The following is a 144,179-nucleotide window of genomic DNA, read 5'->3' as shown; positions in this document are numbered from 1 at the left end:
TTCTGTGACAAGGTTTTTGCTTGAAATGTTCACTACAGAATTTTGGTGACACATTGAGATGTAATATTATTTTAAGGTGAACCTAATTATGATGATAATTGTGATTCTGGACACTGACTTTTCTCTTTCAGACTAATTTCAGAAAAAAAGTAGCTCCAATCTGAAGAAAAAGTATATTTGTACTGCATAATTACCATAATCAACATCTCTTTCAGATGTCCTCCTGTAGTTAAAAAAGATGGAGAGCTAAAAATAAAGCAGTTAAAATATGGGAGGGAGGGAGGAAGGAAAGAAGGAAGGACGGAAGGACAGAAGGACAGAAGGATGGAAGGAAGGAAGGAAGGAAAGAAGGGGACCTAAAAAATGAATGGCAGGTACACTTATTAATACATGATGATCCCTCAGTTTCTATGCAGAAGTGTCTTGTGTATGACTATTATCAATGGAATATCTCTGAAAAATACCTTAATTCTTGACATTTAGTTCAGGGCCATTGAATGAATAATAGAATGATTTTCTTCCAAGAATTAAAAATATATTAAAATTTATATTGAATTTCCTCTTTAGTTTAATTTTTATACATCCTAGGCTTTTGGCTACTTTGATTGTTTGTTTAATTTGGAAACTTTTTTTAAAAAAGAAAAATGTAAAGACATGCATGCGAAAGCCAAAACTGTTGAAATTCTGCACCTGTAGTGACTACTACTCATAAAAGTATTATGCCCCCTTTATTTAGTTTTTTTGTAACCGCAGGTGAATAGCAAAAGCAAATGCAAACTTTTTCCTTAAACATTAATAATTACCTCTGAGTCTCATCCTTCTTCCAGAAACTCAAGATTGATTACCTTAAAATTCTAAAATATGTTACATTTGTGTTTTATACTTTTATAACCGTTTCTATTGGACTAAAGGCTATTAATACAATATTTTAAACAAACAAATATCCCTATAATATAGATCCAACTGGGACAAAGTTTGATTTTTCCAACCACATAATCCTTCAAATTAGTTTCACACATTTAAACTCACATTTATTTAGTTACTATATCATAATTAAGAGGGGAAGGATGCAGTGAAAGATGATCAATGTTGCTATGTGGTATTTGCTGTTACAAAGTGATGTTTGCCCACTGAAATGTAAAAATGTTTTTTAGCTAACATGGTGCACTTTAATTCTGCTATGAATCATGCCTGATGTCTTCTCCTATGAATCATGTACAAAATGAATCATGTACAAAATGAATCATAACATAGGCATACCTCATCTCTCTGAAATTAATTCAGCCGTCTCTAAGATTAAGTGATTTACATACCTCTCCAATAGACTCTTTCAGGCTCTTGAAAAAAATCAGGCAACTTTTTCTCAATATTTATACTAAATCATTTCTGGGAAGTTTTCCTTTCAGCTTAGAACAAGAAATTGTATATTGGAACATGAATAAGAAAATTTGGTTACAAAAGATAAGGTAGACTTCAGTGAAATTCCATACATTGTTCCGTGTTTAGATTTTTGGCTGTTTTGGAGTTAGCATCAAAATCCTTCAGTGATGCCTGCTTTTGCCATTGTGATTTACAATGCCAAATTTAAAAAGTGATTCATTCTAGCTCCCAAATGATTAAACTTTGAAAAGACTAAAGATGATTTTTTTTGGCATATGAGTAATTAACTTTTCAACGCTGCACTGTATATGAAAAGACTCATATTCATTTCTTTTTCACTTTCCACTGAATCTTAAAACACTGGATCCCCCCCCCCCAAGAAAGATTCTAGTTTGAAATATTAATATTATGCTAACAGTCATAGTTCCAACAGTATCGGTAATAAGAGAGGGAGTAAATTATATTCCCGTAAATGGTTTATTTTTAATGGTTTACAAAAGACAAGGTTGAGAGAGGACCTGATAGCTGTCTTCAAATACCTGAAAAACTGTTTGGGTTTATTTTTTAACCTTTTTTGTGCTTAAGACTGGAACTAATTGGATGAAATTTCAAAGAAATGTAGGTATTAAAAACTCCTGGAGAGTAAGAGTTGTCAATCAGTGGAACAAATTACTCACATGCAATGGCCCTTCACTGAGGTTTTCAAACAGAAGCTGGATAGTCATTGGTAGTCATATTGGGGTGGTGTGTAAGGAATCCTGCATTGTGCAGGAGGTTGGACTTGATGACCTCTTGGGTGCCTCTACGATTTCATGAAATATCAGTTAGCAAGTTGATTTTCCAACAGACAGAGGCAAATGTTCTTCCTTTTGGATGAAAAAATATCCAACGTCAAGGAACTGCTACTAGGATTTCTCTGTGCTACGGGTTTCCGCTTTTTCGCTTCACACCAAAATGCTTTTCCGGCGCTATTTGAACTGAGTTCTCTGAAGGGACTCGAAACTGCAAAGTCAGTCGATCAGACACACGCAAGCGGCACGAAGGGAATGTCCACCCCCCGCTGGGTGCGGGACGGTGGAAGGGTGCCACTTGGCTGGCTCAGGTTCATCTCCCGGCGGTTAGCTGTTTCCTAGCCCAGCTGGGGCTCGAGTTCTCTTGTGCTGAGCGTACCCTTACCTGCCAGCTTAGATTCAAGGTCGGACACTCCCCCTCCCCGCGCTCAAGAAAGGGCCTTTTTTGGGGGGGGGAATAGCGGCGGTCTTTGGAAGACAAGGGCATTGAACCATTTGGGAAGCTTGTAAACGCCAAGTCCGAAATTCTCAAATAAAGGGAAGTAGGTTTTTTAAAAAAACCTTCTCTGTTGTCTTTTTCTTTCTTTCCAAGGAGGTCTTTGAAAGCAGGGGTGGGCTGCTTTTAATCTTAGGCAATAGCCGGCGATATACCATAAACTTTAATTAGTTAAAAATAAGGGACGCGGGAATTCTTAATCAGGAAGGAAGAGGCAGCAGCCCTACTGTACAGCAATCCAGTGAAGGTTGCTCCTGTTTCAGGGCTGCTTCCCCCATCCAACCTCTCCCCGCCCCCCGAATTTACTGTGCACCAGAAGATTTCTTCTACCACCTCTTCCAAATGATTTCAGAACAGAGAGGCTATTGACCTCATACAGAATTTGTAACATGGGATACATGGAAGGTATCAGATTTGGGATCTTCATTTCCTACATTCCCTCCAGTGGCAAAGAAAAGAAAGATTCAGCAGTTCCACTTCATCTTCTGGGAAGGTGCAACTTATCTAAGACAGTGCTTCTCAATCTTAGCTACTTTAACATATATGAGCTTCAACTCCCAGGATTCCCCACCTAGCTGGCTGGGAAATTCTGGGAATTAAAGTTGACACATATTAAGAGTCACCAAGGTTGGGAAACACTTTTAAGGGTTTAAAACTATTTTATGAGGGTCCAGATTGTGAAATCTGCTTGCTATATAAACCCATAGTATTGGATTTATTATTTCCTTACAATGGAATATTAGGTTGAGGAAACCACAAAAGGCTTCCAAACACACTAATAGGAGAAATACGTTTCTCAAATCAGAGTGAATTAATTTGTTTTCCTGACACGGAACATGAAGTTATGCTCTTCCCCAACTGTAGTTCACAATACCTTAAACAATAAAGTTACCCAGGCATTTGAAGACAAATGCCACAAATACTGGTTCTCCTCAACAGTACTAACATTATAACAACAAAAATGCATAATGTTAATAGTGACTAATTTTTCATATTGCTTTCTAATCAAATAAGTTCACACAATAAGTCAAAACCAAACAAATCACATTATGGTTTAGTGCAAAGGTAAATATATTGCTCTTATTTTTAAATACATGATGTATTAATGTTAATAATGTAATGTTAATACTGTAATGCAATGTTAATAATAATATATTAATGTTAATATAGTACTTTCATGAAAGGAATTAATTCATTTACAGATAGAACTGAGAAAAAAAGTTTCACCTTTGCTTTTATGACTGAATCAGTACTCAGAAAGTCTTTGTAAGGTCTTATGCTTATAGCCAAGTAGGAACAGTAGATTTACACTGCTCCCATAATATTACATAATAAGGTTTTGTTCCTTAGTCCATTCTTTTGGGTAAATTAAGGCAATAATGCACTCATATACATACATTTAAAATGCCATTTCTGATCAAACTACAAATATAGGAAGGTTGTTTTAATCTCCATTTTAAGGATAGTAAACCTTTTCTGGCTTTAATTTTTTCCTTTAAACCTTTTCTCATTGATATCTGCATAGCAGTTGCATAATACTAACTAATGTAAAAATAGCAATAGCAGTTAGACTTATATACCGCTTCATAGGGCTTTCAGCCCTCTCTAAGCGGTTTACAGAGTCAGCATATCACCCCCACAGTCTGGGTCCTCATTTCACCCACCTCGGAAGGATGGAAGGCTGAGTCAACCTTGAGCCGGTGAGATTAGAACCGCAGAACTGCAGATAACAGGCAGCTGAAGTGGCCTGCAGTACTGCACCCTAACCACTGCACCATCTCGGCTCTCAAATCACAGTGGAAAGAAAATTAGATCATTAAATGCCCAGATTCTTCTCAGCTGAAATCCGACAACTTTTGTAAATCTCATTCAATTTTTCAATCAATGCTAAGATAAACTGGAACTTGATATCTGATTTGCAAATAGCTTATTTTAATATCCCTCTCCTCAGATGCTGCTGGTGAGCAAGATGTCAATTCTGCTGAGAATATGGATGACACTGAAGACAATGAGGAATTCCTAGAAAAGCTCATATCCATTACCTCCAAGAGTTTACCGAAACTGGAGGTAGAGGAGAGATACAACATAACCAGAGAGCTAGGGAGTGGCTCTTATGGACATGTTCTGCAGGTTCAGCATCGTGAGAGAGGTAAGACTATACAAATGTGGTAAACATTTGATTGGGTTTAAATAATATGGACAGCCAGGAAGACCCAACCTGTGTTTGCCAATATATCTGTTGGAGCATCAGGGTCCTCATTTCCATTATTTCTCAGATTCTTTCAATAAAAATAAATAAATCTATGGAAAATTGGTATTCTATTTTTTGACAAAATTTGAAGGGCTGCCACAAAGAAGAGAAGGTCAACCTATTTTCCAAAGCACCCAAGGCAAGGCAAGAAACAACAGATGGAAATCAATCAAAGTAGAATTTGGGAGAAATTTCCTGACGAGAACAACCAATGGAACAGCTTGCCTTCAAATGTTGTGGATGCTCCATTTCTGGATGCTTTTAAAAAGAGATTGGGCAGCCAACTGTCTGAAATGGTTCAGGATGTCCTGCTTGAGCAGAGGATTGAACAACTTTCAACTCTGATAGTCTATGTTCTAAAGAACAAAGGGCCAGCCTGATGTGCTAAGGAGTATTTTGAGGAACTGATAGGAAGTAGGGGAATGTCCTTATCAATTTATCTTCTGGCAGATGCTTATTTTGAGTGTGATTATGCCCCATCAGCAGGTGACATGGAAGCCATAGCTTCTTAGGGTGATATTTCTCTAAGAAACTGTCTATAGGTGCAGTGAGGGCCGACACACCTTTGCCCCTCTTTGAATCAAAATATTAGCTATCTTTATTTAGCCTTCTGTGAACAAAACTCCTTTGGAATACTTTTAAGCTATCATGTAATACAACATGGTCACCGGAGTTTGCTTGTTCACCAAATAACTTCCATTGTGTATCTAGCAAAGGTGTCAATATTGGTTCTGAAGCAGTTTTCCCCACATCAAATGCAAATAATATACATTTCTAAATTAGCCTATGGTTCATTTTAACCATGGAGTATTGACCAAGACAGTCATAATCCATAAATATTGATTTATAAATTCCAGTGGCTGGATTTACACAACACACTAAGCCAAAACCGAACAAATATTTTTGTAGCTTAGCATCATGTATGAAGCCAGCATATATCATGCTACTGTTTATCTGAGTTTGTTCTGTTGTCCAATAGATACAGGTTTATGAAGATCATATTGGAAAGTCTTATTCACAGTTTCCCTATTTAAGAATTCAATTAATTATGAGGAATTTAAGGGTTCCTCAGGTTGGGATTACATTTTTATTTTATGAAGTCTTGACTTGGATTGAGTTTAGCCTGTACTGCTTGTTGCTCTCATCCAGTTCACACTGCCTGCAATTAATTAACTATGTCATCCCAGGCATGTGGACAGCTGCCAACAAGCAGGTGCTGCTTTGGCAAAGCAAAACCTAGCAAATAGAGCAGCAAATTGGCTAGCTTCCCAACTGTAAGGCATACAGAAGGAAACAATCTTTAAGAAAAAATGAAAATGAATGGCAGATTGCCCAGCACCCATGCAAGAAAAGTCTGAGCACAGAATATGGGTGTTTGCTATTTCCCCTGTTATATAGATTTCCCTTATGGTTTAATTAACTAGCTTCACAATGCCATCTAGTGGGATGCAGTAACACCTCCAGGTTGGGAAGTTTGATCTTCTCCCAATATTTTACCTTCCCCCCTGTTTGCCTTCCAGTCCTGGAACTCTATGAAGGTCTCCCATTGATGTACTGACTGAGACTACTTAATTTCAGAACTCATACAGCATCAATCAGATATTGCTAAGACATTGATACACATAAAATAACAAATGTGTCCACATTAACCTCTCTACTCCATATCTTTTGATTCCAAAACTCCTTTCTTTGAATCAATATGACTTTAAGGATGTCAGGAACAGCTAACTAACAAACAAACTGCAGATAAGCCAAAAGCATTTGTTTTCTCATTTCTCTCTCTCCTTTAAAATGGACTCTGGATGAGGGAAGGTGAAGAATGTCTTGTCTGCTATTACTTCGAAGTTTATTCTGCAGAATCAAAACAACATTGAATTAGTCAGCTTTCAGCAGTTCTAAAAGATGACCCTGTTTTGCAAAGAGAAAGGACCTCTGAAATAGCTGCATTTCATTAGTTTGTTTGCATCTATTAGCACATCTTCAGGAAATCCCAGTCATGCCTAGTCTCTTTCTTCCTCTGCAAGGCTTTGTCCAAGTTGTTATGTGTGTCAGCCTCATACTTTTTGAACAAAAGAAACTATTATATGATTAAGAAAATTAACATTACCAGATGTAAAGACAAGGCTTTTGAAATTCATTTGCAGATAAAAATGCATTGCAAAGATCAGTAATGTATCTGTTTGGTCTTGTGGGATGAAAATCCAAAAATAATATTGTAAGCAGATCAAGATTTCAGAAAAGTTTCTCCTGCAGCAAAACACAATATAATCCTGACATTTGCTGCATCTGATTATTATTGTATTAAACACAGTAGTAGTCAGCCAGTTTGGTGTATGATTAAGGTACAATCTAAAGAACAAAACAAAACAGAAGTCTGTATTCCTATTCTGCCTTGGGCACATATATATGGATGATTATATACACACACACACACACACACACACACACACACACACACACCTGAATACAAGACTAGCATACCTACACCCATGAAAATCTATGAAAACGGAAGAAGGCGGGGCTTAGCAGTGAGAAGACAGAGTTTCAGGCTATTCCTGAAATTCCTCTATTCCGAAGGATTTTTTGGACGGGTTCTTTGGACCCTAGCTGTCCCGGAGACGACAGTGAAGGTGAGGAGAGACCCAGGACCTCAGAGACACTCGCAAAGTCTCTGGGGGGGGGGTATTAACTCCTCGTGCCAATTCCTTTCTGGATTAGCTGCGTGCTAACTGAAACTGCAGGTTGCCCCTAAGAATGGCAGAAGTGATGTCATCTGGTAAGCTGATTTTACTACTCAAGAGAGACTGTCCTCACTAAAAGCTTAAGCTAATTGAAACCAAAAAATAGAAGAATCTAGCGGCGAATTGGTCTTTTTTTTAATGGATTTATGGCTGGTGGCTACTTGATTTCTTAAATGCTTCAAGGAATGCTTCGGCAGCCCTCCTCACTGACTCTTTTTAAGTGGATCGTAAAGTCAACTCTCTACTAATTAGCCCTTTACGATCTGACATTTTTACTACTTGGCTGTGTTTACGATCAGATAAGATTGCACAGTTTCCAGCGTGTTTCTATTTGCAATTTCTAACTGCGACACATCATGGCGTCTGAAGTCTCATTCCAGATTCTTTTTTCCGCATGTCAAGAGCTTTTTGACTCTTTTCAGAGATTGGAAAGAAAATTGGATCATCTGATTTTAAAATATGAAGGAAAAACTGAGATCGTTGAATGTTTGAATGTTCCTGAAATACAAATGGAAAATGTGAGAAATAGCATCTGGTCTATCTCAGAGGAAGAAAGGAAGGGGGGGGAGCTATAAAGAAGATTCATTTAAAGAGACAGAGTGCAGGAGAAATGGAAACTCCACCCTGGAGAATTAAAGTCAATTTGAAAAGTTTTACAAGCCCGGGACAACATTATTATTTCATCACTGACATTCAGAGCCAAAAGGTGCGAAGATATTTTTGTCTGGACTTGCTTATAAAAACATTTGGTAAATTTATTCAACAAATGGCAATTGGATTCAGAAAATTTTGCTGTTGGAGGGACACAGGCTGACAGATGCAAGAATATAATTTAAAATTAGCTAAATCTGATTACTTTAATTTGTAATAGATATAGCTGAATAATAATTGATATTGATGGTAATGTATATAATGTGGAATTGGCTGATAGATTGAAGAATACAATTGAAATCTAGCTAACCTAATTGCTCTCTTTGTAACAGATATAGCTGAATAATAATTGATATTGATAGTAATGTATATAATGTGGAGTCGATATGATAAATAACAATTGGATATGAGAAAACATTTTTGGATTATACATAAAGAGTATTAATTACAATAATTATCACTATCATAAAAACTAAATAAAATACATACAATCAAATGTTAATCAATACTGGGAAAATGTTATGATATATGATATAACTAAATATTATGGATGTTCAGCTAAAATAGGATATGAGGATTTGATGTAAATAGAGGACTTTATAAGTAAGTAAATGAAATGTCAGCATGTGTTATGGATTAATTCTTTGGCATAGCTAAGGATGAAGGATGTTTAAATAACTATAGGTAATTAAAACTGGAGGTATAATGATGCTAATATGGTAAACATTTGAGTTAAGATATTTGAATTAATATGAGTTAATGGAAGAGAAGCACCAAAGCATGTTGTAACCAGTTGATATACTTCTTCTTTTTTATAATAGATACCTGTGTTTTGTTCTTTTTTCCTGCCTTGTCCTTTGTCGTTTTTGTCTTTTTTTTTTGTTCTATTTTTTTTTTTTTGCCTTTTCTTTTTGATTTTTTTTTCCCCACTGGTGTGGGCAGGTATTGTTCAAGATTATTACTTGTATTAATACTTTTAATAATAATTACAGTCAAATTAAAATGGATATATAATAATGCTTAAGTTAATATGAGTTATGTTTGTTGACCGTGGAGGATCTGTAATCGATTGATACATTTTCTACAGATGTAAAGAAAGATGCTGTACTTGTTTCAATTAAAATTAAAAAACATTTATTAAAAAAAAAAAGAAAATCTATGAAAACATATATATGTGTGTATGTGTGTGTGTGTATACATACATACACACGCGCGTGCACACACACACACACACACACAGTATATGCAGGTCTTGGCGTATTCAGGTGAGAGTATCTTGGTGACATTTCGACAAGGTCCCACTTACCATATTCAGCCTGGTCCCTTTGGCTTCGTGCTTGTGTGAATAAAGTGTGATCAGAGCTGCCGTCTTTCTATAAATATTGAGGGGGTGCGTGGAGTGCTGGCTTTGCTGCTGTATGGGTTGGTTGGCTGTGTTGTTACATCTTGATTAGTTGATGGAGTTGATCTATGCAGATTAGTCGGCTGTTTTGTAACATCCTGTGTGGCTGAGGTACTAGCTGCGTGCCCATTAGTCTTTTGTGTTGTAGCGACCTGGGTATTGGGCTCAGGATGTTACAACGCAGCCAACCTCCCAGGATGTTGCAGCACAGGACTCAGGATATCACTACACTAGAGCTCGGGATCTCATCACACCGCCAAATACCTAGGTTGTTATATATTATAATATATATTTTATTGGTGCTACATTTGTTAACTACAATATAGCACTTCAGCATCCCTTAATTTATTGCCATATATCCTTGCTTGCAGGAACCTCAATGGCTTTGAAACTGATGGCCAAGGAACACACAGGGAGACGGGAGTTCTTGTGGGAATATTGTATTGCTCTCTGCCTCTCTTCACACCCTACACTTCTTCAAACCATTGGCAGTGCTTTTGAATCATCTACTCATTATGGATTTGCACAGGAGTTCGCACCAGCTGGAGATCTCTGCAGCATCTTGAACTCAGGGGTATAAAATCTTAAAGACTTTAAGGACACCATAACTGGCAAGATCTCATCAAGCATGGGATATCTTAGGGTGATATTTTTTGAGTGGGTACAAGAGGACAATTAAAGGTAGGGTAATTATTAGATAAAATAGTTTGCAGTGAGTTTTTCAACTGTGTTGCAAATCCTGCTTAGAATGGTAGAAGAACAGAGTTTGATAGTGCATTAAATACTATTTCATTTATTTGGGGGCTTTTTTATATTCAACCGGGCTAGGTGCCCTTTTATTCTTTAAAGTCACAATTGTACTTTTCTATACATATATTTGCTTTCTTCTATCAAAAGAAGATACTTTAAACTGTTCCCAAGTTGAGCAGAAGATAGTTTGGGTAACACAATTATATAAATATACATACGGTAACTTTTTTAAAGAAAGTTTTAGCCTATCACAGTGTTAGCCAATCATGCATAGTTTCTGTGGCAATCTTGAAAAAGCATTTCTTCATAACCATTCAAGACAAGGACTCCTTGATTAATTGCAGGGAGGATGTTTACAAATTGGCTCCACTGAAATCCTTGGAATTTTGTGGAACTTTTCACTAATTCTATTTTTCTTTTCTTCAACAGGAAGGACTTCCTGAAGTGCAAGTGAAACGGTGTGCAGCCCAGTTGGCTGATGCCCTGGATTTCATGCATGGCAAAGCCCTAGTACACCGGGACATAAAACTAGACAATGTGCTGCTTTTTGACCAAGAATGCCAGCAGATAAAATTAGGTGACTTTGGCCTGACACGACTGGAAGGCACCTGCATATCTGCTATGTCTGCTGTCTTGCCATATTCCCCACCAGAACTGTGCCTGCTAGAGAGGACAGAGTCTCTAGCTCTGGACTCAAGCCTTGATATTTGGGCCTTTGGAGTGCTGCTCTTTTGCATTTGTACTGGCTGCATCCCTTGGGATATGGCAATGAGCCCTGATCCTAAGTTTGAAGAATTTAGCATCTGGCAAAATCGCACAATACCAGGCGAGGCTCCAGGCCTGTGGAAAGTTTTCACAGCTCCTGCCTTGCGTATGTTCCGACGCATCATGGCTCTTGACCCTAACCGTCGTAGTCCTGCTATTGAAGTGAACAAATACTCGCATTTGCCTTGGCAAGTGGGAACTTCTGAAAAGACTCAGGATGATTTGTTGAAGACAATTAGTTCTGAGGCCTGCCTTAAGGAACCTGGTGAGGACAATACTGAACTGGGCAGAAACCCCAAGGACAATTGCCTCCAGCAAATGCAACCTGAAGTCATTCCCCCAGAGAAAACTCATACCATACAGATGGGTCCCAATCCTGGAAGCAATCCCAGTCCACATGAAGGTTCAAGCCTAAATGGACCTGGGCTTGAGCCCTGAAGAAAGTATCAGCTCTGAAAATAATGGCTCCTTTCATCAGGGAAAAACAAGAAGGACTCCAGCTGCCTTACCTTCTTTCTATTATGGAAGAGTAGAACCAGTCACTCTGTAGGGAGATTTTCAGAATAGGAGTGCTCAGTTGAATAGTATCAATGTAGCATCATGATACCTAGAAACAGTTCTAGAGAATTTTTTCCCTGGAAGAACCTTCCTTTTTTTCCTTGTTTTTTTAATGGTACATCTAGATAATGCAACAAAAAGAAATAATTGCGATTCAGTATTTATAGCTTTATTCTCTAATGGATTTTTTTTAAAAAAATATATCAGATTAGAAAGAAGGTGCAGTAGCTGATCTAGTTCTGACTTCTCAGGATGCTATTCGTTTAATAGCTTCCACTTTGCAATCCTATGAGTTTTTCTTGCATTGATTATGCATTGCTTAATTACTGCATATAACATTATATATATTTTTTGCATTAATTCATTAATTCTTGGATGGGAATTAATGATCAATAGATTGAAAAAAAATGTTAATAGCTTCCTGAATTTCCTAAAATTGGAAACTTTTCATTAAAATCTGAATTCTATTTTCAGCACTTTTTTCCCTTTTCTTTTGAAAAGAAAAGAAGAATTAGGCTCCTTAAAACTTTTTCTAATAATTGAAAGGAGCACATCCACAATTCAAGTTTCTGTCACAGGAACAGACACTATAAATTCAGCAGTTCAGAGAAGATAATAATGGCAAATGGCAAGTGAAACTAACAGTCTACAGTAGGAATTAATCTGTAACCAGTAAATTAGCTTTTAATTGAGTTTTAAATAACTTTTGCTCAGTTAGATTAATAAGTAAATATAAGCAAATCTTTTTCACATGAAAAGAGTATTTGTTGATAATATAGTGACACTTTATTTGCATGGATTTTTTACATTATTTCTGCATGGAACAATTCACAAAGAAGTAATATTTTGCAGTGTCAAAGGGTTCTAATATGGAAGCATCCAAGGTTTCATGTTTTACATCAGTAGCAATAGCCTAATCATTGAACCAAAAAAGATAGATAATCTTTGGGAAGTATGATATCCTGAAGTAATGAGTTACATAAGATATACTGTAGTTTGTTTATTTGATTCTATCATTGAATTTCTATAATAAATTGTTTGTCACAAAAGCTGGCTGCTTGGAAGAGCTTAATGTCATTGGGTTCCAAATTAATTGAGAAATTCTTGCAAAAATCCTTCCCTATCCTAGACCCTAGAGTTTTTGAGTGAGATTGTGACAGTTGTAGAAACAGGTATTAAATTACCTTACTAGGAGCTCTTTCATTTTAATGTATTTTTTTAAAATAAAGATTGGACCTGCAGCCAACTGTTGAGAAAAGAAATGTCTTTTTCCCCTGCCCTGTTGCATAAATTCAAAAGGTTTATATATTAAAGTTGAGTTTTGCTTAGGGCAGAAATTTAGCACTTTCTCTGTCACACAGAAATAACCAATGTCATAATGATTCCTCCTTTCATATGGAAGGGTTCATATAGTTATAGCTGATTAGAGCCTTCTTTGAAACAAATGAGATCTCTAATTCCTAATTCCTTTTTTTTCCCTACAAACTTTCCTGACTGGCAACTTTGGGTCCTATCCCAATCTCACTTATTTTTATATTTATTATTTGTAATTGCTAACAAAAAAATTTCTTTGAATGATTTTGGCTTCCTGCTCTATTGGTGAAATACAGTCAGAAATGTACAATAAAATTTCTAAGATGCAATTAAACAATCAAAAATTAAAAGTAACATTAAAAATGCTCTCAAAATATATGTATTTGTGTGAGTGTGCATCTTTTGGAGCTGCTCAAATGTCATGACTGAAAAAGTTCCAAAATAATGGTACTGCAAAAGGAAAATAACATCTGTGAGTTTCCATAACCCATACCACCCCCAAATGGGAAATTATGAACAAGTTTCCCCCCAGGAACATTGCTATCAGTGAGTTGAGATCAGATACAGACAATCCTGAATGAAAACCTGAATCAAAATGTTAGGTCTTCTAAGTATTCCTTCTAAGAGGAATACAGTACATCTGCTTACTTTCATCCAGAGAACTGTTCCATGCCCCAGGCTACTCCATTCCATTTCTTCTGCTATTTTTATTTTCAATTGACTTATTGGATTATATATCATCATGGTTCCTATTCCATCCATCACAAAGCAATATGAAGCCACCCATAGTAAGTTTTATTTGTACTAAACTCAAAGAAACACAATGAAGAGTAACCACTGTCCTGCAGACCAGCAAGTGTATGGTAAATCAATTACATAATCTAGGGATGTCAACCCTGAGGGCTGCATCAGAGTTGTGTTTGACCTTGAGGGGCCAGGGGAGGCAAGGTCAGGGTGAGTATAGCCAACTTGACATCACTTGTGTCAGGGGGTGCCTGTGGTGGCCCGAGTGCTCTGCTGGCAAAAATGGATTCCCAAACTTCATTTTTGGCTGTGATGGCCTCCTGCAACACTCTGCCAGTAAAAACAGCTCGGGAGGCCATGTGTAAAATGGTAAGCTCCATTTTGGTTGTGACAGCTTCCTGCAAATCTCTGCCAGCAGAAACCAAAGTGGCAAATGCGCCACAGGCTGGTCCTTCACTGTTTCCAGGGGAACCCCGCAGTACAGATCTAAGCATCCCACAGCGGGATCCAGCCCATGCGCCTTGAGTTTGACACTCTGACATAATCCATCCACCCTACTCAATGAGTTACAAGTAGTAATACAAATTCCAAAAGAAAATTAATTTCTGGTTCTAACCTTCCACATTTTTTAGTGTGGGTTGTGTGCATTTTTCTTTTATGCAAAAAATATCTGAGCAGTTGATATGAAGTGATGTCCACTTGCCAAACTGCCATTCCTTTGCTTCATTTAAAAGCTTGTTGCAAGCCCTGAAAATGAAATTATTAATATGTTGCTATTTTTGCAAATTGCTGTTCCCAATAATTATAAGCATAGATGGACGTTTCCTTGGTGGCTGGAATGGAGTAATAGGAATGCCTTCTCAACAATACCTATGAAAATAAGACCCTATTTTATTTTCGAGGAAACATGGGTCTTATTTTCTTTTGAACCTTGAAATAAGCATTTGGCCTTATTTTTCAGGGATGTCTTATTATTTTTGAAGTGCAGGAGGAGGTGAGTGTGGCTACCTCATGGTTGCTGCTCTGTTGGAATATTTTTGGAGAGGACTTATTTTCAGGGGATGGCTTATTTTAGTGCATGCACTCAAAAGTCCGATTGGGCTTATTATCCGGGGAAACAGGATACACACACACACACACACACACACACACACACACACACACACACACACACACACACAGAGGTGATCATTAAGAAAGGATTTTTTTGGAATGACTATCGTATCATAAGTATTTCTATATTATTAACACGTTCTGATGCTAAGGAGTTATATCTTCTACTTTCCCTCCACACCTGAAAAGAACTCTGTTCCAACTGCATGGCCAGCACATCCACATGGGCATGGACATCTGGCCTGCAGGCCTGGAGTTTAGCCATTCTATTCCCCCTCCCCACCTGAAAAATGCTCTGATGCTAAGGAGTCAGACTGAGGGAGAGAAGAGGATAAAATAGGAGAAGCTTCTTTGGGGCAAGCCTGAGGGAGAGAAGGGGAATCGAGAGGAGAAGCTTCTATGGGGTAAGCCTGAGAGAGATAAGGGAATAGAAGAGGATCAATGGGACCAGCCTGAGGGAAAGAAGGGGAATCGAGAGGAGAGGCTTCTTTGGGGCAAGCCTGAGGGAGAGAAGGGGATAGGAGAGGCCGATCATAACTACTCATTAATTTTAAAGCTCTAAGTGTCGGTTTAACAAGTCCGATCACACAGTTTCATAGTGGACCATGGGTATAAATTATACATTGGAACCTATTGCTCTTTTTCTGCTAGAATAGCAACTGAATTTGTTCTTTAAAAAATGCTATACACTTGCAATTCCTTATTTCCTAGCAATATTCCAAACAATGATAAGTGCTGTTTAGAATTGTTTCAGAAGTTTATCCAGAATGCAGTTTGGGCAGCTAGTCTGGTCTGTGTCACCCTCCTTTTTTATCATGTAATACACACACAGTACTGTCCTCCAGCAAAGGAGGCCACAGAAAGAATGCATTGCAGGAGCTGTCACACTTTCAACTTTCTCCTTGCATTGAGACAAGAGCTGCTGTAATATATTGACACATCAAAAATCAGACAGTAAAGGCAATATCGAAAAGAAAATGTGAGTGAATAAGACAAAATTTTAACTGAGTACTAACATAAATGCTATTCTTCGATAAATTAATTGTTGTCACCTGCTGTGACAACAACTAGATGACCTTGGGTTATCCTAAAAAAAGTAAACAGAGGCTGGACGAGAGATTTATAAACTCTAGATGGAAAAGAACAGTATTATATCTCTTCAATGTTTTTGCCAAGATTATTGAATGGATATGGTAGATATGTGCATGAGTGCAGTCATCAGAACTCCAGTGTTATTTCCTGACCAGATTTAATACACACACACTTGCAATAATTTATTTTATACCTGACAGTTCAACTGATTTCCAGGTTTAAAATAAATTTTTAAAATGAACAATCTATAAATCTCTCATACGCTGTCAGATTGGTAAGGATTTTTCCTAGCACCACAATTTTTGCGCATATTTGCTGAACCACAAACTGTTTTCAACTCAATAAGAGTTGTGGTGGCGCAGTGGTTAGAGGGAAGTACCGCAGGCTACTTCTGTTGATCACCAGCTGCCAGCAGTTTGGCAGATCGAATCTCACCAAGCTCAAGGTTGACTAGCCTTCCATCCTTCTGAGGTGGGTAAAATGAGGACCCAGATTGTTGGGGGCAATATGCTGACACTGTAAACCAATAGAGAGGGCTGTAAAGCACTTTGAAGCAGTAATATAAGTCTAAGTGCTATTGCCATTGCCATTGTGATGTATAAGCTACAGTTGCTAGGATATGTAGAACATACTAATCCAGAACCAAATGCATCATATTTGGCCTCAACACTCATAGAGACAATATTTTCTGGCTACTTGGCCATACAGAGGGATAGCAGGGGGGTCAAGATTATAGCACTGGGAATGAAGAAGAAAACATTAAGCTCAGAGTAGTAGTGTTGGCAATATGGGAAGGACTTCAAATTCAAAATGGGAATGTTAAGTCTCACAGAATCTTTAATTTAAAATGCCACACCCACAATCTATGTTATGGTTCACTTATATGAATAGAAGGCCTTTAATGATAGGTATTATCATCTACTAATGCCTGCAGCCAAAAGCAGGGGCTTACATGAGGAAGATACCATTACTATTGAGAAGAGAAAATGCATATGACAAGGAGGAGGAGGAGGAGGAGGAGGAGGGGAGGAGGAGAAAAAGAAGAAGAGAAGAAGTTGGGAAGTTGAATCTGCAAGGCAGGAATCTTGGGACTGATTTGCTGGCTAGTTTAGGGAAGTTAGGCAGGACTTCGTCAGTGTATCTGAGGTTACTTCTATTTTTTTTAAAATCAATTTGGCCTTCAAAGAGGGCAGCTGAGCTGAGAAAGTTCATTGTGAGGTAAATGGAATGTTGAAGTCATCAGTTGGTGGAGGAGGGGTTGGATGTTCCAATGAGCCTGCCCTTGGTTATACTCTGAGCTAGTGAGCAGGCTTCTGCACCTTGGTTTGATGGGATTGCAGGCAGCTTTGTTTGGAGGCAAGAAAGATAAGGTAAATTTGTGTTGATGAGATTATGAAAAGAGATAACTGGGTTTCACCCTGGTCATGTCCAAAAGACAGGGAGAAAAAGGGTGTAACTTCTGTTTTCTTCGTTTGGTGTTCCTCTATTACATCTTTAATTGGTTTTTAGCAATACTAATTTTTTTAAAGTAATTTAATAATAGGTTAAACTCACTCAAGACAAATACCATGCTTGGAGATACATTAGCTCACCAACTGTGAATTTGGGAGAATCCTTTTATCAGCTTTTTCTAGACCAAGTCAACTGAAGTGTCAAAATTAGGACACAAACATCACCACTTATTTGGAGCATCAACTATTTCAAATCTTGGCCTACTTGTAGATTTGTGTAGACTATTCTTTTTTCCCCAAGTTAAAGAATTTTATTTGCTATGTTTTGCTGGTACTGTGCTTTTCAGTAATATTTTTTAAATAATTTGTTTTTCATAATTTTTCCCCTCTAGAAAATCTCCACTGACTTCTAAGCATAGGATTATGGGATGTTTATACAAGAGAGGCCTCAACCTTTCCCATCACCAGATCTAAGGACACTAATTGTTAATAACCTCGCATATGTACTGAAAGTTCTTTCTGTAATTGACACTTAACGATCTCATATTTCACAAACTCAGGTCTAAAATATGTATTACCTGAAACTTCATCTTCTTGTGTCTTAGTGATGAAGCAATAAGTATATTGGATAATGTTTTTAGGGTGAACTGAAGCAACTCTGATACTTGTACATGACTCTATTTTGGTTGGTTTTGTTACAAAATCTGGTTTATCAGCTGGGCATTAAGCAAGAAAGATGCTTATGAGACTAATATATTAGAAAAGGGACTACCATGAACCATCTAGATTCTGAAGTAAAAATGGAACAAAAATTAAATCAGGCTCTTCAGATGCCAGTATAAATAATATCACACCATGGTCTCAGAACATAAAATACTTAAATCTCTTGATCCCTAACACCATGTTGCTGATACTGTCCAAAGGAAAATTTGGGGCCCTGGACCTTTAGGCCAGTTTAGATAAGCCTTCCTCTTTACCTCTTTACCGGCTTGGCTGGATGATGACAGGTTGAGAGCTTGTATCATGTTCCATAAACAGCAAGATCATTGTGTCCTCTTGTTCAGCCAAAAGACAGTACGTGACCAGATTCATCCCAAAAGAGGATAGAAACTGGCCAGGGCATGACAGCTGATCACAAAGAAGGTCTTATAGATATTATAAAGACTTTCCATAATATTATCCACAACAACTTTGTCTACCATAAAACACTTTTGCAATCAAGTTTCAGGAAGGAAGGGTCTGTCTGTTCCATGTCAGGCATCAGTTTCCATAATACCCATTCTTGGCTCAGACTGAAGCAAATAGAGGGACATCACAGTAGAGGGAGCAAAAACACTGGGAAAAGATTCTTGGTATCCCCTCTAATAATAAAGGGAAAAAAATATTGGGAACAATTTTGCGTAGCAATTTCAAAAAACAACAGCAAATATAAAATATATATTGTGTATATTTACAAACACAAACTTGCACCTGCTTTTGAAGTATAGTTATTGGCTTGGTGAATGAAATGCAGTTTGGTTCTTAAGCCAACATCAATTGTCTACCCTTGATCTAAAGCAGGGTTTCTCAACTTCAGCCACTTTAAGCTGTGTGAAGTTCAACGCCTGGAATCCCCCAGCTTGCTGATCTAAAGAGAACAGAAGCTCTAAACTTTATAGAATTCCTTTGAAATATAATATGAGCTAATGAATGACGAATGATGAGCTACTGTCTCATACTGGGACTGTCATCGCAGTAGAACATAAACACAGACATATTTAGATAACCTTATAAATTTTTACCATACCAACAGCTCCTTAAGACCCTCAGAGGAGGAACCTTATAGCCTGCTTAGCCTCTCCATAACAGTAGCAATCCTGCAAATAACTTAGTCTTATAAGCGCATCTTTACAGTCCTGCCATATAAAAGCAAATGTGATAAAATTCAAGTTGAATTAAATGCAATTAATGGAGAAATGTAAATTACAATGTTGTGGGCACCAAAGGATGCATAATATGGATCTGGGAAATATTGTTCTGGTTTTCCATTTATTTGACTTATTTATTTTGTAAATCACCTGATAAATCTTATCTATGCAGTGTGAAATCGAGATCCACAGACACCACTAAACATTTAAAAAATTTGGTAATTTGGAGATTTTTAGTTTTTAAAAAGTGACTCAGAAAAGGAGTCAAAACCCATTAAGAATTCCTTTCCCCTCTTGATGGAATTGCATGCTTGGCCATTTTTCTTTTCAGTACTTTATTTTAGCAAACCAATCTTTATCCTAACTATCTTTCAGTTAGCCAATTTTAGCACTCGTAATAAAAAAAAGGAATCTTCAGGCCTTTTTCTCTTTTTAATATATATTTTGCCTAGAAAGAAGGAAAAAGTGAAAGAATCGATATGAAAGCAAAGGAGATCAAATGGAAGATGACCATATAGGCTATAACTTTTTTCTCCTATTTTTTGTTCAGTAGAGATAAGCTAGATTGTAATATACACAGAGGAAAATTGGCCACAAAAGGAATTTGAGATTTTGAGAAACTATAGCTTTTCTTTGACTACAGATCCTCTTTAGTTTTTCAAATAAATCACAAGGACAGCTGGGTCAGGCCAGTCACTCACTCTCAATCCTAGAAAGGAGGCAGTGGCAAACTACTTTTGAAATCTTTTGCAAGGGCTTTTCAAGGCAGTTGCCATGAATCAAAATCAGGTTTCCATTTTTCCATTTTTAATAACAACATACATTATGCTGAATTCATTGAAGGAGCTTCACGTAGTAGTAATTTTCCATTAATACACCCAAAAGTTCCCATTTTAGATAAAGATACATTTTATTATCGTTCGGTACTCCATTTTTGCTTTATAGGAAAAAAAGATACTATGTGAGAAAGCTGTTAAGGTTTGTCTATATAAACCTGGAAATCAGGATGATTTAATTAATGCATTATTTAAAAAAAAATCACTGATATCCATTAGTGTGGAGTAGGATCACTAAAAGTTTGTAAATTTTCTTTTTTTCTTTCCTTCCTTCCTTCCTTCCTTCCTCCCTCCCTCCTTCCCTCCCTCCCTTTCTTTCTTTGCCAATCTCATCTAACTGATGGTAGGTAGATAATTCTGAAACAACGGAAAGAGCCCATATAAAAAAGTTCTTATTCTATATCTTGAGTAATAGTATTCTGAAGAAAAAGAGTGAATATCACTTTAGATAAAAAGGAATTTCAGTGTAGATCCTGCTACACTGAAGTCTTGAATTACAGGCAATTTTCCATCACCTGTCTCTTTTTAATATGATTCTTATCTTGCATTTAGACACATTACCTTGCTTTAGTGCGCGCGCGCGCGCGCATACACACACACACACATACCAGCATAACTGCCTTTTATTTTCCTTTCCTCTCCTCCCCTCCCCATCTCTTCCCTTCCCTTGTTTTGAAGCTTGGAATATGTGCAGTAAATAAGATAGTATACTGTATGAAAATACTTACTGCCCTCGTCTGGCACAAATTGGCATAACAATTTTTTTATGTATATAAGCTGTATATAAGCTCAACATTTGATTATTGCTTCATTCATACAATTATATGGGAATAGGCATATTTTAAATTTAATGTTGGCTTGCTCAAAAGCATGTTATGCTTTCTAGGAAAATTTAATTTTAGCTTACTGTCCTCCTTTATTTTCCATCCAGTTCTTTCATCTATTTTCTTACCATTACCTTTTATTAAGGAAAAAAAGTGAAGTGGATAAACAATGTTTCTTGAGGCTTAGAGTTTCCAGCATGTAAATACTCATTTAGCACACTTTCTTCTATTGGTAAGTCATTAAGATGTCCAAGAATTAAAACTCAGCAATATCCACATATATGACTTAAAAAGTATCATATACTTGGTCCTTGCATCAACAGACTCAAGTAAAGGGTGAACATGGTAGAGTAGTTAAGATGTACAACTCAGACAGAAAAATCAAGTTTCTAGTCTAGCTGCCATGAATGCTCACCAGGTGACTTAGGCCAGTTGCTCTATCTCAGCCCAACACACTAACTCCTCTCTATCTTGAAAATATTAGCTGCAGAGCAGTGACGTGCGGTGAGGTTTATGGCTGGTGAGGCAAAAAGAAAGAAAGTGGCTTTTGGCCACCCTGCCGCTATGTCCGACATGTTACACTTCCTCCTGATACATTTACACAAATCAAGCATCTTCCTGATTCAGAGCAAGAGAAGTGGTATGAGGCAATGCAGAATGAAATGAACAGCCTAAAGAAACTTAAGGTATTTACACCTGCAAAACCTCCAGCAAACAAAGAAGTCATTGGCACTCGATGGGTCTACAGAATCAAAAAGAAGCCAAATGGTGAGTCATTGTACAAGGCCAGACTTGTAGCTCAGGGTTTTGCTCAACGTTATCCTGAGGACTACACAAACACTTACTCTCCCACAGTCAAAACTGAGAGTGTAAAAATTGTTTTAGCCACTGCAACTATCCTTAGAAGTTTTCCAGTTTGATGTTGACACGGCTTACCTACACACTGACCTAGATGAAGAAATCTATGTGAGAGGTCCTCCAGGATTCCAACAGCAAGAAACCTGGTTTCTAAACAAAAGTCTTTATGGTCTGAAACAGTCTGGTTTAATGTGGTACTTATGTCTTACTGACAAACTAAATTCAATGGGCTTTATTAAGTCCGAAACTGATGAGTGCGTGTTTACAAAAAGATCTAACAATATGTATGAGATAATTCCTGTTTATGTTGATGATATTGTTTATATTGGTCCAAATAAGAAAATGAGTGAGATTTTTGCTAAAGCTTTGCAAAGATATTTCACATTGAAATCTTTAGGTCATATTAACACTTACTTAGGTGTTCAGATTGGCAAAACACAGAAGGGGTTTAATCTTTCACAAGAGGATAAAATTGAACACAAGCATTTGTGTCTTATTTGATGTTATACCTGATGTCCGCTCAACTGGCAAAAAGAAGGGGTGTCACTATGTTTTTTTTGTTTTGCCAGCTGTGCTTATATTCTAAGACATACGGTAGGCTGATTCTTCTCTGTAAGCCTACTACGCATGTCCCTTTTTCCTTCTTTTTTTTTCCTGTTTGCCTGCCACCAGGAGGTAGGCTAGGAATTTTATCAGAATGTAGTTATTAGCCAGTAAGTTTGTTTGTTATTTATTTTACAATAAAAATATGTTTCTTAGAATATACCTCGGATTTATTTTACTTAATCATAGAGTATATTCCAAGGAAAAACCACGATTCACCCCTCATCAAACACAGGGCTTGAATTTCCAACCCTCACAAGAGGTATCATCACGTTTATTCATGTGGTGGTGGTGGTTTCTCTATTTCGATAGCTTCCATAATTATTCTCTTGTTGAAGGTGCTTAGTTTTGGAGATTAATTTGGTTCCTTCAAAATTAATTTATGTCCTATAGCTTTAAGGTGCTGGAAAAGGGAGGAAGTTTTTTTCTTTTTTTTCTTACTGCGTTCTTGATGCGTGCATTTATTCTCCTGTTTGTTTGTCCTATGCATGTTGCAAGGCAGATTTCGCATAGTATTTCGTAGACTCCTTGGTTTTCTAGCTGGATTTTGTCTTTGGGGTTTCTTAAGAAGTTGGCAACATACATCGCACAAACTAACAGGTGATTAAATGCAGGCATTGCAGAACACAAGAATGCAATAAGAAAAAAAGAAAAAAACTTCCTCCCTTTTCCAGCACCTTAAAGCTACAGGACATGAAATTAATTTTGAAGGAACAAAAACACTTACTGAAACAAAGCAAGAATTCCACACCCACCCACCAAGATTTATAGAAAGGCGGCAGCTCCGACCACACTTTATTCACACAAACATGAAGCCGAAAACATCAGCCTGAAGATGGTGAGTGAGACCTCGCCAAAATGTTGCCAAAATAATCTCAGTCTTACTGGGAAAAGACCTGAATACAACAAGACCAGCATACCTACACCCATGAAAAATCTACGAAAACATACATACATACATACATACATACATATGTACACACACACACACACACACACACACACACACTATGGTGCAAAAGTTGTAGGTAGGTGTGAATAAATGCTGTAAAAAAGAATGCTTTTAGAAATATAAATAATGATTGTTTATTTTTGTCAATTTTCAAAATGCAAAGTGAGCGAACAAAAGAAAAATCTAAATCAAATCAATATTTGGTGTGACCACTCTTTGCCTTCAAAACAGCAGCAATTCTTCTAGGTACACTTGCACACAGTTTTTGAAGGAACTCGGGTGGTAGGTTGCTCCAAACATCTTGGAGAACTAACCACAGATCTTCTGTGGATGTAGGTTTCCTCACATCCTTCTGTCTCTTCATGTAATGCCAGACACACTCAATGATGTTGAGATCAGGGCTCTGTGGGGGCCATGCCATCACTTCCAGTACTACTTGTTCTTTATGCTGAAGATAGTTCTTAATGACTTTGGCTGTATGCTTGGGGTCGTTGTCCTGCCGCAGAATAAATTTGGGGCCAATCATACACCTCCCTGATGGTATTGCATGATGGATAAGTATCTGCCTGTATTTCTCAGCATTGAGAACACCATTAATCCTAACCAAATCTCCAACTCCATTTGAAGAAATGCGGCCCCAAATGTTCAAGGAACCTCCACCATGCTTCACTGTTGCCTGCAGACACTCATTATTGTACCGCTCTCCAGCCCTTCAATGAACGAACTGCCTTCTGCTACAGCCAAATATTTCAAATATTTCAAATTTTGATTCATCAGCACCTACTGCCATTTTTATGCACCCCAGTGCTTGTGTTTTTGTGCATACTTTAGTCACTTGGCCTTGTTCCCACATCGGAGGTATGGCTTTTTGGCTGCAACTCTTCCATGAAGACCACGTCCGGCCAGACTTCTCTGGACAGTAGATGAGTGTACCTGGGTCCCACTGGTTTCGCCAGTTCTGAGCAAATGGCACTGCTGGACATCTTCCAATTTTGAAGGGTAATAAGCTTGATGTGTCTTTCATCTGCTGCACTAAGTTTCCTTGGCCGACCACTGCGTCTATGATCTTCAATGTTGCTTGTTTCTTTGTGCTTTTTCAAAAGAGCTTGAACAACACATCTTGAAACCCCAGTCTGCTTTGAAATCTTTGTCTGGGGGAGACCTTGTTGATGCCTAGTGTCTTGTTGCTGTGCTCAATCTTGCCAAGACATGAAACTGTCACAACCTCACCTTGGTAGCAGAGTTTGGCTGTTCCTCACCCAGTTTTAAGTCTTCTACACACTGTTTCTGTTTCAGTTCATGACTGGGTTTCAACCTACATGTGACATTGATGATCATTAGCACCTGTTTGGTATAATTGGTTGATCATACACCTGACTATAATCCTGCAAAATCCCTGACTTTGTGCAAGTGTACCTATGAGAATTGATGCTGGTTGGAAGACAAAGGGTAGTCACACAAAATATTGATTTGATTTAGATTTTTCTTTTGTTCGCTCACTTTGCATTTTGAAAATTGACAAAAATAAACAATCATTATTTATATGTCTGAAAGCATTCTTTGTTTACAGCATTTTTTTCATGCCTGCCTACAACTTTTGCACAGAAACATATATGGGTGGTGGGTGGGGCTCATTTGTTGACTAGGGGTGGTTTCCAGATGTCTGGTAGGCAAGAGGTATCCACGTTTATTTATGTTGTGTGTCTCTATTTCGATAGCTTCCATAATTATTGTCTTGTTGAAGTGTTCAGTTTTGGAGATTAATTTGGTTCCTTCAAAATTAATTTCATGTCCTGTAGCTTTAAGGTGCTGGAAAAGGGAGGAAGTTTTTTTCTTTTTTTCTTACTGCGTTCTTGTGTTCTGCGATGCATGCATTTATTCTCCTGTTTGTTTGTCCTATGTATGTTGCAAGGCAGATTTTGCATGGTATTTTGTAGACTCCTTGGTTTTCTAGCTGGATTTTGTTTTTGGGGTTTCTTAAGATGCTGGCTATTTTTTGGCCAGTGCTGAAGGCTGTCTTGATGTTTGTGGAGAATTTTGCTGATTTTATCTGTGGTGCCTTTGATGTAAGGGAGGAGGGTGATGCCGTTGTCCTGTTCTATGTCTCGGTTCTTGGGGGGGTGTCTCCCTTTGGATTGGGTAATTGTGATTTTTTGGAATCCGTTGGAAATTAATACGTGAGGGTGTGTAATTCAGTTTTCAGGTGGTCTTTGTCGGCTACGCATTTGGTTCTGGAAATGAGGGTCTTGACTACAGAATTGATCTGTGCAGGGTGGTGATGGGATTGTGCATTTAAGTAGTGGTTGGTGCGTGTTTTTTTTTGGTTGATGGTGTACTCCAAAGAAACAACCAAGGGAACCTACAATCCTTTGCCTACACCTCCCACAAGCTCACAGACATAGAAAGACGATGGGCTGCATGGGAAAAGGAGGCTTTCGCAGTGAGATGGGTACTGCTAACCTGGAGACACCTGTTGGAAGGGGCCAGAAACCATTAGAAGTCTGGACTGACCATAAGAATCTGGAGGCTCTTAGGACCCCACTGAAACTATCACCCAAACAAGTCCGATGGGCTCAATATTTCAAGTGCTTCAACTTTGTACTAAAGCACATTCCAGGGCAGAGGAACTTTCTAGCTGACATCCTTTCCCACATGCCCCAGTACTAATGCAAATGGGAGCAGGTGGTGGACGCCATCATTCCCTTTACACATATGGCTGCCCAAGTGACCACCAGACAACAACGCCGTGACTGGTATGACCAACCAGCAGGTGACCTAACCATGAGACTCAAAACTGAACTGCTAGCAGACCCTTGGTTCCAAAACAACCAACACATCTTGACAAAAAGAAATGACCTTGCATGGAAGAGGACGAAACTCTATGTCCCGGAATCCCTACACACCCTAATTCTCCAGAGGAGCCACGATGCCAAACTGGCAGGCCACTTTGGATTCCTAAAGACCTTACACTTAGCCCGGAGGCAGTTCTGGTGGCCCAAAATAAAGAAAGATGTGGAAAGTTACATGAAAAGTTGCACCATCTGTGCCACAATGAAGATGTGACCAGGAACACCCCCCCCCCCCCGGATTGCTGCAATCAGTAGCAGAGCCAATTAGGCCGTAGGAGGAGATCGCAATGGACTTTGTAATAGAGTTGTCAAAAAGTGGGGAAAACACGATGATTTGAACTGTGATAGACCTGTTCTCCAAACAGGCACACTTCATACCCTGTAGCGGACTACCCTCAGCTCACAAGCTGGCCAAACTGTTCCTGAAGCACATCTACCACCTGCATGGAGTTCGTTGAAGAATTATCTCAGACAAAGGGGTCCAGTTCACGGTTAAGTTCTGGAAGGAGTTCCTGCGATCCATTGGGTCATCCCAGGGCCTTGGCTCGGTTTTTCACCCAAGCACCAATGGAGGGGGGCATAGAGATTGAATGCTATGGAGGAGCAGTACCTGAGGTGCTACATGAACTATCAGCAGTCCAATTGAGCAGACCTTCTGACCTTCACTGAGGTTGCATACAATAATGCTGTTCACAGCAGCATAGGACTAACACTGTTCAAAGTTGTGAGCGGCATGGGCTTTGTCCCAATGCCTGAGTATCCAAGGGATCCCCCTTCCTCAGTCAGTTTGACTGACTGATGTCAATGCTAAAAGCAGCTTGGGAAAATGTCAAAAAAGCACGAGCTAAAGCAGCACAAACCTATAAGAAACAGGCAGATAAACACCGAGCTCTGCAATGACCATTCCTGGTGGAAGAGAAGGTTTACCTCTCCACAAAATGTTTGAGGTTAAGACTCCTTAGCAAGAAACTGGGACCAAAGTTTGTGGGACCATTCCCCATAGTAAAGATCATCAACCCAGTCTCAGTGCAACTGAAACTGCCCCGACTGCTAGGGAAGGTACACCCAGTATTCCATAGTAGCCTCTTAAAACCTATGGTCAGATCCACTCTGAGACCACTGCCCTGGGAGCCCCCAGGCCCTGTGGTCATAGGGGACCAAACCCATTATGAGGTGCAACCCATCCTTGATTCAAGGTGGAACAGGAGGCAACTCCAGTACTTAATTAAGTGGAAGGGCTATCCCTTGTCAGAGGCATCTTGGGTAAAGAGTGGAAATATCCAGGCTAAGCGCCTTATAGAGAGATTCCATGAAAAAATCCAGACAAGCCTGGGGGGAGGACGCAGCCTTGAATCCCACACTGGTACTCAAATTGTTTTTGCTTGCACAGATTGCCTTTGAAAAGTGAGGGGAGCTGGATGTCAACACAGAGAGTTGACATGCCGAGCATCGGCAGAGCCAGATCTCAGATTACAGTAGCTGGCTTGAGATGAATGAAGCTATTGGATAATGTGATTTATGACAGACTGAAGGGAGGACAAAAATACGGGCAAAGTTCAAAAGCAGATAAAGAAAGCAAAAAAGATGGCTGTGAATAAGAAATGCCTAATGAAGAATGCCCAATGAAGCTGTTAATAAATCCCTGCTTTTTGTATTACAATATCGGGTTGCTTATTATGAAGCAGGCATCGTTAGGGTACTTTACATGTTTGTAGTCTGCTACTGTTCACCTTGATGACCCACAACTTCAGTGCAAAATCTGCTACCAATCATATTGTGAAGTATGCCGATTACACAGCAGCAGCGGGTCTTACCTGGGGCGACAGTGAAAATGCTTATAGAGAAGAGATGAAGGCTTTGGTGGATTGGTGCAATAAAAGTAACCTAAATGTTAATAAAACAAACAAGATCATTGTAGATTTTAGAATGAGCTGGCAAGGTCATACTCTACTCAGTATCAAGGATGCAACTGTAGAGAGTGGGTCAACAGTATTAAGTATCGACAATTCAGATTGTTGATGCAGATAACCAACAATCTGAATTGTTCTCTCCACATGTCATCCTTAGTGAAGCATGCAAACCAGCATCTGCATTTCCTGGGTCAGATGAGGAAAACACATCTTTCTCCTTCTGCCCTGGCCACTGAGCATTATTGAGAGCATTTTAACAAACTGCATCACTGTTTGGTTGGTGACTGCCATGCCTTAGAGAGAAAGTCCATTGAGAAAGTGATAAGGACTGCTGAGAAGATTATAGGAAGCTCTCTTCCTGTTATTCAGGATACTGCTTATAAGCGCCATGTGCTTAGAACTCAAAACATTGTTAGGGACCCTTACATCCTTTATGGTCTCTTTCTATTGCTCCCTGCTGGGAGGAGATTTTGAAGTATTTCTATCAGGACTACCAGATTCTATAAGAGCTTTGTTTCCTATGCCATCCATCTGGCTAATATTATATATATTCCACATATAAATTAAGTAAATGGGGAGGAGGGTGGGAGCGGACAGTATGCAATCTTTTCTCCTTCATTCACCAATCTGGAGATAGTCACTTTTGCCATTTTGGCAATGTTGCATTGTGGCTTCCTGTGTACAAATTTTAGATACAAACAAATCTATCCTTTATTTTAAAAATAGGACAGATTATAGAAAGAGTAATATGATGCAACTTTAGAGACATAATTTATTTTTTACTTATAAGTACTATGAAGAATATAAGCTACTTCTCTATAGCTTTTTTCTTTCTTTTCTGTTTTTTCCTTTCTTTTTTCTTTGATTACTTTCTTTTTTTCTTCCTTTCTTAATTTATATTAGTTTGTATTAATATTTATCCTTTTGTTTAAAAAATGTAATAAAAATTAAATATAAATATGTATGCATGTGTGCATGTTTGTGTATTTATGTGTGTGTGTGTATGACATTTTGCAGGTTAATATTTGTTTCCTATTAATTATAGATGTGTGTACTCTTTGGTAAAGTGACCAGATTTTAAAATTGGTAAAGTGGGACACCATTGGTGGGCGGGGCGGGACGGGGGGTGTTCTTGATTAAATTTTTTGCTGCCTGGCGCTGAGATGAAGCCGCCCAAGCTCCCGCCCATGGCAGCAGCGGTGCTTCCTCCCCCTCTGCTCGGAGCACCTGAGCTGGGCACCGCGTTACCCCTGCCCTGCCCCCTCCTCCGCCGCCGTGCTTTTGAGGAGATTGGGCCTTTTTTCCTGCTCCCGCCCCTCCGCCGCCTTCCTACTGGCTCTTGTGGCCTCAAGGCTCCTCAAAAGCACGGCAGGAGCTTTGGCGGCTTCACCTCAGCCACAGCGCCAGGCAGCAAATCCGGCAGTGCTGTTAGAGGAGGAGGAGGCAGCAGCAGTTAGTCCGGTGGTGGCGGGGGCTTACCGTCAGTCCAGTCGCCCTGTGCTCATCACAACAAATCACTGCAACTGCACGGGAGTTGAAAAGTGCTGCGTGGTGTTTTATTGCCTTGGGAACAGTGGTCCCGCGGGGGAGTCTCCGGCCGCTGCGCTTGCCTCGCCCGCCGGCCCCCGAAGTGCACAAGGGATGCTTTGGGGAAAGGCTCTGCTTCCAGACCCTACTGAGGGCCACACACACAGGTGGCTCTTTTCGGAGAGGCGGAGGCTTTCCCATGGCTTGTCCAGGTGGAAGTGGGGCTGGAAAGGCGAGCCGCTCTCCCTCCCATCCGTCCGCTCACTCACTACACCCCGCCCATGCGAGCGGCAGTGGATGGGCGGGGGAACGAATGAGCGGCTCACTCGCTCCCCGCCCATCCTCTCGCTCACTCGCTACACTACCCCACCCATGTGAGCAGCAGCGGATGGGCGGGGGAACGAGCGAGAAGGTGCCAAAATTAAAGCGGGATCTTTTGAGAACGCCCCGGGACGCGGGAAAAATTATGAAAAGGCGTGGCTGTCCCGCCAAATGCGGGACGTCTGGTCACCCTACTCTTTGGTGTAATAAAGATAGAAATAAATATTTGCTGTGCTTTGATTTATTGTTGAAAATAGTTGGGTTGATAAAACAAATGTCTGTTACCTCAATGTTGGTTTGTTCATTAACTAGTAGGATTGATCTTGGTTCAGAATTATTTCTTCAAAAAAAGAAGGCAAAATTTTCTCGCTCTGTGTGTGTGAGTGTGTGTGCATGTGCATTTGTGTTGCCCATAGATTTATCTGTTCATAATGAACATAATGCAGGATTACATGTCTTGTAGAAATTAAACCTTAGTTCATAAAATGCCAACACTACCAAAAGTTGCTGCCAAAATGTTATCTTTGTGGAGAGAAATAAGCAAATTGTTAAATAGTTGGGATGTAACAATAACTAGATTAAATCAAGTAAAAGCAAACTAAATTTAGTATACCAGATACATTTATTTGGGCTGGTAAAACTGATAATATTTTGCCTGTCCACTATGGCAAATCTTTTCACAGCTTTGTCCAAACCACTCTTCACTTTTGTTGTTGGAAATATACATGTTGTTAAGTAATAATCATATGAAGCACAATCATATGAAGTACAAAATGAAGGAATTGTTCCAGTTGCTATTTTGACATGTCTCTTTTTTGTTGACACTTATTTTTTTGTCCCTAGTTATACCTAAATGAAAATTTCCACATTCCTTTCTAAAAATCCTTTAAAAAAAAAAAAGAAATTTATTTGATGAGAATGACAATTGAAGTCCCATCTACACAAAGAACATATAGGGTTAAAGGCTACCCAGCCAGAAAGCTTAAGAAGCGCTCATATATGGAGCCCAGAAGCCCATATCCTGCTGCACTGAAGCCCAAATCTCCAAGGCTTGTGTTGGTAGGATTACAGAAGCCAAGAGCTTGGGAGGAAAGCCAGGAAATTCCACAACAATGACTCGAAAGAGATGACCTCAGAGGGCAAGAGGCACTTTCAGTTGGAAATAGCAGCAGCTGGCCATACTCAAGAGCTGGCAATTACAGAAAGGATCCTAAAGGGAGTCATTAGGTCACCCCCGCAGTTCTTCTCATCCCCTTAGCACCTGCTCGGAGGGAAAAGGATGAGATGGGAAGGGGGCAGGTGGAAGAGAGCACTTTATTGTGTGTGCTGGTGATTTATTGTCAGCAGGAGGTAAGAGAAGGCTTTGGAATGCTTTAAAAGGAAGATGCTATGCTCACCCTATCTGGAGTGAACTTGAGAATCTGGTCCAAACTACAAGAGGCCACTTTAAAAAGCTATCCTTTATGGCTTCATACCATTAGATGATATTAATACTACATTTAAAACATGACATTAATATCTGGCTATTAATATCTCTCTATGAATAGATAGCTAAATTATATTATCTATCTTGCTTAATTAACTTCTTTATTTTCATTTCATCGGAATATATTTAACAATTTAGATTAAATTGAATTATTTAGATTTAGAGAAAGATAGACAATAAAGCATTCATAATTATATCCAATATTCCAAGGAAATAATTTATTAATGCAATACAATGATACAAACTCACACATCAGTATTATTATATATCTTAAAAGAAACACAATTAAATATCTTCAAAATTAGAGTTCACCTTGAGAGATAGTTACTTGAAATATTGAATCATCCCAAAGCTGTAGAAATAATTTCCTAAAAAATTGTCCCACTGCCACATGTGTAGGCATTACATTTTTCAGCAAAGGTTTTTTTTTTTAATGGTGCTTACTTTTCACTTGTGAATTTATAAGGTGCTTCAGTCAATTCCATCAGTTATTGAAATAAATGACTAGGAATTTATATTTTTCTGAGAACTTGAACAAAAATTAACTGAAATGTATATGGGAGGGAGGGAGGGAAGGAAGGAAGGAAGGAAAAACTGAACAAGCAAGAACTATTTATTTTGATTTAGGTATGTTATTGTGTACTATCTACTACCTAAATAATTTAGGATTTTGTATAACTCCACTTCACTATTTGTGCTGCAAATAGTATGTGCATGAAATTGCAACACCACTGGTTTTCCATTGGCAAAGATATATCACTGGAGCAGCCAACACAGGCATATAGAAAAAATGAATGTAGATGGCACAGGAGATATGTGCATTTTTGAAAAATTAACAGAAACTTTGTTATATATATCAAAAGGTCAGATCTAAATTCCATTAAGCAGGAGCACCCTCTTTCTCTTCTTCCTTAAGAATGATATTTAAAGACAACAAACTTCTAATAGTTGAAGTAATAAATGGCTATTGATACTACAAAGTATAGTTCATCGGGTTATAGACATGATCATATCTTCTTGATAAAACAATTTATAACAGATGCAGATCTTCAGCAGGAACTGTGTTGTTAATTTAAACTGGGGAAAGAGAGGATTGAAAAAGTTAATCTCTACATTGATAATATTGCCACCTATATTGCAATGGGCAAACATAGGACGTGTGTAATTCAGCACTTGGTCACACCTTATGCCCACTAGTATGCAAATTCCATACTGTGAGAACACAACTCAGATTTCACGCTGAAATACCTCTATGGTCACGCGTTATCTACATATAGAATTCACAGTGGGAAATCTGGGGATGGGAAACCTCCATTAGATACTTGGCATACAAAGGGACTGCTTTGCATAACATGGCCTGACACTGCAGAGATTTAAACAAGTAACTAGAATTTCCCTGCCTAGAACCTTACTGGAGTTATGTTAACATTTTATAATGCTCCCTTTGAGCAAGTGAGTAGGAAATTAAGGCCAGCAAGAGAAAATGACATGCTATATTTCACAAAATAATCACTGCCAGAGATAACAATTGCCCAATATCTCAATTGTTGTAATGCCATTTCCTCTCCTGCAACAGGGGAAATATGTACAGGTACAACAATATGTGAGTTCACCCTCATATGCAGATAAATTCTCTGTTGACCAAATATATATAATCCTCCATGCCCTTTCTGGCAATTTTAAATTTGCAGGTCCAATTCATCTGAGGAAAAAATAGACTGAGGAAAAAGTTTTATAGATCACTCTCAGTTTTTGGAAATTCAGTTGTTCCTACATTTTCAAACACACCCTTAAAAGCACTAGATGCTCACTGTCATCCACACCTTTTCCCACAGCAAAACTTCAGCCTAGTTCTACTTTAAAAGAAGTCTAACTCCTCTTTAGATCAAACAAACTGAACAGCTCCAAACTTTGCAGAGAAGATGGGTGACATAAACAAATTAATGAATAAAATAAATGTAATAAATAAACTTTTCCAGTTGTAAAGCAAAGTAACCAGAATAATAGGCTTGAAAGCAACATTACAGTTAGTTTTTCATCATTACTAGCCACCTCCATACAAACCGGTAATAGAGCCTATTACCTATTTTCTGAATGAAACCTGCTATTAATCAAACTAAGGCACTAAAAAGAAATTATTGGCTCTAGGTTTGTATTATCTGCACTGATTTCTTTTTTATCTGTCACGAGTGTTAGATTCTCATATCCAAAATGTTTTTGCTGCCATGAAATTAAGCAAAAAACAAATCTGGTAATCGATGTAATATTAATTCATCAGAGTCCGTACTTAAATCAACCATTGATCAATAACCAAACCTGAGCATCTTTGGTAGGAAAATAAAAGCCCTGGTAACAAGGAGCTGAAAAAATGAACATAAGTGTTGGTGCATGCACTGGCAATGAAAAAAAAAGGAGGGGGGGGGAAGGAGCAGGAGTCCATTCCTATTGCAACAGAGGGATCTGTTGGAACTTTTTAAAGGTTTGGTGCTTTATAATATATGCTCTTTAATTTTTTGCTGTACCTTGTAGTAATACACTCCAAAGTCATAGTGACCAAAAACATTTAACATAAATAGAAGTCCATTCTGAAAAATTGCATGCAGGGAATTTTCCCAGGGCTCTCCGTCTGTTATTAAGATGTGCACTTTTGACCATTTCTGGGCTTGCCCACATGCATGTTTTAAATGTTGACAGGGAAATATCACATTAGATGTGATTACAACACTGGGGAACAGAACTTCAGTCACCCTCCTGAGCCAGTTCACCCCCTCTGCAACAACACCCAACCCGGGTCATGACAGCTGTCAGGGTAACATGCTATCCAGATCATTCAATGGCTAATTGAAAAACTTTGCAGTGACCTCAGCTACTGATGGATCAACAAACAGCCCACTGGACTGTCACACATTCCATGTCATGATCGAGTTAATCTGCCTGAACTAAATGGAAGATTTAGCTTGGGGCATTTTATGTGGTTGCGGAAGGTCTATGATGGAACTACAGTATTTTCCCTCAGTGATTAAAGAATGGGACAAGAAAAAGGGTTGTTCCCCTTGTGACCCTAATGACAAACACACACTGCAAAAATGTGAAAAGGCATTCCCAGATATTAGTAAACTTCATTGTTGATTAATATTTATTTAATTCAATGTATATAGTAACCCTACTAAACAGATCCAGGTGGATAGCAACAGTTGAAAGCAAAACAAAGAGCACAAAATAAAGTACACAACTTTCTATTGGCACAATGTTAGTTTAATCTCAACCACTAAATGCCAAACCAAGAGCAATGTTTTAAAAGTATTCTGGAAACGTGAACTGGCTCAGAAAACCTCCAGAACCAAGTCACCCCCTCTGCATCAACTGGGAATATGCATACAAGATGGAAGAATCTTTTACATTTTTGAACAGCAGCTAATAATGCAGCATTCAAATTGTTAATGTATGGGTATTACACAGAATTAAATTGTATTCTTCAAGGTTCAGGTTGAGGGTATGACGGTGACGGTGGGGCAGAGCTTTTCAGAACTACCTTATTAGCATCCATTCAGAACTTGTGAAACAAATTTAATTCTTTGCTCTGTTATTGAGCTTAAATGGCTGATTTGGGGCATTATATTTTCTGTCTAATGCACCATTGTCTTATGCTTATTTAATTCCAATAAAATGTATAGCTATAGAGAACTCGGAAATTGTCTTTGCTTTCAGGAATTAAATATGATGAGGCACATAAAGGGGAAGCCTGCAGATTCATGGCTAGCTATAGAAAAAGATCTGGATAGTATTGAGAAAATAAAATAAACTTTCAAAACAAATATGGTAAATTAATGGGTAATGAATACAGAAGCTGACAATGGCCATGAAAGACAAGCCAAGCAAAAATTTGAAAAAGAATGAAAGTTGATCAACCAGAAAGTACTTTGTTTCAAGGCAAGTGTGAGGGCATATAAAAGTATCAAAAGCAAAGATATGGTGCTCTGAAACAAAAAAATATTATGAAGGCAACAATGTAGAAACATGGGGTGCCTCAGCATATGGATATGATAACAGTAAAGAAATAGGAATCCAGATGGGCATTTCTCGTAGATAACTACTTATGTTTTTCCACAGCATCTTCCTTTTTCTTCCTCCGTGTGCATGCGTGCGCACACACAATCTATTTTCCTATAGAAATCTCAAAACATTAAAAAAACACTTGTAAAATTTGGAAAAACGGAATCATTGCCTAATATCTCTTGATTGACAGTATTCAGATGTTGGGAAAAGTTCCTGTTCCATAGGCATTTTGATTCAGGATTTATTGAAATAGACATCTAATTGCAGAACCTTCACCCCACCCCCGAATTTTAGAAAGAGCACTCTTTAGGTACATTATAGATGTTGTTTGGCATTATGGTAAGAAGGGGGATACTTATAATCTAAAAGAAATACAGATTATGGCCTACAAAATCTTACGCTCTGTTAAAAACCTAACATTCTTCTTGATTCATAATTTAATTAACAGTCATCTACAAAAATGACATAAATGATTCTATCTTCTAACTTTTGGCCTGTACTGTAGTTTTTGTTTCCCATTTTATGAGATTAATTATAAATCTTTACGCAACATATGTGTTACTTTACTAAAATTCTTTCAGTTCTGAAGGCAGCAGGAGGATGAATGTGTGAAGGCATGGTGTTATATTTCTCAGCTAATTAATAGAAACTCTCTTTTGTGTTAATACTATATGGCATGTCCTCTATGAGAGAATGGAAGAAATTCACTTGTACAGATACTTGGGCTGTAGCCAGGATGAGAATAAAACTCACCCTAACATCTGTGTTGAATCAGATTTAAAGTGTCTCTTCTCAGAATGTCATTGTCTTTTCTCCATTTAGTTTTGTTGGATGAGTCTATTTTCTTAGGTTATGCATAATTTTATATTCTTTCTATGTCTTCTGAGCACTATATTTAAGAGTCCCTAAATATAGAGTTACAAGCAAGTCAGGTTTTTATGTTTTTAATATAATTTGTCATGAAGGAATCATGACACAAACATTTGGTGGCACAAAGAGAAAAGTGTAAATTCATCTGTTCTTCAATTTACTTGTATTCAGAGGCTGACTATGGATAATGGGACTTGTGATATAGTATATTACAAGGGACAGTAATATGGAGTCTATAAAGAAACTAGAGTTAGATCCATGCCTGTATTCTTGCTCTGTCCATATCTAGAGTGGGCTAGAATAATGAAGTCATAAATACTGTGTTATTCACATGTTGAAACTCTTTCTGCAGACAAGTGCAACTAAGATAGTTCTCAACTTACAACCATCAGCTTAATGACCATTTGAAGTTACAATTGACTCAAAAAAGTTATTACCATCCTTGAAGTTACAATCGCTATACCATCCCTCATGGCCACCTGGTCACATTTGAGGTACTTGGCAACTGGCTTGAATTTACAATGATTGCCACATTCTATAGTCACCCGATCATGTTTTGTGATAATTTTTTTTTGCTATTTTCAGCAAAAAACATTCACTTGATAAGATGGATTCAGACTTAGGACTACAAGATTTACTAAATGACCATGTGATTTGTTTAACAATTGTAGTGACTCATTCTTAAATCACCATGGTGACCAATGAGTCGATTGTGGTCATAAAATGAGGATTACCTATATACAATTTGAAAATAATAATCCAGGTTAACAAATTATACAGAATCTGCCTATCTGCAGATTTGTACATTTTTAGATTAGTTGGGCTCTATACTGATACCCAATTCATTATATGAAGGCAGAAATTCCTTTTTAAATTCTCTCTTATGCATTGAAGGGACACACACACACACACACACACACACACACAAACACACATTTCTAATCACTAGCTAATATCCATTTCTCTCACAAATAAAACTGGATAAAATTGCTGATTTGGGGAGCTCTGTGTGTGGGTAGGTATATACGTATGGGTATAATGGATTATTATATAGGACAAAGAAAGACTCAAGTGTGTGAATCACAGGTGCCTGGACAAAAAAATGAGGAAGGCCACAACTCACACAAGGATATAGCTGCTTACTTTGAGATTTAGCCTCTGCTCTCTTGCATGCTTTCCTAGAATACATTTCGTCTTTGGACTGAAATAGAACCTTTAATTGTGTCATAATATGAGAAAAGACAACAAGCTACATTGGAACTATTGTGTTAGAGTCTCTTACACTTGTTAGTCTGTTTCCAAATAAGAGCGGGGATGAAAATATGTTTCCAAAGTTGGAACTATTGCATTTTGGCATAAAGTGGAATGCATTGCTAAGACACAGTAATATTTAAAACTGAAGGAGTAACCAAAGACTGTGCCAAGTCACTGACATTTAAGTTTAAAGTTTTACTTCTATTTCTTTTAGCCAAATCACGTTTTCCTCAAAGATGACCACTACTTTTTTGGGCCTCTTGCATGGACAGAAGCATCTGCCCACACTCTGCACCTTGGGAATATGTCCATCCACCTGCTGTTGTGTTAACCAGATGAATGATAGGATTAACACTTCTTGAGAGAGACTGTGACCTGCTTTAATGCAAAGCAAAAAAAGGGGGGAGGGGATCTGAGCTAAGGATAGAAGTGAGATGGACCAACAAGACTGCCAGCCTAAATGAATATGTGGATGACCTTGGGGGATGAGGGAAAAGATACTGCCTACGAAACAATCAGAGAAGAGAAAGGAGGGCCCAAGGCTTAACAGTCAGAAGAAGAAACCTAAGGAAAACCCTGCCCTAATTGATCAGACAGTTAGAAGAGACAGCAGGAAGCTTGTACCTTCAGACTTGCAAGATTCTGTAGTCTTCCCAAAAAAGTAGAATGAACTCATCTCATTATGTTTCCTGTTTGGTTTATCCAAGAGTACTGAGAACCAGCAATATAGGTTCTAAGGATTAGAAGTGAGAAATGGTCGCTGCTCTTCTAAAAATCAGGATAAAACTGAAACACAGCCGATTTCTGTTTAGGAAGAAAACAATCCACCTATCAAATGCTAATGCCATCTCAAGCCCTGATGGAAATTTTGGAAAACACTTCTTTCTTACTATATGCAATTGTGACATTTTAAGGGGAATTTTAGATGTACATTCCGGTAGATAGAAGTTTCCTAGGATGTCTCCAGCACAAGCCCAGAAGACTAAACCTCTAGTCCTAGATTGGAATTTTAGATACTTTCAGAAAAATGGCTGATGGTATTGTCAATCAGAAAATACAACATGATTATTTTTTTGGTCCTTTCCTCCTTTCTGGATTTCTTTCCTGATAAGGAAAAAAAGATAGAAGGAAAGAAAGGAGTGAAGTTAAATGTGAAATGCCTCACCTAGAAGCTGCTCGTCTTTCATCTGACTCACAGTCCATATTTCATATTGTGTACTTCAACATTTCTCATCCCCCTCAGGACATATGGCAGCAAAATCAAGGGCTGGCAATGCTTGATGTACAATCACAGAGTGCATCTTCCAACAGAAGAAGAGAAAACGGTAGCTGAAGTTAGCCAAATGAGTGGTAGAAAAGTAGAAAGTAAAATGAAGGCAGAAGTCCACTTGCATTCTAAAGAAGCAGAGCCTACCACTAAAATATATGACAAATAAATTCATGGATTTCCTCTAAAAAGCTTTATTATCTGTGAAGTCCTTGGGGGTGTCTGAACTTGTTTGTTTCCTTGCAGATATTTGATTATCTGGATAGGTAACAATGCATAGCCAAGTAATAAAGCGTCTGCAAGAAAATAAACATGTTCAGAGACCATCAAGCACTCCACAGTTCAACACTGAGCTACAGATATACACTTCTGTTGGTAGAAAGGGGTGTGCATCTTTGGGTATGTGCAGAATTTCTCACTTAATCTTCATTGGGTATGTGTAGAATTTCTCAGCATCTTCATACATGCTGCATTAATCCAATTAGAGAAATGCATTCTTTTTCTGGCTTTTGATTTTCAGGTTTCTCTGTCACCTTTGGTGACAATTTGTTGATCCTAAATCTCATGCCAGTTCTTTTGATTGACAAATCCCATTTTAATATTCTTCATTCAGCACAATTCCTTATATTCATAAGTGCAGTCATCTTTTCCAATTGCTTCCATTTTAGCTTATTTACTTAATTTATATTTAAATCATAAATATTTAAATTGTTATATTTATTTATAAAATATGATTTGTTCTGAATGGTAAAAACTCGAAGCTACTTTGTTCACACTATTTCCTCTTGAAACTTTCGAATTAGCTTCGTAGACTTCTAGAAATGTTCTTACATGAGAAATATCTTATATTTGTAGACATACCATAACAACCTGATTTCCATGGGATTCACATTGATGAACTGGCAGGTTGTTGGCAGGCATCAGACCAGAACAAGCTGCGGCACAAAGGGCATGAACAATGTGAAAAAACAATCACAGTCAAAGGGGGTTCAGAGAGGGGTACCCTCATGTTCTTTTCACCAATTCTCCCCCATGCAATGAAAAGAGATGGACACAGGATGTCACTCTATCACAAGTACAAGATGAAGGATTATGGGGCATGGCCAAGGAGCATGGGAGAAAAATGAAAGGCTACTGAAGTCCCAGAAAGAGGAGTCCAATATCTTCCTGAGGATTATTTATATTGGCAGATGTCATTGTTAAGGCTGAATGCAACAGAGTAGCGTGGGCTGCCTGGCATGCTCACTCTTTCATCTGTCCGGGAAAGATAGATGAGGTTTTCCCTTGCATTTTCAACCAATCCCCCTCTTCAAACTTCAGCTCTGTAGGGTGTGTGGCACAGGAGAAGAGGCGGAGCGTCACACTTAGACCAGTAATGTCTAACAGACACCCCAGCTGCACTTCACACAGCCTCATTAGACAGCAATAGAAGCAAGAGAGAGAGAGAGACTGGACAACCCAGAGGTTCTTCAGCACAAAAGGAAGTGGGTAAGTTCTTGATGCCATTGTGGTGCCAGTTACCACAGTGAGGACTCCGTTACCTGGGCTGAAAAGATGGGTTCCCAACACGACAATCTTCAAGCGGGATTGAGTTCATGTATCTGCTTTTGTCTGTAAATTTATGCACGCATTATGACATTTGGCAAAAGTGTATGATGTATGGAAGAGTGAGCTAACGTCTCCATGCAGGAATCAAGGTTAGTACATAGGGTTTGTCTCTTGATGTCTAATCATATATCTATTATTGATACTGCATATTCGTCACGAAAGTGTTAATTAAAAAATGATTTGGGCTCTCGTCCAGGCACACGGAATGCAAAAATTTAAAAAAAACCAGCAAAAATGGACAGAAATGGGCAGGTATGAATGAATGGCTTAATGCTGAATTCCAATAAACCAATCATTTATCAGTTGTTATATTTTTGTGCTGTTATATTGTTATATTTTTTGTGGTGCCACATGGGAAGCATTCTTTGTTGCAACCTGCAGCACACCTGGACAATTAGTCACAGAATTAACAATAAAGAACAATCGTATATGATCACATATGCTGCATAACATGGGGGAAGAATGGAAAAATAAACGCAGAGCAGCAACAGTTTCTTGCAATATCTACTTTGGCTTACAAAAATTTTAGGACTTTAGAAAAAATGCATAAATATGTGAAGGATTCTCCCTATATTCAATGCTCACAATGAATGTTGTCTTATGTCTGTCTAACACAGTGTCCACACAGTAGAACATTAATAAAAAGAGGAATAGATGCTTTATGTCCATCTTTGTTTTTAAGTTGCTTAATCATTTTTCCAATGCTAACAAAATATAAAATGTCATTGTCAGAGGCTGCTTCACACTTGAGGTGCTCTTATATTTTTGGAGATTTTGTAATGCTTAAATTGAGGATTAGCAAAAAGTTTCAAGACTTTTGTACAAAGTTGTTTAATTTTTTGTATCAATCAAACAATTGGTTCCATATATATTATAATAAATATATAAATAATAATCAGAATATACAAATATATAACCAAAAATTTAGTAGACGAATGGGCATTTGATTTAAAAGCAACCCAACATTTGAATTAAAATGGGGTAACAGATATAATAAAGGATTCTTCTGGAATGTATATGCCCATTTTTTTCATTCAAATTAGTTAGTTTATGAATCAGTTCAGAACAATATTCTTGCTGACTAAATGTGAGACATATGGTTTTGGGAAATAATGACTTGGTACTGACAAAAAGCACCTGGCTAAATCATCATCACAGATTCAGGAAAAGCTGGCCTTGCTCAGATCTATTGTGTGAATTGGGCCTTAAGGACTAATGTGGTGATAAAATAAATAAATCCCTGGGATTTGGTTAATGGATAATTTAATCAGAATTGTTTATGAGGAAGGAGAATTGCAAATAATTAGTAGTGTTTCTGTATAACCTAGGGATGTTGTTCTTTCTTACAACATTCTTGTTAAAGAACCACTGTCCTTAATAGATGACAATCACAATGGCTTTTCCTGCCTCATTTTTATTCACAGCTTCTTAAAGATCTTGGCGTCAAGAAATACTTGAAGAGGTCAAGCATTTGACCTTTTCAAATACTAATTTTCTGAAATGATTTTAGAAATCCAATTTTATTCAGTACTTCGGGACTAAGAATGAGTACTTTTGCCTGAATTTTACCTTTAGTTTAAAAAACAAGTGGGAGGGAGGGGGAATTCTCTCATACTAACCACAGAATTAAAAAAAAAAAGAAAAATTGTAGGGACCACAACCAGAGGTGAGGAAATTTTGCTTTAGGTGAGGACCAACTTACATGTCATATAACATGTCATATCACCTATAATTAATTGTTTGTGTTTATTTTCATGGATCGGAAATAAGCTGTCTTGGTTCATTAAAAAATATATAGAAAAAAGTAGGTGAAAAATGTGAACAGGTCGCACAAGCCATCACAAATAGTATTGATTGGAATCTCACTTCAAGGACTGTCAAATGCTGAAGGATAAAACAACATGTAACCTGGATTTTATTTATTCCTTATTCAGTGTTAATTTGGCAATCTTTAGCCCAAGGATGCATGTTTTTTAAGCTTTCTAGGCAAAACAAAATGAAATAATAAAAAAATCTACTGGAAAAACAGGAGAATAGAATTTTTTCTTTCTTTTGCAATTTCAAAGATATTATTTTCATTCTCTTTGGCTTGAGATAGAACGGGTGCAAAGTTCCTGAGGTCCTAAAGTAACAGTGCATAATTTAGGTGGACTCAGAAGCAAAAAAGAGAGAAAAAGATGAATTCAAAATGCAATTTAATTTGCACTAAAAATAAATGAATTTATTAAATAGCTAAGTTAATTACCAACAATTTTAATCATTTTAAATCCAACCACATTTAATAATTCAGTAATATTGAATAATGTCCTCCTGTTCACATTAAAAATGGCAATGTACTGCAAGTGAAGCCATAATAACCCCACACAAGTCTAAAAACTTCAGGTTGTTCATTTCTGTCCTAAACCAACCCTTTTGAAATACTATTTTAAAAAAGAATATATATTTGGCCCCTTCTTACTGATTTTTTCCTTTTGTTTAAATAAAGACAACATTAAGAATTTTGTTTTCCAATTTTATGCAGCTTTACATGTATTGCCAGATACTGTATATGTCTTTTCAGTGAGGGAACCGATACAAATTGAAGCAACGTTGGGAAATCAAATTGCCAAGTAAGATGCATCATAAATTCAGATGTTGCCACCCATTCAAAATGGAAGAGTGGATTTGTAGGCTGAATTTGTCTTCTTTGAATATTGCACAAAGAAACATTTTTTATATCAAGTTCATGCATGCAAAATGCACACTTATTTTTCATATATGTGTGATCACAGATTGTTCACCATAGACCTCAGTGTCTTAAATTCAGAATTAGAAATTTACGGAAAAGATGGTTGGGCTAGAAAATAGATGTACAAAATAAATACTTTATTGTGAGCAGGGAACAGCAAAGTTCACATCTAGCTTTCTTTTAGAAATTTTGCATATGAGGATTACTCTCAAATATTCTACTGAAGAAGCATTTCAGCAAAAAGTCCATTAAGGGTTTCTGGAGATATCAACATATTTATTTTAGTCATGTTCAAATAAACTAACTTTCTTTTAATTTGTTGTCCATTTTCACAAAATTATTCAAAGCTCTAACAAGCCTCTTTTGTAAATCCAATATAAACAAATTATCCTGGTCACTCTCTTGATTTGTTAACTGTATATCCATTTTAAACATTACAACATCAATTGGTTTCAGTGTCCAGTGTGACATCTTTTTCCAAGTCATTATTGTAACCTGTCATTTTTAAATTCACTTTCAGATTAGTCTCAATTTAATCAGGTAAAATTGTTCTTCTTTCATAACATTGTTTAAATGCGGTCCATCTGTAGAGCAGTCACTAAAAGTTAAGAGTTAACAAAAGTTACATTCTGGCTTCATCATTCAAAAATATCTTTTAATATGTCCAGTGTTAAATTTTGCTTCATTCTGTATCTGTAAAGTACATGTTTTCTTCTCTTTTAATTTTAATCTTTAGTTCCTTCTAAGTTTGATTATCTTATGTACATATATTTTTTTAAAGGTTAAGAAAAAAGCATTTTCATATGGAAAGCATTCTTATTTTTAATAGCTGAAAAGCAGTTAAGAGGGTTAAGCAAGAAAGTTATTCCCTCATCTCCCAGAGCTCTAAATCTTACAATTTTACAACAATCTTACATCTTGGGAGGAACAACTATATGGAGATTTTGTGGATAATTTGAAGTCTGCTTTGTCTGGAGAAGAATTACAAAGAGCTACTGTACTCACCAATTCTTCATTAGACTGGGGTTGTTGGCTCAATTTTTTGTAGAGCTATCTTCTGTTCGCCATTGTCTCCAGAAATTGGAGGTACTACCATTTCTAAGTATTTAATGGAACAAGAGACTTCATTTATCTAAGACTGAAAGTTAAGATGCAACATTCATAACTAGCTGTAAAAATGCTGTAAGTTTTGATATTTATATTGTGAAATTTATTTGTAATATTTATCAGGCGGAACTCACAAATAAGAAGTGTGTCATAAGAATGGCAAGAACAATAATAATATATATCATGATGGATAGTTATTTCTGCAACACTGTCCCTATGAAAAAAAAATTAAAAAGTATTCACGGATAGGTAAAGAAGTTTAATTATGATTCTCTAAGTTGTTTTAGGAGTGTATCACTTGAATTGAGCCCCAAATTCCCGTAACCCTTGTAACATGTAGGATAGGACACGGCATGAAATCAGAAGCCAGGTCTACTGGAATCAGTCAAGTAAGGAGGTTGAAAGTGACTGTGCCCATTTTCAGTGGGTCACTAGAAATATAATAAAGAAACATGACATAGATCCAGTTTGCAATGATTTTGCTACCCTAAAATTGGAGAGGAGCGAGAGTGCGCCTAAAAAAGCCCAATTCTGAAATATTTTCCACTCTTTATTCCAGGATTTCCTAGTTCTGCAACTAGGACAAAATTCTGCAAATGGCATTAGTTAGGAAAAGTGATATACTTAGTGAACCTGTTAAATTCTGTCTTGCTAAATTTGGAATGAGGTTTGCCTGTGTGAAATGGGGACGAGGAGAGGGAGAGACCCACCCATGGGACATGGTGCTCTAAGACCACACAAATGAACAATTGTAGCTTTGGTTCATACGGACGTGCATGAAAAGATCTACCTGCATATCAAGCTGCCCATGATTGGCACATAGAGATTGTAGGATAAAAACTTTCAAGGAAATCAAAGTAACTTCTAAACACGCCGCCAATGCATTTCCATTATTATTGCTGTTGGATTGGTTTGGACTAGGAAAACAACTGAAAGACTTTAAGGCTCATTAATTGAGTACAGTAGACTGTCTAAGGTAATCCAATTCATGCACTGATTCATATATATATGTATGTATGTATGTATGTATGTATGTATGTATGTATGTATGTATATAATTTCTTAGTGAAAAATAATGCAGTCACCTCTTAGATAGGAAGGTCGCATTCACAAGGAGTTTACCAAGTTTTACATTTCCAACATAAGAGGAAGAGATCAAGTTAAAGAGAACTGCATATGTTTATCAATCACAAGGGTTTTTTCTCTTTGAAACTATTATTGGTCAATCTGTAGAAAATAACCTGAACATATATAAGGAGAATGCAGAAAAGATGCTCTCCTCTTTTGGTTTCTCAGGAAATTGGGGAAAAGACAAGAAAGGTCATAAACCAGGTTCCCCAGGGGCATCTGTAGCTGTGACCCTTTTTATTGCCTCTTCTGAAGTAAGATGACATAGAAAGTACCGTATATACTCGAGTATAGGCCGACCCGAATATAAGCCGAGGCACCTAATTTTACCACAAAAAACTGGAAAAGTTATTGACTCGAGTATAAGCCTAGGGTGGGAAATGCAGCAGCTACCGGTAAATTTCAAAAATAAAAATAGATACCAATAATGTTTTTGAATATTTATTTCAAAGAAAAACAGTAAACTAGCGGTGTATTCAATGAAATACTTCACTCACCTCATGATGCTGATGTCCCACTGTGATGATGATGTCCCGCCTCCTATGACACACGGCACAGTGATTCCTATCATTGGATCACTGTACCAGAGGAGGTGGGACATCGCTATGTGGCTGCTTGCCATAACAAGGAGGAGGTGGGACATCGTTGCAGAGCGGCAGGAGGGGGAGGAAGGGGAATCGTAAGGCAGCCCTGCATTACATTAGAACGTGAGGAGGGGGGATGGTGCGGTGCGCGCTGCGCGGCAAACTGACACAGAGGGAGGGGAAACTCACAGGGGCGCCGGGCCATTCACGAGCGTCACCCAGCGGCATGGCCCCGCCCCTTTTTCTCCTTCATTTCGGGCAAATTTTTCACTGACTCGAGTATAAGCCGAGGCGGCTTTTTTCAGCCCAAAAAGTGGGCTGAAAAACTAGGCTTATACTCGAGTATATACAGTAGATGTTTCACTGCAATATGCTGGAAAGTTGGAAGAGCACACCAACTTTCTTTCCCTCTTGCATTGCTAAAGGAATCTAAGCTTAGTAAAAAATGAGCAATATCCATGTTATAGGATAGAAAGTAGCAACAAGGAGCAAAACCAAACAATAATAATAACCAAAATGTGTGTGTGTGTGTGTATACACAGGCGTCAGGAAAAGTATGTGTGTGTGTATGTGTGTTGCATTTGTGCTGATAAATAAATAAAGGGAGATTAGTATAGATCTATTTCAAGCTATTTAGCTCTCATCAGCTAGCCATACCCTTACTGAGATTTGAACCTGGGCTGTTTTTATATGTTAGGCAGTTGTATTAGCCTCTAAGCCACAAGCTCTTCTCCCTTATCAGCTGAGCCAAGGAAATAAGTGTTATGTCAAAGCACCTGGTATGCCCAAATATGGGAGGGAGTGTACTGCTTCCCTTTGCCTTTCAGCTCCACCCTGGAAGTCTTCTAGGCAGGAAACCATTTGTGTACACACACACACACACACACACACACACACACACACACACACAAACACACACACAGTCTTCAAGAAAAGAAACTTATGAGTGATAATTGACCATACTTCACTCAAGTTCCATTTGGTGCCATTAATGTTCTTAATATACAGAACACAGTAAGGGAAATTGTGCATTTTGTAATTCTGTAGGATTGAATGCAAGTAAGGTAAAGGTAAAGGTTTCCCTCACAAATATGTGCTAGTTCTTCCCAACTCTAGGGGGTGATGATCATCTCCATTTCAAAGCCGAAGAGCCACTGCTGTCCAAAGATGTTTCTGTGGTCCTGTAGTCGGCATGACTCAACGCCGAAGGCACACTGAACATTGTTACTTTCCCAACAAAGGTGGTTCCTATTTTTTCTACTTGCATTTTTACATGCTTTTGAACTGGTAGGTTGGCAGAAGATGGGACAAGTAGTGGGAGCTCATTTGTTATGCAGCGCTAGGGATTCGAACTGCTGAACAGCTGACCTTTCTGATCAACAAGTTCAGTGTCTTAGCCATTAAGCCACCATATCCCTTTGAATGCAAGTAGAAAGGCATAAATAAAATTATAATTAAAAGAAAATTAAAAGATTTATTTATTTCATATTACGATGCACATTGGAGCACGCAGAGTTCCTGAATAAATACTACAAACTAAAACTATTTAAAAGAGATGGCAGGAGATTTCAGTCTTGCAAAATGCTGTTAATGTAGATTGACAATGAGGCACAATTAAGTCATCTAGTCATATTTCTTTTCTGATTTACCTGAGAAGGTTGATACCATTTTTTTTACTTTTTCTTGAAGTACAAATCTCTGACTGCTACTTTACCTGTCTGCTGAATTAGGATGGGTCTAATTCCTCTCTGACCATTAAGGCACTGGATCCTCCTCCCACTCTTGACTGATCATTCCCTAGGCAGCATCTTGATTCCTCATCCCTTGATGTCATTTTCACATACCATTGCAATAAGAAATATTCACCAACTTCTTTGCATTTCTTGTAGGGTTTCACCATGAACCGTAATTTGGGGATGGAGGCACAGGCTCGTCTCACAGACATGTTGGAGATTACTGCCCAGAGCCTGGTGCACATGGAAGTAGCAGACCACTACCAAATCATCAAGGAGTTGGGCAAGGGAAAATATGGTGAGGTGGTCCTGGTGATGCACAGGCAAAGAGGTAAAGATCACTTTGTATGGTCAAACAGTCCCACTCCCTTTCTCATTAAACCATTTTAAATTTATTAGTTTGTTTGTTTCGCATCTTTGTTATTTTTATAAATAACTCAAGGCACCAAAGATATCTACTACATATATTCCTCCTCCTATTTTCCCCACTAGAACTCTGTGAAATGAGTTGGGCTGAGAGAAAGTGACTGGGCTATTTTCACCCTCCCGGAGGCTCAAATAAAACCTCCGGAGCCTGAGGAGGGAAAAAAATGCCCCCCCCCCCCATTGGTGCAGGATGCTGAGTAGGCCACGCCTACATGGCCACATTCACCCAGCAACTGGCAGAGAACCGGTTGCTAAAATTTTTGAATCCTAACTCTGACTAGATAGATAGATAGATAGATAGATAGATAGATAGATAGATAGATAGATAGAGATATAGATAGATAAATAGATAGAGATAGATATAGATAGATATAGATATATAGATATAGATAGATAGATCTTTCTTACACGAAAAGGAAACATCATTTTTGATAAGTAAAAATTGATCCGTTCTATATTTCCAATCTTTGATATTTGGATTAATGATACTTTTTCTAATATCTTGTGCAATTTGGTTAATAGAGTGGCTTATAGTGATATAATTTATTCTCAAAAGAAACAGTATCATTACAAATATAAAATCAACAAATATTTCCTGACAAATATCCACTAATTTTATGAGCTGTCACTTATTTGAGCCAAGTTTTAATTTAAACTAAATAATGTTGCTGTCAACGTCCGAGTCAGGGCGCTATTCAAAGTGTCCACAATGCACAATGTGTTTTGGAGTTGCCACACAGGCATAGGGGCAGGGGGATGCATGGGGCCACAGAGGGGTGTCGGGTGATGGGACTCACACTGGGAGAGGAGCCAGGAAGGCAAGGCAGCTGTGGTTGGTTCATCCAGGCCTGAAGAGTAGTTGCTGGAGACAGGCAGAGAGAAATCGGGCTTGAAGAGTGCTTGCTGGAGCTGGAGCAAACAAGTACTTGCTGGAGCCAGCCGGGAGCAACCAGGAACAGGAAGGAGGTGTGTGCTGAGTCCATATATCCAGCTGGCTAGCAGAAGCCAGTAATGCTGACTAAAAACCCATTTATGCTATTGTTCACTACATACCAAGCTGAGACTCCGGTAAAGAGACCCATTCTGCTCACAGTGTAGCCTCTTCTATGGTTGGCTTGGTTTGGAACCGTGACAGTTGCAATTGTCTACCGTGGTCAGAGTAAATGTACCTCTCCCCCCACCATACAAATGTAAAGTGTATTCACTATCAAACTCAAATCTCCCCCCTCTACCGCCAATACACATGAAGTACTTAAAAATGTCCTTATAAGAAAATATTCATAGCAAGCTGAATTGATCCCAAGTAGTGATAGGGAGAAGACTTAGTCAGGAACTTGTGGCTCAGTAAACCTAATTGTTTCTATTAACTGAGATAGTGCAGCTGTCATGCTGACCTAGTAGAAAAAGACAGAGTCTTAGTGGCTAAGGCACCAGGCTAAAAAATGTGACTTTTAGTCCTGCCTTTACCATGAAAGGCAGCTGAGTAATTTTGGGCCAGTCATTCTCTCTCACCCACCTCATAGGGTTCTTGTGGTGGGGAAAATAGGAGGGGGTAGGGCAGGGGTGTCAAACTGATGGCCAAATGCGTCACGTGCTGGCCACGTCCACCTCAGCTCCAAAAAATGGGGAAAACATTACAAAACATGTGATGGCAATGTGATGCCTCAAGTTTGATACCCATGAGGTTGGGTGATGAATATGTTTGCTGCCTAGAGCTATTTGTAAAAATAATAAATATGAGATACAAATAAACAAAATAGGTCACCCACATGCACAGACACACACATACACATACACACACAGACACACACACTATTTTTTCTGTTACTTATGGGCCATTCAGTAAAATATCAAAGTTTTACTGATTGTCTGGTATATAGTATATGATTGCTTATATGCATTCCAATAAAACTATGTTCTATCTTCAAGTGATTTGGTTGCTTTAGATGAGCCAGGTTTTGGTTAGAACAGCACATCTGCACCAGAGGTGGGTCCTACCGCTTCGGCTGAACTGGTAGTGGTATGGCGGCCTGGGTTGCTGGAATCGGCAGCGACGTGGGCCTGCCACGCACCCGAACTGGTTTCCCTGATTTGGGAAAATATTTAATATAAAATCATACTTGTAAGGATTTGTACAGAATTCTGTATTTTAGGCTCTTCAAAGACTGGGCCTGTTTCTTCTTCGTCACAGGGAGCTGATCAACATACACATTTCAAGCATAATTTCTCTTAAAAAAAAAAAGATAGCCAGGAAGAGTTTAACATTTTTACTTACACAGACACACACACTACACACAACAGTAAAAATGGGCAATTTTACTGCATATTTAAATATATAAAACAGTAAAAATTATGTTTAGCATAGTTATGAAAAAAGGAAGAAACAACAAACTTACAGAAAGAGGAAGGAAATGTTTCAGAAACATATTCTCTCTAAATGAGTATGAAAACAATTTTTTTTTGAGTTATTGTTAGCACTTAGTGTTATTCTTAACATTTAGCTGCAATTATTTAACCTATACTAACTTTTTCCACCCACCCCCATGCAAATTATAATTATATACAATAGTGTCTTTTTAAAAATATTTATTGATTTAGAGCTGAAATATTTGGTTATATTAGCTGATCCATTAACTTAACCATTGTTTACCTGGACTTAACAAGAATAAATTCAGTCTCTTACAAACATTTTAAAACAATGTAATTTTAGAATTACCTCACCATATTTTGAATTCAAATGAAAAATCTAGACTGTACTTGTCAAATGTATTTATTGATATAGGACCATGATGGCAAACCTATGGCACATGTGTCCGAAGTAGCACGTGGAGCCATGTCACCTGGCATGTGCAGCGTCACCAGTTCCTCTTTCAGGTTTCTAGCGCACATGATGATCAGCTCACCTTTGTGCCTGCGGCAGTGCCAGAAAGTGGAAGAGCTGGTCTTCCGTTTTCCAGCATCAGCGTGCATGGTGGCCAGCTGATTGGTTTGTGTGCATGCATGGCAGTAAGTGGAAGACTTGCTGGCTGGCGTACATGTTCTCACCGGAAACCAGATGCGTACAAGCCCCTTGGGCAGCTCTGCTTCCTGGTCACAGCCCCAACGAGTGTGCGTGCAAAGCGCTCCCTTTTTGGCACTTGGTACTGCGCACATGCTGCCTTTTCGGCACTCAATGCCAAAAAGGTTCACTATCACTGATATAGGATATACAGGTACTCCTTGATTTACAACTTAACAACTATTCAACGTTACAACAGACATTCCCTACATACTTCCTACCCATTTTCAGAGTTATGACACCCACACAAACCCCAAAGGCTGAGTGATCACATTTTAGATGCCTGGCAACAGTCTTACGATCGTTTGCAGTGTCTCATAATCACCTGACTCTGATTTGTAATTTGTTTTTGCCAGTTTCTGGCATTTATTTCTGATTTCTGGCAAAAACACCCATTAGAGAAAATGAATTCACTTAACGACCATGTTTCCACTTAACTTTCGTAACTTCAAACTGGTCATGTGATGGCTCGACTTATGACTGTAACAACTTGTGACTATAATTTCAGGTTCAATTATGGTTGTAAGTTGAGGGCTACCTGTCACAATGACCCTAAATTTTGGTGATTTTGCATATAGAAAGCATTGCTGGAATAGTTGCCTGAAATTGCACAATGATCAAAAGATAGAAAAGCCTCCCGATTATTGGAAATTGATGATCTTGGTTTTATTTATATCCCCTCCCAACTTCTCTCAGGGACCCCAATGGCTCTCAAGCTACTACCTAAATCTAGCACCAAGCTCCAGAATTTCTTATATGAATACTGTGTGGCACTCTCACTTTCTGCCCATCCTGCCATTGTTGGTATGTTTGGCATTGCTATAGAGTCCAGCCAGCATTACGGTTTTCTCTATGAAGCAGCCCTGCATCGAGACCTTATCTCCATTATCAAGCCCAAGGTAAGGCATATTTTTTACATTTCAAGATTTAAAAGATTAGTATTATTAATAGATTTTAGATTTACTGTATATTTTAACATCTGCAATTTCTTACTTTTAGATTTTAATAATAATAATGGCTTGGGCATCATTTAACAAAATGAAATTTAATGATGAGAGAAGTATGGTTCTACATTTTAGGCAAGAAAAACCAAATGCGCAGGTATAGTACAAGTGGCTCTACAGTAGTAATTGTGAGCGGGATCTTGGAGTCCTAGTGGACAATCATTTAAATATGAGCCAGCAGAGTGTTGCAGCTGCCAAAAAAGCCAACACAGTTCTAGGCTGCATAAACAGAGGGATAGAATCAATACCACTTTATAATGCCTTGATAATATTGCATCCAGTTTTGGTGGTCACAATGTAAAATGGATGTTGAGATTTTAGAAAGAGTGTACAGAAGAGCAACCAAAAGATTAGGGGATTGGACACTAAAACATAAAGAAGGGGTCAACTTAGTCTCCAAAGCATCTAAAAGCAGGACAAGAAACAATGGATGGAAACTAATCAAAGAGAGAAACAACTTATTTATTTATTTATTTATTTATTTAATTTATTTATTAATTTTATTAAATATATTTATATGCCGCCCAATCCTGAAGAACTCCGGGTGGCCTACAAACAATAAGAGAAAAAAAACACACACAATGAGAAAAGAAACAGTTTAAAAACAGCAACACCCTCATACATTCATTCTAATCGGGGCTGGACCTCAACAGTGAGGTCAACAGCCCCAGGCCTGCCAGAACAGCCAAGTTTTTACAGCTTTCCTGAAGGCCATGAGAGTGGGTATGGTCCGTATCTCCAGGGATAGCTGGTTCCAGAGAGTCGAAGCAGCCACAGAGAAGGCTCTCCTCCGAGGGCCTGCCAGCCAACATTGTCTGGCTGACGGCATCTGAAGGAGGCCCAATCTGTGGGATCTTACTGGCCGCTGGGAAGTATGTGGCAGCAGGCGGTCTCGAAGGTACTCTGGCCCTAAGCCATGTAGGGCTTTAAAGGTGATAACACCTTGAATTGAGTCCGGAGACCAATTGGTAGCCAGTGCAGCTCACGGAGGACAGGTGTAACGTGGATGTAACTCGGCACACCCAATATCGCTCACGTGGCTGCATTCTGAACTAACTGCAATCTCCGAACATTTTTCAAGGGTAGCCCCATGTAGAGCGCATTGCAATAATCCAGCCTCAAGGTGACAAGGGCATGAGTGACTGTTTGAAGTGCCTCCCGATCCAAATAGGGCCGCAATTGGTGCACCAGACAAACTTGGGCAAAGGCCTCCCTGGTCAGAGCCGACAGATGATGTTCCAGTTTCAGCTGTGAATCCAGGAGGACTCCCAAATTGCGAGCCCTCTTTGAGGGGCGTAAATTTTCACCCCCCAGGGTTAAAGATGGACTGTCCAAGCAGTCCTTCGGGGGCAACATCCAAAGCTCTCAGTCTTATCTGGATTGAGCACAAGTTTGTTCACCCCCATCCAGATCCTAACAGCCTCCAGGCATCGGCACATCACATCCACCGCTACACTGAGCTGGCACGGGGCAGAAAGATACAATTGAGTATCGTCCGCATATTGGTGGTACTTTATCCCATGCTGCCGCATGATCTCACCCAGTGGCTTCATGTAGATGTTAAATAGGAGGGGGGACAAGACTGAACCCTGTGGCACACCACATTTGAGGGGCCTAGGGGTCGACTTTTGCCCCACGACCAACACCGACTGCGACCTGTCAGAGAGGTAAGAGGAGAACCACCATAAAACGATGCCTTTCAGTCCCACCTCCCCTAGGCACCGCAGAAGGATACCGTGGTTGATGGTATCGAAGGCTGCTGAGAGGTCAAGAAGCACCAGGATAGAGGAATATCCTCTATCCCTGGCCCGCCAGAGATCATCGGTCAGGGCGACCAAAGCGGTTTCCGTGCTGTACCCAGGCCTGAAACCAGACTGAAAGGAGTCTAGATAATCCGTTTCATTCAAGGTCCGTCGGAGTTGAAGCGCCACCACCTTCTCAACAACCTTCCCTAAAAAAGGAAGGTTGGAGACAGGACGATAGTTTTTCAAAATAGCTGGGTCCAAAGAAAGGCTTCTTGAGGAGGGGTCTTACCACTGCTTCCTTTAATGGTTGTGGGAAAAACCCCTCCTGCAAAGATGCGTTGGTAATCGTCTGGAGCCAGCCTCGTGTCACCTCTCTGCTGGTCGAAACCAGCCAGGAGGGGCATGGGTCCAGTAAACAGGTGGAGGCACTCATCACTCACATGGCCTTGTCCACTTCCTCAGGGGTGACAAATTCAAATTCATCCCCAAAAATCTGATTAAGGCTAGCCCTCGGCATCTCGGCTGGTACTGCCCAAGCAGAGTCCAGGTCTGTCCGAATCTGAGTGATTTTATCTGACAGAAACTGAGCGAACTCCTCAGCTCTTCCCTGCAAGGGTTCCCCCGCCTCCTCACCTTTCAGGAGGGAGCGGGTCACCCTAAACAGGGAGGCTAGGCAAGATTCCGCGGACGCAATAAGAGCGGAAAAATGCGTACATTTTGCCGCCTGTATCACCACTAGATAAGTCCTAATAAAGGCTCTTAATAGTGATCGATCAGACTCAGAGTTACTAGCCCTCCAACGTCGCTCTAGGCATCTCTTTTGGTGCTTCATCTCCCGGAGTTCCTCGGTAAACCAAGATGCCCTCCTGGATCCACTGCTGTGGAGAGGCCTCAAAGGCGCAATCCGATCCAATGCTCCAGCCGCCGCAATGTTCCAGGCAGTGACCAAAGACTCTGCCGGATTGCGGACAAGGGAGTCAGGTATCTCTCCAAGCTCCCTCTGAAATTCCTCCGGGTCCATCAGGCACCTGGGGCGGAATCACTTAATCAGAACGCTACTCCCCCATTGCAGGGAGGTGGAGCCGATTAAGTGGTTCCGCCCCATAGCGTTCTGAAGTCAAGCCTCAGCAAGTAGTGATCTGACCATGACAAGGGCAAGGTCTCTATTCCCCTTAACTCAAGATCACGTCTCCACTGCCCCAAGAGAAATACAAGGTCAAGCGTGTGTCCCGCTCTATGAGTTGGACCCTGAACTACCTGGGTCAAGTCCATGGTTGTCATGGAAGCCATGAACTCCTATGCCCCATCTGAGTGTTCACCAAGAGATGGCAGATTAAAGTCCCCCAGTACTATTAGTCCGGGGAACTTCACCCCCAACCTGGCTACTGCCTCTAGCAGCACAGGCAGGGCTGTTGTGACGCAGCTGGGAGGCAGGTACGTCAACAGCAAGCCCAATTGAACTCTTAGGTACAACTTCAAGAGGAGAGACTCACACCCCACAATCTCTGGGGCAGGGATCCTGCGAGGAACTAATGACCTTCGGATGATAACTGCTACTCCCCCACCCCTTCTCTGGTGTCGTAGAACTAAGAAGAAATTTCTTGACAGTTAGAACAATTAATCAGGGGAACAACTTTCCTCCACAAGTTGTGCAGTTTTTAAAAAGAGATTGGACAACCATTTGTCTGAAATGGTATAGGGCTTCCTACTTGAGCAAAAGGCTGCACTAGAAGACCTCCAGGGACATGTTCAACTCTATTATTATGTTCTGTTTCATTTTAAGGTATGTATTATTTATATGATCATAGAATACTTAAAATAATCATGAGATTTATTCAATAAATTATTTAGTAACTTATTACATTTTAAAAATAGTATATAAAGTTTAATTTTCCAAAATCAATTAGAAACAAGTCAACAAATCAATCCAGGTGTTATAAACTATGACATGAGATATTTTGAACTTAAAAACTTGAAATTTTGAACTTTGACCATAGAAGATGATGATCATAATTCCAATTTCAAAAAAGTTTTTAAAGCTTTTTTCAACAGAATCACGTGACACTGAAAAAAATTAAGAATATGTCCAATTTTAATTGTGATTGGGATGGATTCTGTGTTGAAGAAAAGAAAAAGGCTTGAGTTTTAAATGTTATAGACCACTGTTTCACAACCTTTGCAACTCCCAAAATTCTGACTATGTGGGGAATTCTGAGAATTTGAGATCCACACACCTTAAATTTGCCAAGGTTGAGAAACACTGTCATAGAACTAATGGAGTAAAAACATGTTTTTCTCTAATCCATCTAGGCAGGCATTCCTGAGAAGGCAGCCAAGCTCTGTGCCAAGCAACTAGTGAGTGCATTGGACTTTATACACAGCCGGGGCCTGGTGTATCGAGATGTTAAACCAGAGAATATCCTGCTTTTCGACCGTCACTGCCACTGCATCAAATTGACAGATTTTGGATTGACCCGACCCCAGGGCACTCTGCTGCAGCTTGTGACTGGGGTCATCCCTTACACTGCACCTGAGCTAAGCCGTGGCACTGCTGGCACCCCAGGCCTACCCATCAATGCCAGCCTTGATGCCTGGGCTCTTGGGGTGCTGATCTTCTGCCTGCTCACTGGCTACTTTCCTTGGGAAAAGACTGTACCCGAGGATTCCTTTTTTGATGACTTTGTGATATGGCAAGAATCAGGTTCAGATGAAGATCTGCCATTTCACTGGCGTCCTCTGTCTCAAGATTGCATTGCTATGTTACAAAATCTTTTAGCCCTAGAGCCTACCAAGCGGGGCCCCATCCGCCAAGTACTCAGCTACCTGGATCGGCCATGGCGAGCAGACTTGGCTGCTAAAACTGCCATCTGAGCCAAATTTACTTGACTGGAGTGGGGATGGAGGGAGATGAAAGACCTCCCCCCCCCCATTATTATATATTTGAAAAAAAAGTAAAGAAATGCTGTGTATTGGATAATTTACAACAGTCCTCAATGCAGTGGTGGAATTCAGCTGGTTTGTACTGGTTCATGTGAACCGGTTGTTAAATTACCCAACTTCCTGCTACCAAAGTGGATTGTGGGCGCTGCACTGCAATGAAGAAATGGGCAATAGAGCAGGCAGAGTGACGAAAGAAGAAGGCCGCTTTCTCTCCTCCTTCCCTTGTGCTGGCTGCTTCCCTTGTGCCGGCTGCTCCTTCTCTTGTGCTGGCTGCATTTCTCCATTGTAGCCTAGTGCAGCACCCACAATCCACTTTGATTGGGTGGTGGTGGTGGTAATTTAACAACTGGTACTCCCAGGGTCAGGTTGGCCATTGTGGGAAGCTCATCCCACATTTGTGGCGCAGCTGGAGGATGGGCCACATTTTCCCATGATAGCCAACCTGACCTTGGGTTAAACTATTGTTAAATTATTTGAATCCCACCACTGACTCAATGTATACCTTTTGAATGGTTTCATTTTATTGGAAGAGTCTAAATCAGTGCACATGATCGTGTTTAAGATGATTATAAAACATAAAGGTAAATATTTTTGTGTAAGTTGGAATTTTAATTATGAAAATATATCATTTTCATTTAGTAAAATGTTACTTTAGACCTTGTTCCTTATGATATAGTGATTCTAATCGTATATACTAGCAAGCCAGAATGCAGTTTATCTGGTTTCAGCTTAGACTGTCATTGTGGTTTGTGAACCATTGTTTATAGTTTAGTCAAGAAGCCATGCTTAAAAACCCATGGCTTAGCACAATATGTGAACCTAGTCAACTACTGGTTTCACACATTGCAGTCATACTTGTTTGATCTTGGCTTAATTTGATTTTGGCTTAATTTACTATGCATCCAATCACAGAGGCTTTTTTAATAGCAAGGATGAACAATTTGCAAATCCAGGGTTACATATAGATTTACTTTTATATAAGAAGACCCCCTCTAGCACAATTATCAAAATATGTATAGCAAAGTTTCAGGCCAGGAGTGACAAAAAGTGAAAATTGATAATATAAACGCTAACATAGTTTTAATAAAGGCAAAAATCAATTAAGATTATCAGGCAGCCTCCTACAAATAAATATCAGGAATACCCACCTCTGATTATTGCAGTTCTAATTCAATGGCACTGTGACTTTTAAAACAAACAAACATGCTTCAAAAGCCAGGGTGCCATTGAATTAGAACTACCTATATTATGTTATTCTATTTATTATTTTTAGAAATAACTCAGGGCAACGAACATGTCTAATACTTTTTTCTTCTCCTATTTTCCCCAAAACAACACCCTATGAAGTAAGTTGGAATGAGAGAGTGATTATCCAAAGACATGCAGCCAGCTTTCATGCTTAAGGTGGAACTAGAATTCACAGTCTCCTGATTTTAACTTTGTGCTGTAACCACTAGATAAATCTTGGCAAATTTAAGAGGGATGGGCTTGCATTCCCAGAGTTTAGTTCAACTATCTTACAGTTGCCACGGTTGTGAAACACACTAGATCAAACTAAGTCTGTTTTTAAATATTTTTTCTATCTTTTAAACATTTTCTCCCAAATAGTATTTAAAGAGGCAATTATATGCATTGACTAGCTAACTAATACAATAATTGTGGTCTCACTCATTTTACTTAATTGCCTAGTTTACTGGATCCTTGGCATGTAAATGAAAATCATGGCTCAGATAAATCTTGACAGAATGATTTAGAACAATGTATTGAATATACTTGACTTCAAAGTTTAATCTTGAATAGGCTTGTCTACCTAAACTCAGTCAGTTTGGGTTTACCAGCCATACGGACACAACAAGACAGAACCAATATGTGAAATTATTTGTGTGTGTGTCTGTTTTTCTCAAACAAACCATGCTTTTTTTCCCCTAAAGAAAATAGCTTTTCCTAGATTGACACTTCCGGATTAGATAATCTTGGGCCAAAATGGTGAAGAATTACAATGCTGTGGCCCAATATTTCTAGAGATTGAGAATAGTTGCATTACAGGTAATCTGGAGATGTTGATAAATGTTTTTAGTAATTTGATTAAAAATGTCATTTTTTGCAGTTTAGTTATACATATATCATGACAGTGAGGGACATAAATTATTTTTTCTATTTTAATTGTGTCTCTGAACTCTAAGGCATTTTCAGAACTCATCTGTTCTCACAGTTACAGAGAAACTTCTTTCTACAGGCTCCTCCACTGTGCCACCCACCCACCCACCCACCCACCCACCCACCCACCCACCCATCCATCCATCCATCCATCCATCCATCCATCCATCCATCCATCCATGTTCATTAAACAAATATGTTTATATGGCTCTCACAGGTGATTCCAGGCAGCTTACAACATAAGACCATGATATGAAAACCATCACCCATTGACTCACCCATCCCCAATGACAGCAACAACACAATCATATGAAACCACTTGCCTGGCTCCATCTCAATTCAGGGCCACCAGGCCTGGTGACAAAATCATGTATTTAGGGCCTTTTGGAAAAACAACAAGCGGGAACTAATCATACCTCTGGAGTATTGATGATCCATGGAGGAGTCACTAGTAAGAAGGCTCTTTATTGTGGGCCCACTAAGTGTCCATATCTAATAGATGGGATCTGCAATATATTTTGCCTTACCACCCTAGTGATGGATATAATGGAGGAGACCCTGTCCTTCAAATAACCTTTTTTCAATACACCTTTTCTACTTACCTTTATTGTTACCCTATTTGCTTTGCAACAAATTCCCTGAAAAGATTAATTAAATAATTGTACTACAATAAAACACTAATTAGGCATGTTTTTCAGGATTCAAGGCTTGGCTTGAGGATTCAGCACCCGTAGCCGGCAAGAACCAAATTCTTGACATCAATGAGCTAAAATGTATTTTCTGCTGGGATTGAAGTATTTTCTACTTTTTACCCTTGTCACCTAATATGAGTGAATTATTGCCTCTGATGAGAGTTATCTTTGCCCTATTGCTTGTTCTTCCAAGCATTCTCAATCATTTCTACATCAATCTCTAGTATTACCTCAAATGTTGGGGTGGCTGGGTGGGTAGCTCACATTCAAACAGGAAGAACCTAAAACTGTTTTGAGTAAACCACTCTTCAAAACAGCTTCAGGTAATATTACAGATACTTCCATGTAGTTTTCTTGACAATGATTCATAATAGCAATATAGCAGTAGACTTATATACCGCTTCATAGGCCTTTCAGGCCTCTCTAAGCGGTTTACAGAGAGTCAGCATATTGCCCCCAACAATCTGGGTCCTCATTTTACCCACCTCAGAAGGATGGAAGGCTGAGTCAACCCTGAGCCGGTGAGATTTGAACCGCTGACCTGCTGATCTAGCAGTAGCCTGCAGTGCTGCATTTAACCACTGCGCCACCTTGGCTCTTTTGGCTCTTTAAGTAATTTACCAGACAAGGGGTTGTCTTCCAGGGTATTGATTTCAATCTTCCTATCATGTACACAACCTTGAGATCTCCTAATGTCTGTTCAAGTCAAAACGTCTTTTGAAGTCAGTCAATGAGGGGCTGCCACAAAAGCTGTGCATACAGTGTATCATTCCTTAATGGGAAATGAGGATAAAGTAGTTTAGAAACAAAATTGATTGCTGTGTCTGCTGTGCCTCCTCCAGTAACCAAGAAAGAAACCTCTCAACTCCATTGTTTAGGAATTAAAAGTACTTTTACCAGTTATGAATAGATAGCAGCAAAGTAAAGCAAGGTCTGAGTCAGAAAAGCGCGAAATCATACATATCAAACATGTGCCCATCTCCCTCCCTCCAACAACCCCCACCCCGTTGCCCAATCTGCAACTCCCTTAGGTGTCATGTGGGTTGCATCTCCAAGAAGCATCATCAGGTTGGTATGCAGGATGGTTGGCCTGGACCAAGTCCAAACATTGGCCATCAACATGCGCAGAAGATGGTGAGAACAAACTCCCTTTTTGACTATCACTCATGTACCCTTTATTCCCATTCCAAATACCATGCCCCAGTTGCCATGGCAGCCGAAAGCAAGTAAGTGAAGCAGAGGCTGACATGCTGTTTCCCCCAGGAACACTAAAAAAAAGGTTACTCCTAGGGTTTTTTTTAAAGTCAGAGGCTATCCCCTGCAGTATTTTTAGTAATTTAAGCAATCTATATCCTGGAGTTCTGTCTGGATTGGTATCTCATTTTATCAACACACAGTTAGCATCTCATAAAAGGATTAAGTCTATCAAGATGTCCCACAATGCTAAGAATCAAAATAACAGCATTTGTTGCATCAACATTTTCTTCCCATTATCCTGTCGCCAGTAATAAACAACTGGATACAGGGTAATACTCTACTGTATTGTCCTAAAGGTGCTTTTTCAAGAGGCAACTGGACTCCCTGATTTTTCCTTGAGACATTTTGCTTATCATCCAAGAAGGTTTTTATGGTCCGTCCACACCTCGAACGGCACTTTAGTTGCCACCAGAAGGTGAGGCCATGTCATGAGGGCCCACTGGACCACAAAAGCCTCTTTTTCCCAGATGGCTCACTGCCGTTCGTCATCATGCTGCTGCAATCTCTGGCTCTCCTACACCCCCCATCACCAGTGCTCCTCCCTCCCCCATATGGCAAACCCCGGGGCTTCAGAATTTGGCAGATAGATTGTTACTATTCTTTGTGGTGACTATGAGTTGAAAAGGACTTGATAATACATAATCAATCCATCAACAAACCCCTCAGATTGTATCCCCAGGAAAAAAAAATGTATTTAGGAATGGCTTTTAAAACTGGAACAGCTAAATCATGGTTAGAACAAATGGTGGGAGACCAAATCTTGTTTAAACCGGAATTTTTTCTCCTAAGTATAATACCAGAGGGGTATAAGAAAGATACACTTTATTTAATTATTCATGTGCTAAGTTTGGCGCGCATAACTTATGCACAATATTGGAAAAAAGAAAATACACCACCAGAGCTAGATATAATCAGAAAAGTGTGGCCTGCCGGGAAGCAGATAGGCTCACTCTTGAACTTAAAAATAAAGAGGAATCAGAATATTTTGAAGTCTGGAATAGATTTCATGACTGGTATAAGACAAGGTGACAAGACTGGAAGAAACTGTATATACTGTGATTGGACAGAAGGATTGATAATGTATTAAGTTAGCCTAATTGTCAATAGTTGTGACTAGCTGTATATAATGTGAATATATAGTCACTCCGACTTCGCGATACTGCATTGCTTTAAATGTAAAAATAATAAAAATATATTGGAAAAAAATAAAACTGGAACGGCTAGATAACACTACGCTACCTTTGCTTTGGACTGAAGATCAGATAAAGCCACTATTACAAGGAAAGGTCATAAAAAAGATTTGCCAGGGCATGTCTGTGCGGGTTAGGAAGCAAAAAACAAAGTCATGACCCTTGGCTCTGCAAAGAAGACATTGCCTTGATCAGGAAAGGATCCATTTGTCGCACTTCCTGATATTTGTATTTCCCCTGGGGAGAATGATACGGAACAGCCTGTTGATATCCATTCACCAAAGAAGGAGAGAGGGAACGGAAAATGCTCTGAGAAAGATGTCAAGCGTCTGGAACGGGATCTTGTCACCCTTGTCACCCTGGCATTGTAGCAGCTGCTGGAGCTGCAAAGCAGAGAAAAGGTGTTTGTAAATATGCTGGCCTGTTCGCAGCCATGCTGCTTGCACAGTGGGAAGGCTACTGGCCTTATGCCTGGATCCGTGAAAGGGCAACACTTCGGCTAATGCAGCAGGGTGGATCTTGTAACATCCCCAGAGAGGCATCAAGTGGCTGCTAAGGGGGAGGGAAGGGCCAGGAATGTGTTCCTCTTGAGGATGGAATAAAGAAATAATAACGTTGAAGTATCAAGAAAGTAGTACATAGAAATAGCCTTCTTTCTAAAATTTATTTTACCCTTATTATACATGGCATTCAGCATTACAGTTCTCAAAGTCTGCTGCAAAATTAAAATAAAAAGTATTAGAATCCTAATATTCAGGATTCTGTGCATTCTACAATCAGCTTTAGCAATTTTAAGATATGGAATAATAATTTTAATAAGATGATTTAATAAGATGATTCTTTAAGCATCACTGGCTAGGGAATTGTGGGAGTTGAAATCCACATTCTCAATTGTCAAGGCTGAGAAAACACTGGTTTGTGCATATCTCAGCAAGACGGGTAGATAGGTAGGTAGGTAGATAGATAGTTAGACAGGCAGGCAGACAGATGGATACAACAGGAAGATGAAATACCAACAGGAATCCGCACATCCAACTGAGAGAGAAATGTGTTTGGTTTGGTTTGGTTTATTGGATTTATATGCCGCCCTTCTCCCAAGGACTCAGGGCGGCGTACAACATTAAAAAAAAAACCATATTACAAAAGTTTTTTAAAAATTAGATAGAGTATCCAAAAAACAAACCCAATTAAGATTAACAATAACATTTGTTCCAGCTTCCTTCCTTAAGTTCCTACTTCCTTGATCCAAAAATGTAAAGTTATTTCTTCAATACTATTATGACAATTAGATTCTGGTTTGAGTAGCATCTGTGTGTAAAATCTAAAGGAAACTGAGCCTTTCCTATGGACAAGTAGTGATATTTTGCACAGTATTTGTATTGCCATTTTCCCATTAAGTCAGCATTTTTAGTTCAAATACAGTTGCAAAATACATGCTCTAGAATGACCCATAACTGATTGAGAAAAATGCAGTTATTTCAGTCTTTTTTCCATACTTTTCACCTTACAAGAGGAACAAAAGCATTTAAATTACAAAGCAGAGACGTAAAATCTTTTTTGAACAGAGATTCACACTTGTCAATTTTATGGGCACATTCAGGCAATTTTCTTAGCAATGATATTGGAAGTTATTTGCCACTGGCCAGATTTTTTTTTTTAATTTCTAAATCCTTTCAACAGTTTTGAATTTCCCTCCTGATGTCCCATACAATGTCTATCCTTATCACACTCATTCCGTTCACACTTCAAACAGCAATTTATCTTTATCTATGGATACAATATGTCTATTGATTATGACTATCCCCTGACCTCCGATTCACATTAATAATGAATTAGTAATAAAATGTTCATAGCTGTTTCAGTTTAAGGGGTCTTCTGAAAAACAAAACAAAACAAAACTCAGCACTTTTTTTCCATTACTGAGATAAATCTTGTTGGCCCCTAATGACACCTGCAAAAGTTGTTATTAAAGTCACATGTTTCTAGTGGCAAAACTAATGACTTCCTAATGTCACATAGTTTAAGGAAACGATGAAATTTATCAGCTGACATTCAGGTTTTTGGGCTTCAAAAGCAAAGTCCACTGATGTCACAGGCAGTATTTGATACAACCACCTTATACCCTGCGTAATGTTAAGTGCACAGTTGGAAACCTGTCTGGATTTCTCTTAGATGTTACCTAAGGTGCTGCTTATTTTGATCCAAGATGATGACACAGTAAAAATTGATACGTATCTCATAAACAGTCATAGGATTTTTTTTTCAAAGTTTCCCCACTGCATGAAATAATCATAAAACTGAAAAAGAAATGTTTGCTTTGGTTAACATGCAAAATTAGTGGGATCTTTTTACTTTTCTGAGCCGTTGTACTGATAATTGTGACACCATTTACTTTTGAAGATTACAGCTGACTGTATTCCAAGATATCGTATTAAATGAATTGTATTTTATTCTAGTTAAAAATGGGATGGCCAAAATAGACAAGAATCAATAATAAAGTGCCCAAATAAGTGGTTATTAGGCAAATCATATGACCACAGTGATGGTATGATGGTTGTAGTTTCAAATATAGGTCATAAGTCACTTAATGGTCCTAAGGTGAGGACCATCTGTATATCCATGGTTTTTTTGGGGGGGCGGGACGACGACAAGTGATTGTTCTTCAGGTATGCTTTTTAACCAGATCTAGAATTCCCTTGTCTTTCCCCACCCTAATACTAACTAGGTTCAACCCTGCTTAACTTTTTCAATACCATTCACAGCTGAGCAGGTGGTCAACTAAAATTAGGGAAGGTTGCCATATTAAACTGTACACCTAGAGAAGCTCTTTCTTCTGCAGAAAAGCTAAGAAGCAAGTACAACAGACCAAAATTGTTCCAGGTTTTTTTTTTAGATACAAACATACATAACAAGGTGTGGGGTATCGTATGTTGACAGCTGCAGTCCTGACTTTTCTTGATCCCTCTTCTGCACAACTTAATAGGATGAAGAAATACATTATTTTGCATTTGGTCATCCTAGCTGAATTCCTGATTGGTCTCAATGTAAGCCTCTAGAAATATTAATTTAAAGAAGTACTGAAGACTTCTCAAAATTAAGGACCATGTTCACCAGGTCCTTAGAAATTTTTTTGGAGTTTGATAAGAAGCAATAGATAGTCCAACCTTGGTTGATGCATTGTGCAAAACAATAAGGAATGGCTTAATTTAAATCAGATTTGTCAAAAATAATGATAAGTCTTTAACTGTGGTTTACTAACTATACTGGTTGGGTTTATAGAGCTGTAAATTATAATTTGATGTATTTGGTTTTGACAATGTCAGTCTAAGCTTTAATGGTTTACAAGTCATAATTTATGGCTTAATGTTACATAAGACACTCAGCTACTACAGAGATAATATTGGTCTGCTGTTTAAGGTTATTTTAGCAGTGTTATGTGAATATAAGCCTATATTGAGCACAAAACAGTTGGCTTTGGGTAAGATGTTTAACTAAATAAAATGGTATTTGCTTTTCATGGTTCAAAGTAAGTGCTCAATCTTTCTTTTAAAGTATTGTGAGAGCCTGGCTATCATTTTAACTTATATAATATTAATTATATATTTGGCATGGAATATTTTGCAATCAAAAGAATTGTGCTTTCCTAGCCAGCATGAGCTCAAGCTCATAAGTAGAAAATCTTGTTTTCTGGTTGAACATACTCTATCATTAGGTAACAATTCTAGCTCAAAGACCAAAATCTCCATGGAGACTCCCAAACTCATTCTCCAAGATTTGAAGATTGGTGATTTGCAGAAATCTTTGTGCTCTTAACTTGCAAATCTTACTGCCATACAAATCTTGTTGAATACAAACTTTAACCCCAGGATGTTATTTGGCATTGCTAGGCTTGCCAGGAAATGCATTAGCAACCAGAGCTTGCTTGCATGCTCTATCTGCACATAGTTAACATTATTTCCATGAATGCAATAGATATGATTGGGGAAGCGGACCACTCCTCATTCATTTATCCACGCTTCTCACTAACAAGGACAATCAGGACCCTATTTCATCTCCCAAATGTCACGGAAACTCCTCGATGTCTGAATGTTACTGGCTTGCTGCAACTAGTATTTGAATTATGCACTGAAATAGATAAGGAAACTGAGAAAAATTCCTTAATACAAAAATCTGGAATCCTCTAGATGATATTCTGTTGTGATTCCCTACAGTTCATTCTGTTGATTAGATTGGCTGCAGCTGCTGGATGTGTAACAATATGCCTATGGAACACAAGCTTTATACCTTTGTCTTATTATTTCTTCTCCATTTAATATCTCTCCTTCAAAAGTTTCAAAAACCTAAATACCATGCTCCAGCTTGATTTTTAGAGAGAGAGAGAATCAGATTTAATTTATTATCTATACTAGCTGTGCCCAGCCATGTGTTGCTGTGGCCCAGCCTGGTTAAATGGAAAAAAAAAAAGGGAAAGCGCAGGTTTCTAATATGTTTAATTTCACAATGCTTGTGGATATATAATATTTTGTGTTGTTCCATTGTCTGTGCAGATATAGAGATTGTCTGGTTTGCCAACTTTAGAACACACAACATATAATTGTCCATGTGAGAAACAATTTTCAATTGCTGGAAAAAGGTTGGACCGGGCACATTTACCAATGTAGCTCTCTGTGTCTTTGGCGATGCTGTTGTTGGAGCTGAGGCTGGCCGAGATCTGCGCCAGGGTCATGATAGTGATCTGGAAGCTGCTCTTCTTCTTCAACTGGGTGCCCATCGGACCCCCAATGCCTACTCTTCACTGCGAGAGCAGCGCCAGGCTCTGTAGTGGAGCCGCCATAGAAGGGCAGGAGGAGACCAAGACGGAGGCGGCGTCGGAGGCTGGGCGAGGTGGCGTCGGCTGGGCCAGGAGGCCAGACAGGAAGTCCTCCAAGCAGGTGCCGCCGCTGCTGCTGCCCCAAAGAGGCAGCATCACGGGCTGCACCATCTTCTTCCTCTCCTGCACCTCCGCTGCTGAGTCAGGCTGCTGCTGCGGCTGCTGTGGCTGCCGCTGCATTGGGGTGGGCGGAGGAAGGCCCAACGCCGCCACTGATGATGATGACACCTACCTCAGGCCCTGGCCTGGCCGGGCTGAGGAGGAGAGGAGGAGGAGGCACCCGCCTCGGCTTCCTTCAGTGGCGGCAGCGAGAGGAGGCAGCCGGTGTCACCTGAGGATCAGGAGGAGAAGGAAGGAGCCGCTCCTCGCGACGCGGACACGAGGCAACCCCTGCTGGCCATGGCTCCATCCAGAGATGACGATGCCGCTGCAGTTGCTGCCTCACGGGGCACCCAGCAGCTGCTCCAGCCCTGCTGCGCCTCAGGCTGACATCGCTGCCACTGCACTGTTGCAACCGCCTTGGCGAGGCCATAGCTGGCTTGCTGGGGGGGGGGGGAGAGCGCACACAGCCCCCTGGGCTGAGGAGATGCTCCACCTCTGCCTCCTCTGGAACTCTGCTGGGCTGGGTGGGGGGAGGCCAGCTTAAGGGGGAGGCAGTCAAGGGAATGACACAGGTGCCATCCTGCCACAGACAGCAAAGGCCCGGTGGGAGGGGAGGGGAAAGAGGGGAGAGGGAGGCCAAAGGGCTTTGGCTCCCCTTGGAGGAAATGGCCGAAGCTCGTCGGAGGAGGGGCAGAAAAGGGAAAGGCCGCAGCCCAGCCACACATATAAAGGGACCATCAGGATGAAGTTGGAGAGAGGCTTCCCAATATACTATACTCACAAAGTGAACGCTATGGTAAACAACACAGCTCAATTCCAACACAATGTCACATTTCTATTTATATAGACTAGCTGTGCCCGGCCATGTTTGCTGTGGCCCAGTCTGGGCATAGTGGGGCGGCGGGTGGGTGCTGCCATTGGTCAGGACTCGGGGCTGCTGGGACGGGCGAGGCTGGTTGGGGGAGACAGCGCCTGGGCTGTTGGTCTCGTGGAAGTTGTTGAGCATCTCCTCGGAGGAGCTGCGCTCGGGCTCCCCTAAGTCAGTGGCACGAGAGAGTGAGACATCCAGGATCTCGGAGGAGAAGTCCTCAGTGTGCAGCCTCACAGGCCACCCAAGGGCCCTGCTGAACAGGGCCCTGCTGAACCTCAGACTGAAACCACCGCTGCTGCCCCATCAGAGCTATCTTGGCGAGGCCATACCTGGCTTGCTGTGACGGGGATGGAGAGTGCGCACAGCCAACCAGGCTGAGGAGACGCTCCACCTCCGCCTCCTCTGGAGCTCTGCTGGGCTGGCCGAGGTAGGCCGGCTTAAGGGCAGGGGGAGGTGGCCGAGGGATGGCGCAGGTGGCACCCCGCCGTAGACAGCAAAGCCCCAGTGGGAGGGAAGGGGAAAGAGGGAAGGGGGAGGCCGAAGGGCTTTGGCTCCCCTTGGTGGAAATGGCCAAAGATCGTCAGAGATGGGGCAGAAAGGGGAAAGGGTGTGGCCACATCCCAGCCACACATATAAAGGGACCGTTGGGACGAAGCTGGAAAGAGGCCGAACTGTTCCGAATATACTATACTCACTAAATGAACGCTATGGTAAATGACACAGATCAATTCCAATGCAATGTCACATGAAATAATTAAATCAAAATGAAAATAAACCAAAATCTATGAAAGTTCAATATAACAATGCAATCGGAAACATTGAAATGGAATCATGAAATATTTAATATAGTGTGTGTTGCTTTTACATCCACCAGATGGTGCTGGAAATATTGAAATGGAATCATGAAATATTTAGTATAGCGTGTGTTGCTTTTACGTCCACCAGATGGCGCTGGTTTTCAAAAAAGCATGTTTTTACAAATAATCATGCTTTTACCTGTTGCAGGTGTGACATCTATGTAATATACATATATAAAACATTCGTGCATTCAAATGCAACGTTGTGACAAAATTTCAAAGCAATTGGTGAAGAACTTTAAGAGATTAGCGATTTTGAACAAACAACCATTACATTTTTATTTATATAGATTATGTTGATTTTTGAATTCTGAGCAAAAAAATGCAATTGTTATTTTACATTGTTATTTTAGAACTCGTAGAACAAGGATAATTTGGGATAAGGGGGACTGAAAAACATGTGCAGTTAGTTCTTGACTAATGACTATTCATTTAACAACCACTCAAACTTATGAGAGCACTATCATAAGCACTGAAAAAAGCCTTTGCACTTAGAATCCTTGTAGTATACCTTCAGTAATGCGATCAAAATTTGGGCACAACAACCAGCATATTTATGACAACGGTAGCATTCCAGTGTAATGAGATCACCAAAGAGGTCATGATGGAGGGAGAAACACTTGTGAGATTCAGATGTGAAATTGTTATCAGGGTTCAGTTTAAGATACTTGCAGTTTGGACAAAGTTCATATCCTTCACACTAAGTCAGGACCTTTTTACCATATATAATATGTTGAACCAGTTTGATTTTACATATAACCACAACGTATAATCAGCACATCACACCAGAGAAATCTATTGGGCATTCAAAAATGTCAAAACTTTGGTTGGAAATAAATTAAGCCTACCCTTTTTGTGTTGACATAATGAATATACTCAAAGGAGCAGAGCTTCGGTTACAATTTTGAAATGGCAAATTTTGACTTTCTTAACCTCCCCTTCACATACAATTGTATTATACTTCAAATTAAGCCAAAACCTAACATACCTTTCCAATATGTGGAACAATGTTTTGACTTAATAAGCCATAATGACATATTATCTGGAAAGAAGCAACCAGTTTATAATCTTGGTTTTGTTTATATGCACAAATTGATAGAGCTTGGTTACGTCTGTGCAGAGAAGCCTTTGCCAAACATCCTATTTCAACCTATCAGACCCACAATGACATTGGACTCAAGGTCCATAAAGCACAATGATTAGCATCTTCAATTTAATAAAACAAGAAAGCTGTGCAACTAAGCTGTTGATTGTTTTACTCCCCACAATATATCTAAGTTTGCATTTTAACATATGCATTTGCTTGTTCTGTGTACCTTTTTCACATGCTCAACCCACTTTTCTTTTTCCATAAAAATCTTTGGACGTGGGGTACTAGAACCCCTGATTTGGCACATGTTCATTTTTTCAGGACTGAACTGTGAATGAAGTTGGTAGCCATTTTATGAAAGCAGCCATTTTATGATTATGGTAGGTTTTTGTTACTTGACCTCAGAACTGGCACAGAGGCAGGATTCTGTGATGGGACTCGGAAGCAATAGGTTGCTAAGATGAGAATAAACCATTATGCTGCAAAACTTGGCAAATTAGAGCAAAGGGGAAAAATGATTGCCAAGATACAATCCAGCCAAGGTATTTTGGCAAATGAGCCACTTGTCCTGTCCATCTCTCTCTCTCCCCCTCCCCCCTCTCTCTCTCTCACACACACACACTCACACACACACACACACAGGCATTAAATAACTAATCATTTGATATCAAGACTCAAAGGGTTGGTCCAGAATGTTGCTTACATTTAAAGAAGACATCCAACATGTGAAAACTTGAGAAAATAAAAAAAAAAAGGATTTTCTCAGTTGTAAAAAAATTGAAATTTGGAGAAATTATAACAAAATTAATTTAATCTAATGTGAACTATTTAAAACCTTAAGAGGCATGTACAAATGCACAGATTATAGAAGGGTTGTAGTGTTAAGCAAAATATAATAATGTAATGTAATATATTAATATATAGTATGCAATAGTAATGTACTATTATATAATATATTTTAATGCTATAATTATGATATCCCCAAATTCAAGGTTCGTCAAATAGAATTGACTGATAACACTCAGTTACGTATGACACCTTGAGAATGACCTGTCATATCTCAGAGACTTATATAACAGTTCAGGTGATAAATTCTTTACATTTAAATATGGATTAAGTTATAGCTTTTTTTGGGGGGGCTGGAAAGTAGAAAGTCACGTTTGGTAATGAAGGATTTTGCCTTACTCAACATTCAAATGCTTCAAAGTTAAGGCAGGCAACATAAGAAATTAAAATAATTTTTCTTCCCTTTGGATCAGTACCCTTAACCATCTTTTAACCCGAGATTGAGTATGTGCTAATTTTTAGCATCACCTGTCTTATAGCAACTCATTACATGGTCTTTAACCCTAGAATTCTCAAGGCTACATGGTCACTGGCTGAGAATTCTGGGAGTTGAAGTTCTGGAGGGCATGAAAGCAGGGAAGGATCACCTAAAGTTTATTTATTTATTTATTTGTAAAACGTATTGGCTTCTCATCTTACAAGGTACCTCCGGGTGGCTTACAACTGTAAAGTTAGAAAAACCTTGCAGACTTTCAATCACCAGAAAGTCTTATTGTAAAATTGTGGTACAATATTTCAATCATAAGAACCATAAAATCATAGAAGTTAACCATTTAGGTCAGTGGAGAACCTTTTCGGCACCAAGTGCCAAAAAGTGAGTGTGCACCCATGTGTGCTCATCTGGGACACAACCCGGAAGAGGAGCTGCCGAGGAGCATGCACATGTCAGAAAATAAACTTCCAGTTTCCGACACGCGCATGCTCAGTGGCCAGCTAGTCTTTCGGTTACTGGTGCACATGTGCAAGCGATGATCAGCTGGCCGGAGTGCATGCTTACGCTGGAAAACAGAAGACCAGTTCTTCTAGTTTCCGGTACTGCCGCATGCCCGAAGGCCAGCTGAGAGTCATGAGCATATGTGAACCAGAAACCCGGAAGAGGAACGGTTGACTCCGTGAGTGCCAGGCACACATGCCATAGATTCGCCATCATGGATTTAAACCATCAATTCTCTCCCATTTCAAATATCCAGATGAAAGCTTCACAGCAGAAGCCAGCTTAGAGTCCATTTGAATTGCATCCAATAAATAGGATTTAGGCTTTCCTGAGTACTGTAATTATTCTTCTCTTATGTAAAACGTTTTTTGTGGGCATAGAAACTGCCTTCCACTACTTTAAATCTATCGTTCTGAATCCTGTCTTTTCATGTGAGAGTAGTCTTGGCTTCCTTTTTTTTAAACACAAGAGTATCAAATCATCCTCTTAGTCAACTTTTCTTAAAGCTATTATCTACTTCCTTCAATCTGACTTAATCCTATCCCCCTGATTATTGCCCTCTCGTGATCAAGATGGAAGTCTCTCCAATTCCATGGCTTTTCCTTATGTTGTATCTTTTGTGCGCTGTTTTGACAGCTTCTTGTTTTGAGTCGTGTATTTATGAGCACCAAAGCAACCAGACCCACGTGCTAGAGTCCAAACTTGGCAAACTGGCAAATCCCAAGGTGGTGACAGAAATTGCTGTAATAATTACCATGAGATGTCCCCAGTTCCAAAATAGTCCTGCAGCCGTGTTACACGCTTGGGCAGCGCTAAGATTCCAAGGGACGCTGCAGCAAGTTCATATTCTGAAAGGCTTGTTACTTGAGAAGTGGAGCAGGACCATCTCTTCTTTCTTACCTCATCTCAACCATGGATTATCTGTGCTGGCTTGGCCCACCTCTTCCTTGGCTTTTGGAATCTTTCCCCGATGAAATATTACCAGGTACTGCTTTTTCTTTCCTTAGATGGATCAATCATAAGGTTTCCACTTGAGTAGAAAGAAAATAGAGCGGTCTGCTTCTGCACCTTTGTAAGGTGACTGAGCGGCAAACATCATCCACCCCAGCTTTGCGTATCATATTCAATTTTTATAATTTCTGATGCAAAATTGGAGCTAAAACAGGCACCAACCTATTTCAAGAGAGTGGGATAAAAGAATCGGATGCTTTTATTGAGAGAACTTCTATCCACCTTGAAGACAGGTTTCAGAGTTTATCTTTACTAATGGTCCAATTATTATTATTTCTTAAAAATAGCTGGAGAGCAGGAAGTGGCCTGAATCCAGCAGACAAAATAATAATAAGAGTTCAAATGGCTGTAGCACTGCAAAGTTTTAGAGTCCTGGCCTTCTTTAGATCCAAAGCTTTACTGCTAAATCATGTCTCTATACTTGTTCTTGGAAAATTTCATTTCTGTCCTAGCATCTTGATTACTCCTTCAGATAGTGGCACAGAGATTGGCCTTTTAATGTAGAAGGCAGTTGTGAACCTGATGGGAGAGAAAATGTACCTCTAGCCTGCAAGAAACTTTTATTCGATCTGGATTGATCCAGAGCTCTGTTATCAGCTGCAGATGCCTTCTGGCAGGCATTTAAAGGCAAAATGGAGGCCAGGGTGATGCGTATGAGTGATGACTAGCGGCTGCAGAAGAAATGGCCAAAGGCGAGGCAGGTGTCAGGGTGCGAGGCCTGGTAAGTAGGGCAGCTCCTCCCCATCCCCACCATAGTTTATTTTTTACTTGCCCCACCCCCTGCAAGCCGGGGGTGAGGGGTTCTTAACTAAGGCTAATTTTGGCTTAGTTAAGCCAAAGCTAATTTTGGCTTAGTTAACTAAGGCTAATTTTGTGGGTGGGGCTTAATGCATTCAAAAATGTGATAGGGCTTCTTTTCAAGGTGGGTCATCTTTTTGGAGAAACATGATAGGAGCCGGCAGCTCAGTGCTCCATAGTAGTTAGTACAATATGTGACAAAGACAGACAAACTAAGGAGAACTGGAGTTTTTAAAAAATTCTGATATGCCTGTTTTAGGTCTCACATTACAATTATAATCTGTTTCTTATCCCCAGAGAGTGGAAAATTTTGCTTTCACTTTTCAGTACTCCTTGTCAGAGGAACTTGAAAGGTTTGCAATATCTCATTATAATAAGAGTGTTCTATTTCTTTTTTTAATTAGAACAATATTTGTAGATATGAATTTGAGTGTAATAGGATGTATACAGTTCACACATTCAGAACTATGAAAACTGGAAAAAGTCCCAAAAACTGATACTGAGAGGCAGTTGCTAGGAGACAGTTGCTAGGAGAACTGAAAGTAAAAAAAAGAAGAGATAGAAAAGACAAAGACAGTTGAAGGAAGGAAAATGGAATGAGAAAGTAATACAGAAAGAGAAAATGCCGTCATTTCTGGAATATGAGAAAAATAACTCTCTCAGTTAGAAAAGACCATCACATATTTGCCAGCCTATTATGGAATAGAAAAGTGATGAAAGATAGACAAAATTGGGAGGCCTGCTGTGTTGAAAATTATTATATTGATATCATCCAAGATGTTGTGTTTGCACAGAACAGCAAAAATCAAGGTTAATGAAGATGGAACAACCGAAAAAGGTGAGATATCTATTAATTAAAGAGGCAGAGTGAAATTGGTTGGATTTTTAATAATCATTAGACTACCTGTGAGCTGTTGGATCATAATTTCAAAGATATTGCCTTACCAATGGTAGAGTTTCTAAGGTACTGCCTTCACTGGAAAAGTTCTTAAAAATAATATTTATAGATGTATCTACTTGAAAATAGCCCATGTTGAACTGCATAACACAAACATTAAGTATTTATGATACTTGTCATAAAATGTGATAATTTTTATATCATGAAATGTTTTATAAAATTCCACAGGTTCTAGATTTTGGGCACATTCTGTAATATGGTTCAAAAATTGTTGCTCTAAGATGCACTATTTTGCCCGGTTAAAGGTTATACCACAGACAAACATGAGTTTTGGTAGTATATAAATATGTAAACCTATCAATGCATTTTAATCAATTAATCCATTTTTAGAAGCCACAAAAATTTGTAATAGTGTGTTGTTTATTTTATTTGCCAATGTATGAAAAGGGAAGATTTGAATGCAGCCAACTTAGTAACAATTGACCTTGATGAATCATAAGACCTAAATGTAATTTCCATGTGCAAAGACAAGATGTCTAAATATTCAATATTAGACAAAAATAACTAGTAAGGACTGTTCTTTTTTGGGATAGAATCTCTGGACCTCCAAAATATTGCTGAACTACATGTTCCAGCAGTTCCAACCAATCTCTCTAATAGTGAGGAAGGGAGGTATACCATAACAGAGCAATCTGGAGGGTGAGCATTTCCCCATTAATCTAACCCTATTTAGGGACTTCCTGAAGATACTTAGCTCCTCGCAGGTAGGACAGAATACTAAATTGGATAGATTCTTAATGATACTTAATAGACATCTGATGTCTCCCAAGAAAAGAGGAAGATAATCAAGATTGACACCAAAATATCATGTCCTTTTCCTACTTAACTAACTGGCTGTTACTATAAATTTCCCTATTACAAGGACCCTAGAATTGTGTTTCTTTTTAAATATTTATTGCACTTTGAGTTGTAATTATATGTATTGCTTGAAACACCTTAACAAGATTGTCATCTAATGCATGATATACTGTAACTTATTAGAGTGCACCAGAGACATCAATATTTGTTTTTCTATTTATTTGTGCTTTGATTTTATGTTTATTGTTTGATTGTCACTGCCCTGGATGTTTTCTTCTAAACAGAAGGCAGCATATGAACTTAATAAATAGATTTAAGATTTTGCATCATTGCTTGACAATTTTAAAGTTTCACAGACAAAGATATCAGTTTACTATCTGTGTGACGTGAACCCCTATAAATTGTAAAATAATGTAACCGGGAACTTGAAATTACAAGCAATTTCAATAAACCTTTGTGCCAAGTGCTGGGTCTACAGGTGGAAGATGCTTCAAGGCAGTCAATGCCACTAAAGAACTGGCAACATATCATTATCTTGTGTCACACAGTTTATATTCTTGCAAGAGATCCTGTTCATTCCATCTTTCATCTCCTGGGATTCCCTCATAACAGCATGCTAGCATAATTAGGCAGAGCTTGAAAGCAGAAATGCCAGAGTTCCATCATGATAAGTTTTAAACACAGTAGCAAATCATTTTGAATAAGAAGCAGGAAATGCTATCAAATTATTTTATTTTATTTTATTTTATGAAGAGAAGAAAGGGACATGGGTTTTGGCATAGATGTGAAGGTTACGGGAAGGAGTCAAGTGGTTGAGTGGCAAATGACCAATCATTGGCTGGCAATTCTCCAGGTTCAACTACTTGACAGAAAGGATAGGTTTGATTTGTGGTCATGCAATCTATATACTTGTAAATATACATTTACATATACATTTACAAACATTTATAGTATCCTGTTGTCAAGTAAATTTGAAAATAATCAGAATAACTCAGGACAATTACTGTCTCTTTAAACTGGATTCACAGTGGTAGAGACAGAACAGAGATAGAGTAACTGACCATTAGATTTCTATAATTATTCATTGGGATATTATAATCCTATTTCAACCGTCTATTTTAATTCATGTTCTTATAGGACTGGGGTGGTTTATATTTATCCCATCTCTCTAAGTGGGAAAATCTCAAGAGCAGGATCAAAAGCTATGTAACTTCAGGCTTTCCAAATCTTATTTTATTGTTAATATTAATATTTAATATTAATATATTTCAAAGTTTGCAATAAACCTGTCTAATCAGAAGATATAATATGATAAAATATTTGCATTCTGGAAGTGACTCAAACCATGGTTTTCCAAACTCATTGTCAGCTACAGCAATCCTGAAATCTATTTTACAAATGGTAAAATGTTATTTAAATGTTTATATCAATGATGGCTAACTTTTTTTGCCTCGGGTGGCAAAAGCACACACGTGCATGCAATCATGTGTGCTCGAGTGCCCACCCCCATAATTTAATGCCCCCTCCCTTATCATGCCCTCTGAGCATGCACACGTGACCCTGCCCACCACTGTCCCACACATGCATACATGGCTTTCTTGGAGCCTGGAGAGGGCAAAAATGGCCTCCCCACCCCCTGAAGGCCTTATGGAGTCCGGAAACAGCCCATTTTCCGACTTCTGGTGGGCCAGGTAGGTCCGTTTTTCACCCTCCCCAGGCTCCAGAGGCTTTCTAAAATCATGAGGAAGGCGAAAAACAGCCCAACACGCAAACTGGAAGTTTGTGGACGGAATTCCGGGTTAACCTTTGGGCCGTTGTTCTCCCACCAGAGGCTTCAGAAGGCTTCACTGGGTAGCCCTGTCAGCCAAACACGCAACTGGAAGTCCGTTCCCAAACTTTCGGTTTCCCAAACTTTCGGTTTGGGCATTGGGTGATTCAGGGAAGCCTCCAGAGAGCGGAAAATAGCCAAAAATTAAGGCTGAAAATCAGCTGGAGCTGACCGGGCAACACCTCACGTGCCCTCAGAAATGGTTCCATGTGCCACCTATGACATGTATGCCATAGGTTCACCATCACGGGTTTATGCACTGCAGAAGCAGTTCAAAATAAGTAGCAGAGTATTCTGTTATGTTAAAGGTCAGTTTTCATCATGTTACTGTGAGTTCCTCTTTCAGAAATTAGTATACAGGTTATTATTCAAAGTCTTTATTGTCAGTGTACATCATGTATATAATGAAATTGATTAAGGTAGTCCTCAACCTATAAACACAATTTCCATTGTTAACCAAGGTGGTTGTTAAATAAGGTGTGCCCGATTTTACCACTTTTTTTGCCACAGTTAAGTGAATCATGCTATTGGTAAGTGAATCCAACTTCCCTCACTGACTTTGCTTATAGGAAGCTAGCTGGGGAAGGTTGCAAATGATAATCACATGATCCAGGACATGCAACTTTGGTAAATAATTGCCAAGCAGCCACATTTTGATCATGTGACGATGAAGTATTGTATTTTTTTCAGTGCCATTGAAACTTAGAACATTTGCTAAAGTGGAGGACTATTTCTATGGTTACAAAATCTAGGTACCGTATATACTCGAGTATAGGCCGACCCGAATATAAGCCGAGGCACCTAATTTTACCACAAAAAACTGGAAAAGTTATTGACTCGAGTATAAGCCTAGGGTGGGAAATGCAGCAGCTACCGATAAATTTCAAAAATAAAAATAGATACCAATAATGCCATTGCCCATTGAATAACATATACAGCCTGCCTGTGCCCATTAACTATACAGTAGCCATTGTAAAAATTTGCTCTGCATAACAAATTATTATCACACAATACCGGTGTATTCAATGAAATACTTCACTCACCTCATGATGCTGATGTCTCGCTGTGATGATGCTGATGTCCCGCCTCCTATGACACACGGCACAGTGATTCCTATCATTGGATCACTGTACCAGAGGAGGTGGGACATCGCTATGTGGCTGCTTGCCATAACAAGGAGGAGGTGGGACATCGTTGCAGAGCGGCAGGAGGGGGAGGAAGGGTAATCGTAAGATAGCCCTGCATTACATTAGAACGTGAGGAGGGGGGATGGTGCGGTGCACGCTGCGCGGCAAACTGACACAGAGGGAGGGGAAACTCAGGGGCGCTGGGACATTCATGAGCGTCACCCAGCGGCATGGCCCCGCCCCTTTTTCTCCTCCATTTCGGGCAAATTTTTCACTGACTCGAGTATAAGCCGAGGTGGCTTTTTTCAGCTCAAAAAGTGGGCTGAAAAACTAGGCTTATACTTGAGTATATACAGTACTCCTTTTCTCATTACAATACATCCCTGATTATCCCAGTTAGTGCCTTTTTCTATGTATATCCACCCTCCATGACAAATCTTTAAATATTAAAGATTGTTGAGAGCCACGGTGGCAAAGTGGTTAGAGGGCAGTACTGCAAGCTACTTCTGCTGATCACCAGCTGCCAGCAGTTTGGCAGATCGAATCTCACCAGACTCAAGGTTGACTCAGCCTTCCATCCGAGGTGTGTAAAATGAGGACCAAGATTGCTGGGGGCAATATGCTGACTCTGTAAACCGCTTAGAGGGCTGTAAAGCACTGTGAAGCGGTATATAGGTCTAAGTGCTATTGCAATTGCAATTAATTTAAACCTTTTCTTCCTGTACAGAGGAAAAAAGCAAGGGGCCCTTGCTAGGATAAACTTCATGTAATTAGGAGACAGTTCATTCCCTTTTGCATTCAGGAAATGTCATCAGCTTATTTTTGCCTACAAGGTTGCTGTTTAAGGCATAGCTGCAAAGACCAGATAAGAAAATGATAATTTCAGCCAATATCAATCTTCTACTCCCACAATTTCCTTCCCCTCCCTGCCCACCTTTTAGTAAGATGTCAATTTAATTCTCTTTTCAAGCTCTACCTCTTCAGTTGTGACGTTTCTTTGCAATAGCTAGAATGTTGCCCCTATGTAATATTGTGAGCTTCCCACACCTGTTGGCAAAACAATTTACAACGTTTTTTCTCACAAAACTGTATTTACTTGGTTAACATTTTGTGATTAATTCTATATTCATGGTCAAACATTTCACTGATAAGTTTTCCCAGTTCTGCCTCAATTTTGATTGCTTTTTAAGATGTGGGTTCTTCAGCCGCCAGAATTCTCCAGCCAGGCTGGCTAGAGAATTCTGAGAATCAAAGGCTACACATCTTAAAATTGCTGATATTGGGAAATGCTGTGTCAGAGCCTAAGGATCTTATCTTACAGACAAAAGATAATAGTCTGTACTGCGTCTGCTGGTATTCATATAAGCATATAAGCACTACTGTGTACCATATCTATAACTAGGATTCCTCAAGGTCATCAAAGGCTCCACTTAACTATTTGCAGATGAAGTTTTAAGTTTTAATTGTAGGTTGCAAAAGGAAGGTCATTTGCTGTAGTGATTAAAGCATTAGTCTAAAAACCAGGACAATTTGAGTTCCAGCCCTGCCTTTTGCCACACAGCAGCCATCTAGATGACTTTGGGCTAGTTATTCTCTCTCAGCCCTAGGAATTGATAAACCACCTCTGAAAATATTGCCAAGAGTACTGTAAGGACTCAGCTAGGTAGTCACCAAGAATCAAGCCTGTCTCAAGTCCCTGCTCTGCCCCTCCACAAATCGTAAAATAAAAGACCTACCCAAGGACCCTTGTTACAAAAGTCAAAATAGCATCTTTGACTCTGTGGTTGAAACCAGGGGTGGGGTTCAGACATTTACCACTGGTTCGCAAATGTGAGCGCACACATGCTTACACTGCGTGCCTTCTGTGCCTGTTCATGGCTTCTGCGGCTTGCACCGGCACCTTCTGCACATGCACAAGGCGTAGCAAATGAGGCTACATAGGACGTCACAGAGCCAGGGAGGGTGGGCAGGCCCACCTGCAGGTCACCACTACCGGTTTGTCCGAATCGGCTGAATACCACCTCTGGTTGAAACGTACGCCTCTTTTATTTTGCATGCACATGTTAAAAACAAGAGGGGCTTTAATCATATAGCCACAGCTACCATCTTGCCTCTCCCACCCGACCAGCCCATCTCCAACAATTCCCTTATTTTTTCACATATCAAGCTGCTGTAAAAGAAAAGAAGACTAATTAATAGTGGACATCCATATTAAATCCCTGTTGGTGTGAAAAATTAGTACGTGTTTTTGAGCCTTCTGGATTGAGGAACAAGGGTTTCTTGTCCCACACTCCAGGGATTAATTAACTAGAATAGTTGTTCCTTCCCTTTGCATACACCGCAACTTTAATATCCAGTAATATTATTTTAGATTTTTACCATCACTTATATGTTTTCTCTCTTCTTCTCTACCATCACTTAGGTCGATGCAGCACAAGCAACTAGAATAGTTTGTTTGGATGTGGCTTAGCATTATCTACCATATTTTTCAAAGTATAAGACATATCTCCCCCCACCCCCAAAGAGCATGGAAACGTTGGTGCATCTTACACCTAATACAGCCATTTTGGCCTCCCGAAGCCCCGCTCCCGCATCCCATTTTTGTGAAAAATGGCCAAAAAACAATCTGTTTTTCACCAAAATGGGGGTGTTTTTGCATTCCCCCACCTCTCAGAACCACACTGCAGGGTTCAGCAGAGCTGAGGGAAGGGAAAATGCCCCTGTTTTGGTGAAAAATGGGGGCGTTTTTGCCTTCCCCCAACCTTGCTGAAGCATGCAGAGTGCTCCTGGGGGACCGGGAAGGACAAAAACTTTGTTTTCCTTACTTACCTCTTAGAAATCTTGGTGCGTCTTACACACCAGTGCGTCTTATAGTCTGAAAAATACGGTATATCAATGTTTCTCATCCCTGACAATTTTAAGATGTGTGGATTTCAATTGCCAGCATTCCCCCGACAGGATACTGAACTCCACATGTGTTAAAGTTGACAAGGTTGAGAAACTCTTATCTACACAGGTAGTACTGGACTTACGACCACAATTGAATCCAAAATTTATGTTTCTAAGTGAGACGGTTTTGCCCCATTTTACGACCTTTCTTGCTCCTGTTAATTTGGTAACATGGTTGTTAAGTGAATCCAACTTCCCCATTGATTTTGCTCATCAGAAAGTTACAAAAGGGGAATCACATGAGCCCAGGACACTGCAATTGTCATAAATATGAGTCAGTTGCCAAGTATCTGATCATATGACCATGGGAATCTGCAATGGTTGTGTAAAAAACGGGCACAAGTCATTTTTTTTCTGTGCTACTGTTAGCTTCGAACAGTCACTATGAACTTCTGTTGATGACTATCTGTATGGTGATAAACTATAAATTATACTTTAGGATTAGGTATGAATGCAACCATTTTAATTTCAATAAACACTTGTTTAATGCAGAGCATGGCCTGACAGAATTTACAAACACAGCTCGGAATAATCCTTTATTATTAGTGAGAATTATAATTGTATCACTTACATGTTTGAGGTCTTTTTCTAAGCTTAAGCACACCTTCAGTGGAAACACTATGAGAGACTATGTGATGGTCATCTTAATCTATTCTATCAGCTTATAGGAGAAACTGAATGTGCTCTAAATGCTACCTTTGAGCTGTTAACAGAAAATGGGCGTTGGTTACTTACCCCTTTTCCGAATGGTGGAGACCTCATCCAGACATGGGTTATTCCAGCCAGTGTACAATAGGACTGGGTCTACCAAATTGATAAGTCACGCCCTCCGTGCTAGCTTCTCCCAGCTCAGATGAAGGAAGAGTAAAGGTAGACTGCTGTGTCATGTCTCAGATATAATATGTGATCTCTCCTTGTCAAGATAAAACACAAAGATTAGTCCGAACAACATTCACAGGGTGGGGCTGGATGATGTCTCCACTATTCTGAGAAGGGACATATCAGGTACGTAACCAACGCCCATTCTCCCAATAGGTGGAGACATCATCCAGATGTCCAGATGTTAAGGCATCCAAGACCTTGGTAATGTCCCAAGAAGGATATATATAGAGCCGATTGACAGATGATGGAAGCAGTTAGCTTCCCCCCATAATTGGGGCTTACCAGGGGTTGTGACTCTCTCTCTCTCTCTCTCTCTCCCTCCCTCCCTCCCCCCCTCTCTCTCTCCCTCTCTCCCTCCCTCCCTCTCTCTCTCTCTCTCTATCTATCTATCTATATATATAGTATGTATAGTAGTATGTAATATAGCCCAGGTTCAAATCCCAGTAAGGGTATGGCTAGCTGATGAGAGCTAAATAGCTTGAAATAGATCTATACTAGTCTCCCTTTATTTATTTATCAGCACAAATAAAATTAAAAAAAAAAAAAACAACACAAATATAACAAAGGCAACAGTAAAAATGTTGGTTTCTGTCGTGATGGACTCTTGTGACGAGCCAATTTACAGATGATGGAAGCAGTTAGCTTCCTCCCATAATTGGGGCTTACCAGGGGTTGTAAAAAATCTAATATATATATATATATATATATATATATATATATATATATATATATATATATATATATATATATATATTGGTGGCTCCCCAAAGAAAATGGCGAATAAGGGACTGGTGTGAGAGCAGCTTAGATGCATTGATGGACAGAACTGAGGACAAAGCCGTCACCTGATGACAGAGCATATTTGGGGACAATCCCTTGTCAATTCCCAACTGAAGGAACTGAAGAACATTAGGTAGGGAGGCCTGCAAAGATATAATATTGTGTATCTGACACCAGAAAGAAAATTGTGTCCAAGTGGTGTCATAAATGCGATTAGTGGACGATTAGTGACTTGCCTGAATATACTGTGATGGAGGCTCCAATCCGCCGGGTCTATATGCATGCGGCTGAGACTATCCGCCTGCAGATTGTGAATGCCTGAGATATGTTCCGAACGGAGAGAGAGGAGATATGCCCATGCTACTAGCTGGAATGATAAAAGTCATTAGATTCTTTGACCATGTTCTCCCCTGCCTATTTATATGCGCCTTGGTGATGGTATTGTCCATGAGGACGAGGATGTGCACATTGGTTACTATGTCTCTGAAATGGAGTAGCATGAGATACAATGCCCGCAGTTCTAACAAGTTTATACTGTTCTTTAGATCGGATCAGGACCAAAGCTCCTGAGCCACATGGTCTTGTATGTGAGCATCCCAGCCCAGGAGGCTTGCATCGGTGGTGAGGACAACGCGATGAGGATCTCTGAATAGAAAACTCTGATACTGTGCCGGAGATAGCCACCACTGTAGAGACCTCCTTGCTTCCAGAGTGAGAGATACTTGGACTGTCAAGTAGCTGCTGTTGGATTACTGATAGGGAAGCAGGAACCACTGCAAATGACGACTATGCAAGTGAACCCATGGCATAATGTGGAAGCTCGACACCATCTTCCCTAGTAGCTGTGATAATTGGAGAAGTGGGACCCTGTGCTGACGCCTTGTGGTTGAGACTAATTTGCATATATTCTGTCTTTGGTCCAGAGAGAGGAAAACCCTCCCTGTTTGTGTCTATCACTGCCCCTAGATGAATGAGGCAAGTGGCAGGAGTTAAATGACTCTTTTTGACATTAACTAGAAACCCATGGTCCTGGAGGACTTGAAGAGTGGTTTGAATGTCCCTGTGAGCATGGTCTGATGACCTGGACAGCAACAATATGTCATCTAGGTAACAGATAATGTGAATTGGCAGAGAGCGTAGATGTGCTGCAATCACAGGCAGCACTTTTGTGGAGACCCTCGGGGCTGATGATAGGCTGAATGGAAGAGCCTGATATTGGAAATGCATCCCTGCATAGGAGAACTGGAGAAACTGCTTGTGCTCCTCCAAAATGGGGATGTGGAGGTATGCTTCCATGAGATCCACCGAGGAGAGGAGGTCATTTGGGCGAACACTCTCCATGATGGATTGCAGGGAACGCATCTTAAACCTCCGGTAAACTACAAATTTGTTTAGAAATTTGCGGTTGAGAATTGCTCTCCAAACCCCCCCCCCCTCCCCGAAGACTTCGGCATTATGAAGAGACGGGAGTAAAACCCCTGTCCCTGTTGGTTGGGAGGCACCTCCTCGATGGCCTGAATCTGGAGAAGATGCCAGATAACTTTTTCCACCAACCTTCTTTTGATGGTGTCCTCGGAGACCAGAAACGCGACAAAGTACTCTGGGGTGGGAGGTGGAGAGGAACTCGAGCCAATCCCAATCTGATTGTGTGCCAAATCCACGCATCATTGGTGATAACATCCCAACAATCGGCAAAGGCCGACAAGTGACCTCCAATGGGAAGGGAACTCAATGAGTCACTTCTGCTTTCGGAAGGGTCAGTTGGAACTTCCTTGTAATAGCAATAGCAATAGCAGTTAGACTTATATACCGCTTCATAGGGCTTTCAGCCCTCTCTAAGCGGTTTACAGAGTCAGCATATTGCCCCCAACAACAATCCGGGTCCTCATTTTACCCACCTCGGAAGGATGGAAGGCTGAGTCAACCCTGAACCAGTGAGATTTGAACAGCCGAACTGCAGAACTGCAGTCAGCTGAAGTAGCCTGCAGTGCTGCATTTAACCACTGCGCCACCTCGGCTCATGTAGGGCTTCCGATGGGAGAAACATTGGTTATTCTTGCCAGATCTATCATAGGAAGAGGGTCCCTGACGTTGCGGACGGGAGAAATTGAAATCCCCGTCCGGATTCTGAAAAGGCTGCCTGCAGAAAAAAGATTTGTTATCAGATTTCTGGGTAGCAGAAGGCAGAACATCTTTTATCTTTGGACTCAAAGAGAAGAGGCTCAAGTGGCGGCCCAAAGAGACGATCAGCAGAAAAAGGTGAAGAGGTGAGTCTCCATTTTGCTCTGGCTTCCGCCTGTCATTATATCAGCCATAAAAGCCATTGAGTGGACACAGAGCAAGTGATGGCCTTGGAAGCGAAAGGTGCTGCATCCAAAGAGGCATATGCAGAGTATTTTATCACAGCCTTGAGTTTGTTAAGATCCTGGTGGGATCTAGTATCAGCAGGAGGAATCCTCTCTTGAAGTTGCTTCAGCCAACGCAGGGCCGCCCTGTTAAAGAAAGAAGCAGACGAGACAGTCCGCACTGCCCATGTAGAGGCATGATGGCCTTTGACCAAAGTCTGATCAAACCTTTTGTCCTCCAGCCAGAGGGCATCTTCAGAAGCCACAGTGGCAGCGTTAGGAGCAGAGAGGGCCACCACTGGAGGGTTGATGGAGGGGACCTCCAGCAACTTTGAAAACTTGGGACTCATGTTATAAAGTTACTTATCCAAGGCCGAAGAAAGAGGCCCTGACCCTGGAGAAGCCCATTGATTCTGGACTACCTCAAAGAAGAGCTTAGATGATGGAACCACATGCTTTTCCACGGCAGGCTTGGAAAAATGCTTTGGAGGTGGAAGCCACAGCAGAGCAATGTTGCAGACCAGCAGCAATGCCCCTTTCTATGGCTGCTGCGATAATGTCAGCCATATCAGAAGGATAGCAGGGAAATCCCCTTGAATCCCCAAGTCCGGAGTTAGGCCCCTATCCTCTTGTGATCCATCCTCCTCAGGAACAACCACCCCATCCTCAGGCTGCAATAGGGAGGCAGGCGGGGGAATTTTGCCCATCCATGTCAGTGGACAGTTCCTCAGCAGGGCTTTGAGGCCTGGGTGGAGAAATCAAAGAAGTCTGTTAGGCACCTCACAATGGTGGGCCTTAGCCTTACATGGATCTGAGGCCGGAGCACCGTCTTATCCTTGTGAGCTAAGCTTCTCCTGGGGCACCTTGGTCGGTTTGGGGGCATCTTCCCTCATACTACTCACTCTTTTTGTGGATCCTGACTCCTGCAGGTGACATAGGGAAAGGTGAAGAATCCCGAGGAGAACCAGGAACAACCATATCTGAGGCAATAGCCACCATACTACTCCTGACCTCTTGCAACGCTGTCAAAATGGTGGACAGATCCTTTTGAGGTCTCAAAATGGCTGCTGGAACTTTTCCTGCTGAAAACCTTGTCCAAGATGGTCGCCTGGAACCTTCAAACCCTGAAGAACAATAAATGCGAACCAGCAATGCCAGCTGGTTTGTGGTGACCTCCTGGTTGTTTTGAGACCGCAAAATCACTAGCGCGATAAACCAAGCAGCCTGAGCCCAAATAGATGAGAAATGAAGCGGCAGCTCCAATCAGCAATCGGGTGGCAGCACGATGATAACGGTGACTGCAGGCTGTAGATGGCAGCTGCAGCAAAAAGAGGTTTTGCTCGGAGCCAAACAGCCGCAAACGAGCCAGGGAGCCCAGCAACCCCAAAGGAATGACATGAGGTGTGCAAGCGGCAAGGAAAGACCAGAGGGAAGAACCCATGGGCCCAATCGCCTCAAAGAAGCTGCTAGGGCCAGGGAACAAGTCCCACCCTACAACGTCTAGCATCAAATAGCGAATTTAGTAAATTTAGAATAGCTAATATATCAAATCAAAACGAATTTACCTAATTTATCCAACTTTGAAGTAAAACCTATCAGAGAGATCACCAGACACAGCCAGTCCAAGGAAACGGACTGAGTCGAAGCTGGCACGGAGGACGTGACTTATCAATTTGGTAGACTCAGTCCTATTGGACACTGGCTGGGATAACCCATGTCTGAATGATATCTCCACCTACTGGGAGAATAATGAGTGTAAAATCTAAGACACTTCAAAAGAAGCAACGAAATACAGCAATTAAAGCTCAGTACAAATACTGTAAAGGTTCAATAATTAGCAACGCAAGTGCATAGTCTAACTGTGGAAGAAGGTCTCACTTTTCCAAAGAAAGAGAGTGTGGGCCTATGTTCAATACTCATGGAAAAATGGGGTTGTAGTTTATACATGTGTTCACATTACATTCCAAGCTACCATTTAGCATCTATGGTTGTCATAAGATGTTCTGTTCTGAGAAGAATACAAACAAACATTTGACATAGCAATCAACAGAACAGCTTTATGTTCGCTAACACAAGTCGAAAATAATCTAGCTAAGCATAAAAATCATTCCAAATATAACATAGAACAAGGCAAAAGACAGAATGTACAACTGGCCAAGAGTAAGAAAGAGGAAATTGCAAGCAAAACAGGATTTCTTAGGAAATCAGATGGTCAATACTGATCTATGAACATGAATATGTATTTCATACTTTTCCCTGGTATCTATGAAAAGTTTGATGAGAAGTGAAAATATAATTGTGCTAAAATGGCAAAGGATTGTACGAAATTGTGATGTACAGCGTTTGTTTGTTTTTTATCTACAAAACCACTCAATATCTGAGGGATGGGTATACAGGCTTTGAGAGAACATCCCCCCCCCCACATCTCCTCTCTGCACAGAATAAAGCTATGTGAACGACCCCAGGACACCACAAACTTTGTAAATATTATGGCAGTTGCCAAGCATCCAAATTCTGATTATGTGACCATGGGGATGGTGCAATAGTCGTAAGAGTGAAAAACAGTCATAAATTACTTTTTTCAGTGTCACTGTAACTTTGAATGGTCATTAAACAAATGGTTGTAAGTTGAAGGCGATCTGTAAATAGGCAAGTTAATCATAAACATGTGAAAAAATACATATAAGCCTCAACTTACAACCATTTGTTTAATAACCATTTGAATGTGTCCTGGCACTGAAAAAAAGTGACTTATGACAATGAGTCCCAGGAGTTCTGTGGACACATGATTAGTGGTGAATTTTTTTTTTTTTTTTTACTACTGATTTGCTCGTGAGCTCACGATGCTTCTGGGCATGTGCAGAAGCGTCCGGGCGGGTGGGCTGAGCCTCCCACCACCACCACTACCAGCTTGCCCAATCTGGGACGAACCAGGAGCAACCCACCTCTGTCTTGGTTATGGCATGCGGTTATGAAGATTGGAGCACCTGAGATTGCCATTTGCAAATTTCCAGGCAGCTTCTGACAAGCAAAGTCGATTGGGGAAACAAGTCGTTTGCTTGATGACCTGAAAAATAGATTGTAAAATTGGGCCTGGTGACATGACTCACAGCAGCCATAACACTTAGGGACAGAAATTGCAATTACTTGTCAAGGATAGGCAGGCCAAAATGGTGACTGAGAATAGGAATATGTGAGATCTTCTAATAAGCTTTATCTAACTTAATATTTGAAGACTTTTGCTATAGAACATTTCCAGATTCTAATTTACTCACACTAAAGCCTAGCTGCTACAGAAAAAATACAAATAATTTCAAAGGAGAGTTTAAAAGTAGTCTAATTTAGACTAAAATACAAAACCTATTGCTGTAATTCCTCCTGCTGCCACCTAGTGGCCAACTGTTGAAACAGTAAATGTTTCAAATCCCATTTCTACAGCTGTAATAGATACTAGATAGTCCTCAACTTACGACAATTCAAATCAGAATTTTTGTTGTTAAGCAAGGTAGTTGTTAAATGAGCCATACCTAATTTATGATCTTTTTGCCACAGTTAATGAGTCATTGCATCTGCTCTTTAAAATTAATCCAGTGTTCCCTATTGACTTTGCTTGCCAGAAACGGGCTGAGACAGTTGTAAATGGCAATCATATGACCCTAGGATATTAAAAATACATGCCAGATGCCAAGCAATCAAATTCCGATTACATGACTGTGGGATATTGCGGCCATTGTACGTGTGAGGTCTGGCCGTTGTAAGTCACACTTTTGCAGTGCTATTGTAACTTTAAATCAATGGCTGTAAGGTGAGGACTACCTGTATTGCCTCTCTCTATTAGAGCCTACTCTTGTGTTTGCAAATTCTTTCATTAACCTAGTTCTCTGGATTTGCACAATCCGTGAAACTATAAACTAGCTTTGCTTACCTGGGTTTCTCATCATGTTTTTGTCCCATAGAGTACCAATTGCAGCGTAGGGCAGTGGTGATGGTTAACCTTTGCCGAAACTGGAGTGCATGTGCGCCGGAGAACCAAAACCCAGAAGAGAGCAGCTGGCTGGTGCACATGTGAATGTCAGCCAGCTGCCCTTTCGGGTTCCATTAAGCGTATACGCACCAGCCAGCTGCTCTCTTCTGGGTGCCGGCACGCATGCATCCGCCAGAACCTGGAAGAGAGTAGCTGGCTGGTGCACATGTGCGTGGAACAGCTGTCTGGCCCACATACATGTGACAGAACTTAGAGCAGCTGGCGGTGATGTGCGTGCCCACAGAGGGCTCTGCGTGCCACCTCTGGCAGGCATGCCATAGGTTCGCCATCACAGGTTGAGGATGTTGTAGAAACTCAGCCAATAGCACTGTTGGTAAAGATATTACCTAGTTTGAATAATAAAACATCTGAGAGGAAACAACCAAGCTAATTACTAACGACCCCTCAAATTCAGCCAAAATCAGCCAATGCCTGTCGTAAAGGCTGTGCTTTTACTAACAGTGATGACTGGGAAGAACAAATTGAGATTCCCATAATTGCCATTATCATATTTGGGCTACAGTTTTTTGAATATCACTAGACAAGACCATTGCAGAATTCTGTAATAGTTTTTTTAATAGTTCTTTGTTGCCACTGCATTGGTATTTAGCCCAAGATTGATTATTTTTGTAAGGCTTGGTTACCTGAACTACCTCACACAAAGGATGGCAAGACTTGTATGCTAAGAGGCAAATACAGGGATCTGACTTAGCATGTAATTCTGGCCTATTATACTGCTTTGGAATATTCAGAGAGCTCCACAACTTTTAAATGATCAGTGCAAATTTCTTGCGCACTCCTGATTTGGAGGGAGCGTTCAGAGAATGGTCACTAAAGCAAAACAGCCATTTTCTATTGTTATGTATATTTGTTATCAGTATTTATAGAGAACACCAATTTGTTCTTACAGCCAATACTAATTGCTCAAGTTTTTTTAACACGTTGGGATCACAGGTGATCCCCTGTGCTGATTATTAATACGCAGTTTGAAATAGTTCGTCATCTATTTCAAACGTTTACCCGGGAGATGGGCAACCGCATTCACAAACTGAGTAGAAACATGCCTTAATTGCGCAAACCCAAATGGTGCCCAAAGGAATTCAGCTTTGAACCACAGTTTATAATCCACAAAAGCTTGCTTCACAAATAAAGCAAAACAGAAAAATTCGTGGGTGACTCAGTTTAAGTCAAAATGTGAACCTGGCCAGCAAATTCCCCAATTCCTCTTCCAAAAGGGCAATGGAAAATTTCGGGGTACAAAACTTCGGACAACTCTCGGATAGCAAGGAAAAGCGAGTTTACTTATATTTTTGCTGTGAGCCGTTCGGCTTTTTGTAACATATAATCAATGCCTCACGTAGTGCTGATTCGAACTCTCCGCGCGTTCCAGGCATTTATTTCCCCAGCTCAACGTTCTGATTGTAGTTTTAACATTTCCAGGTGACTAAGAACCGCCCATCCCCGCCAAACTCTCTTTAGGGAGGAGGCGAAACCTGGTCACGTGCTCCTGCCTTTGTGGTCACATGACGAAACGGGAGCAAAGAGCTGGAGCGCGTTTTCTTTCTTTTTGCTACCGCTACTAAACTCTTATTTTTTTTTCAGATTCTTCTGACCCTCTTCAGAAGAAAGGGCTTAACTTAGGTAAGGATTGGAAAGCGTTTCTTTATCTCAGTGTACTCCTATTGACTCTTTGGAATAAATTCGCGTCTCTCTCTCTCTCTCTCCCCCATCGTCCCCATTTCTCTGCCACTTCTAAGTCTAGTTGGTGGGAAACCGGTTTTGTAACCAGTAATTGCAAAAATTCAGGGGGAATCGCAGTAGGGAAAAGCGTATGTCTTCGAGTGAAGTTTGTTTGTTGGAAAAGGTGCCTACTAGGCTACTGAGGAATTTTTTTAAAACTTGAAAATACGTATTTTGTGGAGGTCCGCATCTAAAGCCTGATATTATAAAAGCCAGTTTGATGCAGTAGTTAAGGCACCAGTCTAGAAAGTGGGAGGCAGACCAGGAGTCTTGTGCCAGTCACTCACTCTCAGTCCCAGGACGCATGCAATGGCAAGCCATTTTTTAAAAATCCTGATTGTCACTAGGAGTCAAAACTGATTTGTATTGGCATCACAGCTGGATTTAAAAGTCCCCTTCCATAGAAAGATCTTGCGTGAAGGCTATTATCAAGGCTTCTGTTGATTTTTATCAGCTAATAACTCAAATTAGAGTTGTGTTTCTTCATGGACAAACTTCTGAGTTGATTGCTTTTTTTGCCGGTTAAGTAGTCCAGGCATCTCAGGAGGCTTGTATTATGAACGCAGGAGAAACATGTATATGCTTGGATTCTTGTTTAGAAGTTTAAAAAACGACTATGGTTTGTTGGCTTTCCCCAGAAAGTTTTGAGGGTGCCCTGGTTCTCGGTTTCAGCTTTATCTGACTCCATTTGCAATTCTGAAAACGTTTCTGACCTTCCTCTAGCAGTATAAACTGATAAGAGGAAGGCCATCTGCGGTCCCTTCCCTTTTTACTCCGTACACATTGAAGGAAGGGTTCTTGCAACTCTTACAATTTGTAAGGCATTATATAAATTAATTGTTTTAATAATGATACTGCCTTTGGCTTGTAGTGAATGTTTCATGCTGCATTCATATGCTAAACCAACATGTGCTTTATTTAAGGCATGCCTTGCGTAAACCCACTCAGTATGGTAAGCTGTTTGTTTCAGTACATTGCTTAAGAGTGTTTTTGATAAATCATAATTAAGCTATGACTTAATATAGACTCTAGGTTCTGTTTTGAAATAAGCCTCAGGTTAATAACTCCAATGCTATATTACAAGGATAAACAGTTATTTATCAATATTTGATATGTTATATTGCTAATGACAATTTTCCTTCCAACATGATACATGGTCATAGAACAGTATATTAGGAACTGTATCTTACCCATAATTGCTATATAAACTTGACCAGAAGTAAATTCTAAAGACTTCTAAAATCCAATGTTTGAATAGAGAAGAACAGGCTGTAGTTAAACCTTGCCAAAACAGAGTAGTTATGGGTTTTGGATCTTCCAGATCTGGTATTGGAGGGTTTCTGTCTTTGGTTCTGACATTATCTTATTTAGACTTATTGTGCATTCTGGGGGGTTCTCCTGGCCTCATAACAGCTGCTCAGTTTCATGGGTAAGTTGCACCTATTCCTCAACTATAAAGCCCTGCTCATGGCTATTTGCTCTTTACTACCACTTAATGGAACTATAGGTAGTGCTTAGTTAAAACTTTGTTTAGCAACCATTCAAAATTGCATTGAAAAAAAAATGACTTATACCTTACACTTTTGGTCCCTATTATTACAACCATCAGAGCATCCTCACAATAACATGATCAAAGTTTGGGTGCGCTATATACACTGGTTCAGCATCTCTGGTGTTACAAGATCACCATTTGCAACTGTCTCCTCTGGTTTCCAACAAGTAGAGAGTCAATGGGGCAAATTGGATTTGCCTAGTGACCACATGATTCTCTTAACAGCTGTAATGATTTGCTGAACAACATGAGAAAAGTTGTAAAATTGAGCACAATTCACTTAATTGTCCTGTTTAGCAACAGAAATTCTGATCAGTGTTTATGGAGATTTTCAGTCATCCAGATCATAATTATCCCAAAGGTGCTTTTTCAAAAGGCAACTGGACTTTCTTTGTTTTCCTTGAAGACATTTCTCTTCTCATCCAAAAAGCTGCCTCAGTTCTGATGGAATGATGAAAAATAGATTTATATTCCTTTCAGTCACCTAGTTCTTAGCACTCTTTGAGAGTCATCAAGAACATTTGAACATGTATCTGTACCCTCAGTGTCTCCTGAATAGTGCAAATGGGCATGGAACCTTTTTGGAAGTTCCTTTTTTACTTTGTACAATTTAAGGGAAGTTCCACATCTTTTGCATGGCTGCTCTTGAAAAGTATATGAAAAATTCAATTAGTCCAGAATGCAATGTTTTGGGTGCACACACACACTGTGTAACACTGCTACTGTATAAGCTACAGTACACTGGCTTTTCTGATAGGCTTCCAGTTGCAATTCAAGGTGCTGGTTATCACCTTGAAAGCCTTAAATGGCATAGAACTTGGTTACTTGAGGGACAGCTTTCTCCTAAGAACATCTTGTGCTCTATCTTCCATTGGGAGGCCTTGCTACATATTCCTTTTTAAAAAAAAATCTTGTCATTTTATGGGACCTAGAAAGTGCAATTTCTGTGGTTGCTCTTGCTTTGTGGAATGCTCAACAGTCACCAAATAAATAATGTGGTTATTAAGCAAACTCTTTTTTTTTTTTGGACAACAACTGACATTTACTTTTGATTTTCAGCAAAAATGTTGTAAATTGCATTTCCATAACTCTGAAATGCTAGAAACAGCCATAAATGTGACTGGAAGGTGCTGGTAGCGTGGCTGTTGTAATTTCAGAACTCAGTCACAAATTTTGGGCAAGCTCATTGTAGCTTTGAATAGTTACTAAGCGACTAGCTGAGAAGTACCTGCATATACCCCCCCCCCCCCCTTTGATAAATAAGGCAGCAAACATAGTTACTACTTTCTTCCTCCTGTTTTTCCCACAACTCTGAAGTAAGTTGGGCTGATAACATGCTTGGCTCAAAGGCTTTCAAGCCTAAGGTAGCACTAGAATTGATACTTTCCTAGTTTCTAGCTTGGTGCCTTAACTACTAGACCAAGCTGGCCGTAAATTATTTTCTGAGTATTTTCCACACCCTAGCATGTTTCCATTTCTGAAAAATAGGTTGTGGTTATATATTGTGTTTTGCCCAAATTTGTTGGAATAAAACAGTTCAGGTCAAATGTTCCACTAAGCCATACTTAAGTTACATCTTGTTAGGGTCAGTAAACAATGAGAAAGCTGGCTGATGGCTTCTAGTCTACTACTACTTGCTGTACTGATTTTCAGCTTTTTTCTAGTCCTTCAGAGAGGTGGCTGAGTTTTATTGGTTTGTTTCTTTATTCCTGTGTTGGTTGGTAATTTGTGTTGGTTGGTAATTAATTCCTGTGTTCCATTCATTTGTTTTTAGGACCAAGTTTGATAAATTCCCAGATGATATAAAACACTGTTGATGTTGACATGTTCATTTGACCTTAGGTATTGATGGACATGGAGCAGAAGGATGCTGACAGCTTAAAATGCAATACATTGCGAGTGCTAATCAACTACCCAAATGGTATCAAATTTGGAGACTTCATTGGTGCTTATTATCAGATTCATCATTTTCATCCCCAATTATCTCATTACGGGTACCGTTCTCTCAGACATTTATTAGATGACATGAGAGAAACTGTTGTTGTAAAAGGCAGTCAAACAAGTGAACCCGTAATGAAGCTAATAGATGGTTTAAATATTGGTGGTTGGCTGGATGAAATTGAAAACGACGGACTGGACAGTTTTGAAGAGGAAGATTCAAAATTGAAGGTGGAAGAAGATTCAAGATTGAAGGTGGAAGAAGATTCAAGATTGAAGGTGGAAGAAGATTCAAGATTGAAGGTGGAAAAAAGAGCAAGAAGGAAAGATGCAGCAGCAGGTAAATGCATTACCTAATGGGGAAAATGGCAGCCCAGTACAGCTGTAGCAGTTGCCTCATTATATTGGGCATTATATTTGGCTATCTGAAACTTCATTTATTTATTTGCTTTATTTGTGTGCTGCCCATTCTTAAACTCTATCCTTCCACTGTAGATATAGATGTCTCTCCCCCCCCTCCCGCAAAAGTGACTGATTCAAATTACAACAGACTCTAATTTATGACTCAGTTTCAAAATTATGACGGCCTCAGTAGCCCTGTGTTTGTTCACCCTTACAAGTAACTGCAGGGATGTTACAGTGGCCCTCTACCTATCTGCCCCACTCATGCCAATACATGCCCCCACAGCTGAAGCCTGCTTTCCACCCAGCTGCCTAAGGCAGTGATGGCGAACATTTTGGGCACCGAGTGCCCAAACTGGAATGTGCGCTGGAAATCCAAAGACCAGCTAGCTGGTGCACATGCACGCACTGGCCAGTTGGCCTTTGGGTTTCCGGCACATGCATGCACACCAGGCAGCGCTGCAAAGACCAGCTGGCCGGCATTCATGCATGTACCGGAAATCAGAAGAGGAGCTGGTGATGGCGTACACACCCAGAGGGGGCTCTGCGTGCCACCTCTGGCATGCATGCCATAGGTTTGCCATCAGAGGCCTAAGGGATCCTAAAGCCAGTAGAAGACTGCTGGCACACAGAGGACTGTTACAGGTTGTCCCACACAGGAACTTACAGGTCTCTTTGGTTAGCTCCAGGGCCCAGCAGCATCCAACTTGCCTTTCTGTTTTTTGCAGAGAAGTGTCCTGGCCAATGCGATCATAGTTTTTCTAAAGAGGCCACCTCATTCTAGGCTCTATCTGTTTGTAGAAACTCCTTAAAAAGCAGAGCCCCCTAGAGGATCACGAGTATAATATAGCCTGCAGAATAGCAAGGGGTTGCCATGAGGCAGCCTCTGTAGGAAAGCTTAAATCTCACATTGACACATTGGTGAGTGGGGGGCGGGGGGGGGGGGAGAGGAAAAGTACGTTTTATTTTATTTGGAAAATGTATTGCTGCCTACTCTCTCAGAGCAACTCTGCGGCTTTCAGGAAATAAAAACAATATAAAAGAAATAAAAATAATAAAATACCCTCCCACCATAATGAAATAAGAACCTCTCACCCCAGTGACAATACGACACACATTCATGCCAGCCATTTAATGGGTTCCCCAGGCCTGCTGGCAGAACTGCATATTCAGGGCCTTTCAAATGAGTGTTAGATGGGACCCAATCTAATTTCCAGCGGGAGGAACCTACCAAGAACAAGGCCCTTCTTCTGGGTCCCACCAGCACTGTTTCCTTAAGGTGCGCAGATGCACGGTTGCGCACGTGGTAAGAAAACACTGTGCTGCAGTTTCTAACTGCCACACAGTGATTTCTGTCACAGGCTCCGGAAGCTGAGAGGCCTCAGAAAATCTAGGGTTGGCACGGGGACGGCGGCAGGAGCTTACGCGGCACAGCCGGTCTCCTAGGACCTGCTAGGCGCAGCTGCAGCGCTCATTATCATCAGTCGCCCAATGTTCAGCAAAGCAAATGCGGGGAAGTCCTTTGCAGGTGGCTAGAACTGGCTGCCCGCAAAGGACTTCCCCAGACTTATTTTGATGAGCACAGAGTGACTGATGGTAGTTTGCGCCAGCCTCTCAAACTAGTGTCAGTCGCCCCGTGTTCAGCAAAGCAAGCCTGGGGAGGTCCTTTGTGGGCAGCCAATCCTAGCCACTTGCACTCGACGCTGCGGCTGAAGTGAACCCCCAAAGCTCCCGCCGCCACCGGAATATCTGCTGCTGCCTCCTCCTCCTCCTCCTCCAGAACTACTGGATTTGCCGCCCGATGCGGCTGAGGTGAAGCCGCCAAAGTTCCAGCCCGCACCCCCGCCCATGGCAGTGGTGCTTCCCCCTCCACGCGGAGCACCTTAGCTGGGCCCCGTGTTATCCCTCCACCCTCCTCTTCCACCATGCTTTTGAGGAGCAATGAGGCCACGGGAGCCAGTAGGAAGGCGGCGGAGGGGGCGAAGCAGGGAAAAAAAGGCCTCATGGCTTTTCAAAAGCACGGCAGAGGAGGAGGAGGTGGCAGGAGTAACGCAGTGCCCAGCTCAGTTACTTCGAGCAGAGGGGGAGGCACCGCTGCAGCTGCCACGGGGGTGGGTGCCAACGGGAGCTTTGGCGGCTTCACCTCAGCCGCAGCAAATGTGGTGCTGTTGGAGGAGGAGGAGGAGGCAGCAGCAGTTATTCTGGTGGTGGTGGGTGCTCGTCGGCATTTTCAGTGGTAGCCCTGCTCCTAGTGAAAAAACCGAAGATGGAGCAGATCCACGCAGATGACGTCGCCGCAACATGACTGGAGGAGGAATTCTGGGAGTTGAAGTTCACAAGTCTTAAAGCTGTGGGGTTTGAAGACCCCTGGTTTTTCTTTTCCTAAAGGGTTATGGGTGCAAGGATCTTGTAACAACAGCTTTAAGACTTCCGTGCTTCAAATGCCAGACTTTCTGAGCCAACATATTGGTTGCTAAGCAGGAGCGTTGTTAAGTAATACACTTTTAATTAAGCGGGTACCTTGAATAAACATAACTTTGAGTTTCAAATAATACTGATTTCGTTGTTGTCTTAGGTGACATCTGTGAAAAAAAATTAGGTGCTCAGGCATAAAAATGTGCCTCACAAACACTATACTTTTCTGCTCACACTGAAAAAAATTAGAGGGAATATTGCCTGCCAGATGTATCTCTTTAAAGGAAGGGATCCACAACATTCCTTGCCTCCCCACTCTAGTGGGTCAGGTAGATGTAACCAGCAAGAGATGATCCCTGAGATAACTGGTCCCATGCCATGAAAGGTTTTAAAGGCAACAACCAGCACCTTCAAGTAGTGCTGCTGGGCCCTGTAGCTGGCTAATGAGCAGGCTGAATCCTGCCAGTCTCTGGGTCACTTTACATTGTCTTATATGACTAAGTGCTGGGTAGGAGATTTTGCCTGTAAGCTGTAACAACCCTGTGCATGCCGATAGCTTCTGTTGCTCCTTATCCTTGAGGCATCCAGTGCTCTGCTTAATAACTCAAGTGGTCATTTAACATCCTCATCAGGAAGAAGAGGGGTGATGTTTGTTAAGCGAGGTCATTGTGGTCTTGCTTAACGACCATAATTTGCAACCATAATGGGTAGACTCTATTATAGTTGTAACTCAGCCTAGCTGTATTGCAAGATGTCTGAGAGTTAAATTTTGCTTGGTCTTATGATTAACAGCTATGCAATTTAATTGAAGCTATCACAAGTTGCTCAGTGCTCCATTCATTTACCATATTTTTTGGACTATAAGATGTTCCGAAGTATATGACACACCTAGCTTTTGGGAAAGAAAACAAGGGGGGGAGGAAATCTGTCTCTGCTCCCAGCAGTTTACCTCCTTGCAGCAAACAGTAAATAGCTTGGTCAGCTTCAGCACAGATTTAGCGCAATTAGCTGATTGGCGATTGGATCTGCCTCCCGGAATACTGCTTATCAGCTGTTCCATGCTGCAGGGATTGCCCATCGCCATGCTGCATATCGCTGCCTCCATGCACCCCTTTTTTTGGCCCATTCCAGGCAGTGGGGATTTGCTGCTGCCACCATCCAGTCCCCTGCCTGGAACAGGCCAAAAATAGGATGTGCAGAAGCAGAAAATGTGGTGCACAGTGGCCAAAACTGGAGCGTATGGTGACAGGCAGTTGCAATCCCTGCAGCCTAGAACAGTTGATTGGCGGTATTCTGGGAGGCCGACCCAACTGCCAATCAGTGCTTAATCAGACTGTGCTGAAGCTGACCAGGCTGTTTGCTGCAAGGAGATAAATTGCTGGGGGCCGAGGCTGAAGGGTGGGCGGGGCTTCGGCAACATTCGTTGTATAAAATCCACAGACATTGCCACCCATCTTTTTTGGGGGGCGGAGGCGGGCGGTGAAGGTGCATCTTATACACCGAAAAATATGGTATTCACTGTGCATATTGCCTGGTCTCTGCAAGTCAGATAGCACATTGAAATGAATGACTTCATAAAAGTGTATTTTCACCTTTTATCCAGTCTTCTGCAATTCCCTCGCATCTAATCATCTAAATGAAATATTACAAAATTACATTTATTTGAACCCATGTAACTGATGCAAATTACGGAATGCAGAATGCTAGCATACTTCTCAGCACTTTTAGATGATAAGAGTTAGTTTTTCGAATTACAATAGATCACCAAGAAATATTTCTTGGTTTTCATCTCTGTTTGTTATTCCAGTTTACATTCTAATTAATATATATTTGATAATTGATTATTGAGATTTCAAATTTCTTTAGATAGAATGTTTATATAAGAATGACCAAGTAAGTGGCAGACTGACATAGAACCACAGGGAGGGAAAAGACAGTTTCAGACTAAGATAATTTATAATATCATTATAAAATACTATATTGAGATGTGGATTGTTTTTTGATCACTGATTTGCATTATTTGGTAGATCTGGCTGAAGTCTTAGCTACAGTTACTAATCTCCTAATAGAATATAAGTCAGGTTTGAAGTTTGATAAAATGAAGACACTCTTGCTTTCCACAATTGGAGTTGATCTACAGACATTCAGCATTGCCAAAGGCTATAAGGATGCTATAACCTTTTTGGTTGACCATGTACCTAATCTAATCATCAGACATCAAGACGACAAATATGTTGTCCAACTTTCTAAAGGTAGAACCATACAATCTCAATTTTATTTTACTAAATAATATAAATAAAAATATAAATAAAAGTTGATTCCATAATTAATGTAATAATAATCAGAAATGGCTCTGCATACATTGTATAGAAAGATTAAACTCTGCTGGTAGATAAAAACTCTTATCAAATTCACCATTTTCCACACATCATCCAAACAGATGTTTCCAAAAAACATGCATAGTTTTCTTTTAATGCCTATGTCTACTTGCTTAAAATTAGAAACAAATTCCCATACTTTTTTCTTAAAAGGATTTAGCCCAGTTGTCATCTTATGGAATTGGCTAATTCAAATTAGAGCATTTATTTATCTTGGGCCATCACAACAAAAGCAACTTTTTTTTTTTAAAAAAAAGCATGAAATCCATTATATCTGAGTTTCTACTATATATTCCAAGTAGATTCGGACTCAGCAAAATGGAAATCAGAACATTTTGGTTTTCCAGGTTATAGGAGAAGAGAAAGTCTAGAGGGTTTTCATGGGGTGAATAGGGCAAGGCTAGGATGTGTTCTTCTTCCTTTCCATGACTTGTGCACTGTCCTATCTGCTAATCTTTCCAGTGTATTTCTTTCCCTACAACACTTTTTCAACAATTGCCGGTATTCTTAGTTCAGGCATCGTACATACCAACCAGTCAGCTTACTTCCCTAATCATGCCAATGCTTTTTTTTTGTCTGCATCTTCATAAGCCATCAATGATACCCTCAATTACAGGACAGACTATCTTGCTATTGCTTTCTTTTTCCCCCCTTTCCTTTTAATTTCTGCCTGTCCGTGCTGTCAAGCTCCTTGGTATTTATTTTGCCACTTCCTTGACCCTACCCTTGGGCAACAACAATCTCTTTCCAGAACTCAAATGTTTTGACTGATACAGACTATGTGAAAGTATCTGTTCTGTGCTCAGAACTGTTTGTGCATGGAGCATATTGTACATCCTTAGGGAACTTAATGTGGCCATTCTGGTAGTGGTAGTGGGGAATTTGGAATGAATATATTTGGAAACTCCCATATTGGAAAACACCAGTCTTATTATTTCTTTAGTTATCTACTGTGACTGATGCAATTGCCATAGCAGGGAATACTTATCAGAAGCCATGAAAGTTCTACTAAAGGAAAGCATTGATGATACTTAATTCAGTTGTTTTCTTGCAGACCTTCCATTTCCCAAGGTCAAAAAGCACCAAGGACCCTCATGACAGTTCTTTCTACCTCCCTGACATGATTTGTCATGGTTAAAATATTTTGGAGCAAGAAGACAACCTGTTTCTCAAAAAAAAAAAACAATATTCCTAGTAGAATGTTATATTTTATTCTGAAAGAATAGAAATCCTGTTTAGTAATGCATACCTAAATTTATTGATAAGTGAGCATTTCTCTTTTGTTGCAATAATTACAATCTCAGTAGAAGTAATAGAGCAGAACATTCACCCTTATCCTCTTTTTTAAAAACCTGCTATCTTAATGCTCAGTTTTTCTCTTTTAGAAACTAGCCTTATTCTGGAAAAAGGGGGTTTGCTATTATTATATAGAAATAATTTCTGAATGGTCAACGGGGTCTATCTTACAGGGAACATAACCGCATGGCCTTGGCATAGTTGATTTTCTCTAATCTTATAAACATATCACAAGGAGATGGGAACAGAATGTTTTCATAATTTTAGGTTGATTGTGAATTTCTTCTTTCTTTCTCTTATACAAATTTCTGCAGGAGACACAAGGCTAAAAATCATCCTTGCCCTTAAACAATTAGAGGTTTTGAGGAATGTATGAATATACTGTATCTCTATGTTGATGAAATTAGTTCCTACCCAGCAGTTGATTCTCTGAGTATTCCTTCAAAACCTTTTCTAATCCACATCCTTGAATTTAAGGTGGTTGGAAAAGTGACACCTCTTTTGACTCCAGAAGCTGCCTTTGGCCTTTTGGTTATTGAGCAAAGTGCCATCTCCTTAAAAATATACTGAAAAAAGATAGGAGCAAAATTTCATTTGACTTCATGAATTTTCATCAATTTTAAGTATAGTTAAGGTGGCGGTTTTCAAGTTCCAAGCTGAATTATTTCATCCTGTGAAGTTGAAATTACAATTTGCAATTTTTGGAGACTTCTAGGAGCGTCTAGGTTTACTCCTGCAGCATTGATTCATTTATAGCAAGACTATTAATTACATAACATGGAGATTGAAGTCATTATCTTCACTTGCAGATTTAACAGTTGCATCAGTGCCAATTTGTAGCATCTTGAAATTATATCCCGATGGCTTGAAGTTGTCGAAGTTAAAAGAGGCAGTGAAGAAGAAATGTGGATATGACCTGTATGTATTTTGCTTTCTGGTTGGCTATAACGACATAGTTTCCTGCCTCCAGGAGATTCCTGAGCTGGTAGTAAAAAGGAATTCGAACAGGAATTGTACGGTGCGACTTAAGTCAGGTGAGAAATGTAATGGATGGGCAAACAGATGTTTGGATAAATAAATATGGAGTGGCTTTGTGGCATTTAAAAGAGCATGCTTATGCTGAGCAATATAGTTTGGGCAAGAAATAGCAATAAAAGAGGGATGTGAACCACCAATAAAGTGAAACTTCTGCAATTATTGCAATCATCTCAGAAACATGCCCAAATTTCCAATTGTTGCAGAATCTGCGACCATTTGATCATAATTTGTGACTTTCTTGTAAGTTTCCCACAAGCCACGTCAATGGGGAAGCCTACAGGAAGTGGGATGTCTTGGTCTCATGAAGTCCTTGCTTAACAAATCTGCATGGACCTTGCTTAGTGATGGTAACCGGGGACTGGTGGAACTGCTATGTCATAAAATGAGGCAAAACTCACTTATCAACTGACTTGTTTATCAATGGAAATTTTGGACCACCTTTTTTCTAATTATAATTTTAGCCTATGTGCATTCCAAAAGGAGAAAAAAATGGTTTGTCGTAATGTCAAAAAAATCATAGTAGCTGCTGTATTCCTTTATACTTGTGAAACAATATAATCAGTGTACATATTTCAGTTACTGGGAGACTGGAATACTATACTCAAATACCTAAATTTTTTAATATCCATTTCATTCTCTTTGGTTCCTTATTAATTTTTTTGGATTTCTTGGCAAAAACAACCACTCAGTTTTCTGCTAATTAATTACCAATGACGGCTCCCAGTAGAATCAGTGAATGCTTTGAGTACTCACCTGCCCTACATGTGCTTGTGGAAGTAGAGCCACATTATTCAGAATGTAGAATAAGGTATAAATTCTTCATGTAGAAAACACAGAACATAAGCCCCAGTATATAGCTGGGCGTAATGAGCAAATTGAAGGGGTTTTTTTTCTCCTTTTCAAGTTTGAATAAAGTCAACAAATTAGAAACAATAAGAGTCATAGCTTTATACATAGTCTTTACTGAAGTCAATTGTGAAGTACAATTTCAGTGAGCTAATCCAAGCACTTTAAGTTCACCAGGACTCACAATGATGTCGCAATGGAAAAGACAGTAGTGGCAAGAGATATATTAAGCCACTGGTAGTCAACCTAGTCCCTACTGCCCACTAGTAGGTGTTCCAGCTTTCATGGTGGGTGGTAGGGATTTGCTGTAACTCTACTTTATAAATTTTATAAAGTAAAATTACTTCCCTACTTTATAAATCACCATTACTATGGAACTGGTGGGCAGTTAGAAAATTTTACACTAACAGAGATACAAAAATGGGTGGTAGGTATAAAAAGGTTGACTACCCGTGTATTAAGCAAATCTAGCCAGCGGTTAAGAAAGAAGGCATCAGTAAAGCTTATAACTTCATTAGTATCAGTTTCTGAAGTATAGAAACAAGGGAGCCAACATGTTCTGAAGATATAGTCCCTCTAGAAGTGGCTTACAAGGATCCTAGAAATTACAACCATCATACAACTTTCAGTTATGTCATCAGAATTTGGGTATTTATTTACTGTTTCGTGTTTGCGATGGTTGCAGCATCCTGGAGTCACATAATCATGATTCCTGGCTGGCTTCTGGGGAAAATGTGTACAAAATGTGATCATATGACACCACACCGTGGATTTTCTGGGTTTAGGATTCACTGAAAAATTAGTCTGAATGTGTTATCAAATTCCCATAATGATTGCAAAGTGGGGCACGATGGTGCTGAACTTGTCAGCTGGAAAGCTTGGCTGCTCGGGTTTGAGACCTGAGCATCACGTGACAGAATGAGCTCCCTTTATTTGCTGCAGCTCCTGCCAACCTAGCAGTTTGAAACCATGTAAATGCGAGAGGATAAATAGGTACCAATTCAATGGGAAGGCAACAGTGTTTTGTGCACCTTGGTGTATAGTCATGCTGGCTACATGACTACGAAAGTGTCTTCAAACAACAACTAGCTCCGTCTGCTAAGAATGAGCACTGCCCCCTAGAGTCAGACATGACTGGACAGGGAAAATGTTTACCTTTTTTAATGATTGGAAGTTTTTCCCATTGGTGGTTTACATTTATCTAGAGGGAGGAATAGTTGAGAAGGATGGAGAAAATGGTCTTCCATATTGTGGAAGGCCAAACTGTGAAGATGGAGTAAGATTTCAGTTGTTGAACTAAGTAAATACTCCAACACTTTATTCATCTCATCCTGTCTACCAACTACTGTGGCTGAGAACCTGCATCTGGAAGGTGTTTTTTTTTTTTGTCAGATTTGTTACTCTGACTTCTGAATGTTTTCAAATCCCCCCCTCCCAAATTTCTATTATTCCAGCTTCCTTTAGCTGCTCTTCATACGGATCCAGCCCTTGTTCCTCTTCTGGCTCAGATCAGCCTATTTGCATCTCAAACAGTTCAAACCAAGATGAATCTGAAAAGAAGGCTCGTAAGTTTGTTTTATTCTGAAATTTTGGGAACAATGGGAACCAGGTTTAGAGGGTCAGGAAATGTTAGACCAAGTGGTATATTTATATGAAATCAGATCATTAACACCATTAGGGATCAAGCCCGCTTGACAATCAAGTCGATCCTTCTTCATCTTTTTCTGCACCTGCTATAATTGTTACTGAATATGGTACTCTCAGTTCAATCATGTGCATATTCCTTCTTATAACATGTATGATTTACTTAAAAGTTTGTGTAGAACTCCAGGTTTATAGGCCAGAATAGCCTCATGTAACCCTATATCTGTTTTTCTCCAGGTGGAGTAGAACAACTTTTTGTACTCTGATATGCTAAAGTGTTTTGGATTAGATTTTCAGAATTCTCTTCTAGCATATTTCAGAGAGATTTCTGGGAGTTGTACTCCCAAAACATATTTAGAAGCCACTAATTTGAATTTTGCTAGATCATATCAACAGCCATGACCATCTTCAGCAATATCACCATACCAACAGCTATCATTATCAACCATAGTTCACTATTTTCTTCATTGCAATAGAACAATAGGCCTGATTATTCCATACAATAGACTTTTCTTTCTGTTATTTCACCTCGATTACTAGTTCTGTCCAATTCTAGAGCCTAAAGATTGTCATTTTGATGTGCAACTTTACTCTTAATTTTTTCAAATGCCTAACCTTTTAAAATGATCCTTCGTTCAGAACAATTTATTGTGAAATTGAAAATCTCCTGTCCAGCCCAACTTTTTCTTCTTCTATACCTTCCTCAGTGTGTCTCACTTTTGCTGAATATTAATGTAAAAATAACCACATCCAAACTAATAACTCATTTTTTATTAGTTTGGATGTGGTTATTTTTACATTAATATTCTAAGATAGTTCAGTTTATGAGAAAAGTATGAAGGTGGAAAACCTGTGCAGCTGTGCTTGAAAATGGTAAGGACAACATTGATTCAAACAGCCTTCCACAATCATCTACACATCTTATTATTAATCTAAAAACTCTAATATTACTATTGATAATGCATGATAGGATGCATGATAGGGATCAAACAGTTTTGGAGGATACCAGAATGGAAATACATAAGTAGATTAAAAGTGATCTTAATAAAACCTAGAAATTAAAGAATAATTGCTTGGTAAACCTGTAAAATTAAAGGATTGATATATTTTAAAAATAGCTGTTGAATGTTTCGGAAATAAGAAAGATTAGAAAATTTATACATCATGAATTCTTTGTAAAAGAATTTGTCTTTCTCCTTACTGCTTATTTTCCCAAAGTGTAGAGCACTCTGTCCAGGTACAAACAATGCTAAAACTGGGATGTAGACATCGCAAACCACAGGATAAATAAGCAGTTCTGAACAAATAACCGATGTTGCTTTTCTTTAATCCTCCCTTTGTAGAAGTAGAGAGAGAAAAAGGGGATTTATTCCCTTTCAATCAATGAGCCATTGGCTATGGTTAATGTGTGTTGGGCTGTTTTAACCATGGTCTTCAAACATGTCTGATAAACTAGCTCATACATTATATTAGGCCTTATTATGCTGAGGCTAAAACCAATCAAATCACACTATGGCTTAATATATAGTATGTACATTTAATCAGAGGTCTGGTAAGTTGGTTTTAACTTAGGGTTGTTTTGATTTGAATCTAATTTGCTTTGCTATTCTTGGCCATGATATCTTGCTTTGCACTTTTCAGAAAAGTAATTCATGACTTGTTTAGTTGAATCAATGTTAAAGTTCAACGCAAGCAAACACATGCATATAATTTATTGATTAAGATAGGATTCATAATTATGTTTGTTATGTGTAAATATAGCCATGGTGGTAGTCTTGAATTGTTGGATTTATTAACTTGTTTTCATGGTTTTTCTGAGCTTCATGCTTGTATACATTTTCTTTTCTTTTCAACAGTACTAAACAAAGTCATGGCATCACTCACTGACCTCTTAAGCAGGTATATTTCTGGCCTGAGAGTTAAGAAAATGAAAGAGTTGCTGCTGACAGAAGAAGGGATTGATCTTGAGAAGGTCACCTTTGCCTTGGGATACAAGAACATGGTGAAATTTTTGGAGCAAAATATGCCTCCACTGATTTTGAACTACAAAAGGAAAAGACTTTATAGTGTTTCCATTCAACCTCTCTCAGGTAATGTCTAGCCTAAATAGATCCATTCCTCCTAGGTGATGGTTATTGGTATCAGTAATGTGTGGGGGTGGGGGTGGGGGTGGGAGGTGAGTCTTGCATGTACAACACATGTAGAGTATTTGGATTTGGAATGGGCTACGAAAAGAAAAAAATGGTCTAGTAAAGATGCTTGGCTACAATCTAACCTGTAATTTTCCTTTAACTATGGAATCTCTGACTCCAAGCTATATCTAAATGTTATGGTGCAAATAAGTAACGTCAACATAAGTTGTAGAAAACAAAACAAGGTATAAAACTGTAAGTGGTCCTTAATTTACAACCATTCTTTTAATTACAATTTATAGTTCAACTCGTGCTGAAAAAAGTGACTTACAACTCATCCTTGAAGTTACAATCATCATACTACCACCTCAGTTCTGTGATCATAATTTAGACACAACTGCCTTGCATTTGTGATGGTTTCAGCATCCTGCAGTCACATAATCATGATTTGCAGCCTTCCTGACTAGCTTCCGACAAGCTATGCCAATGAAGGAAGCTGTGGATGTGCTTAACCATCATCTGATTCAGTATCACTATAATTTGTTTAATACCTGATTCGCTTAAGAATTGTGGAAAAAAACATTACAAAATTGAGTCTGGTCACATAATGTCTCATTTAACGAGCTTATTCTTTCGTGACTGAATTCTGATTGTGGTTGTAAATTGAAATTGTAAAATCCAAGAAATAATCTCTTCCCTGCTTCCCACTCCCCCCACACCTCCATCCAGTGGTAAAAGAAAGCTATTACACTTTTCTATCATTCAAAATGTTATAGCTACATGACTGACAAGTCATCCCTGAAGGGAATTGCTTGCCATTTATCAATCTTGTTAGCAAGTGTGTATTGGGGAAAGTTGCACCAATTTGGAAAAGGCCCATAATTTGGGGCTAACTTTTGTTAGGGGGAATTTTGTATGGGAGAAGTAGGGTATAGTGTCTCCTTAGAAAATGGAAGACTTTCATGAACATTGTATAGAAAAATAAAGTGTTGGGAAATATGCAATGGGACACCAGAGCATAGTTTTTCTGGGCATTGGGATTCACTGAATTATTTAGAATGCATTATTACATTCCCATAACGATTGGAAAATGGGGTGTGATGGCTCAGCCATTAATGATGCTGAGATTTTAACTGGAAAGCTGACAGCTCAGGTTTAAGACCTAAGTGCCATGTAACTGCATGAGCTCCAGTTATTTGCTCCTGCCAACCTAGCAGCTTGAAACCATGCAAATGCAAGTGAGATAGATACCACATAGGTGGGAAGGTAACAGTGTATTGTGCTTCTCGGTGTATTGCCATGTTGGCCACATGAGTACCACAGTAGCTTTGTATAAATATGGGCTCCCTCGGCTAAGAAACAGAGATGAACATTGTCCCCAAAGTTGGACATGACTGGACTGGGGAAGCCCCTTCTAATGATTGAAAATTCTGCCATTGGTGGTACACATTATCTGCAGGAAATAATCATTGAGATGGTACACATTATCTGCAGGAAATAATCATTGAGATGGATGGAGAAAGTAGTCTTCCATCTTACTCAAATTGTGAAGATAGAGTGAGGTTCCAGTTGTTAAAATGTATAAGTGGCCCAAAATATTATCCATCGCATCCTATCTGCCAATCTTCTCTTGCATTTCCATCCCTTTATTTTGTTACATCTCTGTACTGGATGTAAATAGGTTTTGGAAAAGATTGCCAATAGTGTGTGCTTATACTTTTTTAACAGCTATCTATAACCTTTCTATGTGAAAATGAATTCTTGGATTTTATTCTGCTAATGAGAGTTAGCCTGTAATTGTTAGCATGTTTATTTTCCATATTGCTCTTTAAAAAAAGACTAGCTTTTAGATCTATACAACAATAAAGGTCAGTATCTGATTGCTTAAATTTCTCCTCTTAATACATTCCGATGTTAACTTTACTCATTTGTTAAATACTGCAGTTCCTCTTCTGAAATCCAAAGGAACAGCTGACCCACCAAATTCTGCTCCAGGTAAGCCTTTAAAATACTTCCTCTGTATTATAAGTAAGGTAGAGATGGTTTTCAGCAAGACCTGTGCTAGCCTGTAATTGTTAGCATTTTTATTTTCTATATTGTTTTTTTTTAATTAACCTTTGAGATCTTTACAATAATAAAGATCACTATCTGATTGGTTCACTTTTTCTTCTCCCAATGCATTATGATGTTATCTTTGTCCCTTCTTTTGCTAGATGTGCCAATTCCTTTTCCGAAATCTGTAGAAACAGCTGACCCACTAAATTCTGAAAAAGGTAAACCTTTAATTTGATTCTCCATACAATATAAGGAAGGTGGTTGTTGTTAATTGTGAAGTCATGTCTGACTCATCGCGACCCCATGGATAATGTTCCTCCAGGCCTTTCTGTCCTCTACCATCCCCCAGACTCCATTTAAGCTCACGCCTACTGCTTCGGTGACTCCATCCAGTCACCTTATTCTCTGTCATCCCATTCTTCTTTTGCCCTCAATCATTCCCAGCATTAGGCTCTTCTCCAGGGAGTTCTTCCTTATCATTAAGTGGCTAAAATATTCAAGTTTCATCTTCAGGATCTGGCCTTATAAAGAGCAGTCAGGGTTGATCTCTAGAACTGACCAGTTTGACCGCCTTGCAGTCCAAGGTACTCGCAGGTGTCTTCTCCAGCACCATAGTTCAAAGGCCTCAATTCTTTGATGCTCAGCTTTCTTATGATCCAACTTTCACAGTCATACATTGCAACTGGAAAAACCACAGTCTTGATTATATGCATTTTTGTTGGCAGGGTGATGTCTCTGCTTTTTAGTATGCTGTCTAGATTTCTTGCTGAAAACCATCTCGTATCTTCCTTATGCAAATCTAGACAGCATAAGAAGGTAGAAATGATTTTCAGCAAGAACTATGTTAAGCCAGGTGGAAGGAACCTTTTTGAACCAGCTTGGAATTTGAAGTACCTGCCAGGAAAGTGGCAACATTCTGCCCTAGCAGTTATGTCCATTAAAAAGTGATCCATGAAGAAGGGCAAATTGGTGAGATGGTTCCCTATTCTCTTGCCATTTAGTATGGTCTTGATCATTCCCAGTCTAATTTATTGGTTTTGTTGCTTCTGCAGCTAACAAAGTATTGAGTGCAGCTGTGCCCAATTTTTTATTTCTTGAGAAAGTTGTGTGTGATTTTTTTAATAATGAAATGTTTTGAAACAATTATTTTCATGAAGAAAGACAAGGTTGCATTTGGTGCTTTGCAGCATATAAGGTTCCCTAGTATTTTTCCTCCTAATACAGCCAAATAAAGAGAGATAGGACCCTGCATACTTATCCCTAATCAATCTCTTTGGAAATAGTATTGATAGCCAAATTCACCCAATTTTTCAAGGCAGTTTACAGAATCATATTACCTGTAGCTTGAGAATCTGCCTGAGGTCTGCAGGGTTTTCTGGGTGATGTTACCTTTTCTGAGTCTTTGGGAGGTAGATTATAATAGAATATTAATTCTAGCAAAAGGGAGCCATTTAGTGTAGAAGTTAAAGGCACAAGAGTAGGACTGTGGTTCTTCACCATCATTAGGCATGAAAGCCAGCTATGTGAGTTTGGGTCAGTAACATTTTCTCAGTCCTAGAAACTGAGTTTTGGCAAGCCCCTTTTGAAATGTTGCCAAGCAACAGCATGGGCTTTTGCATGTAGTCAACCAGGAATCAAGAATGCTCAAAGAATCATAACAACAGATCTAGAGGGCATTTGGTATCCTGCCTCAGAATGGTAAACCACTTGTGGCGTTTTGAGATATTGTTGGAGTATAGTCTCCATCACTTGCTGGAACTTTAAATACAATAATGTATTTACTGCATAACTCATTGATCTATGTTATATGAACTGTAAAATGTAATAGTTTGATATTGTGAGTGGACATATACTAGCATTACTTCAGGTTTATAACAAGAATGGTTTTTTTTTAACCTAACTTATTAATAAAGTCTCTGGTCAAAATGGAACAGTGATTGTACACTCATTAACAATAAGAATGTACACTGTAATTGTGTAATCTTTGTATTTGTTCAGCAAGAAAAGCCTTTTCTTGTGGACATTGGGAGAGGGATCGATCTGACTTTTGCACAATTTTAGCTGACCTTGTAAGGGAAAAAATTACAAAGAAGCAAATATATATTTTCATGAGGTCTCAACTGCAAATACCTTAGTAGGTAGTAATTATTTATTAAGAAAAATAATATATCCCACAAGGATATACATATATATCCCAAAAGGATAAAATCCTAATTCAAAAACCAATAACCCACATCATTCTTGCAACAACAATCAGACTATCAATAACCTCTATATCATTCTGAGGTCCAAGATTGTTTGATAAAACCATATATATATATATAATTGGGTATCATGAGCATACTGAAGGTTTTTTCTTCTTTTTGTGTTTGAGTAAAATCGACAAATTACAATAAATCATAACTTTATACATATACTGAAGTCAGCTATGAAGTACAATTTCAGTAAGCTAATCTAAGCACTTTAAGTTCAACTGGACTCACTATGATGTCACAATGGAAAAGTCAGTGGCAAGAGATATATTAAGCAAATCCAGCCAGTGGTTAGGAGAGGAGGCATCAGTAAAGCTTATAACTTCATTACTATCAGTTTCTGAAATATAGAAGCAAAGGAACCAAGATGTTCTTCTGAAGATATGATCCCTCTACTGAAGAAGCTCTTGATCCATTAATGTTTGAGAGGCATAGCATTCAAATGATCAAGATAAAGCCAAATCTATCTGAACCTCTTGTAATTTATTATAGGGAAGCTATAATATTAAAATGATGTGTGGAGAAAAATGAGTGAATTCATTGTCGTGGATAAAGATGCTAGGCTAGGAATGGGTAAACCCAAATTCTGGCCCTCATGTAGAAAGGTGGGTGACTGATCAGTCATTCGCTCTCAGCTCTAGGGAGAAGGCAAAGGCAAACCTCTTTTTAAATCTTCCTTCATATCATGGTGAGGAAGCATGAAGCTAAATCTCCCTGAAAAAAATAAACTATAATCTGCATTATGTGACTGTGCCCTTATTATGATGCATGATCGATCGGTTTTCCAGTGTAGTTGAGAATTGGTGGTTGAAGGGTGTTTTTTTTTTTTTTTTGCCATATTTGTTTCTCTGACTTCTGAGTGTTCTCACATTTCCCCTTTACCTTTCTAATATTCCAGTTCCCTTCAGATGGTCTTCATGCGTATCCAGCTCTTCTTCTGACTCAGATCAGACATCAAACAAGTCAAACCAAGATGAACCTGATAAGAGGCCTGGTAAGTTTCTATCTGATTCTGAAATGTTAGGGCCAGTGGGAACCAGGCTTCAGAAGATCAGGATTTCTATGAAAACAGACCCTTAATACCATTACGAGAAGCCTTCTTGACAATCAATTATGTCCTTCATCTTTTTCGGCAGCTGCTATAATTTTTACTGCATATGGTAACTCAGTTCAGTCACGTGCATATTCCTTCTTATAATCGTGGCATGACAAAACCGCGGTCCACTAAAGCGCGACAACAACGACCGCAGAGAAAAAAGGGCACTTTAAAAAGCGCTTTTAAAGCAAGCCGATTCACGTAAAGGTAAGGGTTAGGTTTAGGGTTAGGTTAAGGGTTAGGGTTAGGTTTAGGGTTACGTTAAGCGTTAGGGTTAGGTTTAGCATTAGGTTAAGTGTTAGGTTTAGGGTTAGGTTTAGGGTTAGGTTAAGGGTTAGGTTTGGGGGGGTTAGGTTTAGGTTTACGCATTAATTTTAGCTTTACCGCTCACAGCGTGCTTTTTTCGTCGCGCTGTGATAACGTCAGGTACGCGGTTTCGTCAAGCGCGCTTTAGTCGACCGCGGTTTTGTGGTGGAACCTTTATAATATGATTTTCCTTAAAAGAAAGTTTGTATTGAACTTCATGTTAATACAGTAGAGTAGGCTCATATAAATCTTCATCTGTTTTTTCTCCAAGTAGAGTAGAACAGCTTATTTTATTCTGGTATCTTAAGATGTGTTGGAAGTAAAAATTTCAGAATTCTCTCCTAGCATATTTCAGAGAGAACTCTGGGAGTTGTAGTCCCAAAACATAATCTAGAAGCCACCAATTTGAATTTTGCTGAATCATACAAACAGCCACCACCATTTTCAGTTGTACAGTGGGACCTCGGGTCTCTAACGGCTCAGACCATGAATAATTTGGGTGGTGGCCAAAAAATCCGCTAAACGTTTCACTCAGGTGATGAACACATATTTGGGTGCCAATCAAACACAGCCACGTGGATTTTCCCTGCTGCGCCGATGTCCCCTGCCACGTCAATTATGTTTGTGTATGTGCGCATGCACAGTCAGTCTTACTCTGGTCATGACCAAATTGGGTGCCGACCGAAGTCCTGGAACAGATTACGGTTGGCACCTGAGGTCCACTGTATCACCATTTTAAGCCAAATCAACAGCCATTACTACCATCCGCCAGAGTTCATCATTTTCTTTATTGCATCAGTGGGCCTAAATATTGCATATATAGAATACAAGGTCTAATAGATTTCTCTGGGCTGCTGTTCCACAGCATTACTAATTCTGTCCCATTGTAGACGGGACAGATTGTCATTTTGCCATATTGCTATTTTGGTGTGCACCTCTTTATAGGTAGCTCTTCACAAATCTGCTTAATCTTCTTTTAAAATTGATCTTAACTACTTGATTCAGAACAATTGAAAGTAATGTAAAGCTGCTGCTTAGCCCAGTGATTTGTTGGTTTGTTTGTTTTTTTGCTGTACTTACATCCATATAATGCAGTTTTGCTGAGCACATTTTTTTCCGTATAGTTTAGAAGTGGTTATTGGTATATGAATATTCTAATATAATTCAATTTATGAGAAAATCATGAAGCTGGATACTGTGCAGCCCTGCTTGAACACGGGAATATCAACATTGATTCAAACAGCCTTCCACAATCTTCTAACCATCAGTTACTATTGATAATGCATGATAGGATCCATGATAGGGACCAAACCCTATTGGAGTTTTCCAGAATAGAAATACCGTATTTTTTGGAGTATAAGATGCACCAAGGTTTTGAAGAGGCGATTTTTTTAAAAAAAGTAAGTAGGTAGATAGAGGGATAGAGAGGGAGAGAGAGAAATACTGTAGGTAGGTAGGGAGAGAGAGTAGGTAGGTAGGTAGGTAGGTAGGTAGGTAGGTAGGTAGGTAGGTAGATAGATAGATAGATAGATAGATAGGTAGAGAAATAGGGAAATACAATAGGTAGGTAGGGAAAGAGAGGGTGTAGGTAGGTAGGTAGAGGGATAGAGAGAAATAAAAAGAGATAGAGAGAAAAATACAGTTTATAGGTAAGGAGAGAGAGTAGGTAGGTAGGTAAATGGAGAGAGAGAAATACAGTAGGTAGGGAGAGAAAGAGAGAGAGAGAGAGAGAGAGAGAGAGAGTAGGTAGGTAGGTAGATGTTTCCAGGTGTGTTTATCCATGTGCTGGACAAGGAAATTGCTGACACTCTGCAGCACCTAAGACTTGTTTCTGCTGGCACAGCACTTGATCAATGTAATTCTCATCAAACACTGCAACTAAACAGCTTTCTGAAAGGGGAAAAAAGTTTTTGCACTCAGCAAACCTCCCATAAATGGCCCATTTTTCATGAAAAAGCCCCCACCTTTTAAAAAAGGCATGGATAGCCGGGGGGACTTGCAGAGTGCTTGGGGGGGAATGAGCAAAAAACAGCCTATTTTTCATGAAAACGGACCCGTTTTTTGTCAAAAAATTGCATGCATAGCCTTATGGAGGATTTAGAGTGCTGCTGGGCGGGTGGGGGGGGCGCCAAAATGGTTTTTTGCTCATTTCTGCCCTCCCCAGCCCCCCCAAGTTCTCTGAAAGCTTCCATAAGGGTATGCATGGCCATTTTTGTGAAGGGGTGGGGCTTCGGGAGGCAAAAAAAATACTTAATTCAATGTATAAAGACGCAACCAGATTTTCCTCTTTTGAGGAAAAAAAGTGCATCTTATACTCGGAAAAATACAGTAAGTAAATTAAAAGTGATCTTAATAAAAATTAGAAATTAGATTAAAATTCCTTGATACCCTTTTCTGGAAGCTGGCAAACTTGCAAAATTAAAGAATTGATATTTTTAAAAAATAATTTTTGAATCTGTATAGAAGAAGACAAATTAGAAAATGTACCGTATATACTCGAGTATAGGCCGACCCGAATATAAGCCGAGGCACCTAATTTTACCACAAAAAACTGGAAAAGTTATTGACTCGAGTATAAGCCTAGGGTGGGAAATGCAGCAGCTACCGGTAAATTTCAAAAATAAAAATAGATACCAATAATGTTTTTGAATATTTATTTCAAAGAAAAACAGTAAACTAGCGGTGTATTCAATGAAATACTTCACTCACCTCATGATGCTGATGTCCCGCTGTGATGATGATGTCCCGTGCAGCTGCGGGAGCGATGTCCCGCCTCCTATGACACACGGCACAGTGATTCCTATCATTGGATCACTGTACCAGAGGAGGTGGGACATCGCTATGTGGCTGCTTGCCATAACAAGGAGGAGGTGGGACATCGTTGCAGAGCGGCAGGAGGGGGAGGAAGGGGAATCGTAAGACAGCCCTGCATTACATTAGAACGTGAGGAGGGGGGATGGTGCGGTGCGCGCTGCGCGGCAAACTGACACAGAAGGAGGGGAAACTCACAGGGGCACTGGGCCATTCACGAGTGTCACCCAGCGGCATGGCCCCGCCCCTTTTTCTCCTCCATTTCGGGCAAATTTTTCACTGACTCGAGTATAAGCCGAGGCGGCTTTTTTCAGCCCAAAAAGTGGGCTGAAAAACTAGGCTTATACTCGAGTATATACAGTATACATCATGAATTCTTTGTAAAAGAAATTGCCTTTTTCCTTACTGCTTATTCCCCCGAAATGTAGAAGAATCTGCCCAGGTACAAACATGCTAAAATAAATAAATAGCTAAGGATAAATAAGCTGTTATGAACAAATAACTGATGCTATTCTTTTTTAGTTGTTTAGTTTTTTAGAGACGGATATAGAAATGGGATTCATTCATTTTCAAGTGATGAGCCTTTGGTTATGGTTTATGTGTGTTTATATAGGATGTTATGACCATGGTCTTCAAATATGCTTGATGAACTAGTTCACATGTCATATTGTGTCTTATTATACTGATGCTAAAACCAAGCAAATCGCACTATCGCTTAATATAGTATGCACATCTAATATCAGGCCTACTAAGCTGGTTTTAACAGGGTTGTTGCTTTGAATCTAATTTGCTTTGGTATTCTTGGCCATAATACCTTGTTTTGCACTTTTCAGAAAAATATTTCATGACCTGTTTAGTTGAATTAATATTACCAAATTCAACACAAGCAAACACATGCATATAATTATTGATTAAGATGGGATTTATAAGTATTTTTTATGTGTGAATATATCACAATGTATTCATGGATTGGTTTGATGTATTCGTTTGTTCTCCATGGCTTTTCTGAACTTTATGCCTGCCTATATACTTTCCCTCCTTTTCAACAGTACTGAGTGATGTCATGGATTTGGTTATTGCCCTCTTAAGCAATTATAAGAACGGCCTGAGAATTAAGAAATTGCAGGATTTTTTGCTGACAGATGAAGGGATTGATCTTGAGAAGTTCAGCATTGCCCAGGGCTACAAAGACACAGTGGAATTTTTGGAGCAAAAGATGCCTCAACTGAGATTGACCTATCAAGTTAATAGGGATAATACTCTTGTCACTCAATCTCACTCAGGTAATGCCTCCTTTGATAGATCCATCACTTTGAGGATGGTTATTGTCATCCATAATGTGGGGGTTGAGTCTTGCAAGTACATATAGAGTATTTGAACTAAAATAAGAATTTTTTTTTTGTCTAATAAAGGTGTTGAGCTAAACTGTAATCTTCCTTCAAGCATGGAAATTGGCCAGTCACTTTCTCTTGAGTCCAAGCTAGCTCACAGTATTGTTATGCAATAAGTAGGTAACCTTTTGTGTGCCAAAGTGAGTTTTAAGAACATAAAAACAAATAATAAATTAAGGAGTAGTCCTTAATTTTTGACCATTATTTTAATCACAATTTAAAGTTCAACTGGTGCTGGAAAAAAAATGACTTACAATTCATCCCTGAAGTTTCAATCATCATACTACCTTCTCAGTTATGTGATCAAAATTTGGGCAGATGTCAATAATTAGTCTTTTAACAACTGATTTAAGGAGCACATTGCTTAACAGCCGATTGTAAATTGAAGACCATCTGTAAAATCCAATAATCTCTTCCTTGCTTCTCACTTTCCCCCCATCTCCATCCAGTGGTAACAGAAAGCTATTACAGTTTTTTTATCACATCAAAATGTTATAGCTAAAGTGAACGCCAAGTCATCCCTGAAGGGAATCGCCTGCCATTCTCCAGTAGATGGAGACATCATCCAGGCATGGGTATGACTCCGTCAGGAACCAATACGACTGGGTCTACAAGTATTAAAGCCACACCCACAAAGCTCCTCTCCAGAAATAGACTCAGTTGATTTGCTGTGTCTCCCTATCTCTCTTTGCTAATTTCCTTTACGTTTCTCTAAAAATCCTCAAAATTTCTTCAAACCTTCTAAATTGGCTTCCTCCTAAATTGCTATCTATCAGGCCTCCACTCTTCAAGTTTTTCAGCCTTTGCGAGGCTTTTGCCTCCCTCTGATTTGGCTGCCTCAGCAGCTAACAGCCATGTGGCCAGCCTACGAGGTTCGCCTCAGGCTCTCTTAGTGCCGCTCGTCGCTGTCGCACTGTCCAAAGGAGCTCCAGCCTCTCGCTGCTGCCGCGCTCCGGAAAAAGCCCAAGCCCAAACCTTACTGCAGCCAGATGCCTCAGGGACGATCACTGCGGCCGCGCACGCCGGAGGAGCTTTTTCTAATTGCGGAGGCCACAGAGATCACCTTCCAAGCTGCCACAGTCTGCTCCTGAGGTCTCTCTTCACACCGGATTGGGGAAAGTGGCACAGATTTGGAAAAGACCTGTTAAATTAGGGCACTTTTTTGTTAGAGATAATTTTTATGGGAAGCAGGGGATTGTATAGGGAGTACAAAACTTGCCTAAAAAATGGAAGACTTTCATGAAAGTTGTGTAGAAAAATACAGGAGGTGTTGGGAAAAGTGTGTACAAAATTCATGTGACACCAGGGCCTGGATTTTATGAGCTTTGGGATTCACTGAAAAGTTGAAATGTGTTACTAAATCCTAATAATGATTGCAAATTTTGCCCTTGGTGATATACATTTATCCTGCTCTTGTAATGGTAAAACATTCTTGAGACATTGTTGAAATATAGTTTTCAGCATCTCTTGCTGGACTTGAAATCCAATAATGGGCCTCAAGTTACTTACTGGTCTATTTATATCAAATGTAAACAATAGTTTGGTATTTAGAGTGGACATACACTCTAAATTTATTTTTGTGTGTATGTGTGTGTGTGTGTGTGTATATATATATATATATGTGTGTGTGTGTGTGTGTGTGTGTGTGTGTGTGTGTGTATATGTATATGTATATGTATATGTATATGTAGGTCTCTAGTTATTCGGGTTTTCACCCGCGTAAAATTGGAGATGCCAAGACATCTCCAATTTTACGCAGGAGAATATATATATATATATATTTTCATTCTATTTATAGAATGTTTTTTTGTAATGTGAAAGTTTTTCACCTTAACATATTAATATGTGTCTGGTCAAAGTGCAAGAGTTGTTCACTCATTAACGTTAAGCACATACTGTCGTGTAGTCTTCATATATTTGCTGAGCTAGAAAAACAGCTTTTTCTTGTGGATAATGGAATGGAGAGAGATTAGTTAAACTTTTGCACAATTTTAGTTGATTTTTATAGAAGGAGGGCAAAAAAATAGAAAGAGGGCAAAGAATGAAGAAATAGAATATACATTGTTCAAGAGGCTCCAAATGCAAACATTTTAGCAGCTTGTATATGTTTCCTTGTTTGAATTTAAATTTATCGTGGAGAAGTTAAAATCTTCTTCATAAAAGCTGCTTCATCTCCCTGTGGTTTATATTGCCCAGAGCAAAGTTTTTTTTTAAAAAAAGTTTAGACTGATATCCTACATTGTGAAGGTGGATCTTGATTTTGAGATCTTCTGCAGAGTGATTTCATGCATTGGAGCTGGAGGGGTAGTAGTATAGGTTATAAGCAATCCTCATTTTACAGTTATTTAATGACTGTTTGAAGTTACAGCAGCCTAGTAAATTCTGGTTTATGAACTGTACTCATACTTATGACCATAGCACCACCCTCTCAGTTACATGTTTGCAATTCAAGCGCTTAGCAAATGGCTCACATTTGCTATTGGTTGCAGTATCCTGCAGGAACATGGTCACCATTCCCCCCCCCCCCCAGTTTCCAACCAAAAACCACTATTGGGAAGCTAGATTTGCTCAGTGACCATGTGGTTTGTTTTTACAAGCAGTGATTTGCTTAACAACTGCTATGACAATTGTCATAAAATCAGGCCTGACTTCAGTATCTTGGAAATTCTAGTTCCAGTTGTGGTTATACTTTGTGGATTACTTGCCCCTCAGAGTCCTTGGAATCATGGGTTTGGTTTCCCTCCCCACATGGGTCCCTGCAGGCCCTGGTCTTGCTTTCTGACCAAGGCACTCAGGGACTTGTCTGCTTCTCAGTCAGCTCCAAAACCCAGCAGTACCCAATTTACTTTTCTCTTTTTTACAGCTTCTGAGGGTCATGCCCAGCAGATGCAAGGCTCAACGTCTGCCGTCAGAGACCTCTCTGCAAGTGACTCTCCGTGTCAAAACATACCTGCTTCAATTGCTGTTATCCCTCCTGAAGTAAACAATGTGTTTCACACCACCCAGTCTTGTCTATCTACCATGTCCTTAAACTTACCTTCATTTCATGAGTCCCCCAATACTGTATCAGTCAAAGCCAAGAGTTCCTCTGTTGTTCGGTCACAGCAGCCAAACCCACACCAGCCCAGTGCAAAATCGGTCACCGAACAGATACTTGGCAATTCACACATGACCACATTCCAACCCTCAACTGTTCAGGATGAACTGAAGCAACAAGTGGCCCGGGTTCTGGCCAGGCATCCAAACGGGTTGTCTCTGTTCCAGTTCCGAATTGCCTATAGTGCTGCCTTTAAACAACATTTTCCAGTAGGTAATGCTTCTTCTACCAAGGAACGTCTCCTCGAGATGCCGGACGTTGTTTGTATGAAGGGTCAGGGAGTTCAGGTGTTGCTGTTCCCTGTGTCCCCTGATGTGTCAACTGCAAAACCAGGTATGGCTATTATGGAATTTCCTTAGTTTCCTAATTTGACATTTCTTCTGCATTGTGTTTTTGAAACAGAAAAATAGCTTGACCCCAAGATTCTCCTTCCACACTTTTCCATAAACCACACGACCAAATTAAAACAAAATTATAGCTTTTATTGCAACTGCAAATGTATGAAATGCTTCACAAGCAAGAACATTTCATGTTCATCAGGCACAAGGGGTGCCCATCTTAAATGTGTAGGATAAGAAGAAATAAATGGTTGCTTCTGGGTGCCTTGTCTATTTTTAGGCTGAGGCTGGCACCACCACCACCATTTCAGGAGAAGAATATCCCCACTCTTCCGTAAAGCTAAGGACAAAGAATTTCGGAAAATAGGAATTGGTTGGTTGGGGGGGGGGGTGGAATACAAGAACTAGACATGTTCTATATTTTGATGTTTGGATCTAGGATGGTGAGGCCAAAAGGAAAATGTAAGACTGTAGAACTTTTCTTCTCATTCAAATGCTTATTTAACTGATGGACCATCATTGCTGAAAACAGCTAGCAGTTTCCTAACATCTTGCAATGGAAACATGCAAGTCTATTTTGCAAACCGTAAAATCAGGCACATTACCTTTTAAAAAAAAGTCCCTAAAGTTTTCCTCTACTCATCCCATACATCTATATATGTGATGCAGTCTATGTTACCTTAATATGTTGGGTTTGTTATAGACAAGGTGAAGGCCAATAAAGAGCCAACAAAAGCAATGCAAAGTTGATATGTGAGCATAATTATTAAATGCTCAGAGATATGACAAAATTCTCTCAGTACAGTTTTATCACAAGTTACTTTTTTACAACCTCTTTTCCAGTGAGTATGAAGCCTGAAGTTATTGCCCAATATCCTATAAGGCAGTGGTCTCCAACCTTGGCAACTTTAAGACCTGTGGACTTCAACTCTTAGAGTTCCTCAGCCAGCTTTGCTGGCTGAGGAACTCTGGGAGTTGAAGTCCACAAGTCTTAAAGTTGCCAAGGTTGGAGATCACTGCTATAAGGCACTCTGCTCTCTGGCCTTCAGTGGTACCCGCTACTTTTGTCTACGCACCTTTTAGATAAATGTTTTGTTTTGTTTCTCCCCAGGTCAGCCTGCCTCTTCCAAAGTTGAGAACGTTGCAGTGGCATCTAACCTTGCATTGGTCCATCCTGTACCTGTGACTAAATCCACTGTAAAAACTCTTGATTCCCATTCCATTGGGACACCACACTTAGGCTCCCCTGAAAAGCCAGTAAGCAAGGATTGTTGCATCTCTAAGGACCAACATCGAAGCATGCTTCTGCCCCAATGCCAAGAACAAGAGAAGACCAGAACAAGCTTGCCAGGCTTTTCGGATCAGCTATCGAAAGTAGAAGACATTCCCGTGCTTCCTGGCTATTTTGTGCAGGATGAACCTGCTGCTCCCAGGGCTACCGTGATGCCTATACCTAGGTCCCATCCTTCCTTCTTGCAATATTATGAGTCCATCAGAGCACTAGAAAACAAGAGAAATAAGCCATTCACTGAATTTCACACCCATAATACCCCAGGTGTTGTTAAAATTATGCAAAAGAACACATCTCCTTTGAATGGTCCTGATCCCAAGCTAAGAGCAACCCCTTTCGTTCCACATTACCCTGCAGCTTTACCTACATATCCTCAGGGCACAGTATGCGGTGAGAATTTGCATCCAGGTAAATCTCAATTTACATCTTCCACTAACTCAAAGATTTCTGTTCCATCAGTTGACTCAACACCATCTCCCCCAGTTTTAGTAAAACCTGAAATTTGCTCTCCAAGGAGTACATCACAGAGCTCCAATACTATTCAACCTATTCTTCCAGTACAGCCACCATCTCCATCAGAACAAAGGAATTATAATCATGCTATTGCAGATTTTGATTCCTTATCTGAAGCGCAGATACAATCTAGAGCTGCTCACAATTTCTCGAGTCCTAACTCCTCTGCAAAGAGTTCTACTCCTTCACTGCCTAGAAAGTCCAACAGCTTCTTTCCACCCAGATCCCAACTAGACCACCAATTGCAACAGCCTAACCATGTAAGACTAGATGATCTACAATCTGTTTCTTCAGCAGATCAGAGAAAAGCCTCTTTGGACCAAGTATCTCCTGCAGCCATGTATCAGAGAACACCCACTTATGCGAATTCTCTCGAAACCAGCTCAAACACAGAATCATTCATTGCCTGTTCAGTCGGTGGATCCTTACACGCTTCATCTGTGGTCACCAATGATTCTAGCACTTTGTCATCTGTATCCTCGAGGACAAGGGCAGCAAGTCCATCTTCTTCTCAATTAGACTTTACTGCCGACACATATGATGAAATTGCCTACACTTCTACGATCACCTGTAAATCTAGTCCTTTGTTTTCTGAGACTCAGGTTTCCGCTCAGCAAAGGCAGTATGTCAGGGCAGCTGCTACTGTAATCTCAAACACGGAAACAACAAGCCCCACTTCTTTGTCACCAGAATCCACCACCAGTTCACACCACCAGTTTGCCTATTCTTCTAGCAGGATCACCACTAATTCCAGTGCCCTATCTTCTGAGACTTATGCTTTCACACAGACAACCGAGACAATAATTGCTTCAAGTACAAAAATGGCGAGCTCCATTTCTTCTTTAGATTCTACCACCAGCATACCTTGCCAGCATGCCAATGTTTCTGCCAAGGCCACCAATACTTCTAGTGTTTTGTTAAAGTCCACCGCCTGTCAGACTCCAGATGCTGATTTCGAAGCTAGTTTAACTAATGATCCTCCTAGTGAGAATAATCTCACACTCTCGTCGTCTGAACAGGAGGACCAGTCTTCCCCTCAGCAAAAAGAGCAGGTGCCTGTTAATCCCAACCCCAAAACCTCTGGTAAATGTCTCATCCTATAATAGGCTAGCCTTCAAATGGTCCATGTGAAGACATTTGCATATGGACACTCCCCCCCCTCCCAGGGAGATGAAGAATAGCGTTTTCAATATTCTGCCTAAGGGCATTGAGAGACCATTGTTGTCTACCCCAACCCATGACCACCTATCAACTATCAAATTCAAGGAATTTTCCAAATGTTAAAAATATTGTAATTAAATTGTTTCAGCCATAAAAAGAACTGTCACTAGATTACACACAATGAGATAGCTACCTCAAATGGCACATAACGTGGAGCTGTAGTACAGTACAGAGGAAATAATGATGGGTGCTCTTACAACCATTCCAGTGCCCTCTAGCTGATCTGCTGGCTTTTTATGTGATGGAAGACACCATCAATAGCATTGAGCCAAGGTCAGCTGATTAACTCATTTTCTGAATGAGGAGCAGAAGCTGTGATTTCCCCCCCTCCTCAAGTGGGGATATGCCCTGGGTTGTCTTGCCCAAAATATCACTGTGACATCTTCCTTTTAGTTCTACTAACTAGAACTCTTAACAAAAAACACGACGGTAGAATTGTAATTGTCCAGGGTGTTCAGATTCTGTGCTGGAAGCAGCTTGGTTTGCTGTTGTGCATGCATATAATGATACTGTTGTTCTGTTCCGAAATCATGGGCACAAACTGATTCTTGAACCTTCAACCTTCTTTCTCAGTCTCAGAAATATTAATTCTGAACCAATTGTTTCAACAACTTTTAAAAAGTCAGATTTGCGAGTTGTTGAATGCGTTGCCTTCCATATCTTGTAATGTCGGAGCAGAATGGTTGAAGATTATGCTTTTTGTATTTTCCTCTGGAAGTTCTGCTGAATGGTCTCACATATTATGTTTTGGTAGATTTGGAAAATTTGGACTCTTCTGATTCTAAATTATGACCAAAGCAAAATCTGAAGATATGCTAGAGTTTCTTTAAGAACGAGTGCGGTTAGATTGAATGTGTTGCTTTCTGCTCTCCTGCTTCCCCACATAGGCTGGGTGTTCACTTGCTCATTTCCTGTTTTCCCAGCATTCTTCCCTTTTACCTCTTCAGCTGTCATTGATGTCCCAGGCTGCATATGCCACTGGCTGACCTGTCCTTCACTCTTCCCAATACACTCCCCTTAGCCTCCTAACCTTTTTCTCATAGCCTTCTCTTTTCAATGAGAGCAGATTTACTTTACCTCCTTTGTCTAAACCTGCTGCTGGCTTACTACCAATCTTTTCTAGTTTGCAACTGCCTTTTTTCCACATGCCTATAGAGAAAGAAGTTAACCTCTTAATGGTAGTTATTGCTGAAGGACAAGAATCCAAGAGAATCTATCCAATCAATACTAATTGAAGGCACGTGCAATTTTTTTTTCAGACAAGTATTCTCTCCAGTTTACTTGCTGTTTAGGAAATTAATAATGCATTTTTTTTTGTTCATTGTGTGGATCTTTTGGCTTATATTTTTGTGTCAAATAAAATAAAATATTTAGCAGAGAATATGTTTGGCATGTTTTAATTTCACATGTTTGTTTTATGTAAATGGATGTGGGCAAAAGTCTATAGGAATGGCTCAAAGAGTTAATAATTTTATTAGTATTGTCCTCCCTTTCCAAAAATATGTGCATATCATCTATATTATAGAGAGAGCCAGTGTAGTGGTTGAAGTGTTGGCTTAGAAACCAAGAGACTGGGTTCTAGGCCTCCCTTAGGCATGAAAGTCAGATGACTTTTAGCCAGTCATTTTTCAGCCCAACTCATCTCACAGGGCTATTTTGAGGAAAATAGAAGGCTGGATTATTCAGAGTTAAGGGATAAAATGGCATATATTTGTAAATGTAATAAGTATTGTACAGTAATTTGTTGTAGAAAAATGAGACCATTTGGCACTGGGTTACACATCTGAACCCTGAAAGGATTGGGAACTAATTTGGTTGATAAGCCTTTCAGAATGATGCAACTAGTTGACTTACTGCTGATTTTCGAGAAGTCTGGCTGATCATCTACTTGATTTCTAGAATGAAGAGTTACTCAGAGTTTAGTTTCTGAAAGTTTAGTTTAATGATTAAAGGCATCAAACTAGAAACTGGAAAACCAAACTTTCATTCTGCCTTAGACACAAAGTCAGCTTGGTAACTTTGAGCCAGTCACTCACTCTCAATCCTAGGAAGTATGCAGTGGGAAGCAATTTTCCCAAGAAAAATGTGATAACTAGTCAAGGTAGTCACCAGGAGTCAGCATTGACTCAAAAAACAAAAACAAAAACAAAAACCTCCTATGCTATATATAACATTGTCTTTCCACTTCCCTGTAGTTGATTTTTTTTATTATTATCAAACTTTAAGCACATGTGAAAGCCTATTCCATGTTTTGAGCCATTTGTTAGATTTAATACAACACCATTAGGAATAAGGTAGGAGGAAGGGAGACTCCATTTACATCTGTGTTATAGGATGGTGTACATGTATGAAATGTAAATAAATTGGCCTATACATAGATTCCCATTACACTATTCACTCCATGCCCATTTAGTTTGAACGCTCACCTGCTTTTGCAAGTGATTTCTGGGAGAGGAAAATGATTGCTCATGACTTGTTCCGTGATAGTGATGGCAAGAAAGGAGACTTACACCTAACTTGCTTGTCATTATACACTATGGCTTTTCCAATGTGGGGGATCTGAATAAATATATTTGCTTGAACTGCATTAACTTCAACCTGATAAAATGGTTTGTCTCAAGTCCCCAACCTTTCTTTCATTACCAAATCACATCTCCCACTTCTAATGTCTCATAATAGTAAATGGGTTCCATGAAACCTTTATTAGGAGTTTTCCTATCATGTTCTTCATAAGAGAAACAAGCCATGATGGGAGATACTCTTAAGGGAGATGCTATTGGTCTGGGATCATAATGAACTGTTTTGATTTAAGACAGATAACATCTATGGAGATCAATATAAGTCTTTCAATCTCCAGAATTTCCCCAACAAGAAATGTCAGAAAATCAATGAGATTTGCTTTCCAGGGAAACTATTAGGTTATTCAGCTGAAGCTAATAGAGATTGTTTGAGGATATATTGGTATATAGTGCAGGGCAGTTGCCTAGTAGTGATATAACCAAGTAATTTACCAAATCAAATCGATTGATTGAATGTAACTGGAGGTAGAAAGATTTTCACCACCTAAACTAGGGGTCAGCAACCAAACACTCAAAAGAGCCACAATGGACCTAACTGGAAGTCTCTCATTCAATTCTGGAGCTGATCGGAAGTCTGGTTCTCCCACCATAGGGTCTCTTCACACGTCATCCTTTTTCCTCTACCTGTCATAACCAAAAACCCTATTAATTGTGGAGCTGACCAGAAAACCACCCCTTGCCATAGAGTTTGCTCCTGACACACCATGCTTTCTCACCCCCACCGAAAGGTCATCTCAAATTTGTGGCGCCAACCGACAATGGAGTCACAGCAGAGGGAAGAAAGAGCCATACGGGGCTCCAGAACTGCGGGTTGCTGACCCCTCACCTAAACTTTAGTTGTACCAATGGGTCAAGAAACTGAGTAATTGGGTCTTTAGTGCTCTCTGAGCTTGGTTGTTCTCTTGCAGGCTTCATCAATGATGATGTTTTTTGGGTAGAAACATCTGCAAGAAAATAACCAAGTTCAGAGAGCATCAAGGGCCACTCATTTCAACCCTGCTGAGCTACAAATATTATCCTTTATTGGTACAACCAATTTTGTTGTATTTATTTTGTACAATGACAATAAAGACTACTATACAAAATAAATTCTTTCAAAGTCACACAGTCAAGTGCTGCATATCATTTTTACTAGTCAGATCATAGATGTCAAGCCTGTGTCACATTGCAGGTGATGTTTCATGATGTTTTTCCCATTCGTGGAGCTGGGCTGGATATGGCCTGCGCTTGATGTATCTGTCCCGTGGGTCACCAGCTTGACATCCCTGACATAGTTTTTTTTCAGCTACCAGGCCAGTAGAATACATAATGACATGATAAAAACTGAAATAACCATCAGAATTTTTAATTTAGTTTGGAGTTTTTTCTCCTAGGGCACTAAGGGCCTAAAAATAAAAGATTTACTTCGGCTTTCCAAAGTTTGATGTACCTGTTCTATTTATTTAAAAAAATGTGGGGAAAATATTGGGTGTTTTGCAATTAAATTTCAGTGATGTGAATAGGTACCATATTTTTCGGAGTATAAGATGCACTGAAGTATAAGACGCAACAAGATTTTGAAGAGGAAAATTAAAAAAAAAGTTTTTGTACTCTGTAGACTTTTCAAAAATGGCCTTTTTTAGCAAAAATGGGCCTGTTTTTAGTAAAGAAAAAAGCGCATGCATAGCCTTTAGGAGGTTTATTGAGTGCTCCTGGGGGGAAGTGAGCAAAAGTGGCCCCTTTTTTGCTCATTTCTGCCCCCCCCACCTCCAGGAGCACTGTGGAACCTCCTAAAAGCTATGTATGGCCATTTTAGTGTAGGGGGCAGTGTTTCGGAAGGCAAAAATTGCTGTATTCAGTGTATAAGACCCAGATTTTCAGCCTCTTTTTTGAGAGAAAAAGGTGCGTCTTATACTCTGAAAAATACTATATGTGGCCTTTGAGTTGCCACCCTTATTTTATGAAAACATATTCTTCTAGAATAAATCAGGTCCTAATCTTTGACTCTGCTTTCCATAGACAAGGTACTTTTACAAGTGCCCAAGCTTCAGGATGAGAAATAAAGGCATGATTTGTTATGTTCATGTATAGCAGAACATACAAAATAATGCAATTTCTTGTTTAAAAGACTTAAACAAATTATTCAATATTCTGACAAAGTTACAATGAATGATTCAATGGTGCTGTTATAGCAGAGAGGAAAATCCATCTCTCTGTGAAAAATTCTTCTAGATAATCAATACAAGTCATAAATAGAACATAGAATAATAGAATTGGAAGGGACATTGGAGGTCTTCTAGTCTGACCTGCTGCTTGAGCAGGGACCCAATATTATTTCAGATAAATGCTTGTCCAGTCTCTTTTTGAAACTCTCCAATGACGGAGCTCCCACAACTTCTGAAGGAAAGCTGTTCCATTAGTTGATTGTTCTCAGCATTAGGAATTTTTTTCTGAAAGCCATGATGGCGCAGTGATTAGAATGCAATACTGCAGGCTAACTCACTGTTCACTCGGAGTTCGATTCTGAATGGCTCAAGATTGACTTAGCCATCCATCCTCCCGAGGTCGGTAAAATGAGGACACAGATTGTTGGGGGCAGTATTGTCATTTGGTGCTTTGGAAAATAGTTTGATTCTCTTGTCTTTGTAGGAGCCTCTCAAATATTGGAACACTGCTATCATGTCTTCACTAGTCCTTCTTTTCGTTATATTAGACATACTTAATCCCTGTAAATGTTTTTTGTATGTTTTAGTCTCCCGCCCCGTAATCATCCTTGTTGCTCTTCTCTGCACTCTTTCCAGATTTTCAATATCCTTTTATATTATAGTGACCAGAACTGTATGCAATATTCCAAGGCTTTACTCGCTTTGTAAAGCAGTAGTAGAACTTCACATGATCTTGATTCTGTCCCTCTATTGATGCAGCCTAGAACTGTGTTGGCTTTTTAGGCTGCTGCCACACACTGTTAATTTATATTAAGTGATTGTCCACCAGGATTCCTGTCCCAATTACTGGCATTAAGCCAAGTTTCACATGTATGGTTGGTTTTTCTTGCCTAAGTGTAAAACTTTATCTATGTTGAATTTCATTTTGTTACATAGGGCCCAATGTTCCAGTCTGTCATGAGCTTTTCTTCTGGGGTGTTGGCTATTCCTGCCAGCTTAGTGTTGTCTGAAAAATTGATGAGTTCCCCTTATATTTCCCTCATCTAGATCATTTATGAAGATGTTGAAGATATTTAAGAGTATTGGCCCCCAGATGGAGCATTGGGGTACTCACTGCTTACTTTGCCCCCTCCCACGTAGATGTAGTTTCTTTGAGGGCTACATATTGAGTACAATTCATCAGCCAGTTAAATCATATTCAACATGTAGTCCTCAATGGAACTATAACCTACATAGAAGTAAGTAAGCAGTGTGGTACCCCAAGGTTCCATTGAACAATGTGTTGTTACTCTGCTGTTCTCCTTTAATCTCAGATCAATGGCTAGAGCAGGGGTGTCAAACTCAATTTCATTGAGAGTTGCATCATGATTGTGTTTGATCTCAGGGAGGGCGGTGTGGATGTGGCCAGGATGGGCATGGACAGCTCAACGTCACTCGTGTCAGGGGCACCTATCTTGTGGTGCCCAAGCGCTCTGTCAGCAAAAAATGGGCTTCTGAGCTTCATTTTCGGCAGCAACTGCCTCCTGCAAGCCTCCGCCAGTGAAAAAAGATCTTGGGCGGGCCTCCCACAGCCTTCCTGGCTCTGTTTTCACTAGCAGAGGCACTGCAGGCCAATCCTTTGCTGTTTCCAGGGTGGGCCCATGGGCCAGATCTAAGCACCCTATGGGCCGAATCTGGCCCCTGGGCCTTGAGTTGACGCCCATGGGATAGATGATTGGGGCTGCTGGAAGAGCAAGGGGAGATGGCTCTAAAATTTTCACAAAACGGATTAAGATTTATTGGTGTCCCTTCTTGGCCAACGTCTATCACATCATTCTTTTTTTATTCTGTTTCTCCACCTTACTTTCCAGCTTCTCCTATTATATTTTCTTTTCTCCCTATAGCAAAACTATGTTTCCAATTATCTTGGGTTCTAGTCTCCTATTTGGCCTCTATTTGAAGCATAAATCTAAAGCCATTCCATGTTTTTGGATCAGCATTAGGAATAGTACAGGTATCAGAAGCAATAATATATTAATCTGTGGTTCGTACCAGAGAGGGAAATTTAGCTTAAATTAGCGATATTCTAACAATTGTTTTTTGTGACGTCAGAGAGTTGTTACCATTGTTCTTAGTTATTGCATTTATTTTAGTTGTAAATTATGGAAGTTCTTTGTTTGGTTCCCTACAGAATTAATTAGATACAGCTCCTGTTATAAATTCAGAAGCTTGTCTACCATTAGGGGGGAAACCTTTGGAGAAAAGAATTTCAAGGAATTGTAATGAGTGCTTTAATTTTTCAGTGACACAACAGCTATCATTCATTAGCTGTGACAACTGTATTATCACCAAGGTAGATCACCAGTTTATGGTCAAAATGAATGGTTTCTGATTGATTTTATTTGCATTAGTGTTTTGGGGGAAAACGTTCAGTCTTCACCCAGTAAATTTGTTACTTGAGAATTAAATCCTTGTTAAAACTGAGCTTGATTCTGCTTTAATGAATAGGACTGAGATTCTGTACTGTACTAGTGCAATCCTCAAAGAACTTTTTTCGGAATCATTCTTGAAACATGAACAGCTGTCATACACACCTGCCTGCAAGAATTATAATACATAATAGCATGCCAAATGAGATCAGATTACAATCCTATGCTTAATTTATTGGGGACAGGTTTTATTTGTTTGCTATATTCTATAAATAATATCATTTTATAACATTTATGAAAGAACAATAGCCAACTCAAATCCACAATTGAAACTTTTAAACAGTAGCCTTGTTGGAGGCCTGTGCTTCGCACACTTGCAGTTCAATGGTAATGCTAACTATAACTGCTAATCTTGCCACCTAGTGTAATAATTTGAAACTGCAAGTACAAAGCACAGGCTTTTGTATACGGAAAATTCAATAGTCGGCTGTTATCTGAGTCCAGCCTCTCCCAAATGAGTTTATCTGTTCCATACCATCTGACAGAACAAGTGTCCTTTGTATCTATTAAACAATAGTGATGGGTGAAACCTAGGAAGCACATATTTTCCTGTATGGTTCCTGCCTTTTGGAATATAGTAATAGCACTTAGACTTATATACCACTTCACAATGCTTTTACAGTCCTCTCTAAGCAATTTAAAGTCAGTATATTGCCCCCACCAATATGGGTTCTCATTTTACTCATCTCGGAAGGATGGAAGGCTGAGTCAACTTTGAGTCTGGTGAGATTCCATCTGCCAAATTGTAGGCAGCTGGCAGCCAGCAAAAGTAGCCTGCAGTACCACATTTTAATCACTATGCCACCATGGCTCTTAATGTCATACCCTGAAGTCCGGGGTTTACCATGATGGGGAGGGATGGAACACTGGTGAAGGGGGATGTTGGAACCATAACAATGGAAGCAGCAGATCACCAGGGTTGGGGTGTATAGGGAAGGCTGCAGTAGGGACGGAGGCAGTGATGGCTCAGCTGCGAAGCTGGGAGGTGTGGTGATACAAGGAAAACTACCGGCAGGGATCAGAAGCTCCAAGCAATGACCAGCTGTTCTGACCCGACTATCAGCTGTTTCAGGTCAAGGTATGGCCAGGCAGAGCTTCGCACATGACTGACAACAGGGCAAGACCAACCAGGGACGTGGAGAGGGCATGGCTCCCCTAAACAAAGCCATGCAGGGAGGCAGAATCTCCCATCGCTGACTCTGCATCTTTACAGGCTGCCATTTTGCTGTTAGAACTCAACGTGTGATAGAGTCCGGCTGAATAAAGCCAGTTAGCCTACAAGCATGTGCTATTTTCATACTGGTTTAGGTCCAGAGGTCAGACCACTGAGACTTAATATCATTCCCCTGAAGGTTCAGACTGCCCAAATCATGCACTCTGTTAAATGACCTTTGAAAATCTGTTCTTTCCCCAAGTTCTAGGTTGGGATCTTATATATAGTGTTCTGAATGTTTGTTTGTTTCTTTTTTATTTATAAAGAATTTTTTTATTTTTGAATAAACACAAACAGACAAAACACAGACAAAAAAAAAAACACAAAACCATATTCCATTACAAATTGTAGGAAGTGTGTTGATTGGTTACAAAAACCTCCGTGCATCCCTTCCACAGTCATCACCTACTATTCATATCAAATCATATATTTTAAATCAAATATATTTATATATATTACCATCATCATATCTCAACTTTAATTTGACTATAATTGTTTTTATGTCCTTTTATATAAAATATTCCAGATTTAAAGCAAAACCACATAATGGCATTCCATTAGCTCTTCCCAATATCATCCAGTAACATTACATCTTTATAACATGTTATAAATAAAAATTGGTTATATTTGGATTTAGATTTGGATTTATTTCATTTACATGCCGCCCTTTTCCCCGAAGGGAACTCATATTTAATAACAGAGTTTCTAAACCTCCTTTCATAGTCACCATTTGCAATTTATATCAAATTTCCTTTTATCAAACCAATACATATATATGCATTATTATCATTACCAATTATTTAACTGTATCCATTATCACTTCATTTTATACATAATGCTTTAAATTTAACTAAATTTGACTTAATTTTTTATTATAAGCTTTCAATCTCTGTCTTTCCAGTAATAGTGCAGTCTTATGTCTCTTGCCATTTGTGGCATTAGTATTCTGGTTATTTCTCTAGTAAATTTTGTATGGACCTCTTTGCAACTTATTGCTTATTTCATATCTCGTATAAGCTCCATCTGCTTCTTCGATCAGCTTATCTTTGGTTATCACTAGTGCTTCTGACAAATTTTCTCTCCTTAGTTCCATCAATTCTTCTCTCTTTTCTTCTTCCATACTTTGAAATCTGGGGTAGATTTCATCTATCTCCCCTTTCCATATTACACTCCATTTCCAACGATGCTCAGTTCACTGTCAGTATCAACAATTTTCTCGTCTCTTTGTTTATTTTTTCCTTCAGTTTTTAGAACTCTGACCCCCACTTTCTTCATTTGATGAATATCTTCAATTTTTCTATCAAATTTTACTGTTCTATGATCTATATTCTCCAATCTCTTCTCAATTTTCTCTGTTACTTCTAATAATTTTTTAATTTCAAACATAATCTTTTGCAATGTTAAGGTTTCTTTTTCATGTTGCACCATTCTTCCAACTTGTAAACACTGCCACTCTGGCATTCAAATTTTTTTTTTAAATTTAAAGCAAGTTTATTTATAATCTTTCAAGACAAGGCTTTGTTTTCACTCCACTCCAGCTGTCAATAAAACTCCCGAAGAGCACTAGTATAAACAACCCATGCTTTTCTCACCATCACTCTCTGTAAACAAGCTGAGGAACCTTGAAATGCAAAGTCAAATGATCAAAGAGAAAAAAGAAAAAGACAATATTTCCAAGCCTTCCAAGTCTCTAGCCTCCAAATGGCAGTGTTACTTCCTTTCCCTCCGTTATTACAACCCTCTTTGTATTCCTTTTATATCTTTTTTATATTCCAGGCTTAAAGAAAACAAAATTATTAAATGGAACAAAAAAGACCCATCCAATGCAGCATTATTAAAATAAGGAAAAAGATTTTAATCCATAGGTTTTAAAAAAGAATATAAAAAGTAAAAGAAGAAAAACTAATTAGTTCAATTTAAAGATTTTTTAAAAAGCATTACACACTGTCTAATGTAGCTTAATTTCACTGCTTGTTCTCTTCTGTTTTCAAATTTAATTTAGCTTTAATTTTTTTGGGGGTAATCTCTTTTATAATAATAAGATTTCCTCACCAGATGGACACACTTTCTCTTTCCGTTTTCCTCCCGTTCCGGAGCTATCCCAACTTCAGCAGCTTCAATGGCTGCACTTCTGTCACCAGCAAAAAGAGATTCTCCTGGATCAATCGTGGACTTTGTGGTGTCCCTGAGATCAGCAGGACATACTCTTCCCTGTCACTGTCTCTTTGGGATGGTTAAGGTCCAAAAGGACTGCCCAGTGGCAAAAGTATCGACTGTGATCTTGGAGCTCCAAGATCGCATGTTGTGTCATTATGACGTCAGCTCCTCCTTCCAATATTTGTTTGTTTCGTGTGACATTATATTATTACATAGTTAAACTTTGGTGAGATTCACAGCCTTTGGGTGTGGTTGGTAGCTCAACAGCTTGATGCCTAACCAAGAACCTAGGCACTGTTAAGGTAAGCTCAGAGGATATTATTATTATTATTATTATACAATTGTATCACAGCGGCCAGTTGTTTCGCCGGATTTGGCATTGGTTACTAGTCGGGCCCCACCCAGGGGCCTAGGACGTCGTAACCAATGTTCCCTCTAATTTTTTTTCAGTGTGAGCGGAAAAGTATAGTGTTTGAGCGGTACATTTTCATGCCTGAGCACCTGAATTTTTTTAACAGATGTCACCTAAGACCACAATGAAATCAGTATTATTTGAAACTCAAAGTTATGTTTATTCAAGGTACCCGCTTAATTAAAAGTGTTATATAATATCAGTATCACTTAACAACGGTCCTGTTTAGCAACCAAAATGTTGGCTCAGAAAGTCTGGCTTTTGAAGCACGCAAATCTTAAAGCTGTTGTTACAACACCCTCGCACCCCTAACCCTTTAGAAAAAAAACCTCTGGGGTCTTCAAACCTGACAGCTTTAAGACTTGTGGACTTCAACTCCCAGAATTCCTCCTCCAGTCATGTTGGCTCAGAAACTCTGGCAGTGAAGCATGCAAGTCTTAAAGCTGTCAAGTTACAAGATCCTTGCACCCATAACCCTTTAGGGGAAAAAAACACAGGAATCTTCAAACCTGACAGCTTAAGACTGTGGACTTCAACTCCCAGAATTCCTCCTCCAGTCATGTTGCGGCGACGTCATCTGAGTGGATCTGCTCCATCTTCGGGTTTTTTCACAGGGGGCAGGGCTGCCGCTGAAGATGCCGATGACCCCCCCCACCAGAATAACTCCTAAACATCTCAAGAACTTCGCAGCCATCTCCATACCTATCAGCAGAGGGGACTCTAAAGGTCTCATTTTCCCAGGGACATAAATCAAGGATGAAGAAACCACTCCCCATACCTTCTAGCTCTCCCTCCTTGTACATTTTTTGTTCATTTAGTCCATTTGACCCACTCCTCATTTTGATGAGTGAAATTAAAGTGTTACCCACTTTGGTTCTTTTCGACATTCAGAGTCATTTTCGCTGGCTGGGAAGTCGTTTAAACCCCGTTTATCAGCATTCTCTACCCCAGCCCTGCCGCCTCCCCCTCCTCCTCCAAGAGGACCAGCACATTTGCTGCCCAGCGCTGCAGCCGAGGTGAAGCCGCCAAAGCTCCCGCAGGCGCCCCCGCCCATGGCAGCGGCGGCGGTGCCTCCCCCTCCGCTCGGAACACTTCACCTAAGCAGGGGTGCTGGCGGGAGCTTTGGCGGCTTCACCTCAGCCGCAGCGTTGGGCGGCAAATCCGGCAGTGCTGTTGGGGGAGGAGGAGGCAGCAACAGATATTCCGTTCAAGCAGAAAGCAGGGCAAGGGATGGGAGGAAAGAAAAGAGCCTGAAACGCCCAAAGTGATGGGCTTCCGGAAAGTGGAAAGCGGAGGGGGGGGGAGATACCGGCAGGTCAGACATCCAGGAGAGCCATCTCGGTGCCGCCGAGGCGGGGGGGACGCCAGGTTCTGGGCTGCCTCTGACTCGCCCTCTCCATGGCTCCCCTGGGCTGCAGCAAACCAAGCAACAAAGCAAGCTAGAAGGACCGCCGTTTTTTTTAAATATCTCTCCCAGTCTGGGGAAGTCCTTTGCGGGCGGCCAGTTCTAGCCGCCTGCAAAGGACTTCCCCACGTTTGCTTTGATAGAAATCTCTGCGCGGCAGTTAGAAACCTCTGCGCGGGGGTTTCTTGCCACGTGCACGGCCGCGCAGCCGCGCACCTTAGAGGGAACAGTGGTCATAACGTATTTTCGTAATATGCGTGCAGATCCAAGCAGTGCGGCTTTTTGCATTTGACTGATGGTGATTTTGTCAATTTTTAACTGTTTTAAATGTAATTCCAGTGCTTTTGGAATAGCACCCAGTGTGCCAATTACCACTGGAATTATCACTGCTGGTTTGTGCCATAGTCGTTGAATTTCGATTTTTAAGTCCTGGTACCTTGCAATTTTTTCATGTTCCTTCTCGGCGACCCTGCTATCACCTGGTATTGCGATGTCTATGATTGTGACCTTATTTTTCTCAACCAGTATGATGTCTGGTGTATTATGCGCCAGTATTTTGTCGGTTTGTATACGGAAATCCCACAAGATCTTGACCATCTGATTTTCGGTGACTTTTTCAGGCTGATGTTCCCACCAGTTTGTTGCTGTTTTAATATTATAATTTTTGCACAAATTCCAATGGATCATTTGTGCTACTGAATTGTGCCACAATTTATAATCCGTCTGCACAATTTTTTTACAGCAGCAGAGTATGTGATCAACAGTTTCATCAGCTTCTTTGCAAAGTCTGCATTTGGCATCATCAGAGGATTTTTCGATTTTGGCCTTAATGGCATTTGTGCGGATAGCTTGTTCTTGTGCAGCCAGGATTAGTGACTCTGTTTCTTTCTTTAATGTACCTGTTGTTAACCATAACCAAGTTTGTTCACTGTCCACTTTATCTTTTTTTCCCCCTTTGTTCTGCCAACTCTCCATTCTTGATTTTATCACATCTTTTCTGTATTCTTGTTTCGTCTGTTGGGCCTTCAGTAGATTTTTGTTCTTTACTTCGATTAATAGATGTTCTTGACTTTCTTTTAAATAATCAGCCAGTGCATGTTTTTCTTCTTCAACTGTTTGCTGAACTTGTAATAATCCTCTGCCACCTGATTTTCGGGGCAGATATAGTCTATCAGTATCACCACGTGGATGTAAACTGTAGTGCATTGTCATTAGTTTCCTGGTTTTTCGGTCCAAAAGGTCCAAATCAGCTTGTGTCCAGTTAACTATACCAGCTGTGTATTTTATAACTGGTATTGCCCAGGTATTTATGGCCTTGATTGTATTTCCACCATTCAATTTAGATTTCAAAATTTTCCTAACTCTGTTGGTGTACTCTCGCCTGACAGTAGTTTTTACTTCTCCATGCTTGATGTTATCCAACTGCAGAATGCCTAAGTATTTGTAGGCTTCATTTTCTTTGGATTTAATTAATTGGCCATTGGGCATTTCAATTCCCTCACATGCAGTGATTTTGCCCCTTTTTATGGAAACAGTGGCACATTTTTCCATGCCAAACTGCATTGAAATATCGGTGCTGAATACTCGGACTGTGTTTGTCAATGATTGGATTTCTATTTCTGACTTTCCATAGAGTTTCAAATCATCCATATATAGTAAATGCGAATTTTTTTCAGCTTCTTTGGCTGTTTGGTAGCCTAATTTCATTTTTTTTAAGATTACTGATAGTGGGATCATTGCGATGATGAAGAGAAGAGGTGAAAGTGAATCACCCTGGAAAATTCCTCACTTGATATTAACCATTCCGTAGATCTCATTCCCTACTGCCAACTCAGTTCTCCATTGTTTCATCGCCTTTTCAGTAAAGGATGTAATATTTTTGCTAATGCCAGTTGTTTCTAAGCATTTTATGATCCAACTATGTGGCAGTGAGTCAAATGCCTTTTTGTAATCAATCCAGACCATATTCAAGTTTGTTTTTCTGTTCTTACAATTTTCTAATATCATTTTATCAATTAGAAGCTGATCTTTTGTGCCTCTGCTCCTTCTTTCATTGCCTTTTTGCTCTACTGGCAAGATGTTGTTTGTTTCCAAATAATCCATCATGTTATCTGCAATAATGCCTGTGAGTAATTTGAAGGTTGTTGGCAAGCATGTTATTGGTCTGTAGTTTTCAGGTGTTGTTCCTTTAGTTGCATCTTTCTGAATCAAGTATGTTTTTCCAGTTGTCAACCATTCATCAATTTGGCCATTTTGTAAAATTTCATTCAGTTGCCTGGCCATTATTGCATGTAAACTGGTCAGATATCTGAGCCAGAAACCATGTAATTGGTCCTTTCCAGGTGATGTCCAATTCTTTACCTTTTTAACTCGATTTTTGACCATCTCAGTTGTTATTTCTAATACTTGCATTTGTTTGTTGCCAATGCTTTTCTCAAAGTCATATATCCTTGTTGTAGTCCTTTGCTTCCTTGTTGTAGTCCTTTGCATTTTCCCACAATTCTTTCCAGAATTCAACTGTGGCCTGCTTTTCTGGTTTTTCACTTTTGGTGTCACCATTCACATTAAGACTTTGATAAAAACGCCGTTGGTCTGATCGAAATTGCTGATTTTGTTTATATTGGATGATTCATGCCTCATATCTTTCAATTTTTCTAGCTGTTGCTGTTATCTGCTGTTTTACAATCTCTACAGCTTCATTGATGTTTCTTGTATCCAATCTATATCTTCTGATTAGCCAATCTATGATTTTGTTGTTTTTAAGCCGTTGCTCACGCATGTTCTTTAAGTTACTAGCATCTGCCCTTAATTTTTTGATTTTTTGTTCTAAACGGATTTTCCACTTTGGCTTTGATGCTTTTTCTGTTGTGTGACTAGGTACTTTAATTTTAATGCCTAGTTCATTAGTGACTATTACAGCTGCGCTGTACATTAACTGGTTTGTTTCCAAGATGGATCCCAGTTCAATTGTTGAAAACACTGCATTAACCATTTTCATGATAGGGGCCAAAATTTTCTTAGGCACAGTTTTTAGTGATGGTAAATGTTGCCTTTCCTCATTAAGCAGAAAATGCTCCATGATCTTATCCTTCAATTCTTTTTGTTTTTTAGTTAGTTCATCAGTTAGTTCAGTGATAACTGGTTCTAGTGGTGGTGATGTTATTTCCTCCCCGAGAGCTTCTTCTGGAAGTTCTACTATAATGTCTTTAGTTGTGTCTTGAATATCAGTTATTTCTGCTTGTGATATTGTTTTTTGGGTTTTGCAATTTGCCTGAATTTCCTCATGTTCAACTTCACTAAACACTTTATTCCGTATAATAAATCACCTTTGATCTGGTAGTCGTTGTGCACTAACATTTGAATCTGGATATTGTTGTTTCCATAATTCATGCATTCGCTTTAAATAGCCTCTTTTTTCTGGCTCTGAGTTGTAGTAACAGGCCATTATGGCACGGTTTTCATCTGCACTATATTTTTGTCGTTTTGTTGGCTGGTCCACTTGTAGCCCACTTGTCGACGGATGTCCAGGGACCCCAACATCCGCCACGGCCCTTGTTAACCTGCGCGATGACCGATGCGGTATGGAATTCTTATTTGTTTTTTTCACCATATTGTATGGGTTGGCAGGTTTTTTTTTTTTACGGGACCAGATGCCAACCTGACCCCAACCCTCCTCCTTTCTCATCCGGGCTTGGGACCGGCAACGGCGGAGTTGTTATTATTATTATTATTATTATTATTATTATTATTATTATTATTAAGAAATTGTTTGTGGTTTTAATCTGCAAGCTAGAATCAGTACTGAGTTGGACAGCCTTATGTATTTGATTCATAAATACATAATTGCATGTATCATCATCATCAATGGTAGGATTTAAAATTCCTGGTATTAACTCATTTATTGGACTTACTCCTAACCTCAGAATTGCTGCTGGTGTGCATGCAGGTTAGGCTAAGACTGATCTCACAAATTTATTCTGGAAAATTTATAATTCTTCTAGCTGATTAAAAATCCAAATTGGGGCTGTCATATATCAATTATGAGATTGTTATTCCCTGGAAGATTTAAAAAATATGTTGTACTAACCATTGCCCTTTTGAGTAGAAGAAGAAACAAATGGCTCTCATTGATCTCATGGTTGCTGTCCTTGTTGATGCTATATATGTACTGTATATTAGGAACTTGTCGCTAGATTCATTATGTCTCTTTTTAATCCAATTGAATCAGTCTAGTTTAGAAGAAAAAACAACAACTATTTTTTGTTGACTGATATAGAACAACATGGAACAAAACAAAAAGCATTGTTTGCAAGGGCCACAGCAAACATATGAAAGCATATGAAAATTGACAAATGGCTAATATTAAAAGAAATATGGTATGGATTGTTGCAACTTTATATGAATTTTTCTAAAACCTACGGTTTTAAATAAATATATACTCTACTACTATATTTCATTTATTTGTGAAAGCAGGAAAAAGCAAGCAATGATTCTGGCTGTCCAGGAGATGTCACAACTGTCCAGCAGATGTCACAATTGTATATGCCTTAATTCACTAAATTACAATTGGAAAGTTCTAATATTTCCACTTCATTCCTTTATCTGAATTTCAAAATGTTGGCACACAATTCTGTGATGAGAAGTATTTTGTTATTGTGGGAATACTGTATTTTTGGTTTTTTTTACTTCCTTCCTAAGTCAGTTCCAGTCAATGCTGGGGGAAGGGGAGAGAGAAAACATTTCTGTGGAATTCTTCCAGACTTAACACTCTCCCCACTCTTGTTTTATATCTACAGAAAGTTTCTGGATAAGGGGAGTTTGGGATCAGAGATCAGCTATGAAGATACCTATGATATGCCTGACTGGGTGTCTGAGAAAGCTGGATGGTATTCAACTAATATCATTACAATTCCGGAGTACAGTTTATAATCACCCAGTGTGATCTCATACTGTGGCTGGCGATCTACAGGTGTAAAGGTAGTTATTTGATCTTTTTTTGGGTGCTAGTTGTATAGAGATAATACACTGGCCATTGTGATATGTGGGCAAGTTTGAAACTTACATTGTGACATCATGAAATCTGCTCCTTACATACTTGAATTTGCAGTTTTCACTGTGATATCGCAATGTATACAACTTCTTTATGACTTTGTGCTTTGGTACAGAATCCTATGGCTAGAAATCTTGATTTCCATTGGAGAAAGAAATTGATCACTGTGCTGTTTCATAAAATCAATTCGTCTTTATTATGACTTTATGGGGAACAAATGCAAATATTTTTTTAAAAAATATTCTAAAAGACAAATTTCAGATATCAGTAAATAAAGGCATTAGATGACCAGGCTCCAGATATAGCTAAATTTAAAAATCTTCTAAATAAATAAACATACTTTCCCTCAAATTATTACAAAGTGATTGATTTAAAGATATTGTTATGACAGTATCATTTCAAATATTTTACGAAAGAATGTTTCAACACTTACTTTTAAACTAAAATTCTTCTATAAAGATAGATATATTTATGATACTTAGTGTCAAAATCTAATCTACACCTCAGAAGGGCACATATGTCTAGATGCTCCCATTCAAGCGTTTTATTTATGATATATTGAATAATTGTCAAGATCTTATGGGGAAAATAAGTAATAACCTTCCTATAATGTCCATAAAAATTGATATTCAATTAAATTCCATTCCACATAAATTTACTATGAACACAGAATAACATTTTTGAAATTCAAATCTTTTTCATGGAAAGATAACTTTATTTTAGCAATGACATTCTTGAAGATCTATCTTCAATATATATATTTTAATAGTTTGCTGTTAACAGCAGAATGCCTCTTAAAATATAAATCAATGCAGAGTGATAATCCTACTGCAAATAAAATTTTAGTTTATCTATTAACATCCATTGCTATTACTTTTGCTGTTGATGCAAATGATAAATCACAAACTGTTTAATAAAATAAGATTTTGCTTGGCTTCCCTTTTAGAAATCTGTCATTCATTAGGAAGTTGCTGCTAGCTGCATCATTAAATCTCTTTATGGCAATTGGATGTTGTGATGTAGTGTTAATTCTAAGAGAAATTTGGGATAATGTAGTCCATATATAACAATTATTTTATCTCATGGCATAGTAATTTGGGAACATTAGAGGGAACTACAGGCAATTATCAACTCACAACCACAATTAGGACCAGAATTACCATTGCTAAGAGAGGCAGTTAATTGTTAAGTGAGTTATGCCCAATTTTGCAACTTATTTTTGCCATGGTTATAAAGTGAATCATGCAATTGTTAAGTGAATCCATGACTTCAAAGCTGCCTGGGAAGGATGCAAATAGTGATCACATGATCCCAGGATGGTTCAACCATAATCAATACATGCTGTTTGCCAAGTGATTCTATACTGAAAAAATTGTGGGGATCTTGTGGTGGTTGTAAATAAGAGGACTGGTCATAAGTCAGTGTTGTAACTTTTAATGGACACTAAAGAAATAGTTGTAAGTTGAAGACTATCTGTTTGGGCAGTAATAAAAAAACCTCAATTCTTAAATATATAAAGAAACATCTACTTTTTTGCATATATTAGTTCGCATATTGAAGGCTTTGAAAGTCTCTTTCTGAAAGTGAATGTGTAAACCATATAAATATAGAGATTCACACAATTCTCAAAATTGTTTGCCAGACTGCAGTCCAGAGGTGGTATTCAGCAAGTTCTGACCAGTTCTAGAGAACCATTAGTGGAAATTTTGAGTAGTTTGGAGAACCGGTAAATACCACCCCTGATTTGCCTCATCCCCATCTATTCTCTGCTCCTGAGTTCTAGCTGATCAGGAGGAAATGGGGATTTTGCAGTAACCTTTCCCCAGGAATGGGGAGGTAATGGGGATTTTACTGTATTCTTCCCCTGCCATGCCCACCGAGCCATGCCCACCAAGCTATGCCACACCTATCAAGCCACGCCCACAGAACCAGTAATAAAAAAAATTGAATCCCACCACTGCTGCAGTCAATGATATTTTGTGGCTGTATTTTATCTTCCTCATTTTCAAAGTAAACATAAAGTTCTTGACAATACAACTGGAGAATTATATTAGCTTCTACTGTGCAATTCCCTTGTTCATAAAGGGCTTTAATGTTGGGTCTGTATTCCATATGGGACTGATTAGTACTTTGTGAGAATGTTTCTTTCAGGAAAATTTGCATCATAATAAATACAACTGGATTATATGAAAGGTAGCCATAGAATGCAAGTTTTTGGAGGTGGTTAGTTAGTGAGGAAAATCAACTTGTTTCTTTTTTCTTTTTAACTCAGGATTGTTTTGGTAAAAGATGTAGTTTCTAGCCAGAAATTGATTTTCATCATAAAAATATTTACTAGTGAGTTCAAAAGTAGCTTTTCCTTCATGACTCTTTATCATACAATTATGGTTTAATTAGAACTGTTCAGTGAATCTGCCACAAATTGTTGAAAGTTTGTGTGAGATGGAGAGACAAAATAAATATGGTAAACTGGAATATGAAGAACAATTTTCAGCTTAAAAGGATCTGGGGGGAAAATTGGGTCCATTTTTAAAAAATCAAGTATGTATCATATTGTGACGGTTTCCTGTATTTTTCTTCATGTTCATTTTTGATTTTTACTCCTGATTTTTAGGAATTATTTTTCAATGTTTGTGTGTGTGTGTGTGTGTGTGTGTGTGTGTATGTATGTATGTATGTATGTATGTATGTATGTATGTATGTATGTATGTATGTATGTATGATAAAGTTTAAAGCTAACCCAACAGAATCAAACATAATTTATTCAAATCCTTGGATATCAGGCAACTTACTGATTTAATGTTTGTAATGCTTTTGCAAATCACAGTAAAGAATAATTGTGTCTGAATTCTACGGCCAGCTCTGCTGGCTGGAGAATTCTGGGAGTTGAAGTCCACAAGTCTTAAAGTTGCCAAGTTTGGGAACCACTGCACTATAGTATATTATTCTCCTGTAAAAATGGTTGCTTAGTAAAATATCAGAAAAGGTTGGTGCTACAGAAATACCTTGGAAGTTACAAATATAGCTTTTTATGTATAGGAGTGATCATATCAAAATGAAAATAAGAGAGTGGAGTGTATTGTTTTGTAAAATGGAATTTTATTCAATGGCAAGATTTGTTATATTGATTTTCTTTCTCTGACAGTTAAAATATCAACAAAATGATGCCAAACATTACTATCATCACAGATTTCTTACTGATGGGATTTTCTGAGCAACAGGAGTTCCAGATTTTGCACTTTGTGATATTTCTCATGATGTATCTGATTATACTGATAGGAAATCTTCTCCTTATTGTTTTGGTAGTAATGAACAACCATCTTCAGACACCAATGTATTTCTTTCTGGTCAATTTAGCAATTGTTGATCTGGGATCTACCACTGTCACCATTCCAAGATCAATGGCTAGTGCCTTCCTGAATACAAGAAAGATATCATATTCTGAATGTGCTGTGCAAATGTTTTTCTTTGTTTGCTTTCTTTCATCAAATGTTTACCTTCTCACTGCTATGGCCTATGACAGATATGTGGCTATCTGTCGTCCTTTGAATTA

The 144,179-nt window shown here is 39.5% G+C and overlaps 3 protein-coding genes across 6 annotated transcripts in view; all 3 read left to right on the top strand.

Moving 5' to 3' along the window:
• The window catches only part of SBK3 (SH3 domain binding kinase family member 3), a 19,951-nt gene extending 7,856 nt beyond the window's left edge, over window positions 1–12,095 (top strand). The window contains exons 2-4 of the mRNA XM_032235295.1: window positions 4,619–4,816; window positions 10,084–10,286; window positions 10,892–12,095. Coding sequence (XP_032091186.1) covers window positions 4,619–4,816; window positions 10,084–10,286; window positions 10,892–11,665 — 1,175 coding nt within the window. The 3' untranslated portion in view covers window positions 11,666–12,095. The remainder of the gene's footprint in view (window positions 1–4,618; window positions 4,817–10,083; window positions 10,287–10,891) is intronic.
• A 35,968-nt stretch (window positions 12,096–48,063) lies between these two features.
• On the top strand, window positions 48,064–57,549 carry LOC116520866 (serine/threonine-protein kinase SBK2-like). The gene is made up of 3 exons (XM_032235292.1): window positions 48,064–48,238; window positions 52,088–52,290; window positions 56,451–57,549. Exons 1-3 carry the CDS (start codon window positions 48,073–48,075, stop codon window positions 57,009–57,011), a joined length of 930 nt encoding a protein of 309 aa, XP_032091183.1. The 5' UTR covers window positions 48,064–48,072; the 3' UTR covers window positions 57,012–57,549.
• A 33,455-nt stretch (window positions 57,550–91,004) lies between these two features.
• On the top strand, window positions 91,005–124,579 carry LOC116520846 (mucin-4-like). Of its 4 annotated transcripts, XM_032235255.1 has the most exons (12): window positions 91,005–91,087; window positions 94,581–95,016; window positions 99,521–99,745; window positions 101,977–102,201; window positions 104,506–104,616; window positions 106,552–106,785; window positions 108,772–108,822; window positions 109,041–109,100; window positions 112,033–112,128; window positions 116,397–116,630; window positions 119,602–120,168; window positions 121,285–124,579. In XM_032235255.1, the coding sequence occupies exons 2-12, from the start codon at window positions 94,587–94,589 to the stop codon at window positions 123,078–123,080; spliced, it is 4,029 nt and encodes a 1,342-aa protein (XP_032091146.1). In that variant the 5' UTR covers window positions 91,005–91,087; window positions 94,581–94,586; the 3' UTR covers window positions 123,081–124,579. The 4 variants fall into 4 exon arrangements, with proteins under 4 accessions (XP_032091146.1, XP_032091148.1, XP_032091147.1 ...); XM_032235257.1 differs by lacking the exon at window positions 99,521–99,745; XM_032235256.1 differs by lacking the exon at window positions 109,041–109,100.
• The last annotated feature ends 19,600 nt before the right edge of the window (window positions 124,580–144,179 follow it).

This window comes from Thamnophis elegans, chromosome Z (genome assembly GCF_009769535.1).
Source record: "Thamnophis elegans isolate rThaEle1 chromosome Z, rThaEle1.pri, whole genome shotgun sequence".
Classification (NCBI taxonomy): Eukaryota; Metazoa; Chordata; class Lepidosauria; order Squamata; family Colubridae; genus Thamnophis; species Thamnophis elegans.
Note: the sequence above shows the minus strand (reverse complement) of the source record. Positions and strands in the feature narration are given on the sequence as shown.

Excerpts from the sequence above, each read along its gene's own strand:
- LOC116520846 (XM_032235255.1), top strand. The coding sequence starts at position 94,587 with ATGGACATGGAGCAGAAGGATGCTGACAGCTTAAAATGCAATACATTG. Across the intron at positions 108,823-109,040 it reads CCCACCAAATTCTGCTCCAG|ATGTGCCAATTCCTTTTCCG; the intron begins GTAAGCCTTTAA and ends TTCTTTTGCTAG. Across the intron at positions 116,631-119,601 it reads TGTCACTCAATCTCACTCAG|CTTCTGAGGGTCATGCCCAG; the intron begins GTAATGCCTCCT and ends TCTTTTTTACAG.
- LOC116520866 (XM_032235292.1), top strand. The coding sequence starts at position 48,073 with ATGAACCGTAATTTGGGGATGGAGGCACAGGCTCGTCTCACAGACATG. Across the intron at positions 48,239-52,087 it reads GGTGATGCACAGGCAAAGAG|GGACCCCAATGGCTCTCAAG; the intron begins GTAAAGATCACT and ends AACTTCTCTCAG. Across the intron at positions 52,291-56,450 it reads TCTCCATTATCAAGCCCAAG|GCAGGCATTCCTGAGAAGGC; the intron begins GTAAGGCATATT and ends TAATCCATCTAG.